Below are 144,179 nucleotides of genomic sequence, written 5' to 3'. Positions count from 1 at the left end.
GTGGGGTTTCTAGTGGAACTGTGAGCTAGCTGGTATACATGCTAAAATATCCAGTGGGGGTGTTTAGAATCAGTCTGACACCAATCCTACAGTGTATGCTGTCTAAACACGCAGATCCTATATAGGTTTATAGGAATTACACAATACTACCAGAGTGATATTATACCCCTGCCTCGGTTGAGGTGAGGTCTTTTGACAAATAAAGATGTGCTTCCTGATAGCTGAGACCTAAAGAGGGTTAATCACTTTTTGATTTTCTTTAAGGAAGCCTCTGAACATGGTTTTGTCACCCACACTAGCTAGATAGGTGGTTGATGCAAGAGGCAGGACATCATACTTCCTGATTCAGAGCCTACTCTACTAGAAACAAAATGTATTCTAAGGTGATGATCCTTGAGGCCAGACTGGAAGATATCTTGAGCCACATGGACTGTTTTTTTTTAAATCTACCTACCAACTAATTAAGGACATGACTATGTATGTAGCAAGTAAGTTTTAAACTAGCGCAAGCTGAGCCCCTGGTCCTGACATAGAATGAAATGTTTCCTAGCAATTGAGATGGAACGTTTCAATTCTATTGAGGACACGGAGGCACAGATTATCTCACCCAAAAGGAGGCTCTTTCTGGACCCACCCAAAGTATTTTTCAACTGGTAAATTGAATGCTTATTGTTGTTCAAATTGCAATAGAAACACTTTTTTGTGTACTTTGTTGGTTTAAAACAACATTGTAACTGCATTAGTCCAGACAGAGATATCTTCATTCCGTCATTTCTTGCTCAGTGACAGAAGATAGATAATGAGACATGAAAAAAATGTACATTCTCATACAAAGGTGGAAAGAAGAACTTCGGTTGATGACAGCTTCCTCATGCAAAGAAAAAGGAGCAATTACTGTAATGAGAGCATTTTGTATGGTTACTGATGGTACGAATGGACAGTTTTGCATCATATCTTTGGAGTTACTTTCTAAACCTAGCTGCTGGGCACTGTGGTTTGTTTCATTAGCTGCTGTGAGAAAAACTAAAAAACAGTGGAGAAAGTTTAAGCATAATCCTTGCCTGCTTGTCCTCAATAGAATTGAAACTTTCCATCACAATTGTGAGGAATGTTTTTTTTATTTCAAATAGATGTTAGCTCAGAGCAGTGGTAACAGCCTTAACTGAAGGATGGAAGGATGGTAGCTGGGCATGAGGAGGTTGTTTGATTTGCCAATTTTGTCACAGTGTCTCTGGTACAACTTGTTGCTCACTCCTATAGAACTGCTTATCTTCAGATTTGTTTGTGCTTCTGTACTTCCAGATCTTTTTTCTTCAGTCAACTTCCTTTCCCCTTCCTCATCCAGTTGCCAATCTGGACTCTGAAATGGCCACTGGATCAATCGGCTCTATCTATAAGCACCCTACCAGCACTGCCAAGGAGAGAGGGGCAGAGACAGCACTGCACAAGAAAAAACAGAATCTAACAGGAATAAAGAAAGGTGCCAGGACAAGGCAGAACGGGACATAAATAAAACCTTGCAGCAGGATTCACATGGGAAAACCCTAGAATTGGGGACTAAATAAAGAACCACAATATCAGTGATGAACTTCTGCTATCTAAAAGCAGAGGATAGGATTGAAGAATCTATTCCAAATAACAACAACTTATCCACAGAAATAGCAGCCGGTGGTGCTGCACCATCTGATTCTGGGCTCTTTCAATTTTCAGAACCTTTGGTTATTTAGATCACAACCATGCCAAAGGGGTGATCTAGTGACAAAGTGGTAATATCCCTAAATGTGGGAAACATCATTGCCATTGCAGTCCAGACATAAGAAAGATGATTAGGCATTTACAAACATTCCACTCTGACAGTATTGATCACAAAATACATCTGCTACTATCTTCAGGTTGAAGACAACAGCACGCTGAGTGTTCCTCTCTCAACTGGGAGTTAATCTACTTCAGTAACAGTATTAGCAGTGCAGTTCACGGAGGAAGATAAGTTAACCACAATGTCAAGACAAAAACACATCATGTTGTAAGCATTCTAAAGCAATTTGAAAGGGTGACCGTCAGGGTTGGCTTAGGATGGTGGTTTGGGTTAATGAGATGAAGGTAGTACCCTACCTTGCAAATTGTTTTTTTTATATAATGATGTCACTATAAAGATATTAGTCTACCTTAATTTTGTAATAACTTAATTTTTTTATGGAATATATATAGTTCAGGTTCTAGATACTGTATTATCCATTATATATCATTAATCCAAAGTATATATAACATGAATCCAAATAACCCAGCAAACCAATGGCAAAAGCTCCCACTGGAACATTTCCAAACTGCCTCACAACTTCAAAGGGAGATCCCTCCATCTTTACCTGCTGCCTCATTGGTTTGTGGGAGCTTGCACTCCTCTCTGTCAGTCAAAGGTTAGTCCTACATTCATACAGCTCAATCCAAAAGTCAATTTTTTTCTGACGAATCATCAAAATGCATCTGTTCTAATATAATTGGTTTTAAGACACAATGTTGTTGTTAAAATATGTTTCAGCATCACTTTGTTTCCAATGGCAATTGTTTTTTATCACCACCACTTTGACCCTATGTACTATTCAAAGCACCACTTTGTATCCTGAAGACCTACCACTAAATAGCTCAGCAGGACATGTACAGGGCCACTTTTGGAAGACTTGCAGGGACTGAGGTGGTGTTAATCTTGCAGGGCCATTTCATAAACCAATCAATTGGGTTTGAGCCTCACTTCTAAATGCCACATGCCAGGAACACCTGAGTGTAGTGTAGGCAAAGGAATCTCAAATAACAGTAGTACGAATGTCCAGTCCAGGCTGGTACCAATGGGACTCATTTAGTTTTACAACAACATTAGTGCCACTAAGAAGCAGGTAGACATTGGGTGCATGTAATAACAGTTAGGTTAGTGTCCCTAGGCACAGAGTGAACTGGGCAGGCTCAATCGGAAGTCACACCAATATTTCAATATTTCTGGTGAACAATGAGAGAGTGGGAATGACTTATTCACTCAGTATTTCGTTGCCTGAGGAAACAGCAGATATTTAGGTTGCTGCCAGCCCAGACTCCACTAGTGACTGAAAAGATGACTCCAGCTACATCGAATACTTGCACTATTCAGGTTGATGGCAACAAGATGTCTTCAAGGCTAGACACAGACATTCACCTACTCCACCTATGTGTGAATCAGTGGAACAATGCAAAAGTGGTACTTTACATAGAATATTGTGTTGTAATATCTTCTTACAAAATTATCATAGCAAAAATGTCAACTACCACCATATTGTGAACGCAGGTATACCTAGGTAATCATAGGTTTACTTTTCCAAACTCCATATATATTTACTTTGATGATTAAATCTAATTTCCAGGTATTAATCATTGAAAACCTATACTTACATATATGTACTTGCCTTCTGGAAAGTGTGGATGTCTGCATTCTAGCTACAATTTTTTGTAGGATGATATTTTTGTACTGTATAATCTCACATACAACCTACAATTTGACCATTTACACACAGGAAGGGTAAGGATGGGGAAGATTAAGAAGAGATAAAAGAGAGGAGAAAAACAGAAGAGAGAATATTCCCAAATAAGCAAACACTTTTGTAGCATATTTTAAATTAATTTTTATGCTGACTTTGTTAACAAACTTTCTATTTCTTTAGCACACTGCTCCAAGGCTGTAAAATGAAAAAAACATATTTATGTTACTGAAATATTTTCAAACTCATAGGGGTGATTTAGTGGTTAGAGTACAATTCCCAGGGCACCTCATTTTATGAAGAAGATGAAAGGCTGTCCCTTGGCACACGTATGTCCCATAGGTGATCCACAGTGTATAAGATGTGCTCTTCCAGATTGCCTGTTCAGCCAGCAGCTGACTAACAGGAGAGATCACCACATTTACCAAATATCACCTGATATGCAAGACTCTTCCTGGACGGAAGGTTGGGTCGGTCTGCAGCAGCACAAGGTACCCTACCTTTGTGTTCTTTGCTGACAGCTCTGGGAACATCGCCATCATAATTCTCTGTAAATGGCTCAGAGTCTAGAAGTCTTGGTCTAGATTTGGGCATCAACCAAGAATGGGGTTGGAAATCTTGACCTACATAATATGACTTTGTTTGAGTTTTTCTTCTTTAAATATAGTTATTTAAAATTGTGTGTAGCTCCCAATGTGCAGCCTATTTCCCCATGAGTTGCAGTGTCCTGTCTGATAGTCAACAGACATATGGAGCCCCTAAACAGAGGATGTTCGGTGGGTGCTGAAGTAACAGCCTTCAAAACATTTTATGTTACGAAATCTGGTAATTTCACCTGTAGTGTCTGCCCCCACACCCATTTTTCACTTCAATTGTAGGTCTGTGTTAACTCCCTCCTACATTTTGTTCTGCAATAGTATTTGTTCTCTCTTTAAACTATCTTACCTAGCCATCAGTTGATATTGACAGTAACATTTTGACAGATTTAATGAAGTGCTTTATGATTATCATGTTTCAGCAGTAGGTATGATTATTTAAAACTGAAATGCTATTTTTACTTACTCTGTCAGCATCAGGGCACTGTTTTTGTTTACTGTTGTACAGTGACGTTAATGATGTAATTTCAGATGTCATCAGAAATGTTATCAATAATATCATGATACATGTGAACAGGGGCAGCTCGGCTCCCCCATGAGAGAAAAGGAAGGAAGGAAGTAAAGTTTATTTAATCTTAGTTATTTAAAACCAAAGCATTTACATTACTTTTAATAAAACATTCTTATCATAAAATAATTCCAAAATATAAATCACCATCTATGTGATTCTTCATGTCTTGACATGCACAGATTATTAAAAAAATATAATATTTATAAAATATGAGCTACTGTTACCTGTATAAAAATAGGACTATTGCAGCCGTTTCAAGAGCCTAAAACCCTGTATCTTTTTTTAAAAGTACCAAATGTGAAACAGAAATGCATAACAAAAAAAATGTTCACGTTTTTTATCATCCATTTTTAGATATGGTTGACAAGGTATGCTATAACCATTGATCACGAACCAGGCATGCAATCTGTTGGCTAATTTCTCTTTATTGTTGACAAGTGATAATTTCTTTACTGTAGTTTTAACTAACTTTTTAAAAGCAGCTGTAGAAGGGGAATTTGCACATTTTGCTTGGTGTTCCTCGTTCTTTGATTGCTGAATACAAGTAAAGTTTTGTGCCCTTACACACAGGTAGACACAGGTAGCCAGGTAGAGTTTTGTAGACTTCTTTATTGGTTCCAAGTACCAGTTTAGTTTAGTTTATTAGTCAATTAAAACCATAAACAAAAACACACGGTTAAGAAGTACATAACGAATAAAAAGTAAAATGGATATAAAGCAGGTATGTCATACATCTAGTACAACCTCGACTCTTCACTCTACATACTATTTGCTTTCTTCAACTTTCCTTCCTATACATTTTAGTCATGATACCAACACTAATCTATGTTACAAAAAAAGTGACTAAACAGAAATCATTTGTTACCCTAATGTATAAAAAGGTAAGCTTTTTGCACAGATAACTAAAATGTCTCTCAAGTACAATAATATATATAATTAAAATGCCTATAAGCAGTACTAAGAAAGGTATGAATACGGTGCCAGATGGACTATGAAACCCACTATAAAAATCAATGATACAAGTAAATATGTACATCAGTCCTTATTCATGTTGTCAGCCATCTCTCCAGCCCCACCAGGAGCAACCTCCCTGCTGCTCAGCCCATCCTCCACTGTCCCCACTCATCCACCCAGGCCCCAGGCATTCCCTTCATCACAGTCGCACCAACATTCCATTACCCTCTATCACTCTGGCTGAGCAACCTGGTGACAGCTCAGCTGGATTACATACAATGACACCTAAGAGGATATAACATAAAGTCTGGCTGGTGCGATTTTTTTGTATCTCCTGCCACAGAGCTTGGCATATTTGACTTACGGAGGCTGACCTTATTATATTCCAGGCTTAATGTAGGCACCTTTCTTCTCCGTTAATTGATTAATGAGCACAAACTCCAGTACTTCACCAACATATGTAATGTCAGAAACAGTCTTGCTGCAATAACTTTAAATTGCGGTGCATAACTTAAACCATCAGAAGTTCGTTGTAGGGTACAGAATATCTAAGTTAAGGAAACAGCTTTTCTCTTTAAATATTCCTGTGCTATTTGAAAGTGGCCCTATTTTCAAAAAGAACTACAAGATATCTGTAAGTTGTTGTCAGCTCAGTAAGTTGCAGCACAAGAACCATTTAGGACTTTCATTTATTTTGCTACTTACCTCAATAATCTTTGTTTTCATTAAGCTGACCATCATGACTTTTGTTGACGAATATATGCAAAGCTGGTCTAAATGTCACAGCAGGCCGATTTGTTTCTGGCTGATCAATCGCATCTAATATGTTCAATATGACCATAGATCCTATTTTTGGTGCATGAGAATTTACTACATCCAGTTTGATTGAGAGGTTGGCTAAGAACTGGTTGAATAAATATGGAGCAAGAACACAGCCCTGCTTCAGGGATAGATTTGTCACTGTATTCCGAGATAGAATAGATCTATTGCAAACACTTACCCTCTCCCAAGTGTTTGTATATAACAGCTTGATTGATTGCTTTTAGAAAAAGGGTCTGAGATACCCAAGAGTGATAGCTTTTGCCTCAAAAGGTTACGACTCACACAATCAAAAGAAGACTTTATTTTTTAAATATTTTTTTATTAACAGTCATCGGCATACAACCGATAAGAGCAACAGTTAAATATTTAGAGTAGGCATGACACAATACAGCAATAATCATTCACATTACACACTGTTAGGACAAATCATGGTGAAAGTAGGTCAACTAAGGCAAGTTGCTGTGGAGGGACACAAATATCTCCTTGGTATGAGTTCCAAGGCATCCATAGTCGGGATCACTTTTTCGGGTAGCCATGAGCAATATATACTGTCTCTTCACAGAGGATGGACCAGTTCATACTTGACTTCCAGTCTGCTAGTTTGGGCAGTGCTATCGCCCCTCAGGCCTGGGCAATGTTCCGTTTTGCTAGCATGAACCCCAGGGTGCCACATTGTGTCTGGTGTGTGTTTAGATCGGTTGGTTCTCATATGTTCAGCAAACATCTACGTGCTTCCGGGTAGATAGGAACGGCAAGGACCGCCCCCACTACTTCATGTATCTCCTTCCAGTAGGACAGCCCGGGGGGAGGACACCGCCTCCTGCCACTCATCATCCATCTCAATCCCGTCCGCCACCCATTTTTGCCATGACAGGGAAAGGGGGTCCTCCATGTTATATATTAGTTTGTTATTGATCAGTGAAACGGTCTTTTCCGGGAGGTGGCCATCTAATATTCTATCCTCCAATGGGGAGGACTCCGGAGGAGAGGTACAAGTGGGAGGGCTGTGCATAAGACATGGTGTACCTGTGTGTAACGAAAGAGCTCTGAGGCAGCCAGTTCATGTTGGCTTTGAAGGGCAGCAAATGTTTTAATTTCTCCCTTCTCCCAAAGGGGTTTATTCCACGAGATGCCAATCATGTCCCACCTGTCAAACCCCTTTGTCGTCCTAGAAGGAGACTTATAATCCATGTAGCATACACCAAGCACCTGTTTCTAATGTTTAAGTTGTCCATTATTAGTGATACAGTCAATAAGTTGTTTCTGTGCCTGGTTTGTGGGGGAATCCTGTTTTGTTTGTGGGTACGATCTTATTATCCTTTTCCCATTCCAGCAGAACACTAAGTAGCAGATTGACAACAAAATTTAGCCTGAACGTCTTGTAAGGTAATTAGGTGATAATTTTACCAGCTGTTGTCTATTGCCATCCTTGAAGATTGGATTGTTTGTTGATCCCCTCCATGAGTCTGGAATCATCTGTTGCTGAAGTGCACAGATATATACCAAAGTTAATATACTTGCCCAAAACACTTCATTTGATTTCAAAAGAGTTTGTGGAAGCCTGTTTGGACCAGGGGCCCCATCCTTCATACCTCTTTTATTATTTTGCCTATTTGATCTTACGAGTACTGATAGGGGTCCTATTCCTGTGAGCACAACAGATTACTTTTTCATGACTCAGTGAGTATGGATACGATTTGGCTAACTTAATGGAGGGTTGAAAGTGCTCCATCAAGAACTTTACCCAGATTGTTTCTGTCAGATTGGAGACATTTATACCGTTACCTAATTGCCAGAAATGTCTTCTTAGAGAGAAATAAGATCTTCACCCAAAAAATGTGTTTTCCTTTTGATTTTTCCTCCCACACTGTATTTCTGTAGTTTTTGTTTATACTATTTGAAATTCTGAAAACCTCTACATTTTCTGGAAATTTCTTGGCCAGTCTCCAAGATCGGCTCAGTTCTAAGAGCTCAAAAATATATAAAAATTAAAATGTTCCTTTGTTCATCTATGTTGGATTTGTTTCTAATTGGCTATGCACACATGATAATTTGGTGATTGTTAACCCCTTCGCTGCGGCGGGAATTCCGCTGCAGCGCTAAGGGGGCGGGGGGCCGAGCGGCGCTCGCATGCTCGTGACGGAGCGGCTCCGTCATGGCCCGCCCCGCTCAATGGAACGTCCAGCGCAGGCGCGGAATTCGTGCCGCGCAGGCGTGCCGAGCGGGCCATGACGGAACCGCTCCGTCATGAGCACAGCTCAACCGAGGCTCATGACGGAGCGGCTCCATCGTGAGCATAGAAGGGGTTAATTATGTTCCCAGTGAAGAGGGACTACTTTACTATTGGATTATGGGAATCTTTACTACAGCATTCATTTGCTACCATTTCAGCAATGTATTTTGTTCTTACTTATGGGTGCTTTTAGTAGTTGGTTGAAGTTCCTTTCCCCAGGTACGAACGTATTTTCTGGTGGAGACACTTTTGGACACAAATTTATATTATCTGTTGACCATGATCACTTTTCTCTCCTTTAGTACTCTGAAATATGTCACTTGGAGAGTTGCTGACATATAATCTAGAATAGAATTTGAAGACGTGGTATAATGGATCCATTCCGGAAGCGTCTAACTGATATCTACAGTTGAGAATTCTTAAACTGAGACATTCAAAATATTTTATTAGTGCAATTGCCATGCATCGCTCAATCTTTTATTTGTATCCTACATAGCCTGTGCTGGTACAGACCGCATAGAGTCCTGCTGATTTATTTGCTCATCTAGCAGAAAATATTTTAACAATTTCATATTGAATTCCCCGTTATTAGAATATTTGGAAGCGGCCCTTTTTGGGAGCTTTCAAAAATTACTTTCAGGAGCTCAGATACCATTGATGTCCTTGTCCTTAAACTCAGTGACACTTAAAGATTAACCAGAAAAAGAGGATTTTTGTGTTTTATGCCACTTTGAAAGTCTTAATATTAAGATGTTTTCATCTTGCGTATCAATAAGTTCTAGTTGTGTCTGAAGGGCAATTGCTACAAATGTGGCCAAACCTCCCTTTGAGCATCCCACTTTGTGCACTTTTCTAGCTAGGTAGAAAAATACATATGTAGCCATTTATTATGAACAGTTGTAATGCCCATGTCTCTTGCAAACATATTATATGATTATTTTTCAGGAGTTCCATAAGATTTTATATCCTGACGTTTGGTTAGTGCACCATTGATATTCCAACAGCAAATTGTTAACTCATATTTTGTTAGCAGTTTGGGATTCTTCTATTTTGTAGGACTTCTGATATCATAAGCAGTTCTTCCCTTGCAAGGCATCGGTTAGCCAGCCTATATTAATTTGTTTATTTCTCAGGGGGATGATGTGGCGGATGTACTCCCTACCGGGTTTGTCAGAATTGAGTATGGCTCTCTTGTGTTTCCCTGATTATTTATTATTGATACCAGATTTACTGAGGCAAATGGTGCTGGATAGGTGGGTAAAGGGACCATTTCAACTTGGATACCCCAGGTTGAACTACCATTTTAGCCATTAGGCTACATGCCCTCGTGAAAAGGGTTGATTCTTGCATTTTATTATCTGACAAGCCTGTAAATTCAATAATTTTTATTTCCACTGAGGACATTTTTACTAGGGAGGGCACTGCCTGAAGAAGTTTACGAATGTGTCCTCTATTCATAATATCATGTCTTCCTCTTGATTGGTATGTAGGCGTAAACATATTTTGTAATGGTAAATTTCTATTGCATATTGGACTGGTTCACTTGTGGTCTTCCATATCCTTTTTTTTCCCAGTGGAATTGTCCACATAGATTTTATGTTTTGGGTTGGTCCAGTTTCCGCCTGGTCAGGACTTACCCTACCCTTGGCTTCATTTAGGGTTTGGTTATCCACCACTTTTGTGCCGTGACCTTGTGTCTTGTTGCATTCTTTTGGGCTGTCTCTCCTTATCGTCTATTTCTTTGCCGAGGTGGTTATTTTTAATGATGGCCTCTTTGTGTGGCGCTGATATTACTTGATCTATCTCCCAATCCCAACAGCGCTTTGAGACCCTAATAAGCGAGTAGTGTGCTTTACAAACCCCTGATTGATTGATTGAATCCAGATTTTTTACATGTATGTTCATCTTTTTTTGTATTTCTTGTGTTTTGTTTAGGATCAGGAAAGGCTTTATAGTTTTTTACAAAGGGTTTATCCTTATTTTTGGGTTCTACGTCCTCTTGCGTTTTTGTGATTGTATTTCTTTGCTGATTTCTTGAATTGAAGCCCTGCGCAAATCCTCTACTTGCTCTTTGTTTAATCCTTGATTTGCATTTTTGTCTTTTGTTTCTTAGAAATATGTGGGTTCTGAGAAAATGAGACACATTTTTTTAGATTAATTGATTTCCTGCACTGATTGTGGGGAAATAAAAGACACAGCTTGTAGGTGAGATGTGTAAAATGAAGGACAATATGTCTCAGACAAAATCAGAAATCCCTTAGACAAGCCAACTCATTCAAAATGACTTTCTGCATGCCCCGTCCCTCTCCCTAACGGCATCCGTCCATCAACCTTACTATGCAGGTATTCTTTTGAAAATTAGCTAAGGAAACTAAAAAGGTAATAGAAAGAACCAGGTATGTGTACCAAGATTAACTACTTGACATGATTGGTCCTCTTATGTGAATATTGTATATTGCTGGAGAAGCGGGCTGGAAAACAAATTATTGGATACAGAATTATTTTCCAACTTTACTCAAAAGGAAATTTGTTAATCTGAAGAGGCCAATGCAGAAATTTGTCATGAGAGGTTAACTGTATTTCTTTGAAAACTGATCAGAAACTAGGAGTCATGGGGGCATATTATCAAGGAGCAGCGTTAAGATTATCGCTGCTTTAGCAGCAGGATAATTTTATAAAGGGCTTGATAATATGCAGTAGATAATTCCAATAGAAGCCCATGTTAACACCAGAACTTGGGCTTCTATTGGAATTCTCTACGGCACATTATCAAGCCCCTTATCGCCGTGTTAGCGGCAGTTTCCTGCCGCTAAAGCGGCAATACTTTTAATGCCGTTCCTTGATAATATGCCCCCCGGTGAGTTGTAAGGCTGGCTCACATGCTAAAGTCTATTGCTTGATGACTATTTTATTAAAGAAGTCAGCAAATCTGTTACCTTTTTTAACAAAGTGTTTTTACGAGGGCTGGTAGAAGCAGAAACGTTTCTATTTGGCAGTTTCAGCTCATGATTCAATTTCTACAGCGGTTCCTACCACTCAGTTCAGTCCTCAGTTCTACTATCAGTGAAGAAGAGGATTCAGAGGTAGATTCTCCAGGTATAAAAAGGGCATCTGATGTTATTTTAAAAATGTGCGTTCTGGTCATCTTCTTTCGCAAGGCCAACTTCCAAAGTTTCTGAATGCATGCAATTCCATAACAAAAGATCTATGGGTTCAATCAACAGTTCCAGGATATGTAATAAAATTGCATGCCCCTCATTTCAACTAGGGGTGGGGGAAGAATTCTGCTGCGCTGGCAGATTTTTCTGAGTTTTGCCCACACCAGGATCCATGAGGAGTTCAGAAAAACTCGGCAAAGTAACACAGAGTTTTCTCTATTGACCGGCTGACCAACAGTAAGTGGCGAATGTTTACGAGAAATAAAAATGTGCTAGAGCTCCTCCTGGTGAGATTTCTCATTGTGGACAGTGACGGCAGGTGGCGACTGTTTACATTGAGAAGTCTGCCACTAGCATTGAGGAAGCTGCCGCTCGAGTATAATATCTAGTCGAGCAGCAGAAAACAGCAGCGTCCTCTGGCGGGACATGTAGTGCTGTTCTTGCTGATTTTAGAGCACGGGACAAAACCCTGCCACTAAAAATCACTGTGAGCAACTGTGACTTTATAGACTCTGCGACTGGCAAAATTCCGCAGAGTGCGGCAGAGTTTTTCTGCCACTTCGCGGACTTCTGCTAAGTAAAACTCTGTAAACTCCACCTACGCTTAATTTCAACCCTTTCTGCCTCATCCACTATGTTTCTCTCAAATCTTAAGCCTCATATCATTGCAAGAAGTTAATACTTTACTTTTCAAAGGAGCTATTTAACCACCTATTTCCAATCCTTCAAGTTTCTTAAGGAATGTGTTTTTAGACTAAAAGAAAAACAAAAAGATGTGTCCTGTATTAAACCTCAAACAGTTCAACCAATTTGTATTTTATTCAAATTCCAAAATGGAAACTTTTGTGTAATCAAGAGATGCACTCCTTCAAGAAGACTGGTTGCGTGACATAGATTCACAAGATGCATATATGACATTTCCCATACACGAGAATTACATGACATAGCCTCGGTTTAAGTAGGACTACCAATTTGCTTGTCTTTCTTTAAGACTAACTTATGCACCTTGGTACTTTTTGAAGGAATTAAAACATGTGGTTGTCTTACTAAGAGCCCAAGGTGTCAGAATAATAATTTACTTAGGCAACATTTTGATTATTGTTCAAAGCGCATCTTCAGCTCCTTAAAATCTATTAATAACAATCTCCCTACATAAATCTCTAGAATTCAGATTCAATTTGGAAAAATCTGCTCTAATCACAGGGTTTCCTGTGAATTCTCAAATATCAATCTAACAACTGCCTCAGTAGAATGTTAAAGCTGTTCCAAGTGAGATTTAATCAGTTATGTAAAAGTTCACAATCTCTTGGAGTGTACTAGGACGGATAGTGGGTCTCTGTCATCTTAAAAGAGGCAATCTTTCCAAGTGCCCTCCATCAAAGAGCCTAACAAAGACTAAAGGCCTCCAAAAGGCCTATCCTACAGATATGTAACACCGGTTAGATCATTTGGAAGCTTGGAACAGAACAGCTATTTTTGTTTCATCCTCAGATCTTGTATTACTGTCAGATGCAAACCAAGTCTAGTGTTAATAATACTGTGTGGACTTCTCAGGTTCAGATCCCAACTCTAATGGAGCTATGTAACAACTTTCCAATTCTCATCCTTTCCTCTCGCAAACCTCCTACACAACCCCCAAGGATTGCATCACAATCTGATTTCTAAGCATTCCCTCAATCTTACAGGCTGAAGGTTGCTGGGGTCATATGGAGAACTCAAGTAATTCTGCCAGTAGCTGCACAATTCATTAAATAATCCTGGTCACCAGACTCTTTCAAAGTTTATTATTCCATATGGTCACTCTAAGTTAGTGGGTGCGTGGAATGGAATTCAAATCCTTTTTCAGCAGCATTTATTTTATGCTATGCTATGCTATGCTATGCTATGTCATGTTATGTTGTGCTTTGCGATATTACAATATGTTAAATTATGTTATGTGATGCTATGTTATGTTATGCTATGCTATGCTATGTTATGTTATGCTATGTTATATTATGTTATGCTATTTTATGTTATGCTATGTTATGCTATGTATGTTATGCTATGTTATGCTATTTGATAATAGGTTATGTTATGGTATGTCATGTTACGTTATGCTATGTTATGTTATGTTATGCTATGTTATGTTATATTATGTTATGGTATGTTATGCTATGCTATGCTATGTAATGCTATGTTATGCTATGCTATGGTGTGGTATGCTATGGTATGTTCTGTTATGCTATGCTATGCTATGTTATGCTATGTTATGTTATGTTATGTTATGTTATGGTATGCTATGTTATGTTATGGTATGTTATGTTATGCTATGCTATGTTATGCTATGTCACGGTATGTTATGCTATGCTATGTTATGTCATGCTATGCTATGTTATGTCATGCTATGCTATGTTATGCAATTCTATGTTATGTTATGTCATGTTATGCTATGCTATGTTATGTTATGGTAGGCTACATTATTCTATGTTATGTTATCTTATGTTAAATTATGTTATGTGATGCTATGTTATGTTATGCTATGCTATGCTATGTTATGTTATGTTATGTTATATTATGTTATGATATGTTATGTTATGTTATGTTATGTTATGTCATGCTATGTTATGTTATCTTATGCTATGTTATGTTATGCTATGTATGTTATGCTATGTTATGCTATTTTATATTAGGTTATGTTATGGTATGTCATGTTACGTTATGCTATGCTATGTCATGTTGTGCTATGTTATGTTATGCTATGTTCTGCTATGTTATGTTATGTTATCATATGTTATGCTATGCTATGCTATGTAATGCTATGGAATGCTATGCTATGGTGTGGTATGCTATGGTATGTTCTGTTATTCTATGCTATGTTATGCTATGTTATGCTATGTTATGTTAAGTTATGTTATGTTATGCTATGTTATGTTATGTTATAGTATGTTATGCTATGTTATGCTAAGTTATGTTATGCTATGCTATGTTATGTTATGCTATGTCATGGCATGTTATACTATGCTATGTTATGTCATGCTATGCCATTTTATCCAATTCTATGTTATGTTATGTCATGTTATGTTATGCTATGCTATGCTATGTTATGTTATGTTATGGTATGTTATGTTATGCTATGCTATGTTATGTTATATAATGTTATGCTATGCTATGTTATACTACGTTATGTTATCTTATGGTATGTTATGTTATGCTTGTGATCGTGGGCGGACAGCGGACTGGAAAATCAGGCGAGGAGGCCGGATATAGTGAGCGATAGTGTTTTATTAAGTCTATACACAGTGGGCGGTGGTGACCAAGGAAGGGGTCGGGTCCAGTGTTGGGGTCGGCGGCGTGTCTTCTTCTCTCTTCTTCCAAATCTTCCGAGGGGCAGATGGGTGTCCTGGTCTTGCGTGTAGCCGTCTCTGGGTGGTCGGAGAACACCTCGGAGGGCAATAAGAGAAGAGAGGGGAGCCGTTAATAAACTGGACTCGTGGTCTGATCCCGTCACCGGTACCCGGGTCGTGTGGGGAAACGAAAAGGGAGTGAGGGAGGTACGGGTAAGAGTCGAGGAAGGTAGAGTCAAAGAAGTGCACAGGGTGGTGGGGAGGGGTGTGCTCTTTATACAGTGCTAGGTGGATTTCTATATACAAACGGTCTAGTGCCTAGTGGTGACGTGCCTAGGATAGCGGGGAACAATTTACAGCGAGAGGGGATTCTACTATATACACAGTGCACCTAATGTGCTCTCAAATGGAACTGGTACTCACGCGCTCCGCCGTAACTCTCGTCCGAGTTACGGCCGCTCTTCAGCCACCTCCGTGGGACTCCACCACTCTTCGGTCCACTCCTCGCTATCGCCGTTCCCGTCTTCTCCGTCCGTCACCGCTCCAGCCGAAAGCTCCTGCCACGATCCTTCGACGCCGCCAGTCTCTCTCCTTCCGTCTTTTCTATCTCCGGCTGGCTGTAAGGAGGCGGGACTTCCGGGGTCGTAGGAATGTCCTTCCGGTTCCCCGTTCCACTGGATTGGATCCTGCAGGGGAGAGAGGGGCGGGATTTCTGTCGTCATGGACGCGGTTGTTGTGGACCCTTTTCGTCTACGCGGGCATGATGCGGGGTGAGATGGTAACAAAGGTGAGGGGTCGGCTAGGGGTCGGGTGCCCCGGGGAGCTGGATCACATTCCCTTCCCCTAGCTGTCTTTCTTGTACCCGGTGAGGAAACAGGGTATCGAGACAGATAATCAGCGTTACCTTGTTCTAAACCCTTCCTATGTATCGTTGTGAAGTGGTAAGGTTGGAGGGACAAGAACCAGCGAAGGACTCTATCATTGTGCCCTTTATTCCGAGCCATCCATTCTAGGGGAGCATGGTCGGTGTAGATGGTGAACTGTCTCCCTTCTAAGTAATAGCGAAGGCTTTCCACGGCCCACTTGATGGCGAGTGCTTCCTTCTCTACCACGGCATAGTTTTTTTCTCGTGGGAACAGTTTCCTACTTAGGAAGAGAATTGGTTTCTCGTCTCCCTGAGGGTTTTTCTGTGAAAGAACCACCCCGAGTCCTTTTTCGGAGGCGTCCGTTTGTAGTATGAAGGGTAGGGTGTAGTCCGGGCTTACTAACACAGGATGGGAGGTCAGAGCAGTTTTCAGATCAGAAAACGCATGTAGCAAGACCGCTGTGGGCGTTTTAAGAAGGGCATCTGTTTTCACTGATTTCTTTAAAAGGTCCGTGAGGGGTGCTGCTCTTTGGGAAAAGTTGGGGACGAAACGTCGATAGTACCCCAATAGCCCTAGGAAAGCACGGAGGTCTCTTTTGGTCTGAGGAAAAGGGAGGGAGTGAATGGCATCAATTTTACTCTCCTGGGGTCTTATCAACCCTTCACCCAGGAGAAAGCCCAGATATTTCACGGTCTGTGCGGCTAGAGTGGTTTTCGCAGGGTTTATAGTGAAACCGTAATGTCCCAAGGAGGTGATGACCTGTTGAAGATGCTCTAGATGTTGGGACCAGTGGTCACTATAAATGACAATATCATCAAGATACGCGCCTGCGTATAGGGAGTGAGGCCTTAGGATGGTATTCATGGCCCGTTGGAAAGTGGCTGGGGCGCCATGAAGACCGAAAGGGAGGACGAGAAATTGATACAGGCCATCAGGGGTGGAGAAGGCCGTCTTTTTTCTGTCCTCTTCTCTAAGCGGGATCTGCCAATACCCCTTACAGAGGTCTAACGTGGAGATATATCGTGCCTTCCCTATACGTTCGACCATTTCGTCGACACGGGGCAATGGGTATGTATCGAATGTGGATATTTTGTTGACCTCCCTGAAGTCTATACAGAAACGTACAGATCCGTCCGGTTTGGGTACCAGAACTATCGGGGAGTTCCACTCGCTGGTGGATGGTTCGATGATTCCCATCTTTACCATCTGTTCGGTCTCTTTTCGTATCACCTCTCTGCGGGCCTCAGGGATTCTATACGGCCTTTGTCTGATTACCTTCCCGGGTATTGTTTGTATACTGTGTTCGGTGATGGTCGTGTGTCCCGGGGAAGAGGAAAATACATGTCGCAACGGAAAAAGGGCTGTCTCTAGTTCCTGTCTCTGTTGTGACGTGACATCTCGGTCAATACAGGGGTTGAAGGAAAGGAGGTCTGGGTCGGGTGTTCCTGATAAAACTGGACGGGGGCCTTCCCATTTCTTCAGAAGATTGACATGATATATTTGTGTCACCCCACGGACATGATCAATGTCTAGCTCGTAGGTGACGGGAGTCACCTGACGCAGGATGGGGTAAGGGCCCTGCCACTGTCCCAGGAGTTTTTGATCAGAAGATGGTAGCATTAATAATACTAGATCGCCTGCTACGAAAGTTCTGGGTTTGGTGCCTTTGTCATATTGTCCCTTTTGTTTGTTCTGGGCGTTCTCAAGGTTCTGGCGTACTATGTCTCTGATGACTGCTAGGTGGGTTTTCAGATTCTCCATGTACTCGGGCAGAGGCCGAGTACGGTCTGGCTCGGCTTCCCAAGCTTCTTGAGCCATGTCTAACAGGGTACGAGGGGGTCGCCCATATAACAACTCGTAGGGCGAGTATCCGGTGCTACTCTGGGTGGCGCAACGGATGGCAAACAGGGCCAGGGGTAGCATATCCTCCCATCGTTTGGCTTCCAACCCCAGCAGTTTCTTAAGGGTTTGTTTCAGGGTGGCATTGTACCTCTCGACGAGCCCGTCGGTCTGGGGATGGTATGCAGAGGTACGGATTTGTTTGATTCCTAGGTGGGAACAGACCTGTTTCATCAAGGCAGAGACAAAAGGGGTACCCTGATCGGTTAGGATTTCCCGGGGAAACCCTACCCGAGTAAAGACTGAAATGAGGGCCTTTGCAATGTTCTGGGTGGTGGGCTGTCGCAAGGGGAGAGCTTCAGGGAATCGGGTTGCATAGTCCACAATGACCAGGGCATATCGACATCCGCTGCGGGAGGGTAACAGGGGCCCAATTATGTCCATCCCTACCCTACTGAAGGGGACATCAATCACGGGAAGGGGTTGTAGCGGTGCCCTAGGGGGTTTGTATCTGCTATGTCTCTGGCATACTGGACATTCTTTACAAAACCTTTTGATGTGTTGGAAAATCCCAGGCCAGTAGAATTTATCCAGAATTGTCTGACTAGTCTTTTCCTCTCCGAAATGGCCTCCCAGCAGGTGACTATGGGCCAGGAAAAGTACCTTCTCCTGAAAGGGTCCGGGGACCAGGAGTTGGGGGTTCTGTTGGTTCCCACCCTTGCGATATAACAGCCCATTTTTCTTGAAAAAATAGGGACCTACGATAAGGGGATCCTCTTGTTCCACAGCCCTTCCCCAGGCTTCCTGTAATAGAGGGTCTTCCAGCTGGGCTGCCCTGAACTCCCGGTCTGTGTGCCAAGGATGGTCTTCTGGGATCGCTGGATAGGCGCCTGTATATTCTCTTCTTTCCTTTCTTTTCTGTGCTTTGGTTTTATACGGTTTGCGTGTCTGTACAGGGGAGGACAGTCCATTCGGAAAGGGTGCTTCTTCCCACCAATGGGTCAAGGATTCGGTGGTATCTCGAAGCAATGCAGGTAATCCTGCATAATCGCTTCCCAGAATCGCCTGTTCCGGTAGGGTAGGGATCAATCCCACAGTGAGAGTGGTACCGGGATCCTTGTCATGTCGGACCTTTACCTGGGTGGTCGGATAGGTCTTGGTATCCCCGTGTACACACTGAATGGCTACCGTTTTGGAAGTAGGTTGAACGGGGTGTGATAAGGCCTGGGGCCTTAGGACGCTCTGTCGACACCCGGTGTCGGTTAGGGCCATGAGGGTTTGTCCATCAAAATTTACTGGACATCTGAATGGAGGAGGGGTGCTCCCCGGTACGGAACACACATAATTACGTGCCAGCCCAACTTCCATCGGCTCTTCTTTGTGCGGACAAACTCTGGCGATATGGCCAAATCCTCCACAGCTGTAGCATTGTGGTCCGGGATTGACAGGACGGGGTGCCATTGGAACGGGGAACACAAGTGGTGGGTCAGGCCTTCTGGGAACAGGGGGACGAGGAGGTCGGGGACCGTTAGGAGGGTGTGATCGGTGGGAGTGTTCTTCTCTTCCCCTCTGAACTTCCTGGGCCCTGCTGTAGGCGCTTGCAATTTCAATTGCCGTGTCCAAGGTCAGATGGGCATGCTGGCGTACCCACCTTTGGGTGTTCGGGAGTAGGGATGATAGGAATTGTTCCAAGTATATTTTTTCGAGAATGTTCTCTTTAGTGGAGGTGTCAGGTTTTAGCCAGCGATTGGCTAAGTCTTTTATACGAAAGGAGAGTGCTCGAGGAGTCTCCTGGGGACCTTCCTTTACCCGTCGTAGTCGTACTCGGTACGTTTCTTCGTCAATACCCAGACGTTCAAGTATGCACTTCTTAACATCTGCATATGGCGTGTTGCCCTGAATGTTCGCTTGTTGGTAGGCGGCCTGTAGATCCCCTGTTAGCAGAGGTCCGAGATAATGAGCCCATCGGTCGGCTGGCCAGGTGGCCGCCTGTGCTAACCGTTCAAAGTTGGTAAAAAAGAAGTCAGGGTCTTCTCCCGGCACATACTTCTGGAGAACCACCGACGGGAGGGAGGACATTGGTCTCGGTTGTCCTAAGACGTCGGTCAACTTCCCCATGGCTTCTACATGTGTGGTACCCTGTCCCTTTAAGACATCATGGAGTTGTCCACGGTCATCCTCCGCTGTTTTTAGGAACTGCTCCATGAGTTTGCCCAGCTGCTCCTGGGACTCCGCCATCCTTTTCATCACGGCCTCCATACCTCCAGTTAATCCCACTTCTGACACCAGATGTGATCGTGGGCGGACAGCGGACTGGAAAATCAGGCGAGGAGGCCGGATATAGTGAGCGATAGTGTTTTATTAAGTCTATACACAGTGGGCGGTGGTGACCAAGGAAGGGGTCGGGTCCAGTGTTGGGGTCGGCGGCGTGTCTTCTTCTCTCTTCTTCCAAATCTTCCGAGGGGCAGATGGGTGTCCTGGTCTTGCGTGTAGCCGTCTCTGGGTGGTCGGAGAACACCTCGGAGGGCAATAAGAGAAGAGAGGGGAGCCGTTAATAAACTGGACTCGTGGTCTGATCCCGTCACCGGTACCCGGGTCGTGTGGGGAAACGAAAAGGGAGTGAGGGAGGTACGGGTAAGAGTCGAGGAAGGTAGAGTCAAAGAAGTGCACAGGGTGGTGGGGAGGGGTGTGCTCTTTATACAGTGCTAGGTGGATTTCTATATACAAACGGTCTAGTGCCTAGTGGTGACGTGCCTAGGATAGCGGGGAACAATTTACAGCGAGAGGGGATTCTACTATATACACAGTGCACCTAATGTGCTCTCAAATGGAACTGGTACTCACGCGCTCCGCCGTAACTCTCGTCCGAGTTACGGCCGCTCTTCAGCCACCTCCGTGGGACTCCACCACTCTTCGGTCCACTCCTCGCTATCGCCGTTCCCGTCTTCTCCGTCCGTCACCGCTCCAGCCGAAAGCTCCTGCCACGATCCTTCGACGCCGCCAGTCTCTCTCCTTCCGTCTTTTCTATCTCCGGCTGGCTGTAAGGAGGCGGGACTTCCGGGGTCGTAGGAATGTCCTTCCGGTTCCCCGTTCCACTGGATTGGATCCTGCAGGGGAGAGAGGGGCGGGATTTCTGTCGTCATGGACGCGGTTGTTGTGGACCCTTTTCGTCTACGCGGGCATGATGCGGGGTGAGATGGTAACAAAGGTGAGGGGTCGGCTAGGGGTCGGGTGCCCCGGGGAGCTGGATCACAATGCTATGCTATGTTATGCTATGTTATGCTTTGCTATTTTATGTTATGTTATGTTATGTATGCAGTTGTAACAATGGTTGTTAATTTTCAGGCAACTTTAGAAAGCCAAGGTAAGTCATATCGAGCTGTTAATGCAAGTAGTGAACAACAAAAAATCCTCTGAAACAATTGTTTAAAAAATCTTTAAAATATAATTAAACAAAATGAAATCAAAGCAATTTAAATGAAAGGTGTACTGAAGCTATAATGTAAAAGATTTTTTTAATTAAAGTAAGTGTACAATCTTGAGTATCAATTTCATAAATATTTCAAAATAAGTAGCATCATTTTGTTTTTGCGGTATGCTTTTTTCAATACAAACGTCACAGATATTACCAAACAGTTGAATACAATTTTCATAATAGGCCACACATGTATTCATAAATCAAAAAGGTTCAAAGCATTTCTGAAAGTGTTTCTGAGAAAAGTCCTTGCATTATTGAAAACAACCATTCAACCAATTCTGGAAGATCCTATGTGGCTGACTAAGAGTTTGTCGGGCCATAGGACTGGAGAATCAGTGGTGACGGTTCGACAACCGCCACACTGCAAGACCATCCACAGTATTACAACTGCGGTGATGGGCCCGCCACAAGACTGCCGGCACCGCCGAGATCAAGGATTCCACAGGGCCGTCAGTCTTTCCCTGGCAGGAATTGTCTGGTGGTGCTGCAGCCGACTCCACAAGCATATTCTGAGTTGTCATTTGGCAGCCTTTTCCATGACCTTGATCCTGTCATGAAAAGGGTGGTAGAATGGCAACAAAGGGTAAGGCCTGCCTGCCGGAATTTGGTCTGGGGGCACATGTAGTGTTCCCCATAATCTGCATCCCCCTTCCTGTTCAGTATGCCAGGTGGTCTCACCAAAGGTTTGGTGGTCCCACAGCGGACAGAGCCAAAGTCGTAATCAGGCCCCATGTCGAGGAAGCATGCATAAAGGTTGATGTGGGGGAGAAAGATAAACCTCTTGATCTGCTGGTGGGACAAAATCATAAGACCATATGCAGGATAGAGGAATTTGAGTTGGACCGCTGAGTCTGCACAAAACCAGACGTTTCTTTGGCATAAATTGTGGGTGTGACTCTAAATCAAATGCAAATCTTTTGAGTAATGAATCAGAAGGTGTATCACCATCGCTGTGATGGATGTAGTAGCATACACTTTGATGGCTACAATAGCTGGCAAGCATGGAAACATTTAAAAACCTAAAGTGTGAATATTTTGTATTCAAGGCAAAAGTGAGTCATTTCTTAAGATTTATTGGAATAGGAACATTTGATTATTGTTTTATTCTGTTCATTACCGTAAAGTTATCAACCACATTACATATGTTACATTGTTATACCATTGGCAATCATTGTCAGGGAACCCACAGTCAGATTCACATTTCCAACAAAGATCAATGTTATACAGTTGGTGAGGATCCGCTAGAAAGTCAACAGTCAGAATCACATTTCCAACAAATAACAAGCAGAAGGATAATGCTTCCAATACCTAAAATCTAATCATGTCACGTTTCAAGGGATAAGGGGTCTCGTATGTTAGACCTCGTTGAGGTACATGGGCTCCCCATATTCACATTCCACTCTCCCCAAATGTTCTCCCAATTTTGTGGGTATCCCATACTTTCATACACAGATCTCTCATCTGCCGCATATCTGGAGTATCCCGGAAGATTGACATGATATTCATTAGTCTGGGGATGGAAGATCTTGGGGAGGCCACATGGAAGAAAATATCGTCAGCATGTAAGGAGATTCTGTCCTCCCAACCCTTTGTCCACCGTAGGGCTTGGATAATGGGGTCCTATCTGGCCCATGCCGCCAAGGGTTCAAAAGTCAATGCAAATATTAGGGGAGATAGGGGACAGTCCTGCTGTGTTCCTCGATGGAGGGGTAAAATCCTGGACACTCTACCATTCACTACCACGCATGCCAGAGGTTCTGAGTAGAGTAGTTGCAACCAGAATAAAAATTCCGGGCCAAAGCCTATGTGTCAAAGTACAGCAAAGTGATACGCCACTCCATGGTATCAATGGCCATGCGTGCGTCATGAGACAGGATCGTTGCACCTTCCCGACCCAAAACTCCATGGAGTCGGCACAGGTTTAGCCCCGTATTGTGACCGGGGATAAACCCTGATTGGTTTTGATTGACCAATTTCAACAATAACAACAATAATAATAGTAATATGAATAAAGGCAGTTTAAATACTGCACATACCACTCCCATTAATGAGTACCTGAACTTACCCCCAGAATGCACACCCTATGTTGTTGTCCTCTCAAATGTCCCACTGTTAGCCCCCAACGTAGTGGAACACTGGAGCTCCTTAAGAAATAGGGCACTCCATTTATTGGATTCTAAGACGGGACTGGAGAGTCGCCTCTTCCAGGAATATAAAATGGCAAGAATGGTCCCATGGTTCGGCAGATCGATCAAAACTAGCAGAGGTGATTGCATAGTATTAACCTTTAGCTCAATAGAAATCGTACATAACATCCTGGAGAGAGCGGGGACAAGGTATATGGACGGAGAGGCAATACACATTCTACCCTTGGGCTTCTTTTACCGAACCCAACCATCCTTACCCACTATTAGAAGCCAATTTCTAACTAGTGTTCCTAATCAGTGGAGGTATGAGTATAATGTTGCAACTTTCAATCGGTTTGAACCAGCTCTTTCTAACCTTGATTCGCAAGACTGACTGTTAGGCAGGCTGTCAGATGATAATTTACTACCAGCGCATTCATGCCCCCCCACATTGGTACGGAGCAGGGAGCAAGATCTACTGGGGAGCGTGAATACACAGGCTTTAACAATTACCACTGTTCCTCAGGGGCAGATAAAGGGTGGCTCTAGTATTGACAAACTTAGCGATGGGTCAACAGTCAAGACACCTCAGACCAGCAATAAATACAATAATGATTCTGACCTTAGAATACTTAGTTGGAACATTGCCGGTCTCGAACCAAGACTAGCGGACAAAGAATTTAGTTTCCCTGTATGATATAATAATGTTTCAGGAAACATGGGTGCCTCATAATTTGCACATAGATGGGTTTTACTGCCTTTGTATAGTGGCCACCAAGTCACATTTTGGCCGGGCAGTAGGGGGCCTATTTATTGGGTTCAGTATAGCAGCTGGGGGGAGCTTTAAGATTATAAACACTAACAACCCCAACATACAAGCTATAGAATATAAGCGTCAAGTTCCTTTTTATTTAATACATTTCTATAATAACGATTTCAATTCTATTCCAAACAAGAACTTCATAGCGCTTTTTAAATTTATCTCCACATTGGGGAAAAGTCAGGGCACAGGTGAAGGTATGGGGATCCTTTTGGGCGGGGACTTTAATGCCAAACTTCCAAAAGATACTCGAAATAAAGGTACAAGACAGGCAGATCGAGCCATACGAAGGGAACTCGAACTGAGATCCTTTGTCGACGAACATATTTTGAGTAATATAATGGACCTAGGCCCACAACCTATAACTCAGTCGGTACCAACACATAGAGGTAGAGTTAGCACCACAACTATTGATTTTATTTTCGTCTCCCCGGTCTGGCGGACCGTATATTGGCCACAGAGGTTGTAGCACAATGGCCTGTGTACACAACCATGCAGGGGGCGAGGGAGATAACTCTATCTACAGTTAGATTGAGGCTGAAATGGAAAGGGATAGATAGTGGCGCGATAACTAAATCTTTACTAATGGAGCAACAGATATTAATTAATTCTTGCCTACTGACTACAGCTAGAGGCCCCCATGTAATCGAAGACTTTACCAAAATATGCACCACGGTTAGAACTCTCCTATCAGTGCCACTATCCCAGGGCCCAAAAGATCCGAAATGGTTTGACCATAACTGCTCTGAAGCAAATAGGAAACTGCGAAAGGCCCTTACAGCTATACCTAAAAGTAGGGCAAATGTCAGTGCCGCACGGAAAGCCTATAAAATAGCACTAAATGAACAGAAGGGCATACTTCTGGGAAAACGATGGGAAGCTCTCGCAGAAGCAGCGGCAGGGAAGCCCGGTAATTCATTTTGGCCCGCAGTAAAAGATCTCAGAAATATGGGCCAACAGTTAACACCGGTAAGCTGTACTATTGTTAGAAGCTCCTCGGAAACCCATTTTTCAAAAATTTATGCTCCACCACCACATAGTTCGAACCACTATGTGCAGGAACGGACTGGTAACCTACAGATAACTCTGGTTGAGGTGGAAGAGGCAATCACACAGAGTCTTGGTAATAAGGCACCAGTTCCAGACGGGCTACCTATAGACCTTATAAAATGGAAACCAATCTTTGTGAATGTTTTTAATAGCTTACCTCAGGCATCCATGCCCGAAACATGGGGAACTAGCGTAATTGTCCCTATATACAAAAAGGGTGACAGCTCGGATCCTGTTAATTATAGACCGATCTCTTTATTAGATAATACTTTAAAGATTTTAGGTCGTGCCATTTATAACAGGATCCTTGATTGGTCAGAGGAAAGTGGCATCTTATCCCCATGCCAATTGGGATTCAGAAGCAGGGATGGCACAGTCGAACAATGTTTAAACCTTAAATTGTTTATTGACAAATACAACATTGCTTGCTCTGCCCCTATTTATTTAGCTTTTATGGACCTGTCTTCTGCTTTTGACTTAGTTAATAGGTCCACGCTTTGGTCTATTTTATTGAGCTATGGTTTGGACCACATATTGGTCCATTTTTTAGCATTTATACAGACTGACCTCAAAGCACAAGTGAGGATAGGGATGGGAGGGGAATTCTCAGGACCAATTAAAATAGGAAGGGGAGTTAGACAGGGGTGCGTTTTAGCACCCCTGCTTTTTATTATCTATATTAATGGCCTGAGCAATCACCTGGAAAAGTCCACCCCGGACGTTCCTATAATAAATGGCAAATTGCTACCCGTACTTCTCTACGCAGATGATGCGGTCCTAATGGGACCCCAAATTCCCTGCGTATTTTAGTAAAAATGTTTACAGAATATATGGATGGACTAGATTTGCTGGTTAATTTAAAAAATTCTTTTATCATGTCATGCGGCCCAGGGAAAAGACAGCCTAATTCCATACTAGTAGGGGATAATAGACTTATTTCCACCCATAATGTTCCATATTTGGGGATGGTCTTTGCTACGAATGGCTTGTGGACTGGGCATTTGGCCCAGTCCACTAGCAAATTCTCAAAGGCCATCAACTAAGTATCCCCCGACTGAAGAATCTGGGTGCTATAGAAGCTATTGTTAAGATTTTTAAATTACAATGCATCCTTGTAGCTACTTATGGGGCTGAAGTCTGGGGCGCGGCAAAGAACCAGTGTATACAGCAGGAAGAAAACCGGTTCTGTAGAAAGCTGCTGGGCGTACCAATTTCTACCCCTAATTATATTTTACACAAAGAACTACATTTACATTTTATATCTGATTTTATTAGCACCCGACCTGTGTTATTTTGGCACTCTGTGTGGACGAATAATTTAGCCAAGTTGTACAAACAGAGTGTGCCGTGCTGGAGTGAGACAGACCGGTGGTGCTTAACGCACGATTTCACGACCACATACAGAATCAAATACCGGAGAAAATTTCCCGCTCCGACAGACTTTTTCACAAAAATGTAACGAGGTCAACCCACAGATTTATTCCCGGGCACCGGCACACTTGCCGCTGGACCAAGAGAAGCAAAGCTCAAATTCCACGGCATAGACGAACCCTTAATAAAAGGGAGCAACCTTGGGCAAGATTTAAATAAGTTCCCATGGACCCGAATCAAACCGCCCTGATGAGAATCCTGTAAACCATGTAACGGGATTCGAAACGCGTCGGCATTTTTTTCCCTCTTTTGACAATTATGCTAACGTTACTGATGCAAAAATGGGCAATTTCACCTGCATTGCAATGATTCATTTTCTCTCAGGTCTTGGGATGTCATTTTGAAAAATTCTCCTGTTATTCCCAAGTTATGCATTTTTCATTGTAATTGTTTCATTGTTCATAACTTATGTTATTCACAATGTCTATGACTCATCAGTCCATGTTATAATCACGCACCTACTGTTGATGTATATTGTTTCACTTGTTCATTGTTGATTTTATTTGCACTGTATATATGCACATACTGTTTTTTCAAACTATATATGGCCAGAAATGAAGTTGAAGGCGATCTTTGTTTTGTTTGTATAAGAAAAAACAATTTTCTACAACAAAGTGATAATTAATGGACATAAATCAATGTCAGGGTAAACTAATAAAGTTTTGTTTATCCTTCACCATTTAGTGTTTAATTTGAAATTTGGAGGCATAGGCAAAATCCCTTTGGTATATACATAGTTGTGGCCCGGCCTACCCTCCTTCCCACTGGGCCCATCCACCCTTGTTTCTTGTATTGTTTATGTACAGAAAGGTAACCCTGTGCATAAACAATCTTTAACAAAAACGCAATATTTTGGCTTCTATGTGTGCTACATTAAGCAGCACACAGAGAAGTGACAAAATGGCATTGAACAATTGTTTATGTACAGGAAGGAGGACCCTACTGCACATAAACAATCTTTCCCCTGCACGCAGACACCCTTGCACTATGGTGCAAGGGTGCTGTGTTAGCGCTTCACTGCTACGTGTAGCAGCAGCGTAGGGCGAAACGCAGGGCTGCACAGTATCCTTGTAAATTTGGTGCAGCCTTGCGTTTCAGAAGCGGTGGAGTGAGGCGTTAAGCCATGACGGCTAGCGGCTCACTCCGGCACTTTCTTGAACATATCCCCCTGAGTATTTTAAAGTGTAATCTAACACCACATCAACAACTTTTCTCTCAGTACTATTGCTTTGTGTTTTTGCTTTTATCACTTTATATTTGTGGTATTGTGAATCATAACCACATGTATGTGCTTTTCCATTTAACAAATTTAAAGACATTTGGGTTTTTCAATCCCTTTGGCAACTTCAATAACTTTACATAATGATGGGCTTTGTGTCTGAGTAATTGCTCCAATACTATTTTATTGTAACATTACATTATATTGTTATCACATGTATATTGCTTAGTGATCAAGCAAAGTTCACAATTGGCCGACAAACTGCATAAAGAAGCATCTTAATTATCGATGGGCTCAGATGACAATTGTTGCCGTGAATACAAATGTGAACACGTTATCACCACATGCGGTGATTCTGTAAAGTGTACATTAAGTTTGGTCAGAAGCTCAGTAAATTGATCAGAATCATCAGCAAGATCAACTTGTGGAGAAGTAATAGGAAGAAAGTGATCAAATATATCTTGAGACTCTGCAACAAATGCCTTTATTGTAACAGAGGTAAAATAATTAGGATTAATTGCTACCATGTAGTTATTATATCATCACATTCATTTGCTCCACTTCATAGGAAGTGTTCTCTAACAGTGGGGTAGGAGGGATTACAAAATTGCTGTATAGTGGCGAATAAAAGCAGTAGTAGTTTAAAAAGAAAGAGGAGTAAAAATGGATTCTCAGTTTTAAAATGTAAAGCTGGGGAAAGTTAATTGAAATAAAGTACAATAAAAACCTAGGGTATGGCTGATACGCACTGGTCAAGCATGAAAATGTAGACAATTGACTCTCTGAAGTAGAAACTGACACAAAGCAGATGCAATGAAAATCCTAAAACTGATACGGAACGTTCTGGATGGCTGACCACTTCCTTCACATCAGGCGTCCATTACGATGGCGAGCATGAGGGAATTTTAACTCTATACATTTTTAACAAATAAATAATGTGTCTCTTTTCACAAACTGTGTAGAATTTATTTAAAACACTATTCTGTGCAAAAGCCCTAACTCCTAGATTAGAGGGCTGCAATGTATTATCTTTACTCTGGGATAACACTCTACCAATATATGTGTCAGATTTACCTTTTTCCATAGTGCTTCCTCCAAGCTTCCAGGAAAAGAAACAAAGGTTTTTCCTTCCCCTGAAACCTAATACTATAGATTTAGATACATTAATGCTTACACAATTATTCTCAGAGCAGGTGTTTAGGGCACTCACATTTTGTTGAAGATCCATTGGGGTCTCTTAAAATAAAACCACATCATCAGCATACATCAGCACATGCAAATTAGGAGCTGTAATGCAAGGCAGAACATTTCTAATGTCCTCAAATTGTGCTGTTAAATCATGTAAAAAGAGAAGAGGAGCCAAAAGGCAACCGTGTTTCAGGCCTTTCTTGGAATGCATTTTGGGAGTTGGCCCTTTGTTTCCACCCATCAGCTGTCTGTACTATGTGGAAGAGTGAAGAGTGAAGGGCTACTAAGACTCTTGACAATTAAACTCCAAAACAAGTTTGAGTTCTTATTAGAAGCTGCAGATTGAACCAATCTTTATTAGCTGCTTTTCATTTTAGGGAAAGGTGAATCTTTTCCTTCCAGAGCACTTGAATTTTTTTATGTCTCGAGGGGGAAAATTCCACGAATTGAAGACAAATAAGAATATTTATTTCCGCAGATATTTTCCTATTCAATAAAGATCTTTCAAGATAAATTCTTGGTTTTTAATAACATATTATCTGTCCATATCTCATTTTTTACTGCAGTGATAACATTTTCATTGTGTACAATGAGAGTTTTTTTTCCATGTACCAGTTCCATATGGGAAGATTTGATTTATTCAGTTAATCGGCCTTTTTGGAAGTAAAAAATATCTTTCCCTGTCTCAAGTCAATGGTTCTTTGCCATTGTCTGTTTCCAATTTGCTGTTGTTTCCTGTATCCATAACTCCTGGATTGTGTGAAGGATGGCATGTTCACTCCCTGGATGAAAAAAGATGTCCACCGTAAGAGGGATACAGGCCATAGCTAGTGACGCGTTCCCTAGAAATCAAATTGCACTTTGGAAATCATTTTCAAGTCTACCTAAGGGTCTTCCAATCTAGCTAACTCAATTAGGTCAAGAATTCCAATCTGAAGAGAAGTCATTCTGTGTGCTGCATCATGGTGGATGGCTGTAGGCTTTTAGGTCACTATGGGAGGCATTTTTGTAGGTCTGTTGAAGAGGTACATCTAGCAGTTATTTAATTCAATCTTTCAAAGAGAAGCACTGTCTGAGAAAGAAGCACAGTTCTTTCCCTAAAATAGCTGGACTTGATCTGGGGGTCTTGTGTGAAATCTCAAGAGTGAGACACTCGCTGACTTCCAAGAGGACTTCTTAAGCCCAACAAGGATCTCAAAATGATGTAACTGCCCGCTCAATATTTACAAACAGTTGAATATTGCAAGTGGTCTTGCAACCAGGTGGCGAAGGAAGGTGGGGAGAGTGTGAGAATGATATGAGGGAAGATCTTTAGTTTCTGGGCGCGGGTTCTGACAGTTGTGGCTGTTGTATTAACCTCTCAGGATCGGTGGCATAGTGGAGATCACAGCCTTCAAGAAGATGCACCAAACCCTGCAGGACATGGTCAGGCAAGTGTTGGCAGATATGTCTGTGAAGTTTGTGTGTGTTCCTGACCTTACTTCTCAGTTTACTGATAATATATATGGCTGTGTGGAGGATATACTTCAGAGGTGACGGTGGAACTCCAGGATATTAGTGAGTAGGGACAAGACTTCATTCATGTAGGTGAAGACCAATGCCTGAATGCTGCTTCTGAAGTCAGGTTTGAGAAGGTATGAAATCTTTCTGCAAAGAAGTGAGACCAGGAGCATGATGTCTGAGTCATGTTTGTGATGTGGCCTTGGAAGTAACATATGCTGATGAAATCTGTTAGAGGCAGAAGGAGTGAGCACATCAAGGCCTCTTTCCTCTGAGGCAATCTGATAACTAGCAGGTATGTTGCCACTGATGGTGAAGTGTGGTTCGGGGGTCCAGCTTCAAGTGTCTTTGACATGCAAACTTGAATGACGAAGAAGGGATCAATGTCATACATGACTTCTGCACATTGGTAGGTATTCATTTTAATGGCACTCAGGACTTTACCAAAAGGTTCTATGTAATGGTTGAAGAACGTCAGCTGCAAGATGAGCCTTGAGGTATGCTGCAGATCAGAGGATGTCCTTAGATCTCATCATATTCATTTTTACAAGTAGGTAGATGTTGGTCAGGCAGCAGTACACCTTTGAAAGTGTCAGTGAAGATCATCTGTAAAGTGAGGGCATTGGACGTTAGCTAGTTGATCGAAACACCATAGAACGCTCAAGAGGGGAGAGGATTTAGCAGACATTGTCAGGAGAACGCATTAATGGACAATCTTCACCGGTAGTCTGAACCTTTCGATTAGCAGGCCAAAGGCAGCCTAGTTCTGTAATGCTGTCCATTTTGTGCATTGTGCATCACTGCATTGTCCTTTGAGTCATGTGGGGGGTTAATGCTGTGCTTTTTGTGCATCATTGCACAGTTATTTGATTTGTGTGTTATGTAATATTGTGTTTTTGTGCTTTGCTACACTGTTCTTAGATGCATGTGTTTTGTAATGCTGTGCTTTCGTCTGAACTGCATTATTGTTTGGCTTATGTGGTAGTGTAATGCTGAGCGCCTTGCACATCAAGGCACTATTCTTCAACTTATCTGGTTGTGTTGTGTTGCGCTATTTGTATATCACTGCACTGTTCTTTAAATTATATGTTCTTCTTGAGTGATAATGTACTGTGTGTGGAAGTGTGTGCTCCTTGTACATTCTTTAACTGATCTTTGACTCATGTGGTTACTTAATGCTATGCTTTTTGTGCTCATATGGTTGTTTAATGCTAAGCACCTTGGACATCAATGTACTGCTCTTTAGCTTATCTGGTTGTGTAATGCTGCGCTCTTTGTAGATCACTGCTCTGCTCTTAGAATCATATGTTCTTTTTGAGTGATACTGCACAGCTATTGGACTCATCAGGTTGTGTATGTATGTGCCTCTTGTACATTATTTACCTAATCTTCGACTCATCTTTTTGTGTAATGCTGTGTTTTTTGTGCTTCACTGCACTCTCCTATGTGTCATGTGATTGTGCAAATCTGTGAGTTTTGTGTACTTTTCTTTGATTTGTATGTTATGTAATGCAATTTTTCTGGACTGTTCCACTGTTCGTAGATTTTAGTGTTGTGTAATTCTTTGCTTTTGTTTGTCACTTCATTATCCCTTGACTAATGTGGTTGAGTAATGCTGTGCATTTTGTGTGCTAATGAATTGTTCATCGACTCCTGTTGATGTGTATTGCCATGCTTGTTGTGCCTCAATGCATTGTTCTTCAATACATCTGTTTTCATAATTCTGTGCCGCTTGTGCATCACTGCACTGTTGTTTGACCAATGCGGTGGTTGTGTAATGCTGTGTTTGCTGTAAATTACTGCATTGTTCTTCAACTTGGCTGATTGTGTAATATTTTGCTTTTTGTACATCAATGCACTCCTTGTAAGGTTGTGAAATGTTCTGCATTTTTAGTGAAACTGCACAGTTTTCTTTACTCATCCTGTACAGTTCTGTGTTCCTTGTGCATTACTGCGCTTTGAGTAGTCTGATTTGTAATGCAGTGCTCCGTGTACATCAATGCAATGTTGTTTGGCTCATCTGTTTGTGTAATGCTGTGTTTTTTGTGTGTCACAGCACAGTTTTTTGATTTGTATGGTTGTATTATGATGTGCTCATTGTACATCACTGCACTGTTGTTTTACTCACCTAGCTGGGTGATGTGGGATTTTTTGTGTGTTGCTGCACTGTCATTGACTCTTGTGGTTGTGCAATGCTGTGCTTTTATTTGCATTGCGGCACTATACTTTGACTCTCCAGGTTGTGTAATGGAAAGCTTTTTGAGAGTCACTAAACTGTCTTTAACGCACCTGGGGCATACTTACAAGGATACTGCACCACGTTTTGCGGTGCAGCGCCATTTCCAAAATGCAGGGATGTGCTGTATTCACACGGATACACGCACCCCTGTCTTTCCCCCAGTGTTGGTGCTAATAATAGCTGCCTAGCGCCAACACAGACACGCTTGCTCCATAGTGCAAGGGGGCCTGCATTGCAGGGATGGTGCCGCTCGTAGACGCGAGGAGCAGCAAGGAACTTGGACTCTTGTGCCCTGTATAGCGGAGGTTGCAGCGGGGGGACTGCGAGTCCCAGGTTTCCAAGCGGCTGAGCAAACGCCGCACCTGGAGACTCTTCCCGGCTGGGCACGCCCCCCCGCCCAGTGCTACCAAAACCGCGACTCGCGGCCCCCGCTTCGCGGGAGCCGCTCGTAGACGCGAGGAGCAGCATGGAACTTGGACTCTTGTGCCCTGTATAGCGGAGGTTGCAGCGGGGATACTTACACCAGCACCAGCACACCAGCGGGACTGCGAGTCCCCGGTTTCCAAGCGGCTGAGCAAACGCCGCACCTGGAGACTCTTCCCAGCTGGGCACGCCCCCCCGCCCAGTGCTACCTAAACCGCGACTCGCGGCCCCCGCTTCACGGGAGCCGCTCGTAGACGCGAGGAGCAGCAAGGAACTTGGACTCTTGTGCCCTGTATAGCGGAGGTTGCAGCGGGGATACTTACACCAGCACCAGCACACCAGCGGGACTGCGAGTCCCAGGTTTCCAAGCGGCTGAGCAAACGCCGCACCTGGAGACTCTTCCCGGCTGGGCACGCCCCCGCCCAGTGCTACCAAAACCGCGACTCGCGGCCCCCGCTTCGCGGGAGCCGCTCGTAGACGCGAGGAGCAGCAAGGAACTTGGACTCTTGTGCCCTGTATAGCTGAGGTTGCAGCGGGGATACTTACACCAGCACCAGCACACCAGCGGGACTGTGAGTCCCAGGTTTCCAAGCGGCTGAGCAAACGCCGCACCTGAAGACTCTTCCCGGCTGGGCACGCCCCCCCCGCCCAGTACTACCAAAACCACTCCCACAGACGCGCATCGCGGGACGCGTGCGGGCGTTCGCCGGGCTAGGCCTGGGCAAGGGGCGGGCCGTTTTAGGCCGTTAGAGGCCGGTAGAGACCGGACCGGGCCACCCCTCTGACGTCCTGCCCCCTCTCTTCTCCTTCTGCCTGTGGTTCACGTCCTGAAGGCACCCTATATAAAAATGGCCACCAGAGAATCCAGAAGCAAGGCTGCCCATCAGGTTTCTGGTACTATGGATAAATTTCTCTCCAAGGCTAACGCTGTGGTCAACAAAGGACTTACTGTGCTAGAAAGACAAATTGAGGAGGGTGCAGATAATTTGTCCTTGCCTTCTCCAGGTTCCTCAATTAATGCCAGTACACCTCTACTGCTTGATGCCACCCATCTGTCGCTTATGGACAGCATTGACCAGACCATTGAGTCAGTCCTACAACAACTAAGGACACCTTCAACTTCGTACAGGGATAGAGACTCATTACGCCTGTCTGGGGTGGTAGAGCCCTCCCCCAATGCCGACTCTGTAGAGTCTGAGACACAGGAGGGGGAACCTGATGTAGTTTTAACAGATCATAAGAGTAGCAGAGGGGATCATGCGTCCAAAAGGAAGAGGTCAAGGAAGCCAAAAGGCGCCAAAAGGGCTAAAGTTGACTTAACAATGCCCGCCCATGATGACAATACAGACATTGTGGCATCTCCTGGGGTTTCACCCACGAGGAATAGGATGGTACTTTCCAGCCCCCCACCTGCCTCATCCCTACCTGTGTGCACTGGGCCATTTATTTTTGGTGGGGTCCCTTCCAACACCACAGATTTGCTCACTAGCTCACTTACGGATATCATCAGAAATCTCCTGAATCCCCTGTCCGCCAAACTGGACTCTATAGAGGCCAGACTGACGATCATAGAAAAATTCTGTACTAACAATTGTGTTGATTCTGGGTTGGGAGTAAATTCACACAGGGCCCCTAGGTCTAGTGCTGGGATTAGTCATTCATCTGCTGCTTTAACCACCCAGGCCCCAAATCCTCCAATAGCCCAGTTGAGGGAAGTCCCCAATAATAGTATTGGATCAGCCCCCCCACCGGTTCCACCAGTGTCCCAAGTGACGAGGCCCCCGGTACCGGCTCCCAGAAGGTCAAAACAACCCGCTCCGTCACATCAACCTAGACAGGAGAGACCAGTCAATGGGCAACTGGCTGCCCTACTAGCCCTAACACCAGGCGTAGGACAGTTAATGTGCCCCCTGAGGCAGTAGCCTATACCGCGATCCTGGTGGGAGTACCAGAGCTTACCGGTGGCGCAACGGAACCGCAGGATTCCCTGCGCAACAAGGTAATCAGCTGGTTAAATATCCATAGGCCACTCCCACCCCATTTAAAAGGAGACGTTCTTATGGTTAGAAGGGTCCCATGGATTGGGCTTTCTTCCAAGAAATGTGTGGGGGATTGTATAATCGTAAGCTTTAAAAGTCCGCAGGTTGCCCCATACATTTGTAACTGGCTTGGTAGTGTGGGCAATACCTCCATTGAATTGGTGCCTCTTTCATATTTTTATCCAAATGCATGCAATTCAGTTATGAGGAGGGACGAGGGCTGGACCAGAGTGGGCTTTGCAGTGGATGGCTCACGATATAGGCCTAGGCACAATGCATTCCCTATTCACGGTAACTTTATTCACCCAAACAGGTTTTCCTGCCTTGACCAGGTTGACTGACCACAAAAGGGTGTTACCTCACAGGTTTCCCAAAAAATTGTCATCAGGGATGCAAGTATGGGGGTGGTAAGAGCTATTTGTGAGATTAACACCTGGGTACAGGAATCCCCCGAAAGGAGAAGTTTATCACTTGGAAGCCCCAGGGACCAAGCAGTCAATTCACCAAAGAGTTTGACGGGTACTAATTTGAATTTGATATCGGTAGCCGTGTGTGCCCCATCCCCCACACCAGCTGCCCTAATTGTCCCTGAAAATCTTGATCCTCCCATAGCCACTACAGCAATTACATCTGATGGGGTAGAATCTAGGGCATGCATCCAATGTATGAAGGTCCTCTCCTGAAATGTGGCGGGGATTGTAAATAAGGTGCACTCAACTGACTGGGATCTCCTGATAGAGGGCAGTGATGTCTGCCTCTTTCAGGAGACGTGGGCGAGGGAACCCCTGAGTAGAACGGGCTATGAAATCTTTGAAATTCCGGCCAGGTGGAGTGGTAAAGGGAGGCCCTCGGGTGGACTGGCGATCTGGGTAGCTAGTCACATTGGATGTCAAGCGGTAAATATGCCTACATTCTTGCAGGACATCCAGTGTGTGCTGCTCAGATGGCCTGGCCCAATAACTTTGGCAATTATTAACGTATACTTGCGCCCAGTTGCTGTGGCCATGGAATCTTCTACTCTTGATGACTTATCATCCTTTCTGGGTCAATTGTCAGGTGACTACAAGATAGTGATGGGTGGGGATTTTAATAGTCACTTCGAACCCCTAGAAGGTTTAAAGGAGGGCGCCCTCACCTCTGAGGACGATTTCTGGGGAGTCCCACCATGCTCATCCCCCACCCCAAAACCTGGCCCCCGCTTGCAGTACAGATCATGTCCCTCACCTTAAATTTCGCAATAAGGGCCTGCAACGGGCGTACTCCGTCCGATACCCCCTCATTGTGCACCTTCAATAGGAAGGACCATGCGTCGAGGTTAGATTATATTTTTATAGACATTAGCATGTGGCCCAAAGTCCAGGATTTCAGGGTGGTACCTAGAATAGACAGCGACCACAATGCGCTCCTACTGGAGATGCAACACCCCGCACCTGTAGCTGGGTCTTTAATTTCCACTATTAGTGACGACCCTGGGAACTTGGTTCTCACCACATATAGGCGTTGTGTAAAGTGGGGGAAGCTGTTAAATGCGGAAGGCAGCATGACTAAATTATATGAAATAGCACTCCCCAGGTTTAAAGAAGTGGATGATCTTATAGATCAATCGAGACCCACAGATTATAATAATAAACTAGCTCAAATTCATGCGGAATTAGTGAGTGGTCTTGCCGAGGTTTTCTATCCAGTGGTACCATTACGTAGGAAAAAGACCCGAACTCCGACCTGGTACAGCTCATCTTGTAAGAAAATAAATTCCGAGCTAATTGGCACTATAAAAGCTGGCTCCAATTAGGGCAAGGTTGCAGAACTTAGGAGGGACTACAAAGCGGCAATGAAAACTGCCAGGGCTGAGTGGGATTGGGACCGTTGGCATGATCTATCTGATGCCTTAGATGCCAAAGACTCTAGGAAATTTTGGGCCCTGGTGAACACTGGGACAGGGGAACCCAAATCAGCAGTGGAGCCTAACATTGCGCCCTCTGTCTGAGATGGCCCACTTCGGGACACTCTATCAAGACATTACCCTATTATCTGACGATGTGGCGTTCGAGGTCTCTGCTTCTTCGGAAGCGGGCCTGGAATTTAACCTTGGAGAGGTGATGAGCGCAATGGAGAGATTGGTGATGGGGAAGGCCCCTGGTTTAGATAGACTACCTGGGGATCTCTTCAGACACCATCCTGAGATCCGGGGCCCGTACCTCCTTATCCTTTTTAATGCCATCCTAGGAGGTATGGCGATCCCCTGTTCTTGGCTGGGGGCAGAGATTGTCCCTATATATAAGAAGGGCTCTCCTCTGCTCCCAGCCAACTACAGGCCGATCAGCCTTATAGATGTCCCCCAAAAGCTATTCGCTCGCCTCATCCTGAACCACCTGCTAGACTGGGTCGAGGCCAATGATATTCTGAGCCCCCTCCAGGCTGGCTTCAGGAAAAATACGTCCACCATGGATCAGATTTTCCGCCTCGTCCTGCTTTACTGGAAGACGGTAAGGTTAGAGGGGGGAAGGCTGTACATGGTGTTCGTTGACCTGAAGTCAGCCTTTGAGATAGTCCCACGTAAGAAATTTTGGGAGGTCTTGAAAAAGCTAGGGGTACCCGCTCAGTTATTAAACACTATAATTAGGCTCCACGAAAATAACTATGCGCAGGTTAGGTGCGGGAGGGATGGTAGCCTGTCATCGAGGTTCCCTGTTCGTAGAGGGGTGAGGCAGGGCTGCGTATTGGCGCCAACCCTGTTCTGCCTCTTTATTAACAATGTTATCTCCCATCTGGAAAATGTCAAGGACAATGATGCCCCACGTCTGGCAGGCAGGAGGGTGCCGGCAATTATGTTTGCCGACGACACCCTCCTGCTCTCCAAATCCCGATGGGGATTCAGAGGATTCTGGATGGATTTGGTCTTTTCTGTAGACAACATGGTCTAGAGATCAACACAGAAAAGACCAAATTCATGATTTTTAATCCACCTAAAAAAGCCAGACCTAATCCCACCTTAGGTACTGCCAGCCTTGAGAGGGTAACAACTTTTCTGTATTTGGGAGTAACGCTACAGGAAAACCTATCCTGGGACCCCCAGATAGTAAGATCGCGGCTCAAACTGTCTCAGCTGTCGGGTGCAATCTTGAAGGTGGTAAACACTTCAACTTACAAGCCTATCAGTCCGGCACTTGAAATGTACCAAACCCAAGCCAAGGCAGATTCAACCTATGGAAGTGAATTATGGGGGCATAAAGCAGGCCAAGAATTAGCAAGAGTGGAAAATAACTTCCTTAGACGCCTCCTGACCCTTCCCTGAGGTACACTGCTCTTGCCCTTGAGACTAGACATGGGCCTCCCCTCCATTGCTGAGGAGTTAGAGTCAAAGCCGGTGAGGTTCTGGCATACACTTTGGTCCACTAATGAACTTGTTCATTATAGGCAGGACCTTATTCATGTCATGAACCTGAATCAATGTGATAAAATCTCCTGGCTTACTTTTGTAAAAAAAAGAACTGTACTCCAATGAATTTATCCGAGCTATGGGTGGACCCCGAACACTGCTGCCGAAGGGTTTCGCGCAAAAGTCTGGTCCAAATTTACAAGGACAATAGAATAGCACTCCTGTTGAACGCACAAAATAGCGGCACTCTTACAGACCGGTTCTTGGAATCCAAAAATTCCTATGTATTTGAAAGTTTTATGGATTTTATTTTTCCCCTCTTTGCGAGGAAACTGTTTGTACAATGGAGGCTAGGTACTCTGCCCACTAGAACATTCACCTGGAAATGGCTAAAGGGCATTGATAAAACCTGTCCATGCTGCAACACTCACGAGGAAGATGAACTTCACATTATGTTTGTCTGCCCTGCCTGCAACAAATCCAGGAAATATTGGTTAGCGCCTCTTTGTAGAAATTTGGGGTTTAGTAATTATTTACATGCATATAAAGTAATGAAAACCAGCACTCTCGCCCATATTGTGTTTGCGGTGGCCACATTTCTAATGGCAGTCTGGCAGATCAGGAAAAAAAAATCCTCTAATGTGTGCACACTGTCATGATCTGTTTTTCAACTCTTTGTGCCTTGATTAGGTGGAAAATCAATTGTAAGAACTGCAAGAAATGTGTTTTTAATAAGCTAAAGTTTTATTGTGTTTTGTATTGTATCTTTTATGGTCTAAATGACCGAAATAAAGAATTTTTGGATTGGATTGGATTGGTTAATGTGCAGGAAGGTGACCCTTTCTTCGCATAAACAATTGATAAGGGTGTGTTGCTCTTTCTAGGTTTGCTGCAGAATACAACAGATTTAGAAAAAGCAAAAACAAGGAGAAATCGAAGCGTTTCTCCCAGTTGTGCCACTCTAACGCCTGCCTTTGCAGTTTTTGGTGCTGCCACAGATTTACAGATCCTTGTAAATCTGGGGCAGCATCAAAAAGCAATGGGTGTATTGGTAGAACGCTCACAGCGACACCCACTGCACGCCGCTTTCATACAGAAAACTGCATGACAGGGCAACACATTCATAAAGCGGCGTTAACCCACGCAATGTGGCTTAATACCACTTTGTAAATATGGAGCACAGCATTGCGCCACTGGAACTTCGGTAAAAGTGATGTTCCAGTGGCACAATCCCCTTGTAATACTGCACTTGTTATGCCTCACTTCACTGCTTGACGGCCCATGTGACTGTGTAATGATGGGCACTTTATGGCCATCGGTTGATGGGTCCTGGAGAGCTAGTTGTCAGTTTGTGAAAGTACAACCTCTTGGCCAAAAATAAATGAATGGGGAGTGTTTGCACTTGGGATGGAGTGCAAGACTTGTTCCAGCCTCTAACTCTGCAACAAGTGGTGCTTCCATGAGGTTATGAATATTGGAGCTATCCTATCTACAAACGTTCAGTTGAGGAACAACATTCCTGGAATCTTAGACCACCTGCACATCGAGTGCATGCTACAGCTTTATGTGCCTTGGGTTTGACCTCTGAATCTCACCACTATTAGCTGCATATGTACACATTTAGTTTCTGGTTTATGTTTTTTGCTGCGGCTCATTGATTTAGTAAATCTGGCCCCATGTATGTCTGCAGAGACTGTATGGAACTGCTGAAGTTTGTGTTTTAGCATGACCTACTGCAAATGTTGCAGAATCCAGGCTACCACATGCTACTGGCCTTGATAACTAGGCTGAGAAAAGTCGCAGCAACACAGAAATGCAGCATTTTTAACCCTTTCACTGCCGTGGTCTGGATTTTATGTTAGGCCTAAATTCAGCAGGCAACACATTAGAAATTATTTCTGAAAACATCTTCTGGACTATCTTTCGCTCTTCTGACCTTCGTACAAGCCTTTGTTGATGGCTGCCTCTTGTGTGGAGGCACCGAACAAGCTGTGTTCTTGAGTCCATAAATGCTAATCATTGTGCTGTACATCAGAAGAGTTTGCAATTTTGTTCATTAACCCTGATTAAGGGGCCGATTATGATGGCGGACGGACCTGAGTCCGTCCGCCACCGTCCGCCTGAGTCCGTCAGCCGCCGTGGAAAAGCATACTTTGTACTCCATCATAATATGGCTGGCGGTGTCTGATAGACACCGCCAGCCATGTTAATGCTTTCCCGCCGCGGTCGGAAGGCGACTGCGGCGGAAAAGCGGCAGACAGATTCAAAGACCCACCAGCCATCCTAATTTGGCGGTGGGTCTTGCCAGCATCCGCGGCGGTTTTCCCGCATCCTCTGAGCCGGCGGTGGATTCCGCCGGCCCGGAGGATGCGGGAAATCCGCAATCCTAATCTACCCCTAAGTTTGTAAAATTCACCTATTATGAAATATCTTACCGAATGTGATTGATTGTAATTTGTCATATTTGTTGCTGCATTTCATTCAAATAGTCCTCAAAGCGTATTACTAAATATCAGGAAGTGCGCTAATGAGAACATTGGGCGCATATCAAATGTCCTGTTTCCACATAGTGGGGCTTATTTATGAGAGGATTGTAGTACACTTGCTTGACGCAAACCTCTAAGTCAGATGTTTGAAACCATGCAAAGCCACTTTGCCTGGCTCTGAGTGACATCGAAACTCTGGAGTAATACGTCACGAATCCCTCTGTTGCATGATTGTGCCCTGAATAGACATTCCACAGCATTGAGTGGGTATTCCCACACACCTCCCATGAATTGTGATGCATCCCCTGATTTACTAGAACTTGTGAACCTGAGGATGAGGCAAAATCTTCCTCCTTCGCAAGGGAGGCGTAACGAGGTAAAGTATATCTATTTCTTATTTCTTTCTCTTTCTATGTGTGCTTCATTCTGCTCCAAGTATTGTTTTTGTGCACAAAACCGATCCTGCATGCAACTCAGGCACCCTGGTACCATGGTCCAAGGGGGCCTGCATTGGCCCTCAGCTTCCTAAAGGGTGCCAGAGCAGGCAAAAAGGCAAGAAAGCACTGCATAGATGTAAATATAGCACATTCCGGCATTTTCCCTGTCACGCCTTGCAGCACGGCATCACAAACTCATAAATGAGCCCCACTGTGTTTAGAATAATGGAGAACTCCTTCAATCCCATTATTAAATCATACATTCACTTGTGTAAAATTGTGATTCTTTCTTTCACAGAAAACTATCATGGCTCCCGCAAACTGTTCAGAAAATGTAACAAGTACCAACCAATTCCTTCTTCTGGGACTTCACGTCATTCCAGAGCTGAAGCCCCTCCTCTTCCTTCTGTTCCTCACCATCTACATGTTAACTGTGGTTGGTAATATCCTCATCGTTGCCACGGTATCCATCAGTAAACGCTTCCAGTCACCTATGTTCTTCTTTCTGGGCAATTTCTCTTTCCTGGAAGTCTGGTACCCCACAAGCACTGCTCCCAGCCTGCTCTCTGGGCTACTGGCAGATGTCAGTTCAATATCCCTTGTCAGTTGTCTATTGCAATTGTATTTCTTTGGTTCATTGTTGACTAGTGAGTGTTTCCTGTTGACAGTCATGGCTTATGACAGGTACAACGCCATATGCTTCCCCTTGCATTACAGCACTCTCATGCACCACACTTTTTGTGTTAAGCTAGTTGCTGGTGCTTGGGTTGGAGGCTTTACAATCCCCTTTGTTACAGTAAACCTACTGCAGAGATTAAAATTCTCAAGTGAAAAAGTAATAGACCACTTTTCCTGTGAATTAGGAGCTCTTCTGAACGCAGCCTGTTCCGAAACCTCTTATATTGAAGTGTACGTTTTCATCATGTCTTTTATCATTTTATCAGTCCCTTTTCTGCTAATCATCTTGTCTTATGTTTACATCATGTCGGCCATCTTGAAAATCCCATCAGACTCTGGGAGGCAAAAAGCATTCTCCACCTGCAGCTCCCACCTTGCTGTAGTCAGTACATATTTTGGCCCGCTGATTGCAATCTACGCCACACCAAAAACTGAAAGCTCCCTTAACTTAAACAAAGCCTTGTCTGTCCTTTACACGGTTGCAACTCCGCTGCTCAACCCTATCATATACACTCTGCGGAACAAGGAAATAAGAGAAACCTGGATAACGGTACTTCAAAAGACACATTAATCCAAGCTTCGGTGTTCTACCAATTCTTCCTCACATGGCACCCTGGAAAAGGAGAGATGAGAACAGTCCTGCCGCCTCTGTGGGATAGGTAAAGAGGACTGAACTCACATAATCTGTATTTGCCCAAACCTGGTGGACATAAGGTGTGCCTTACTACGAGTAATATGGAACGAAAAGGGCATAAAAAGCTGAAGGCAAGCTGTGCAGCTGTGTTTCAATCCAGAGGAAACTCAACTAAACTGCTGATTAACAAAGTACTTTGACATAGTGGCCAGCAGAATCAAAGACTAGGTGCATGAAGTATAGCACGCAGCTAAGACACTTTTGTTAATCACAGAGGCAGCCCGTCTAGAATCAGGTCAGCTAAAATCAAGGCCAGCATTCTGAAGCACAAGCACTTTATCACCCTCGAAATGGACTGCACAGACAATGAAATTTTGTCAGATACGATTTTTAACTTAAGAGTTAACCACTTTTAAATGTAATTGTACAAAGATAAGGTTGTACACAATTTTAACTTCAACGTTTAATCTTTTGTCTTTTTTATATTGTGAGTTTTAATTAACTGTACAATAAATTCAAATTCCAAATTAAAATTAAATGTAATCCAAGCAAGCTCTTCTTATAGTTGCCTTGAATATGATGCCACACTTCTGGGTATTGATGTATTTGTTTGTGTTTGTATTTTTAAGTAACCCTGACCTTTCTGGTCCCACCCGCGTCACATGTTGAATATTCTATTGCAGCCCATATATATATCCTTAATGTTTTATATTATTGTTTCTCTAATTCTAGTTATATACATTTTTCATCCGAATGCTATGCTGCCAAGAATCGGTAATTTACTCATTCTAGTCCAATTTAACACTAGTAGCTATTTATCTTTATGTGTTTATGTTGTAATTCTTTAGCACAAGTACCCTGAGTTTTGGTGCATATTCACAGAAGCAGAGAAATGGGAAAGCGGAGCTACAAACAAAAGAGATGTGCTTTAAAAGACTTGCGAAATATAAAAAGACCTGACTCAGCATGGATGGAAAATAGAAATTTGTGCCAGCTCTGAATTGTGAAAACCAAGAAAGCTCAATCCCCTGTGTGCTTTATATGAACACTTGGTTCACTGACAAACAAGGCTGTGGAACACCTAAGTAGTGTGGCCAAGTGGTGGTGACCGGCCTATCCTATAATTCATAAATAAATAAAGCCACAGGTGGTCCCTATGGGGGGAATGTAGTCCTCTACCTCCGGGGCCATAGTTACAAAATCATTCATTAATAAGGTTTAGGGTGGAATTAACTGATTTTTTTGGTAATACACAAACATAAACATGTCTCGCTATCAGCAAGAGCAAAATGTTTAGGCTTTTCAAGTAATAATCACATTACAAGGTTCTGATATTGTTGTAGTTGCGCAGTGAAAGTGACAAAGTGAGTGGATAGTGCGTAAGTGAGATACAAAATGCAAATGTGTACATGAGACTGATTTGAACATTTAGGTGTAACATTATGCATCCCGAATGGGAGTGCAGAAATCCCAAATCAATTTAAAATGACAGCGCAGAGCAGTAGTTGTCGACATTTCGACCCAATTCAATTTTGTATTAATATTTGGATCTCAAATGTGGTGCACAGAAAGACAACAATATAATAGCCAAATACAACTACATTACAGCTTAAAAACAATAACAAGATTAGTCAGTATGAGATGTCTACACATAAAAGTTTTTTTCTGTAGTGATCTTTTATATACTTTTGCCTAACACACTTCATAACGGTCTAGAAAATAAATCTTTTATAAAAACTATTCCAATTAATGTCCAATAAAACTCTTCCAATGACACAATATTAAATATTATATGCAAGGTGCCCATAGTGAATGGTAAACTGCTTTCTACCTCCTGCCCCGAATACACCTAAAGCCAAATACATATATTGATAAATCTTTCTTTAAAAAAGTGTGAGCTTTAAGGACAAAGCAATTCATGATACACAAGAATACTGTGATTGTGTGAAAAATACTCAATAGTCTACATCAATGGGGAACTTCATTGCAAGACCGGAGGCTACCATTATGCAATAACCTTTTATTGCTGCCCTAAATGCAGCCCCTTAAAGAACATGTATTGCAGCATGAATAAAACATTCCATTAAGAACTTTAAAACAACATGTAATGTCATGGTAACTAGGCATCATCCTCTTTTATTGGCTGCTGCTCAACAGCTAAGTATAGCCCATTTGATTCTAACTTTGAATTATTGAAATTTCTAATTAAAACAGGAAGGTAACACAGAAAGGGACTTGAGCATTGCCTCAAGCAGTCCCAAGGCAAAGAACTGGATATTCTAGGGCCACTTGCTGGTGATCCAGCGCAAAACCAATACCTGATCAGGGATCTATACTCAATAATATCACAGAACAATGGCCCATACACATTCACCCAGAATCCCTGATGTTCTGGGGTCAATTTATAGACAATCAATTCTTTTTCCTTCAAAATTCACATGTGGTATTACAGAATACATATCTAACTTATACATTAACTCTCCTTCTACTTGGTCGATAAACCAATTAGTTGAATAGTTGATGGTAATGATAATACTATCTAACTAACTTTTCAGTCAGCTAAATAACCGCAGACTCTCAGTAAAATTAATAAAGCTTTTATCTCAGATTAAATGCTCGATGCATATGGTCACCAATGCAAACAATGAAATTCACAAAGGGAAAAAAAAACATCAGCAATTTCAAATAGAAACAAACTTCATTAAGAGACATCAGTTTCAGCAACAATAAATGCGAAAGAAATTACATCTAACGGGGGGGATAGATGAAGAGACATAAGTTTCATCTAAATATTACGTGACAAAAATACCTATGGCGGAGTGGATAGGTGAAGAGACAAAAGTTTAAGAAATAAAAATATAATTACAAGTAACTTTGCACGAACGAGTCAGAATAATACTAACCCAAAGGATCTGAAGAAAACCACCCCCGGGCCAAGGTGTTGGTGAGGGTCCCCTGAAATAGAATCAGGGAACAAAGATTTCAGGACAAAGGAGCGGGATAGGGACAGGAACATCTAGGGCTCTCTGCAAACTGACGAACATTGATGCATCCACCCTTCTTCACTTATTCTCTGCAAGTCTAAACACCACACCCCTAAAGGCACCACCATTATACCCTAAAACCTAAATGACCGTCTCACATCAGTTGAAACATTTCTCATAACTCAAAAGTTGATTGTTGGACTTACTAGGTGGTCTGTCACACCAATGTGACTTCATTCAGACTTTGGACATATTCTTTGCTCTACAACTATTCCCATATCCTAATTTTTGACTCATGATACATTTAAACATTTTATTCATAATATTCAGCAATGTCCGCGGAAGGAGTATTTGGTCCCACGTTTGGTCACATCCCTTGGCAGGCACTCAAAATTCTCCTTCAGCATATCAGCCTTGTACCCTGGATCTTTCTTTGCAGCACTCAGCACTTCGGGCTGTTCTGTTCTGTCATGTAATTTTCAGTTTCATCCCAGCCCCTCCATTATCCTGCTAACTTAGGCATAATGGTGTCTCATCCAACTCACTGTAATAAATGGAACATGAACATTCAATAATTGTTTGGTTATGCAATTTTCACTGTTTACCACCCACCTTTGCACTATTCCCTGTTAGCGCTTTCATGGCATGGGCTTTTAGTAAAAGCAGTATTAATTATTATTTCAAAGCGAGATGCAACATGCAAACTACGAAATGCACATTATTTTAAAGCAGAATGTAAATACATTTTTAGTTCTTTCATTCACTATCTCACGTTAGTGCATGCATGTGCAAAGTATTTTCCCTCATGTTTATGTAAGGTGCACAATACTTTTCTATTACTACTTACTGTTAGTACATAATAAGGGGATATTCATCCGAGCAGGTCTATTTTTTCGCAATCTTGCTCCATCACTAGAATTTTGGACTTGGCAGAAGAAGCCTCACTTGAGGGTTCCCCTGTAGATTTTGAATTCCTCCGGGGGTGGAATCTACAAGCTCTATGCCTCCTCAGTAACACCAATGCAGGGCTAACTGTCAAACTTAAGAGAGGTATTTTAATGAGAATAAACCTCAAACTGGGTGACCTTTGCTAACAAAGATACTCAGGAAAACCTGAATTGCCTACCCTTTGGAGAAAAGTTTATTAAAATGCCATGGAAGTATGTCCTGACTTACTTGGCCTTTAGTAAGACTCAGACGCACATGAGATGCATGTTCGGCAGTAGGGTTTTTGGAAGGGCTGTCAGGATATGCCTGGCTGTCAGCCATGGACACCACAGGTCCATGTAATGCCAACAAGGTCAACATGGTTAAGGAATATACTTTTGTGGAACCAATAATATCTTCTTCCCACAAAGAGGTTGAAGCACTCGCACAAGAAGTGGTGACAGAGGCAGATTCCAGGGACCTGAACATCAAGGTAAGGGTGTTACCCCCTGTTGGTTTTCCTATTCAAAGGTAGGAAGAAGACTGTGTTTACTCTGCAAAAAATGGTTACTAATAACAAACCATTTCTGGTAACTAATAACAAAGGATTTCTGGCTGCTGAATACTGTAAAAGGGTTCACAATAGAGTTAAACCAGACGCCGTACCAAGTACTTCACCAAGTTTCTGAGACCAGTGGTTGCCTTTCTGAGAGAAAGGGGTGTACGGTTAGTGCTTTATCTAGATGATTATGTTACTGATGTCACAAAACCAGGAGGAATTCCTAAAGCACATGAAATGGACAGTGGCTCTCTTACAGGGGTTAGGATTTATTATCAATGTCGAGAAATCTGTGATGACCCCTACACTGAATCTAGAATTTCTAGGGTTTTAGGTAGATACCATTACGGCTCACCTACAATTACCACTAAAGAAACTGTCCAAAATAAAGAAGGAGGTAGCTTATGTTTTATCAAAAGAAGTGGTGACTTTACGAGACCTAGCAAAATTGCTTCCATTCAAGCAGTTTCCCCAGGTCCAATATGTTACAGGGCTTTACAGAGACTGAAATCTTTGGAGTTGAGAAAAGATCTATGGTACACAGATATGATCGCTTTGTCACTGGGGCTGGAGAAGACCTCCGTGGTGGAGAAACAACTTAGTTGGAAATGCAAGGCAATATTTGGGACTACCCTGGATCATTTGGTGGAGTCAGAAGCACTAAACCTTGGTTGGGTTGCGAAGCTAGGACAAGTAAAAACAGGGAAGAAGTGGTCACAGGAGGAACACCCACTTCACATAAATTGTTTTGAAATGATGGTCGGTTTCAATGCTTTGATGAGCTTCAAAACCGCTCTAAGAAACAGTGTTGTCCTGATCAGACTGGACAATTTTACAGCAGTCTCTTATATCAATTGCTTGGGGGGTGCAAGGTCAAAGATACTTGCAGACCTGGCCTAGAAGATTTGGTATTTCAGTTGGAGTCAGAAACTTCTGTTGAAGGCAAAGTTTATTACTGGCCATTAAAAAAAAGAGAAGATTGGAACTCAAGGTTTTTAGGGGCTTCAAGCATCAGGAAGCTGAACCCACTGTTTTTCAAAAGGATTCCAAAAAAATGGGGTGCATTTCAGGTGGATCTGTTTGCCAGCAGGCTACCTTCTCTGGTAGAGCAGTATTACCATTGAAGACAAGACCCCAAGGCTTTGGCACTGGATGCTTTGCCCCAAATCTAAAAAGAAGAGAATTGTTATACGTTACATCCGTTTTCATTAATTCAGATAGTATTACTAAAGCTACGGACAGAGCATTACAGCATTGCCTTAACTACTCCATTTTGGAGTACCCAAGTATGGTTTCTGGGGGTATGAATCAGGCAGTGAGCATTCTGCATTTGATCCCAGGGAGCTTAGATCTTATTTCAGGCCAAGAAGGGGAAGCACATCCTCTTCTACTAGATTGAAACATGAGCCTTCTTGTTTGGTGAATTTCTGGAGATCCAGCAAGATACTCAGCCCTTTCCGGGGAGGCTAAAAGTCTACTGCATGAGTTGTGGGCACCAGGAACAAGGAAAGGAAGTAAAGGCATATGGAGGAAGTGGTGTAGTCGGTGCCTGGAAAGGGATTTGGATCCCATGGACGCTCCTGTAGTGAATGGAACTAGTTACCTCACAGGGTTATTTAGATCAGGTGTATGTTATAGAACAGTCAACTGTTACAGATCAGGCATCTCGGCAGGACACTGCCTAAAAAAAGAAAAGTCTGTTGGTAGTGACCCTTTAATCTGCAAGGCAGTGAAAGGAGTAAGGCTTAGACCCACTCCTAGGGCTAGATATGAGTTGTTATGAAATGATAACCTTATTTCTGACCTATTTGTTCTATGGCCTGATAATCCTTATCTTTCAAGAAAACAGTTATCTATCAAATTAGCACCTTTACTCTGATATTTATTTTTTAGAATAGTATTGGATGTTAAGGTGTTAGAGATCTGTAATAGATACTACTCCCCAGATGGAGTTCACTTTCAATTATGGAAAAGACCCAAAGCAATGTTTGAGAATATCTTTTATTCTCATTTTGTTGACTATAAGACATTGAGTGTAGAGAGTTACATGAAAACTGATGAACATAGCATGATCAATGTTAGACCAGATGGTGAGGATCAATTACTAATATCTTTTGTGAAACCCAATAAGGAGATGTCTACAGCTACCATTTCAAGATGGATAAGAACAGTTATGTTGGAAGCAGGAGTAGATTTGTCCAAATTTGGAGCGCACTCTTCTTGGGGTGCAGTGACCAGCAAGGTGTTTTGGGCTGGAGGTTTAATAACAGATATATTGACAGTGGTAGACTGGTTGAGTGCCTCAATCTTTGCAAACTTTTAGCTTAAGCTTGGGAAGAATGTGAGCAGTTTGGCATTGAAAAGCTTTAAAAATGCTCAATGGTAGCCTCAGGTCTTGTAATGAAATGGCGATTTTCCAATTAACATACAGAGTGAATCTTGATTTCATTAAAGACAATGGAGGGTAACATTATCCCACCCACCACACCTATATGGGTAAAGCTACATATTGATTATCTTTATGTATATCATTTTTCATATATTGGCTGCAATGTTTATCATTGCTTAATGTGTATCTCTTCTTAGCAATTTTATGATGGAGTGCTTATACTCTTTACTAGTTCGAATCACTTGATTTTGTTCCTTTTTTGCAGGGAATTTGTCACTGTGAAATTCTTCTCCTTGTGAAGTGCAATTAAGGTTGAAGACGTCTTCTTAATGGAATGTTTTAAAAGTTGTATAGTTGTATGGTAATATTACTGCAGGCCTTGTTCCAGATAGTAAGATTGAATTCATACCAGATAACGATTTCAAGGACTCAGAAATATTAAACATATTATCAATTTACTCCATCATCGATTCCAAGGAAATAGCCTCCCCTAAAATAGCAGCAGCCATTATGTGCAAATTACTCCCTAAGAAGCAACCAATCTGGCAGCAATTCTGAGACCATATTAAACTAAATTCAAGAAGTCCTTGAACATTTTTGAAATTTATGTGCAAATGATTTCATTCTTTGGATGGAACAGAATCTCTTATGTTGCTACTCCAGATTTAGCATTCTTCTCTAAAGACATTGGCCAGAGCAGCAGATGGCGCTGAAGGAGCCAGACAGACAAAATAACATGGTTGAGATCTGAGTCCTTAATTCACACAAATAAAAATCTTTCCTTTTTTCTCCAAGGATGACCAGTTAGCATTTAAATCATTTAACAGGAGCAGATTCATATGGACGGAAGTCAGAAAAAACACATCTATCACAGTTTAAAAAGCCTGAGGGAAATCACCATCTCTTCTTGTAGACCAAAGTAATTCAGTGCCAGGTTGAAATCACGTGAAAAATAATATTTTCCCAAATCTGAGCCAAATATTCACAGTTCAAAAAGCCCCTTTTGTAATCCTTTTCACTGTTCTTCAACTGATAACCCTAGCGGATCACTCTAGCCAATCTTTGTACATCGGAGCTTGTCAAACCAAACTCCATCCTCATTGCTTAGGATGAGACAGAGTTAAAATGCCATAATTTAAATAAAATATGTCCTATTTTCTAAAGAAAGCCCCAAATAGTCACATCAATTGATAATATTGCATATGGTACTGTGGATGGGACTATCACTTTGGAAACAGAGATCATCTGCATAAAATGCCTTCGCCCCATTGCATTGCAAAATGAACATAATGCGTTAGCACGTGATAAGGCTTTAGAAGAATCGTGTTCACTATAGGCTTTATCCTGTGTCCTGCCAGCTACTATTTTCCTTAGTTAGGGATATGACTTCATGATCTCAATCTTCTCTGAGCCTATTCTTCAGACATCATTATTAATCTTCCCAAACTGTCTGCATTTTAAGGTCCGGATTGTGCTCTAGAGGCATTGATCATCAGATAATATAGGATAGTATATTGTAGGAAGGACAGTAAGGTGTTAAATCCAGTATTACAATATCATCAGCATCCAACAAGCATGGGTGGCTGCCAATGTTCACAGCATCCCCCGTTTTAAATAGAAAGCACTAGGGAAAGACAAAACATATAGGGAAAATGTTGTGGGGCCAGCAGCCACTGGACAGGGCAATTAAGAATGAAAGAAGAGATTTAAGCAGACACAGCTTCTCTATTTTTTCCAAAATGTTTGCCAATTTACCTTATCAAAGGCTATTGAAAAATCTATGAATGCCACATAGGCATTAGTCATGCAGAGCTGGTACGCCAAGGGTAGCTATCGAGCTATATAAATGGTCTTTTCATTCCATTGAATTTCATTAGCCCCTCGAATTAAAGTGTACTTTTCTGCAATGACATTTAGCAAGCAGATGTTGTCTAATGTAAATATTTTTTCCTAACGCCTGCTAAAGTCACCACAACGCATACCATTAATACGCATGCCATTACAACACATTATAAGGTAAGTAATGGAGATGTTTTAGTTTTAGGGTGGGTATGGGTTTCAGGGTACATGGGACTAGTAATTTTTACCCCTATACTTACATTCCCTACTGTTGCACTCCCTGGAATGGGAATAGTACTTTTTACCCCTACACTATCCCACACTTACCCCACTGCTGCCCCAAAAGTTGTATGGGTTGTAATGGTATGCGTTGTAATGGAATGCGTTGTAATGATAGTTTTTTCAAATGTGTTATAAAATCATGTGATGTAATGGTAGTGGGCCAAATTGCAACTTGCATCATTGTTTCTTCTTGATGTTTTATAATTTCAACTGGTGTGATTTGCACTCTGTTATTCATTGCTCCATCACTCTGTGTTGCGGAGTCTTGAGAGGTTATCAGTCTTTCCATCTGATTTTCCTGTATAGTAGCAAGAGGATATCTGCAGCTACTCAGGACCCCACACGGCCTACTGTTGAGAATCGGCCACATAATGCAGTTTGATCAGAATAATGGGGACAAATCTTTTTTCTTTTTTTGCCGCCAAGAGGTGGAAGTAGTACTGCTCTTGTTTCCCAAACCGCTAGGACAGGTATAGCTGTTCTGTAAGATGGCCCAAACTACTTCTGTCCACAATCTTTTCCCTGACCAGGTTCCAAATCTGCAGGACCCAGGCAGGTCAGACCAGACTTTACAGCAAACAAGTGGACTCAAACCCAGGGAACTGGTTTCACTTCCCAAGTGGTGGTGCATTTGACTTGCACATTGCTTTGTAGTACTCGGAATTCCTTCAGTTCCTGCAAAAAACAGCCAAGCGGTCATTCAGTTCAAATGGTATTGCATCCACCACTGTGCTGGCACAATCGAGATCAGGTACCCACATTCTTGTCTCAAACAGGATTTCATAAGGGGTACTCCCTCCCAAGGACTTTCTTGGCATGTTATTAAGTGCCCTCTGGGCCCTATATAGGTGATTGACCCATGTCCTGCCCGTGCCTAATACCCATGCTGTTAAGGATTGCTTTATGTCTGGTTTTTCCTCTCCACTACTGAATTTACCTCAGGATGGTAGGGGAAGGAGTACTGCAAGGCCATGCCCATACCTTCCATGACTTCTTGGTAAGCCCTAGAGCTAAACACAGGACAACATTTGGAATGTAATGTGCCAATTGTGCGTGTCCCGAAGAAGACTCTCAAATCCTTTATAACAGTTTGAGCGTCAGCTGAGCACTGGGGCCAAACCCATAGGAATCTAGAGCATGAATCCACTGCCACCAATATGTACTTGTAAGCCCCGTCAGAATTTGAGGGGCCTCAGTGGTCCATATAGACACATGCTAGCGGTCTGTCTGAAATCAGTAATGGTGTTTGTGGCAGCCTCTGAATGGTGGAACACTTCATCTGCTGGCAACTATCACACTTCAAGACATAGTCTTTAGTTTGTTTTGTCAGCACCGACCACCATTAACACTGATTCAATAATGAAATTGTTGCAATGACTCCTGCGTGTGCAGAGCCAAGACTCTTGGGTCCAGCTAGTATTAAACCTAAGCTAGTATTAAACCTAATCTGTGATCTTTATTTGGTATTACTCTATCCCCACTCCTGGAATTTGAGCATACAGTTTGTTATGCGCATCTAACTTGTAGGAGTACTTGAGTGGAAAGCCTTTTGGCAGGACGGGTGAGCCGTTCTTTGAGGCATTGATGGCTACTACTATATCTCTGTCTATTTTTGTGTGTGACTGAGTGATTGCGGCGACAGCAGCAGTTTGCACTGTCACCTTGGCGGCTTCATCAGCCAGTGAATTTCCTTCAATGTGTAAGCCAACAGGCTGATGACTAAAAGTGTGAATAACTTGAGCCCGTGGTAGGCCTGCTTTCAGCTTTGCCACTTGGTAAGATAACAATTTGTCTTTTATTGTCCTTGCCTTGGCGTCTCTAAATCCATTCTGGCCCCAGTAGTGAAGAAATTCATTGTAAGATTGCACACAGTAGAATGAATCACACATAACCAGTGTGGGGAAATCCTGATCCATATACTGTAGCGCTATAATCAGGGATTTTAATTCTGCTAGCTGAGCTGTACAATCTCCGAGAGATTGCCTAGTCGTATTGCTTGGATGGAACTTACCATCCTGCATCCGACCTTTCACTATAGCGCATTCAGCACTATACTGCTGTTTGCTTCCTATGGCAGGTTAGGCAGAACCGTCAGTACAAATTATGTATTCGTACTGATCTAGAGGCAAGATTTCATTCGGCAGAGGGTATTATTGTTCGTATTTCAAGAATGCTTGTGTTCTAAGTCTTGATTTGTATCTATATTCTACATCTGTTGCAGTGAGAGGAATTACCCCATAGTATCCATCGTGGATTGCATTTGGAATGCTGGCTTTAGTTACTGCTTCTAAAGTCAGTATCGGAGTTACAACAATGATGTGTTTCCCCTGTGCTAGTGCTCTTTCTTTCATTATAGCAGCCTGTACAGCTGTCAGTGTTTTTTCTGTTGCTGCAAATCTATATTCAGCATTAGTGTACAGGTGAGATTTGTATGTTATAGGAACAGTCTCACCTTCATTGAACGTGATGTAGGTATACCCTGATAAGCAAGTGACAACCTGTATTACCAGGTTGCAGACGTTTACTCGTGTCTGCAAGTGTTTTGAAGCTATCATGTCAGCTTGAACTGAACTAAGAGTGTCAGTATGTGTTTGCTGTGAAGAATGGTCTGATTAAGACATAGAAAGGTTTGACTCTTTCTACATAGTCTTGAATGTATGTTCTGCTGAAATGTAGGAATCCTAATATGGACTGTAAACTTTTCAGAGTTTTACGAGGCTATATTAGCGCATATTTTTCTGGAAAATTTGTGGCAAGGCTTTTGCCTTCACCTGACAGCTCATATTCCAAAAAAGGACATTGAGATGGGCAATTTTTGGTTTTTAGAAGTTAAATTTGTAGCCCAAATTGGCAAAACCAACAATTATGTTGTTCACCCTGCATACGTGAACAGGTAATACATCGACCGGCAGATAGATATCATCCACATAGGACACTGCCTCTTCATCGTATGTTTGTAAGAGCTTTGATACCCTTACCGACAATAACCTGGGCTGTTCTTATAGCTTTGGGGCAGGCAACAAAACTGACTCTGAGTGCCAAAGGCTGAAAATCCGGTCAAATATCTGCTTTCAGTAGCTATATTTTGGCATAAAATCCTTTTTGAGATATGTAGTATTTATTTGTATTTCTTCCGTATGATGTCATTTATCAATGCAGCACTGTCTGCGTTCTGAACTGAAAATGTTTTTGTGTATGAGTTCAAGTGTCTGTAATCTAAAACCAAATGATATGTGTTGTCAGGTTTCATTACGGAAAATAAAGGGGTGTTTCACTCACACCTTCGTATTCAAGTTGGTCTAAGATGTCTTTGACCTGTTTTTTTGCTTCAATTTTAATCGGGTACTCTCTCTGTGGTGTTGGATTTGTTTTTAGTAGGATTTTGTGGTGTTTTAACTCCACGTCCCACCCTGCATGGTTGCAGTATAATGCCAAAGCTAGTGCTTGCACCCACTTCCTCGCGTATCAGTGTTTTAAGGAAACAGGAATGAGGTTGGGGAAAGCAGGCAAAATTATGCTTTCCCCCTTTGGGCAATCCATTATAAATTCAGGCGGCCGATCTTTTTCGGCCAACAGGATGCCAAATCCAAATGTCGAATTTTCCCAAAATAGATCTTTAATGTTTCTTGAGAAGTCTCCCTCAATTTGCAGATTAAATTTGTGTATCTTGTGTTTCTACCATGATATACTCATTCAATCCTGCAGTCACCAGAAATTCCTTCAGGTTCTGGTGAGCTATTATTCCTACTTCCGCACTGTCTAGAATCATCAGAGCCCATTTCCCATTCAGAAGCTGAGTCATCAGTAAGCTGGGCATTTCTATTTTTTAAGCCAGCCACCTTCTTTTTATAAAATTGAGTCATTGTTTTAGGTTGCTCGTCCTGTTTGATAATCAAATCTGAAGTGCGATGTGTCTCCCTTGTTCCCTTTGGTCTGTGTTCAATTTTTTGTTCTGACCATCCTTGCCTTTCTGAAGTTTTTGATGAACCCTGAAAGTAACGAAAGGAATGTGCATCAGTATCCGGATACCTGTCAGCTTTCTTAATGTTATCACAATCCCTAAGGTTGTACCTCTTTTCAGAGGATTCCCATTGGGGAGACCCACCCCTTGATCGTTAAATGTTTCTGTTTTTATTATTTTAGGTTGACTATTATCCCACTTCTTTTTAGAAGAAGTGGGTGCTTGCTTTGAGCTCTCTTTTTCAGAGCTACCCACCACTAGAGGATTCCCGAGTTTTGCTCCCAAACTATCTCTGCCTAGATGTCGTCAATACTTTTTGGTAATGCCCGCTCCTCATTTTCAGGAGTTGTTTCCCTTAGGCGTTGGCGTATGACCACTGCTGCTGCTTCCTCTTTGATGTTGATCAGCATAATTGCCAAGACTTGGTCAACCCCAAGTCCAAGGCAGGTCCTGCCCTGTACTCAATCTGTATCTGTTTTTATACTTCAGGAATAACTGATATTGTTGGGGTACCATGTATTCTAATGTATAACGCAGCAAAGATTGTTTCCCATGTGGTACAATCCTCAACTGAGGGAACCATTCCAATGGCGAGCAAATTGTTAACATTCTGTGTTTTTCCTGTGGACCCATATGTGGAAATACTGCTTCCAACTGCGCTATTTTTTTAGCAATCCAGAATGGTACTTGATCCCTTCTCGATGGGGACACACCCATTATTGCTTTTAGTGTTTGTGGACTAATAATTGGTGTTGGCTGGGTCTTGACTGTCCCAGGTGGAGCAGCTCTCGCAGGTTGTAATGTGAGTGTTCGCATGACAAACTGAACAATATGTCTGTATAGCCTGACTACTTCTTTGTAAAGTGTACGCACTTCCCCTACTGGGAGTCTGTCTATCTCAGGATGAGGAGTGTAAGGCACTAAGACTGACCATGTCACTCCTTCTATGCTGAGCGCACCTAGTCTTACGACTGACGTTGTGTATTTTAGGGTGCCTTTAAACCAGTTTTTATGTTGCTGGTAGGTTAACAGGACTTCTATGTCCTCGTATGGGATGTATTCTTCTGGTGGATCCACTTCAATGTATTCATAGAACATGTGTGTCTAAGGATCTGCAGGTGGGATTTTACCCAAGAATAGAATACCTTGTGTGCCTCAATCACGAAGGTACCATGGCCACCTGTTGCAGGTAACCCATGTTCTAATAACTTAAGAGTTACTGCCTTTCAGCAGTTTTCTGAAATGTTAAGGATATTTGAAAATTTGTCTCCTTCCTTGCCTCCACTGCCATTTGCGGGGTCAGTCATTTTGAAATTAGAAGAAAGTAAAAAGTTTTAAGAGAAAGGGTTTAGCATGATAGGGAACCTTTAGTCCTTTACAAGCTTGCCTTAAACCTTCAGCCAATACGCAGGGTGTGCCTGCTCAGCGTAGGCGGATTAACCTTCCCACTTCAGACATCTCCGAAAAATATGAGTAGGATTGTCTGAGAAAGCACAACTGAACTACTCAAATTTTACTGTTAATAATTACCTCGAAACCGCTCCCAGGATGCTTGTTTCCGGTCCAGAGAAGACCTGGCTTGGCAGTCCGGGCTGGACTGTTCCCATAAGGAACAGGGTCAAGACTGATTTGCATATAGCTGGGTCTGAACTGGGGAGGCGAAGTGAGCTGAAGAACGATGATGGACTAAACCCAGATCTGTGACTGGGGGTGAGTGTTTCTGTGTGGATATCTGCATTCTAGCTACATTTTTTTTGTTGGACAGTATTTTTGTACTGAATAATCTCACATACAATCTACTATTTGAATATTTACACACAGGAAGGAAAAAGTTGGGGAAGATTAAGAGAAGGTAAAAAAGAGGAGAAAATGAGAACATTTTGTACACAGTTCCTCGGCAGTCAAATGAAAAAAAAATGTATGTTACTGAAATATTTTCAGACACATAGAGGTGATTTAGTGGATAGAGTATAAGTCCCAGGGCACCTCAATTTTTGAAGAAGATGAAAGGCTGTCCCTTGGCACACTTATGTCCCAGAGGTAATCCACAGTATATAAAATATGGCTCTTCCAGATTGCCTGTTCAGCCAGCAGCTGACTAACAGGAGAGATCACCACATTTACGAAATATCACCTGTTTTGCAAGACACTTCCTGGGTGGAAGGTGGGGTCTGTAGCAGCACCAGATACCCTACCCTTGTGTTCTCTGCTGACAGCTCCAGGGACATCTATGTCATAATTCACCGTAAACGGCTGAGAGTCTAGAAGATGTCTCGTTCTAGCTTGGAGTGGCAACCATTGGAAATCTTGACCTACATAATAAGACTTTGTTTCAGTTTTTCTTCTTTCCATATATTTATTTAGAATTTGGTGTGACTCCTACTGTGCAGCATATTTCTCCCATCAGGTTCAATTACCTATCTAATGATCAACCAAAATATGGAGCCCCTAAATAGAGGATGTTCGGTGGGTGCTGAAGTCACAGCCATCAAAACATTTTATGTTACGAAATCTGGTAATTTCACCAGAAGTGTCTACCCTCACACCATTTTTCCCTTTAATTGTATGTCTGTGTAATTTGTATGTCTGTGTACTTCCTCACCCCTTCAGGTCCAGTTAGCTCCCTCCCATATTTTGTTCTGCAAAAGTATTTAACCTCTCTTCAAACTAACATACTTAGCCGTGAGTTGATATTGACAATAAAATGTTGCCAGATTTGATTAAATACTTTATGACTATCATATTTCAGCAATAGTTAAAATTACTTAAAGCTGAAATGTTATTTTTTCTTACTCTCTCAGCGTCAGGGCACTGGTTTTGTTTACTGTTGCACAGTGACATTGATAATGATGTAATTTCAGGAGTCACCAGAATGTAATCGATAATATCATAATACATTTCAATGGGGTGGCTACTCCATTGGAGCAGAGGAGGTAAGTAAGTAAAGTTTGTTTATTCATGCATAAGTATTTAAAACCAAAGCACTAACATTACATTTAATACAACATTCTTATCATAAAACAATTCCAACTTTTGACCTTAAAATAAGATGATATAAATCACCATCTATGTGATACTTCATGTCTTGCTATGAGCGGATTTATAAAAGACATTATATTAAAAAATATGATATTTATAAAATATGAGCTACTGTTACGTGTATAAAACCAGGACTGTTGCTGCCGTTTCAATAGCCTGTATGATTTTCTACAGTGCACATATGAAATGGAAATGCATAAAATCAATTTTTAAGTTTCTTACCATCCAGCTTCTGGAGATGGTTGACACTTGAGTATTTTATATTCATTGAACAGGGATCAGGCATGCAATCTGCTGTTTAATTTCTCTTTATTGTTGAGAAGTGATAATTTCTTTACTGTAGATTTAAAAGCAGAAGGAGAATGGAAATTTGCTGATATTGCTTGGATTCCCTGTTCCTTGATCCCTAGATCCAATTAAAGGCTGGCTGGTGCTATTTCATTCCTTTGTATCTCCCGCCACAGAACTTGGCATAATTGACTTTCAGAGACTGGCCTTATTCTGTTCCAGGTTTTTACATAGGCACCTTTCTTCACTGTTAATCGATTAATGAGCCCAAACTCCAGTCTGATCTGGGCTGGCGATGGGTTCAGTGGAAGTTGGAACAATGATCTAAATACTTTAAAAGAGATTAAAAGTGCTGCATCTCTGCTCTCTTACCATATGTAACGTCAGAAACAGTCTTGCTGCAATGACTTTCAATTGTGGTTCACAGCTTGGACCTTTAATATTCTTTGTAGGGTACGTAATGCCTGGGTCAAGGAAACAACTTCCCTCTTCAAATCCTTTCTATGCTGTTTGAAATTGGCCCTACCATCAAAAGAACTTCCAGGTACATGTCAGTTGTTGGATGTTCAGTAAGTTGGCTCTCAAGACCAATTGCTTTTATTTGTTCTGCTGCTTACCTCCATGATCTTTATTTTCTTTAAGTTAACTGTCATGCCATTTGTTGATGAATATATGCATAGCCGGTCTCTAAGTCATTGCAGGCTGATGTTTTTACAGCTGATCAATATAACATTGTATATAATAGGATCAATATGATCGAGAGGTCAGCTGAGAACAAGTTGAATAAATGTGGAGAAAGAACACGGTCCTGCTTCAGGCTCAGATTTGTCACTATTTTCCTTGATAGCAAAGATCGATTGAATAACACACAAAGAAGGAGAGGAAAAAACTCCTACCTCAACCTCTCCTACCAGTATGTACACAAACAAAGAGAAGTAGGAGTATACGATTTAACACTAGGAGGAGGTAAGTGCAGGGACAGTGGTCTCACTCTGACGAATGTGTGACTACATGGAGCCGCCATCACTCCCACACCTGTTCGAGCTTCTACTACTTTGAAACTCAGTATTACTGCTGTGTGTTTTGAGCAGCCCCAGACTAAAGTGGGCCTGCCCTCAACCACCAGAATCAAGGTAGGAAAAAAGGGGAATATAGGGGATCATAGGTCCTGACAAAAGCTGTAGTGACATGTGGTAGGGCTATATCAAATTGTCAGAAGCATGTTGCATGTATGCAGCTAGGAGGGGTGAAGGGCTACTGAAAATCATTGACTGCACCATCCTATGTTCATTTTAATCCTGGCCAGGAAATCCAGGAATAAAGCATTACGGTGGATATTCCTGCGACAGTTTTTGTCAAGGTTCAACAATATTTTTGCAGTAACGTCATGAACATGAAGCAAGGTCCACAACTTCCCTAAGCCACCTATTGTACCCAACAAAGTCAAAGTGACAATGATAACCCGGGGAAGAAGGGAAACAAAACAAGGAAAAAGGGAAGATATCCCATGTCGCAACCCAAGTGGCACAGGACCCGTCAGGATAAAACAAAAGGCTGTGAGCAAGGAGAGAATCACAGAGAAAAAATTAGCATGCAGGAATGTTCCTCCTATATCCCTTTATTCTGTTTATAGTACTACTCCCTACCTTGATATAGCCCTTCCTCCATACAATGAGTGATAGATGTAAAAGTTTGTGCCTGGTTCTAAAAAATAATAATGAGACAATGCTGAGCTGAGGGTTACTTGAGAAAGGAGCTAAAATGTAATATTCTGTGGAGGTGCTATAGCCTAGCTATAAGCCAGATCTTGCTCGTGAAAATAATGCTCAAAATGTTACTGTGTTTAACAGCGAAAAAATAACAAAAATAAACCTTGTATTCAGGTAATCTGATTGTTACTTTTATCTTTCCCTTCAATAGGTATGCCAAAAAAGGGGAACGGATCCTCATAGAACGGGAGCAGGATCAGGTAAGTAGCAACAAAATATATAAAATGAGATTCAGCGCGAGAGCGCTGGTTCCGTCTACATCGTCAATGCAGGTTTGGCTTGTCTTTTCTTTCTTCTCCTTTGTGCAGGTTAATGAAATGGGTCCGAGAGATGCCGCCGAGAGATGACCCGGACTGAAGAAACGCCGCTCCAATGTCGGACCCACACAAAAAGCGCAGCGACCTAGAAGAGAGCAGGTAAGTCGATAAGAAGAGTTGCTGGAAGACCCAGCCTTCCGTACTGAACTGGGTGTTGGTGTTGAGTGGTATTTTGCAGAAAATGAAGGTTCGGCCTCAACGACTGCCCTGGAATGGGACGCTTTTAAAGTAGTGATTCACGGGATTTGTATTAATAAATGGGTGGGTGTGCGGAAGCTTTGTTGCAAGAAATTGAAACTGAGGAACAGGCCCTTAGGGAGGCTGAAAGAGCCCACTCTGGTGGCATCGAGGACCGGGACATAGTCCAGGCCCGGAGGGAAGCAGTAGCAGTGGTCTTGGAGCATGTATGGTGTTTCGACCACAGAGCTTACTTTGCCCGCACGCATGCTGAACGGGATAAGGTGAGTACGCTATTGGCATGGTTGGCTGATCCTGCCCCTAGGTGTGTACCCATATTGGCATTGACTTCATCGTCTGGACAACTGGAATGTATGCAACATCAAATAAATGACCGGTTTAGGCCCTTCTATGTGGACTTATATACAGTTGCTTACAAACAGGGGAGATGGATGTTCAGGCATTTTTGGAGGACCTCGAACTGCCTACCGTCGTGGTGGAAGAGGCGGAGTCCCTTGGTCGGGACATCACACTCACTGAAGTTCGTTGTGCTCTTAAACAATTGGCACGTCACAAAACTCTGGACAGCAATGGGTTGCCCATAGAATTCTATTTAGCATATATCTATCTCCTGGTCCCCAGACTGGTGATGGTATCTAAAGAGGCTAGGCAGCGGGGAATGTTGCCTACCTCCACCAGGGAGGCCATCATCATTCCCCTCCTCATACCGACCTCTATCTATGCAAACCTCTGACTGTAAAATACTGAGTCGTGTATGGGCTATGAGACTCCTTCCCTTAATGACGTGACTGGTGCACTCGGACCAGGCCCGCTTCATCCCCACTCGCAATACTGCTGGCAACATACGCAGACTAATACGGATACTGGATGGGGACCATGGAGCGGAGGGGCACGCAGTCGTCCTCTCGGTGGACATTGCTAAGGCATTTGACAGCTTGGAATGGCCCTACCTATTCTTAGTCATGAAAGCCTTCAGGCTTGGCAAGGGATATACACGCTGGACTGAAATATTATATTCGTCGGCAAGCTCCAGAGTGAGGGTTGGCAGAATTGTATCCTCTTCATATCCAGTAGGGTGTGATACTAGACAGGGTTGCCCACTCTCCCCGCTGCTCTTTGCCCTAGCGATGGAACCATTAGCGGCGAGGGCCAGGATGGGGAGGGCGTTCTGGGGCTTGAGGCTCGGTGGTCAGTCACATTATATCTCATTATATGCTAATGATCTGCTGCTGTTTTTGAGAGATGCGTGAGGCGCATTGGATGGAGCGCGTTCCTTGCTCAGCCGATTTGGGGATATCTCTGGCCTGCGAGTCAATTGGGCAAAGACATGTGTGTTTCCGGTGGCCAGAGTGTGTGTCCAACCTGACCTACCGCCTGATTCGGTATGAGTACCTAGGTGCCTTCCCTATTTGGGGACGCACGTGTATCATAGGCAGGAAGTACTGCTTGAAGGTAACATAGGTAGAGCTGTACGGGGGCTTAAGGGCAGCATGCATTTCTGGGGGACTCTGCCACTATCGGTGGCAGGCCGAGTAGCATGGTTGAAAATGGTAGCGCTCCCTCAGCTTTTATATTTCTTCCGGACCTTGCCTATATGTATACCCGTCGCACTATTCCTGCAATTCCGCTCTATGGTGGGGGGCTATATTTGGGGAATAGGGAGGCACCGAGTGGCGTTGGATAATCTGATCCACTCAAGAACCAAGGGAGGCCTAGCTGTCCCTGATTTTGAATTATATTATTTAGCTGCACAGTTTCAACACCTCACCCAGGCGGTGGCACAGGAGTTTCAAGGGCCAGAGCGAGGGACTGAGCCGGATGTTCCACGGCATGTTCTATTGTTTGCGGTACTGCAGCAAAGGTTGCGGGCTACCGATTTGTCATCTGCAGAATGTGTCCTGAGACATTGCTGGAAACGCTACCACAGCAGAGTTGGGGTACAGCGACCTTACGGCCCGGAAATACCGTTGGGCATGTGCACGGCCCTGCCACATGGCGGAGATTGGTCTGCCCTCGCGGAGTGGGAATCACTGGGACTCCAGATGGTGGGCGATTTATTTGGAGATGGTTTACTTTTACCTTTTGGTGCATTACAGGACACCTTTGGACTCCCGCGGGGTCACTTCTTATTGCATGCAGCCCTGGTTGCCGCCATTCAGAAGCACTGGGGTACTGGCCTTTCGGAACCGCAAACGAGTGAGGCGTGTCAATATGTAGTGATGGTAGCGGGCATGTATAAGGCGGTCACTGTATAACACACACACATAAATGTATGCTGGGAGAGGGATTGGCACAGCTGCAGAGGCTACGTGAGCAGTGGGCGGTGGATTTATCTAAAGAGATACCTGATGCGGCCTGGTCGCAGATACTTAAAAGGGCATGGTAGGGCACCAGAAATTCTAGATTCCAGCGGATTCAATTTTTTACATTGCACAGGGCATATCTTACGCCGGCTAAAATCAATAAATATTTTCATGTTAATACGGCTCTTTGCCCCCGTTGTAGATTAGAGGTTGCAGATCTCTTGCACATGCTGTGGGGTTGCCCGCAGTTGGGGACATATTGGGAAGAGATAACCGCTTTACTCTGTAATATAACGGGGCGGCAGATCACAAAGGATGGGGGGACTTGCCTGCTACATTGGTTTCTGCACACTAGCAAAACGAAGTTAACTAGCAAATTCATAGACTTAGGATTGGTGCTTGCTAAACGAGAAATTGCATCCCTCTGGAAAGCAACGGCGGGTCCTAGCTATATAAGGTGGAAATCTGCATTCCTTAAGTGGGCAAACAGCGACAGCTCAGTTCGATTACAGCAAGCCCATAGATCCCATAATGACAAGGCATTAGAGGCGGCGCGAGCCTGGGAGGCCCTTGTGACAGAGCTGAAAGCGACAGATCTAGAAACTGACTAAGAGGCGAGCGCATTAACGGCTGAGGGAGACCAGTAGACTAGATATCTGCATATTGAGGCACAGAGCGTGAAGCGATTTCCGGCTTCCATAGTAGTCAGGATGCTTAAGAATGTTGTTAAAATGAGGTCAACGGGGGAACCCGTACAATATGACTCACCATTTGATCCCACTTGGCCTTAAGGCAGTAGCGCGGGCGGGGGAGGGGGAGGGTGATTTTGGGGCAGGCATCTGAGGAAGAGTAGGATGGGGCTTTGATGCAGAAGACATTAACCATAATAGCACAGAGAAATGTAGGAACCTTGACACTGTGACAATACTTGTATTGAGGTGTATCTGCACCTGGTTTGATTGGGGATCGTTGATTAACCTTAATTGTGTAATGATGTCACTATCTCCTTCTTCCTAATGGTTGGGCTCCATGTAGAGGCAACAGCCCATCCTCCTATTTGTTGTGGGTGTTTGAAAATAATAAACACATTTTACAAAAAAATAAATAAAAGATTGATTCTGGGGCCACTGGTAATTTTTGTGATATTAAGTACGCCCAAAGTATTGGGGTAAAGGCTATCCTCAAGAAGTTGACAGAACTAATCTTTCTTCCTGTCCCATCACCCGTCATACTGAACCTATGGAATTTATTCTGTCGGATTGTCATTTTGAGATCCTTCAATTCACTCGTATGGATGCCCACAATTCCAAATAATGTTGGGTCTGCACTGGCTGTCTGTACACAATCCCACCATCAACTGGGAAAATAGAACGGTTGAAATGAAATTCACATATTGTTCAGCATGTTGTTACCACTCCCCAGACAAATGCTCAGGACTGTGAGAAGTTGGTCTGGCATATGCTGTCCACTATTCTAGTGGGCACCGTGCACCAGTCCAAACTACCCCTTATTGATGGTATCCTAGTGGTAGCTGTGTAGAGTAGCCTTTAGGCTAAGTTGAGAAGGAATGTAAAACAGCTTGTTTTACCAGTCTATAATATCATGAATGATCACATGAAAGGAGAACCACGCCAGGTATATAAATATAAAATATATGTATTTATTCTAAACACACCCCTCTAGTCTCTTTATGAGGCTAGAGGCAAAAGTACAATACAAATACTTAAGTAGCACACAGTAAATTAGCATAGTATACGTTTTGCCCTAGGGGCCTCACAAACCATATACTAAGAAAGTGGTGTAAGAACCACGAGAGAGATAGAAGCAAGGCCTAGGGCCTGTAGGACCGCTGGGGCAACCAGGAGCCACCCAAGGTAGGTCCGTAGGAGACCCATGGGGGGACGTGTTAAGTGTCTAAACACAGCCGCGAATCACCATTGACTTCTATGTAGAAAGTCGCAATTAGATTTGTAAAGATTAAGGACACTTAGGAGTGGACTAGGTGCAAATCCCGGGAGCACCGAAGTACTCGTATTACCTCACTCAGGGAAGCCGGGTGCATAAGTGTCTTTTTGTGTCGGGTTTCGTAATCGTTTCCTATGGAGAGCTGCAAAGAAGTGCTGCAGGCGACCAGATGAAGAGTGTCCAGATGGATCCAAGGGTGGATCGAAGATCTGAAGAACCTGAAAGCAGAGGGGACAGAGTCTTGGTCACTTGCCAGTGACCAGGGAGGCAACAGGAAGATGCCAGCCGATGTCGGTGATTTCAGGTGATGTAGGTGAAGCTTGACTCTTCAGCCACAAGGACCAGGAGGTGTCGACGACAACCAGGAGCTAGATTTCAGCTGTCTCAAGCCAGATGTCAAGTGCTGCAGTGTCGGTATCCGGATTGGACCCAAGAAGCCTTGGCAACAGCAACCCACGCAGAATAAAAAGATTGGCATTGGTGCAGACCAGCAAGGTCTGAGGGACTCACCCTATGGAGAGGAGTCAGGGCATGTGTGGGGCAACCAGGAAGCCCAAGAAACATAGGAGATTCCTTTGTTGGGACCCACCAATCGACAGACCAGGGATCGTGAAGGGGCCTCAAGCAGAAATACAGAAAGAGGGCCCACGAAACACTCATGGAGAGTAGGCCCACAAGCTTTGGTGCAAAAGATGCTCAGGGCTTGGACTACAAGTATCCCAATGCACAACCTCAGGAAACCATGGGAAGTTGATGCACTGGCAAATTTGCTGGATGTGTAGGTGTTCCGGTCCCACGTCTCTCGTGATGGCTACAGGTCTCAGCTTTGCTGGGGACTCGTGTCTGCCTCGGGGATATGTGGCAGTTTATGTCCTACGTTGCAGAATCCTCGGGATCCGGAGAGAGCCTTTGAAAATGCAGACCGGCAAGATGCTTCTTTGGTGCCTGTTTAAACAGGGGAATCACTCATTGACCCCAAGGGAGATTTCTTCAGTCTTCTACTTGAAATAGAATGTCGAAGGTCCAAGATATATGTTGCAAACTTTCAACAAGGGTAATCTAAAGTCCTGGGGACACTGTTCCTATACTTATACTAAGTTTAGGGGTTGGACTAACTCTAAGGTCCCACCTATGGGAGGACCTGGGGAGGGGGTGGTTCCACCCCTTCTCCTTTGTACATTTTCATGCCAGAGCTGGGCTGAGTGCCCCGGCAACCATTTTGAACTAGGAAATGCACGGGGACACCTTGTGTGCCCCAGGCACTGTCTGAAAAGCATTCACTGAATGCACCCACCCTGCCCCAATACACTAAAGCTTGTCTGGGGAGGTGGTTACACCTCCCTGTGATAGGAAACCTATTGTCCAGGCCTCCCCTGCTGGAGTTTTGTCCAGCAGCAGGAGGTCAGACTTGTGTCTGTGGCAGCAGCATCCATTTTGTGTTGCTGGGGCTCTGTTTAACTTTTACCAGGCAGAGCAGTGTGTACATGTCTTCTCCCTCTAGAAGGGTGGAATGCTACCCCCACCACCAGAACTGGTGGGGGGGGGTAGTATTCCAAAGTGTTTGACACCAAACACAGCATCTTTTGATGTAGCCATTCCAAAGTTGGCATTAACCGCAAGGTTATAACGCACTTAATAGTATATGGTATGGCTGTATCACAGAACAGCTATAAGGAAGGGATTCTGAAAGCTGCAGAGGGGCTCAGCTCATGCTAGGGCGCCTTCTCACAGAAAACCAAGCACTCTGCATCCATGATTGTCAAGACCTGCCATAGGAGTGACTTATAGGTTTATATGTGTCTGTTTTAAAAGGTAGATATAGGTATACTATATCTAAGTAAAATGTGCAAGCACCACCTTATCCAGGCTGCAGTAGCAGACCGGTGGTGTCATTTTGGAAGGCTTCCCAGGGGTGGCATAATATATGCTTTAGTATCTGGTAGGCCTCTGGGGTACCTATGCCCTTGGTACCTAAAGTACCATATACTAGGTACCACACAGGTAACCCAGTAACCAAGTTGGAGTGTACCTAATGCACATGAAATCAAATTCAAATTTGTTTATTTATGATAACGGAACTCAATTGAGGTCCACATAAAAATTCAATAAAGAATAAACAACAAATTTCATGAGAATACAATAAAGAAGTTTTACAGAATATTGAGTTATCAATATAATGTTAAAAAACATTTTAAAAAGTTAAACAATTTAAAACAAAACATTTCGTTTGGAGGATTAAGCATTGCTTCAATAAAATCATAAGCAGTAGAAATACCCAATTAGAGGCAAATAGGTCTCAACCATTTGCGTCTAAATGCCATAAGAGCCGGACAAACAAAGACAACATGGTACAAATCCTGGGAATTACAATTACAGAAATTATAAATATCTGAACCACCATGCCATTTGGACAGAAGACAGTTCAGAGGAAGTAAGTTATACCTTAACAAAAGGATAAATCGCCTAACTCCATGGGGGAGGTTCCAACATATGTATGGTTGGGGGGTTTTTATTTCACAGAATTTACCAATGGGGAACATTCTGCTCGCAGTTTTACTTGACCCACTATCAACTCTAAAGCTCAACTCCCAAGAGGCAGATTTTAAGCATAACCTTAGTTGGGCAGCAGTTTGTAAAAATAGGTTTTGTTCATCTAGCTGTAGTAAGGTAACAAACAGCCTGTCGGAAATTCCTTACAATAGAGGAATAAGCATTAAAGGAACCCAACAGCTCACTTCTTATTAAATATCTCAAGGTGCCAGGCGTTCCTCCAGCAATATTGAAAACCCAACGTACCACACTAGCAGCTGCCTGGGCCCGAGAGCTGCGCAGACCAAATTCTCGTCTTAACGAAGACGTAGAATTTGCAGTATTTACAGAAGCTAAGTTACGTAATATTTTTCCTTCTGAAATCAGTTTAGAGAGGAAGAAGCTAGGCTGGGTTCCTGGTTAGCAGGGCCCCAGCCAGACTAAAATTGATAAATCAGTGAAACACAGCAAAAAGTGGGCGTAACCATAGTAAGCAGGTCCTACTTTCCTACAAGGACCTTCCCAAGCCTCTTTGCTGTCGCTAGGAGGAGAATCTATTGGCGTAATTGATTCCATCAAAATTCCTACCGAGTACCACGAATTCTAAGAAGTTTTTTGTGAACAAGTAGCCAAAAAATTGCCTCCTCATCGTCCATATGATTGTACGATTGACTTGGAACCAGGAGCAGTTCTCCCTTGCAGCAGAATTTACACTTTGACTGAGGCTGAAAACAGTTATCTCAAGGAAAATCTGGATCACTATCTTGCTAATGGATTCATTAGACCCTCACAGTCCCAAGTTTCTTCCCCATTATTTTTCATACCAAAGAAACAAGGGTCCTTAAGATTGTGTATAGACTATCAAGCGTTAAATCAAATCACTATCAAGATTCGCTATCCTCTACCCTTGATTTCTGTTCTACTAGATAAAATCAAGGAAGCCCAAATTTTCACGGAATTGGATCTTTGTGTTGAATATCACCTCATTTGAATGAAAAAAGGTCGTGAATGAAAGAATACATTTTGGACAAAATATGGCCTATTTGAATACCAAGTCATACAATTTGGCCTCTGCAATGCTCCAGCAGCATTCCAACATGTTATCAATGAAATTATGAGAGACTTAATTGATAAAATTGAAGTGGTCTATCTGGATGACATTTTGATATTCTCTAAAGCTCTTTAAGAACACCCAGCTCATATCAGAATGGTACTTGATCGACTTCGCCTCCATCAGTTCAATGCAAAATTGAAAAACTGTGTTTTCTGTGCCCAAATTGTAGAATGTTTGGGATTTGTTCTGTCCCTGGAAGGGATTACCATGGATCCTAAAAAAGTGCAATCTGTAGTCAATTGCCCATCGCCAAAAGATGTTAAAGAAGTCCAAAGATTTCTCGCCCTTGCCAATTTCTACCAGCGATTCATTCAAGGCTACTCACAAAAAATTGTTCCTATTACACAACTCCTCAAGAAGGGAGTACATTTCCAATGGTCTGAGGAGGCAGAGTAGGTGGTTATGTATTTAAAGAAGAGTTTCACCTCTGCTCCTATCTTGCTGCATGCAGACCCAGCCGATCCCCTCTTTCTGAAAGCTGATGCACCAGATGAAGCGATTGGTGGAGTGTTTTTGCAGCATCATACATAAACATAGGCCAGCTGCAACCAATGGCATATAGATCTGGAAAATGTACCCCTCCTGCGATTAACTACACCATTACTGACAAATAATTATTAGCAGTTAAAAATACTTTTGAAGACTGGAGGCATTACTTATTGGGAGCCAGAAACACTGTAACTGTATTTTCAGACCACAAGAACCTTCAATTCTTGAAGACGGCGAATACCTTGACTCCTAGACAACTCAGTTGGTCTCTCTACTTCACTGATTTTGACTTTGTAATAACATATTGTCCTGGGAATAAGAATGGTAAAGCGGATGCCTTCTCCTGGATCCAAACAGATACGCAAGAACATTCAGTAGATCCGCAGCCTATAATTCCAGAGTCCAAAATTATTTGTACTGTTTCTTTTGAAGAGGAAGTTCCGAAGAGTATGACTCTGGAGGAAATGTTTGATTGGTATTCACAAGGAGTTGGAAGGAAGGTACAAAACCAGGTGTCATATTGTAATGGGCCCTTATATTTACTGATGAAGGGCATTGAGGAAAAGGCACTACATGAGTGCCATGATCAACCCTTAGCAGGGATAAAGGGCTACTTAAGACCATGGATTTGGTTCAACCTTATTTTAGGTGGCCAAAAATTAACTCTCATATCAAATTGTATGTAGAGACGTGTGAACTCTGTGCTCATGTAAAATCTGTTAGACAGGCACCCCAGGGATTGTTACAGCAAGAGCCCACCCCATCTCATGCCTGGCATACAGTCACTATGGACTTGATAGTATAACTACCTTAAAGTCGGGGTTTAATACCATTTTGGAATTTTTGGATACATTTACTAAAATGAGTCATTTTGTCCCTTTAACATGGATTCAATCTGCTCAGAAGTCGACAGTTTAGTGAACACATTGTAAAAGCTCATGAGGTTCCTAAAATTGTGATCTCAGATAGGTGTTCCCAATTTGTTGTCCCATTTTGGAGGGCCTTTATGCATGGTTTGGGAGTAGAAGTCAGACAGTCCACCAGTTACCACCATGAGAAAGACGGTAAAACTGAGCATACTAAACCACAAATTGGAGCAGTATCTCCAGTTGTTCCTTCTGGATCAGGGGGGTGAATGGTCTGAGCTGTTATGGATGGCAGAATTCACATTTATCAATGCTAAGAATGTTTCTACTGGGTACTCACCTTTCTTTTTGAACTATGGACACTATAACTCTTTTATTTGTCAAGAAGAGTTTTAGGTGCCTGCCGTAAGGGATTTAAAGAAGGATCTAACCATTATTCATAAGTCATCAGAATCGAATTTCGTGAATTCCATGGTAAGCTACAAGAAATACGCAGATAAACATCGAACGTTAGCACCAGAGTACCAAGTGCTTGATCAGGTCTGGTTATTGTCTTGTCATCTAAAATTAAAAGGCAATAGGAAATTTCAACCCTGTTTTTTAGGACTCTATTCCATTGAGCAAGTTTGGGGGCCAGTCACTGTCAAACTGAAAATACATCCTAATTCAGGTATTCATCACATCTTTCATGTAGCCCTTCAAAAGAAAACTGTACATAGCACAGGATTATCCAAGCCTTATGGCCCTCTTTCGTTAAATGGACATCCTGAATATGTAGTGAAGGGAATTTTAAAGTCTAAAAGAATCAAAGGAAAAATTTACTATCTTTTTGACTGGAGAGGTTATGGTCCAGAAGACAGATCGTGAGAGCCAACAGAACATTTCCATGCCCCTCAACTAAAGAGACAGTTTCACTGACAGTGTCCTCTCAAACCTGGATCGAGAAATCAGTCTTTGAGAGGGGTACTGTCAGGAATCACATCAATGTCATTTCTGTTTTTCAGCATAAGTATAATAAAAGAAGAGAAAGGTCAAAGTCCTGGTAAAACCTTTCTTTTTCAACCTTTGGAAAGACCTCTAGTTGGTTCTTTCTAAACTGCTGAAGTATGTGTTTTAGCATGACCTACTGCAGATTTGCCGAATCCAGCCTCCCACATGCTACTGGCCATGACAGCTAGGCTGAGAAAAGTCCCAGCGACACAGAAATGCATAATTTTTAACACTTTCAGTGTTGTGGTCGAGCATTGGTGTCAGGCCTAAAGTCAGCAGACATCACATTAGAATGTATTTCTGCAAAGGTCTTTTGAACTATCTTTCCCTCTTATCCTCTTCAGACCCGTACAAGCCTTTGCTGATGCCAGCATCTTGTAGACAACACAGTATGAGCTGCGCTCTTGATTCAATAAATTCTAATCATTGTGGGTACACCAGAAGAGTTTGCTAAATAAGTTAGCAAAAATCACCCATTATGAGACACTTTACGGAATGTGATTGATTGTAATTTGCCGCATTCATTGCTGCGCTTCATTCAAACGGTCCCCAAAATGTATTACTAAGGATCAGAAAGTATGCTAATGAGATCAAAGGGTTCATATGTGATGTCTTGTATCCACATAGTGGGGTTTATGTATGACAGGGTTACATCACGTTTGCAGCACGCAACGTAATACATGCATGATGCACCCTCAGATTTTTGAAGCCATGCAAAAGTCTGAAGCAGAGCAAATCAAAGCATTGCGTACTCTGTGCTGGGAAGGCGTTTCCTGGGCTATGGTGTGGGTGTCTTCACACAACACCCATGGATTTTGACACTTTCCCAGATTTACATGGTTAACAAGAAATATTTTTATTTCTCTATGCTTCTTACATTTCTATGTGTGCTGCATTCTGCAGCACAGAAAGGAAAAGTTATATGACTCCCAGGATTGTTTGCACAAAGCAAATCCAACGTGCAGCACAGGCACCCATGCACCATGGTGCAAGGATGCCTGAGTTGGTGCTAGGCTACTAAAAGGTGTAACTGCAGCAGAAAGGACAGGAATCAGCCCCATTAACTTAAATACGGTGGGATCCTGTGCTTTCCCTGTCACGCAGTGCAGCATGGTAAGGTAAGTGGCTACGCTGCACTGCAGAACAAGCTCACAAATGAGCCCCAGAGTGGGTCAGGGCAGATGTCTTGGAGCTCCGCTATGTGGCAGTGACATAAAAAGTCAGCAGAGTTTTGCTGGTGGCGGAGGCAGCGCGAACTGCCATTCATGCTTATCTTCCTGCTGCTTGAGTAGAAATTCTACCTGAGTGCCAGCTCACACTTGCCAACTTACTGTTGGCAAGTGTGGGAGGGGAAACAAGTTCACTGCACTATGGAGAGTGAGGTTTCCTGCACTTCACAAGCTCCGCTGAGAAAGGATTGCAGAGAACTCAGCAAACTCTGTGAACAGAGCGGAGTTCACTGCCCAGGCCTACCCCAGTATGTTTAGCATAATACATAACTCCTTCAATCCTGTTATTAAATGGTAAATTCAATTGTATAAAATTGTGATTCTTTTTTCCACAGAATACTATCATGGCTCCCGCAAACTGTTTAGAAAATGTAACAAGTAACAACAAATTTCTTCTTCTGGGACTGCAAGTCGTTCCAAATCTGAAGCCCTTCCTCTTCCTGCTGTTCATCACCATCTACATGCTAACTGTGGTTGGTAATATCCTCATCGTTGCCACGGTATCCATCAGTAAACGCTTCCAGTCACCTATGTTCTTCTTTCTGGGCAATTTCTCTTTCCTGGAAGTCTGGTACCCCACAAGCACTGCTCCCAGCCTGCTCTCTGGGCTACTGGCAGATGTCAGTTCAATTTCCCTTGTCAGTTGTCTAATGCAATTCTATTTCTTTGGTTCATTGTTGACTAGTGAGTGTTTCCTGTTGACAGTCATGGCTTATGACAGGTACACCGCCATATGCTTCCCCTTGCATTACAGCACTCTCATGCACCGCACGTTTTGTGTTAAGCTAGTTGCTGGTGCTTGGGTTGGAGGATTTTCAATCCCCTTTGTTACAGTAAACCTACTGCAGAGATTAAAATTCTCAAGTGAAAAAGTAATAGACCACTTTTCCTGTGAATTAGGACCTCTTCTGAAAGCAGCCTGTTCCGAAACCTCTTATATTGAAGTGTATGTTTTCATCATGTCTTTTATAATTTTATCAGTCCCTTTTCTGATAATCATCTTGTCTTATGTTTACATCATGTCGGCCATCTTGAAAATCCCATCAGACACTGGGAGGCAAAAAGCATTCTCCACCTGCAGCTCCCACCTTGCTGTTGTAAGTACTTATTTTGGCCCACTGATTGCAATCTATGCCACACCAAAAACTGAAAGCTCCCTTAACTTAAACAAAGCCTTGTCTGTCCTTTACACTGTCGCAACACCGCTGCTCAATCCTATCATATACACTCTGCGGAACAAGGAAATAAGAGAAACCTGGATAACGGTACTTCAAAAGACACATTAATCCAAGCGTCCGTGTTCTACCAATCCTTCCTCACATGGCACCCTGGAAAAGGAGAGATGAGAACAGTCCTGCCGCCTCCGTGGGATGGGTAAAGAGGACTGAACTCACATAATCTGTATTTGCCCAAACCTGGTGGACATAAGGTGTGCCTTACTACGAGTAATATGGAACGAAAAGGGCATAAAAAGCTGAAGGCAAGCTGTGAAGCTGTGTTTCAATCCAGAGGAAACTCAACTAAACTGCTGATTAACAAAGTACTTTGACATAGTGGCCAGCAGAATCAAAGACTAGGTGCATGAAGTATAGCACGCAGCTAAGACACTTTTGTTAATCACAGAGGCAGCCCGTCTAGAATCAGGTCAGCTAAAATCAAGGCCAGCATTCTGAAGCACAAGCACTTTATCACCCTCGAAATGGACTGCACAGACAATGAAATTTTGTCAGATACGATTTTTAACTTAAGATTTAACCACTTTTAAATGTAATTGTACAAAGTTAAGGTTGTACACAATTTTAACTTCAACGTTTAATCTTTTGTCTTTTTTATATTGTGAGTTTTAATTAACTGTACAATAAATTCAAATTCCAAATTAAAATTAAATGTAATCCAGGCAAGCTCTTCTTATAGTTGCCTTGAATATGATGCCACACTTCTAGGTATTGATGTATTTGTTTGTGTTTGTATTTTTAAGTAACCCTGACCTTTCTGGTCCCACCCGCGTCACATGTTGAATATTCTATTGCAGCCCATATATATATCCTTAATGTTTTATATTGTTGTTTCTCTAATTCTAGTTATATACATTTTTCATCCGAATGCTATGCTGCCAAGAATCGGCAATTTACACATTCTAGTCCAATTTAACACTAGTAGCTATTTATCTTTATGTGTTTATGTTGTAATTCTTTAGCACAAGTACCCTGAGTTTTGGTGCATATTCACAGAAGCAGAGAAATGGGAAAGCGGAGCTACAAACAAAAGAGATGTGCTTTAAAAGATTTGCAAAATATAAAAAGACATGACTCAGCATGGATGGAAAATAGAAATTTGTTCCAGCTCTGAATTGTGAAAACCAAGAAAGCTCAATCCCCTGTGTGCTTTATATGAACACTTGGTTCACTGACAAACAAGGCTGTGGAACACCTAAGTAGTGTGGCCAAGTGGTGGTGAACGGCCTATCATATAATTCATAAATAAATAAAGCCACAGGTGGTCCCTATGGGGGGAATGTAGTCCTCTACCTCCGGGCCATAGTTACAAAATCATTCATTAATAAGGTTTAGGGTGCAATTAACTGATTTTTTTGGTAATACACAAACATAAACATGTCTCGCCATCAGCAAGAGCAAAATGTTTAGGCTTTTCAAGTAATAATCACATTACAAGGTTCTCATATTGTTGTAGTTGCGCAGTGAAAGTGACAAAGTGAGTGGATAGTGCGTAAGCGAGATACCAAATGCAAATGTGTACATGTGACTGATTTGAACATTTAGGTGTAACATTATGCATCCCGAATGGGAGTGCAGAAATCCCAAATCAATTTAAAATGACAGCACAGAGCAGTAGTTGTCGACATTTCGACCCAATTCAATTCAATTTTGTATTAATATTTGGATCTCAAATGCGGTGCACAGAAAGACAACAATATAATAGCCAAATACAACTACATTACAGCTTAAAAACAATAACAAGATTAGTGAGTATGAGATGACTACACATAAAAAAAAATTCTGTAGTGATCTTTTATGTACTTTTGCCTAACACACTTCATATCGGTCTAGAAAATAAATCTTTTATAAAAACTATTCCAATTAATGTCCAATAAAACTCTTCCAATGACACAATAGTAAATATTATATGCAAGGTGCCCATAGTGAATGGTAAACTGCTTTCTACCTCCTGCCCCGAATACACCTAAAGCCAAATACATATATTGATAAATCTTTCTTTAAAAAAGTGTGAGCTTTAAGGACAAAGCAATTCATGATACACAAGAATACTGTGATTGTGTGAAAAATACTCAATAGTCTACATCAATGGGGAATTTCTTTGCAAGACCGGAGGCTACCATTATGCAATAACCTTTTATTGCTGCCCTAAATGCAGCCCCTTAAAGAACATGTATTGCAGCATGAATAAAACATTCCATTAAGAACTTTAAAACAACATGTAATGTCATGGTAACTAGGTATCATCCTCTTTTATTGGCTGCTCCTCGACAGCTAAGTATAGCCCATTTGACTCTTACTTTGAATTATTGAAATTTCTAATTAAAACAGGAAGGTAACACAGAAAGGGACTTGAGCATTGCCTCAAGCAGTCCCAAGGCAAAGTACTGAATATTCTAGAGCCACTTGCTGGTGATCCAGCGCAAAACAAATACCTGATCCGGGATCTATACTCAGTAATATCACAGAACCATGGCCCAAAAACATTCGCCCAGAATCCCTGATCTGCTGGGGTCAATTTATAGACGATCAATTATTTTTCCTTCGAAATTCACATGTGGAATTACAGAATACATATCTAACTTATACATTGACTCTCCTTCTACTTGGTCGATAAACCAATTAGTTGAATAGTTGATGGTAATGATAATACTATCTAACTAACTTTTCAGTCAGCTAAATAACCGCAGACTCTCGGTAACATTAATAAAGCTTTTATCTCAGATTAAATGCTCGATGCATATGGTCACTGATGCAAACAATGAAATTCACAAAGGGAGAGAAAACATCAGCAATTTCAAATAGAAACAAACTTCAATTATGACATGCCCATGAAGGAGTGTATGGATTAAGAGACATCAGTTTCAGCAACAATAAATGCGAAAGAAAATACATGTAACGGGGGGAAAGATGAAGAGACATAAGTTTCATCTAAATAATACGTGACAAAAATACCTATGGCGGAGTGGATAGGTGAAGAGACAAAAGTTTAAGAAATAAAAATATAATTACAAGTAACTTTGCACAAACGAGTCAGAATAATACTAACCCAAAGGATCTGAGGAAAACAACCCCCGGGCCAAGGTGTTGGTGAGGGTCCCCTGAAATAGAATCAGGGAACAAAGATTTCAGGACCCAGGAGCGGGATAGGGACAGGAACAGCTAGGGCTCTCTGCACACTGATGAACATTGATGCACCACCCTTCTTCACTTATTCTCTGCAAGTCTAAACACCACACTCCTAAAGGCACCACCATTATACCCTAAAACCTAAATGACCGTCTGACACCAGTTGAAACATATAACTCAAAAGTTGATTGTTGGACTTACTAGGTGGTCTGTCACACCACTGTGACTTCATTCAGACTTTGGACATATTCTTTGCTCTACAACTATTCCCATATCCTAATTTTTGACTCATGATACATTTAAACATTTTATTCATAATTTTCAGCAATGTCCGCGGAAGGAGTATTTGGTTCCACGTTTGGTCACATCCCTTGGCAGGCACTCAACATTCTCCTTCAGCATATCAGCCTTGTACCCTGGATCTTTCTTTGCAGCACTCAGCACTTCGGGCTGTTCTGTCATGTAATTTTCAGTTTCATCCCAGCCCCTCCTTTATCCTGCTAACTTAAGCATAATGGTGTCTCATCCAACTCACTGTAATAAATGGAACATGAACATTCATTCATTGTTTGGTTATGCACATTTCACTGTTTACCACCCACCTTCGCACTATTCCCTGTTAGCGCTTTCATAGCATGGGCATTTAGTAAAAGCAGTATTAATTATTATTTCAAAGCAAGATGCAACATGCAAACTACGAAATGTACATGCGACCTCGCCACGCTTTATTTCTCAATTATTTTAAAGCAGAATGTAAATACATTTGTAGTTCTTTCATTCCCTATCTCACGTTAGTGCATGCATGTGCAAAGTATTTTCCCTCATGTTTATGTAAGGTGCACATTAATTTTCTATTACTACTTACTGTTAGTACATAATAAGGGGGTATTCATCCGAGCAGGTCTATTTTTTCGCAATCTTGCTCCATCACTAGAATTTTGGACTTGGCAGAAGAAGCCTCACTTGAGGGTTCCCCTGTAGATTTTGAATTCTTCTGGGGGTGGAATCTACAAGCTCTATGCCTCCTCAGTAACACCAATGCAGGGCTAACTGCCAAACTTAAGAGAGGTATTTTAATGAGAATAAACCTCAAACTGGGTGACCTTTGCTAACAAAGATACTCAGGAAAACCTGAATTGCCTACTCTTTGGAGAAAAGTTTATTAAAATGCCATGGAAGTATGTCTTGACTTACTTGGCCTTTAGTAAGACTCAGACGCACATGAGATGCATGTTCGGCAGTAGGGTTTTTGGAAGGGCTGTCAGGATATGCCTGGCTGCCAGCCATGGACACCACAGGTCCATGTAATGCCAACAAAGTCAACATGGTCAAGCAATACACTTCAGTGGAACCAATACTATCTTCTTCCCACAAAGAGGTTGAAGCACTCGCACAAGAAGTGGTGACGGAGGCAGATTCCAGGGACCTGAACATCAAGGTAAGGGTGTTACCCCCTGTTGGTTTTCCTATTCAAAGCTAGGAAGAAGACTGTGTTTACTCTGCAAAAAATGGTCACTAATAACAAACGATTTCTGGCTGCTGAATATTGTAAAAGGGTTCAAGATACAGTTAAACCAGTTGCCGTACCAAGTACTTCACCAAGTTTCTAAGACCAGTGGTTGCCTTTCTGAGAGAAAGGGGTGTACGGTTAGTGTTTTTTCTAGATGATTGTGTTACTGATGTCACAAAACCAGGAGGAATGCCTAAAGCACATGAAATGGACAGTGGCTCTCTTACAGGGGTTAGGATTTATTATCAATGTCGAGAAATCTGTGATGACCCCTACACTGAATCTAGAATTTCTAGGGTTTCAGGTAGATACCATTACGGCTCACCTACAATTACCACTAAAGAAACTGTCCAAAATATAGAAGGAGGTAGCTTATGTTTCATCAAAAGAAGTGGTGACTTTACGAGACCTATCAAAAGTGGTTGGTCTTCTGTCCTCTTCCATTCAAGCAGTTTCCCCAGGTCCAATATGTTACAGGGCTTTACAGAGACTGAAATCTTTGGGGTTGAGAAAAGATCTATGGTACACAGATATGATCGCTTTGTCACTGGGGCTGGAGAAGACCTCCGTGGTGGAGGAACAACCTAGTTGGAAATGCAAGGCAATATTTGGGGTTACCCTGGATCATTTGGTGGAGTCAGAAGCACTAAACCTTGGTTGGGTTGCGAAGCTAGGACAAGTAAAAACAGGGAAGAAGTGGTCACAGGAGGAACACCCACTTCACATAAATTGTTTTGAAATGATGGTCGGTTTCAATGCTTTGATGAGCTTCAAAACCGCTCTAAGAAACAGTGTTGTCCTGATCAGACTGGACAATTTTACAGCAGTCTCTTATATCAATTGCTTGGGGGGTGCAAGGTCAAAGATACTTGCAGACCTGGCCTAGAAGATTTGGTATTTCAGTTGGAGTCAGAAACTTCTGTTGAAGGCAAAGTTTATTACTGGCCATTAAAAAAAAGAGAAGATTGGAACTCAAGGTTTTTAGGGGCTTCAAGCATCAGGAAGCTGAACCCATTGTTTTTCAAAAGGATTCCAAAAAAATGGGGTGCATTTCAGGTGGATCTGTTTGCCAGCAGGCTGCCTTCTCTGGTAGAGCAGTATTACAGTTGATGACAAGACCCCAAGGCTTTGGCACTGGATGCTTTGCCCCAAATCTAAAAAGAAGAGAATTGTTATGCGTTACATCCGTTTTCATTAATTCAGATAGTATTACTGAAGCTACGGACAGAGCATTACAGCATTGTCTTAACTACTCCATTTTGGAGTACCCAAGTATGGTTTCTGGGGGTATGAAACAGGCAGTGAGCATTCTGCATTTGATCCCAGGGAGCTTAGATCTTATTTCAGGCCAAGAAGGGGAAGCACATCCTCTTCTACTAGATTGAAACATGAGCCTTCTTGTTTGGTGAATTTCTGGAGATCCAGCAAGATACTCAGCCCTTTCCGAGGAGGCTAAAAGTCTACTGCATGAGTTGTGGGCACCAGGAACAAGGAAAGGAAGTACAGGCATATGGAGGAAGTGGTGTAGTCAGTGCCAGGAAATGGATTTGGATCCCATGGACGCTCCTGTAGTAGATGGAACGAATTACCTCACAGGTTTATTTAGATCAGGTGTATGTTATAGACCAGTCAACTCTTACAGATCAGGCATCTTGGCAGGACACTGCCTAAAAAAAGAAGGGCCAGATGCATCAAGCGAAATGCGCTCGCAAAAGGGCCAGATTCTGAGAATCTGGCCCTTTGCAAGTGCAATTTTTGCATTTGGGATGCATCATCCCAAATGCAAAAATCGCAATTAGAGAATTCGCTAAATTGCGATTGTTTGCATTTAAGGAATCTCAAATTGAGATTCCTTAAATGCAATGCATGAAAGTATCAAAAATAGCGAATTCGCTAATAGGGCACGCAAATTACCACGAAGTACAACTTCATGGTAATTTGCAAAAACTTTGAAAAATGCACTTTTGTGCATTTTTCAAAGTTTCATGTTGCGCACACACATGCCCTAAGGGCATGTGTGTGCGCAACATATGTGCACAGATCACATTCAGGGGTGTAACAGGGTGTCCTTTGGACACCCCTGCACCCTTGAACTCGCAATCTCAATTTGCGAATCGCTAATTGCGATTCGCAAATTGAGATTGTCTTCCCATTCATTCCTATGGGCCTCTAGGCCCATATGAATGAATGGGGAGGTATTCATTAATTGCGACTCGCAATTTGCGAGTCGCAATTAAGGAATCGCTATTTTTTGTGTGATTGCATGATGCATTCCATTTTGCTATTCCTTATTAGCGATTCCTTATTTTTCGCTAATAAGGAATCGCAAAATGGATGCTTGATGCATCTGGCCCGAAAAGTCTGCTGCCAGTGACCCTTTAATCTGCAAAGCAGTGAAAGGAGTAAGGCTTAGATGCACTCCCAGGGCTAGATACGAGTCTTTATGAAATGATAACCTTATTTCTGACCTATTTGTTCTATGGCCTGATAATCCTTATCTTTCAAGAAAACAGTTATCTATCAAATTAGCACCTTTACTCTGATATTTATTTTTTAGAATAGTGTCGGATGTTGAGGTGTTAGAGATCTGTAATAGGTACTACTCCCCGGATGGAGTTCACTTTCAAATATGGAAAAGAACCAAAGCAATGTTTGAGAATATCTTTTATTCTCATTTTGTTGAATATAAGACATTGAGTGTAGTGAGTTGCATGAAAGCTGATGAACATAGCATGATCAATGTTAGACCAGATGGTGAGGATCAATTACTAATATCTTTTGTGAAACCCTATAAGGAGATGTCTACAGCTACCATTTCAAGATGGATAAGAACAGTTATGTTGGAAGCAGGAGTAGATTTGTCCAAATTTGGAGCGCACTCTTCTTGGGGTTCAGTGACCAGCAAGGTGTTTTGGGCTGGAGGTTTAATAACAGATATATTGACAGTGGCAGACTGGTTGAGTGCCTCAATCTTTGCAAGCTTTTAGCTTAAGCTTGGGAAGAATGTGAGCAGTTTGGCATTGAAAAGCTTTAAAAATGCTCAATGGTAGCCTCAGGTCTTGTAATGAAATGGCGATTCTCCAATTAACATACAGTGAGAATCTTGATTTCATTAAAGACAATGGAGGGTAACATTATCCCACCCACCACACCTATGTGGGTAAAGCTACATATTGATTATCTTTATGTATATAATTTTTCATATATTGGCTGCAATGTTTATCATTGCTTAATGTGTATCTCTTCTTAGCAATTTTATGATGGCATGCTTATACTCTTTACTGGTTCGAATCACTTGATTTTGTTCCTTTTTTGGAGGGAATTTGTCACTGTGAAATTCTTCTCCTTGTGAAGTGTAATTAAGGTTGAAGACGTCTTCTTAATGGAATGTTTTAAAAGTTGTATAGTTGCATGGTAATATTACTGCAGGCCTTGTTCCAGATAGTAAGATTGAATTCATACCAGATACCGATTTCAAGGACTCAGAAATATTAAACATATTATCAATTTACTCCATCATCGATTCCAAGGAAATAGCCTCCCCTAAAATAGCAGCAGCCATTTTGTGCAAATTACTCCCTAAGAAGCAACCAATCTGGCAGCAATTCTGAGACCATATTAAACTAAATTCAAGAAGTCCTTGAACATTTTTGAAATTTATGTGCAAATGATTTCATTCTTTGGATGGAACAGAATCTCTTATGTTGCTACTCCAGATTTAGCATTCTTCTGTAAAGACATTGGCCAGAGCAGCAGATGGCGCTGAAGGAGCCAGACAGACAAAATAACATGGTTGAGATCTGAGTCCTTAATTCACACAAATAAAAATCTTTCCTTTTTTCTCCAAGGATGACCAGTTAGCATTTAAATCATTTAACAGGAGCAGATTCATATGGACGGAAGTCAGAAAAAACACATATTTCACAGTTTAAAAAGCCTGAGGGAAATCACCATCTCTTCTTGTAGACTGATAACCCTAGCGGATCACTCTAGCCAATCTTTGTACATCGGAGCTTGTCAAACCAAACTCCATCCTCATTGCTTAGGATGAGACAGAGTTAAAATGCCATAATTTAAATAAAATATGTCCTATTTTCTAAAGGAAGCCCCAAATAGTCACATCAATTGATAATATTGCATATGGTACTGTGGATGGGACTATCACTTTGGAAACAGAGATCATCTGCATAAAATGCCTTCGCCCCATTGCATTGCAAAATGAACATAATGCGTTAGCACGTGATAAGGCTTTAGAAGAATCATGTTCACTATGGGCTTTATCCTGTGTCCTGCCAGCCACTATTTTCCTTAGTTAGGGATATGACTTCATGATCTCAATCTTCTCTGAGCCTATTCTTCAGACATCATTAGTAATCTTCCCAAACTGTCTGCATTTTAAGGTCCAGATTGTGCTCTAGAGGCATTGATCATCAGATAATGTAGGATAGTATATTGTAGGAAGGACAGTAAGGTGTTAAATCCAGTATTACAATATCATCAGCATCCAACAAGCATGGGTGGCTGCCAATGTTCACAGCATCCCCCGTTTTAAATAGAAAGCACTGGGGAAAGACAAAACATATAGGGAAAATGTTGTGGGGCCAGCAGCCACTGGACAGGGCAATTAAGAATGAAAGAAGAGATTTAAGCAGACACAGCTTCTCTATTTTTTCCAAAATGTTTGCCAATTTACCTTATCAAAGGCTATTGAAAAATCTATGAATGCCACATAGGCATTAGTCATGCAGAGCTGGTACAACAAAGGGTAGCTATCGAGCTATATAAATGGTCTTTTCATTCCATTTAATTTCATTAGCCCCTCGAATTAAAGTGTACTTTTCTGCAATGACATTTAGCAAGCAGATGTTGTCTAATGTAAATATTTTTTCCTAACGCCTGCTAAAGTCACTACAACGCATACCATTAATACGCATGCCATTACAACACATTATAAGGTAAGTAATGGAGATGTTTTAGTTTTAGGGTGGGTATGGGTTTCAGGGTACATGGGACTAGTAATTTTTACCCCTATACTTACATTCCCTACTGTTGCATTCCCTGGAATGGGAATAGTACTTTTTACCCCTACACTATCCCACACTTACCCCACTGCTGCCCCAAAAGTTGTATGGGTTGTAATGGTATGCGTTGTAATGGAATGTGTTGTAATGATAGTTTTTTCAAATGTGTTATAAAATCATGTGATGTAATGGTAGTGGGCCAAATTGCAACTTGCATCATTGTTTCTTCTTGATGTTTTATAATTTCAACTGGTGTGATTTGCACTCTATTATTCGTTGCTCCATCACTCTGTGTTGCGGAGTCTTGAGAGGTTATCAGTCTTTCCATCTGATTTTCCTGTATAGTAGCAAAAGGAGATCTGCAGCTACTCAGGACCCCACACGGCCTACTGTTGAGAATCGGCCACATAATGCAGTTTGATCAGTATAATGGGGACAAATCTTTTTTCCTTTTTTGCCGCCAAGAGGTGGAAGTAGTACTGCTCTTGTTTCCACTACCGCTAGGACAGGTATAGCTGTTCTGTAAGATGGCCCAAACTACAATCTTTTTCCTGACCAGGTTCCAAATCTGCAGGACCCAGGCAGGTCAGACCAGACTTTACAGCAAACAAGTGGACTCAAACCCAGGGAACTGGTTTCACTTCCCAAGTGGTGGTGCATTTGACTTGCACATTGCTTTGTAGTACTCGGAATTCCTTCAGTTCCTGCAAAAAACAGCCAAGCGGTCATTCAGTTCAAATGGTATTGCATCCACCACTGTGCTGGCACAATCGAGATCAGGTACCCACATTCTTGTCTCAAACAGGATTTCATAAGGGGTACTCCCTCCCAAGGACTTTCTTGGCATGTTATTAAGTGCCCTCTGGACCCTATATAGGTGATTGACCCATGTCCTGCCCGTGCCTAATACCCATGCTGTTAAGGACTGCTTTATGTCCGGTTTTTCCTCTCCACCACTGAATTTACCTCAGGATGGTAGGGGAAGGAGTACTGCAAGGCCATGCCCATACCTTCCATGACTTCTTTGTAAGCCCTAGAGCTAAACACAGGACAACATTTGGAATGTAATGTGCCAATTGTGCGTGTCCCGAAGAAGACTCTCAAATCCTTTATAACAGTTCGAGCGTCAGCTGAGCACTGGGGCCAAACCCATAGGAATCTAGAGCATGAATCCACTGCCACCAATATGTACTTGTAAGCCCCGTCAGAATTTGAGGGGCCGAAGTGGTCCATATAGACACATGCTAGCGGTCTGTCTGAAAATCAGTAATGGTGTTTGTGGCAGCCTCTGAATGGTGGAACACTTCATCTGCTGGCAACTATCGCACTTCAAGAAATAGTCTTTAGTTTGTTTTGTCAGCACCGACCACCATTAACACTGATTCAATAATGAAATTGTTGCAATGACTCCTGCGTGTGCTGAGCCAAGACTCTTGGGTCCAGCTAGTATTAAACCTAATCTGTGATCTTTATTTGGTATTACTCTATCCCCACTCCTGGAATTTGAGCATACAGTTTGTTATGCGCATCTAACTTGTAGGAGTACTTGAGTGGAAAGCCTTTTGGCAGGACGGGTGAGCCGTTCTTTGAGGCATTGATGGCTACTACTATATCTCTGTCTATTTTTGTGTGTGACTGAGTGATTGCGGCGACAGCAGCAGTTTGCACTGTCACCTTGGCGGCTTCATCAGCCAGTGAATTTCCTTCAATGTGTAAGCCAACAGGCTGATGACTAAAAGTGTGAATAACTTGAGCCCATGGTAGGCCTGCTTTCAGCTTTGCCACTTGGTAAGATAACAATTTGTCTTTTATTGTGCTTGCCTTGGCGTCTCTAAATCCATTCTGGCCCCAGTAGTGATGAAATTCATTGTAAGATTGCACACAGTAGAATGAATCACACATAACCAGTGTGGGGAAATCCTGATCCATATACTATAGCACTATAATCAGGGATTTTAATTCTGCTAGCTGAGCTGTACAATCTCCGAGAGATTGCCTAGTCCTATTGCTTGGATGGAACTTACCATCCTGCATCCGACCTTTCACTATAGCGCTTTCAGCACTATACTGCTGTTTGCTTCCTATGGCAGGTTAGGCAGAACCGTCAGTACAAATTATGTATTTGTACTGATCTAGAGACAAGATTTCATTCGGCAGAGGGTATTATTGTTCGTATTTCAAGAATGCTTGTGTTCTAAGTCTTGATTTGTATCTATATTCTACATCTGTTGCAGTGAGAGGAATTACCCCATAGTATCCATCGTGGATTGCATTTGGAATGCTGGCTTTAGTTACTGCTTCTAAAGTCAGTATCGGAGTTACAACAATGATGTGTTTCCCCTGTGCTAGTGCTCTTTCTTTCATTATAGCAGCCTGTACAGCTGTCAGTGTTTTTTCTGTTGCTGCAAATCTATATTCAGCATTAGTGTACAGGTGAGATTTGTATGCTATAGGGACAGTCTCACCTTCATTGAACGTGATGTAGGTATACCCTGATAAGCAAGTGACAACCTGTATTACCAGGTTGCAGACGTTTACTTGTGTCTGCAAGTGTTTTGAAGCTATCATGTCAGCTTGAACTGACCTAAGAGTGTCAGTATGTGTTTGCTGTGAAGTATGGTCTGATTAAGACATAGAAAGGTTTGACTCTTTCTACATAGTCTTGAATGTATGTTCTGCTGAAATTTAGGAATCCTAATATGGACTGTAAACTTTTCAGAGTTTTACGAGGCTATATTAGCGCATATTTTTCTAGAAAATTTGTGGCAAGGCTTTTGCCTTCACCTGACAGCTCATATTCCAAAAAAGGACATTGAGATGGGCAATTTTTGGTTTTTAGAAGTTAAATTTGTAGCCCAAATTGGCAAAACCAACAATTATGTCGTTCACCCTGCATACGTGAACAGGTAATACATCGACCGGCAGATAGATATCATCCACATAGGACACTGCCTCTTCATCGTATGTTTGTAAGAGCTTTGATACCCTTACTGACAATAACCTGGGCTGTTCTTATAGCTTTGGGGCAGGCAACAAAACTGACTCTGAGTGCCAAAGGCTGAAAATCCGGTCAAATATCTGCTTTCAGGAGCTATATTTTGGCATAAAATCCTTTTTGAGATATGTAGTATTTATTTGTATTTCTTCCGTACGATGTCATTTATCAATGCAGCACTGTCTGCGTTCTGAACTGAAAATGTTTTTGTGGATGAGTTCAAGTGCCTGTAATCTAAAACCAAATGATATGTGTTGTCAGGTTTCATTACGGAAAATAAAGGGTTGTTCATTGATGATGTGCAAGTTTCACTCACACCTTCGTATTCAAGTTGGTCTAAGATGTCTTTGACCTGTTTTTTTGCTTCAATTTTAATCGGGTACTCTCTCTGTGGTGTTGGATTTGTTTTTAGTAGGATTTTGTGGTGTTTTAACTCCACGTCCCACCCTGCATGGTTGCAGTATAATGCCAAAGCTAGTGCTTGCACCCACTTCCTTGCGTATCAGTGTTTTAAGGAAACAGGAATGAGGTTGGGGAAAGCAGGCAAAATTATGCTTTCCCCCTTTGGGCAATCCATTATAAATTCAGGCGGCCGATCATTTTCGGCCAACAGGATGCCAAATCCAAATGTCGAATTTTCCCAAAATAGATCTTTAATGTTTCTTGAGAAGTCTCCCTCAATTTGCAGATTAAATTTGTGTATCTTGTGTTTCTACCATGATATACTCATTCAATCCTGCTGTCACCAGAAATTCCTTTAGGTTCTGGTGAGCTATTATTCCTACTTCCTTACTGTCTAGCATCATCAGAGCCCATTTCCCATTCAGAAGCTGAGTCATCAGTAAGCTGGGCATTTCTATTTTTTAAGCCAGCTACCTTCTTTTTATAAAATGGAGTCATTGTTTTAGGTTGCTCGTCCTGTTTGATAATCAAATCTGAAATGCAATGTGTCTCCCTTGTTCCCTTTGGTCTGTGTTCAATTTTTTGTTCTGACCATCCTTGCCTTTCTGAAGTTTTTGATGAACCCTGAAAGGAACGAAAGGAATGTGCATCAGTATCCTGATACCTGTCAGCTTTCTTAATGTTATCACAATCCCTAAGGTTGTACCTCTTTTCAGAGGATTCCCATTGGGGAGACCCACCCCTTGATTGTTAAATGTTTCTGTTTTAATTATTTTAGGTGACTATTATCCCACTTCTTTTTAGAAGAAGTGGGTGCTTGCTTTGAGCTCTCTTTTTCAGAGCTACCCACCACTAGAGGTTTCCCGAGTTTTGCTCCCAAACTATCTCTGCCTAGATGTCGTCAATACTTTTTGGTAATGCCCGCCCCTCATTTTCAGGAGTTGTTTCCCTTAGGCGTTGGCATATGACCACTGCTGCTGCTTCCTCTTTGATGTTGATCAGCATAATTGCCAAGACTTGGTCAACCCCAAGTCCAAGGCAGGTCCTGCCCTGTACTCAATCTGTATCTGTTTTTATACTTCAGGAATAACTGATATTGTTGGGGTACCATGTATTCTAATGTATAACGCAGCAAAGATTGTTTCCCATGTGGTACAATCCTCAACTGAGGGAACCGTTCCAATGGCAAGCAAATTGTTAACATTCTGTGCTTTTCCTGTGGACCCATATGTGGAAATACTGCTTCCAACTGTGCTATTTTTTTAGCAATCCAGAATGGTACTTGATCCCTTCTTGATGGGGACACACCCATTATTGCTTTTAGTGTTTGTGGACTAATTATTGGTGTTGGCTGGGTCTTGACTGTCCCAGATGGAGCAGCTCTCGCAGGTTGTAATGTGAGTGTTCGCATGACAAACTGAACAATATGTCTGTATAGCCTGACTACTTCTTTGTAAAGTGTACGCACTTCCCCTACTGGGAGTCTGTCTATCTCAGGATGAGGAGTGTAAGGCACTAAGACTGGCCATGTCGCCCCTTCTATGCTGAGCGCACCTAGTCTTACGACTGACGTTGTGTATTTTAGGGTGCCTTTAAACCAGTTTTTATGTTGCTGGTAGGTTAACAGGACTTCTATGTCCTCGTATGGGATGTATTCTTCTGGTGGATCCACTTCAATGTATTCATAGAACATGTGTGTTTAAGGATCTGCAGGTGGGATTTTACCGAAGAATAGAATACCTCTGTTCTCAACACCTCGTGTGCCTCAATCACGAAGGTACCATGGCCACCTGTTGCAGGTAACCCATGTTCTAATAATTTAAGAGTTACTGCCTTTCAGCAGTTTTCTGAAATGTTAAGGATATTTGAAAATTTGTCTCCTTCCTTGCCTCCACTGCCATTTGCGGGGTCAGTCATTTTGAAATTAGAAGAAAGTGAAAAGTTTTAAGAGAAAGGGTTTAGCATGATAGGGAACCTTTAGTCCTTTACAAGCTTGTCTTAAACCTTCAGCCAATACGCAGGGTGTGCCTGCTCAGCGTAGGCGGATTAACCTTCCCACTTCAGACATCTCCGAAAAATATGAGTAGGATTGTCTGAGAAAGTACAACTGAACTACTCAAATTTTACTGTTAATAATTACCTCGAAACCGCTCCCAGGATGCTTGTTTCCGGTCCAGAGAAGACCTGGCTTGGCAGTCCGGGCTGGACTGTTCCCATAAGGAACAGGGTCAAGACTGATTTGCATATAGCTGGGTCTGAACTGGGGAGGCGAAGTGAGCTGAAGAACGATGATGGACTAAACCCAGATCTGTGACGGGGGGAGAGTGTTTCTGTGTGGATATCTGCATTCTAGCTACATTTTTTTTGTTGGACAGTATTTTTGTACTGAATAATCTCACATACAATGTACAATTTGAATATTTACACACAGGAAGGAAAAAGTTGGGGAAGATTAAGAGAAGGTAAAAAAGAGGAGAAAATGAGAACATTTTGTACACAGTTCCTCGGCAGTCAAATGAAAAAAAAATGTATGTTACTGAAATATTTTCAGACACATAGAGGTGATTTAGCGGATAGAGTATAAGTCCCAGGGCACCTCAATTTTTGAAGAAGATGAAAGGCTGTCCCTTGGCACACGTATGTCCCAGAGGTAATCCACAGTATATAAAATATGGCTCTTCCAGATTGCCTGTTCAGCCAGCAGCTGACTAACAGGAGAGATCACCACATTTACAAAATATCACCTGTTTTGCAAGACACTTCCTGGGTGGAAGGTGGGGTCTGTAGCAGCACCAGATACCCTACCCTTGTGTTCTCTGCTGACAGCTCCAGGGACATCTATGTCATAATTCACCGTAAACGGCTGACAGTCTAGAAGATGTCTCGTTCTAGCTTGGGGTGGCAACCATTGGAAATCTTGACCTACATAATAAGACTTTGTTTCAGTTTTTCTTCTTTCCATATATTTATTTTGAATTTGGTGTGACTCCTACTGTGCAGCATATTTCTCCCATCAGGTGCAATTACCTATCTAATGATCAACCAAAATATGGAGCCCCTAAATAGAGGATGTTAGGTGGGTGCTGAAGTCACAGCCATCAAAACATTTTATGTTACGAAATCTGCTAATTTCATCAGAAGTGTCTACCCTCACACCATTTTTCCCTTCAATTGTACGTCTGTGTAATATGTATGTCTGTGTAATTCCTCACCCCTTCAGGTCCAGTTAGCTCCCTCCCATATTTTGTTCTGCAAAAGTATTTAATCTCTCTTCAAACTATCATACTTAGCCATGAGTTGATATTGACAATAAAATGTTGCCAAATTTGATTAAATACTTTATGACTATCATATTTCAGCAATAGTTAAAATTACTTAAAGCTGAAATGTTATTTTTACTTACTCTCTCAGCGTCAGGGCACTGGTTGTGTTTACTGTTGCACAGTGACATTGTAAATGATGTAATTTCAGGTGTCACCAGAATGTAATCAATAATATCATAATACATTTCAATGGGGTGGCTACTCCATTGGAGCAGAGGAGGTAAGTAAGTAAAGTTTATTCATGCATAGGTATTTAAAACCAAAGCACTAACATTACATTTAATACAACATTCTTATGATAAAAAAATCAAAATTTTGACCTCAAAATAAGATTATATAAATCACCATCTATGTGATTCTTCATGTCTTGCTATGAGCAGATTTAAAAAAGACATTATATTAAAAAATATGATATTTATAAAATATGAGCTACTGTTACGTGTATAAAAACAGGACTATTGCTGCAGTTTCAAGAGCCTGTATGATTTTCTACAGTGCACATATGAAATGGAAATGCATAAAATCAATTTTTTAGTTTTTTACCATCCAGCTTCTGGAGATGGTTGACACTTGAGTATTTTATATTCATTGAACAGGGATCAGGCATGCAATCAGCTGTTTTATTTCTCTTTATTGTTGAGAAGTGATAATTTCTTTACTATAGATTTAAAAGCAGAAGGAGGATGGGAATTTGCTGATATTGCTTGGATTCCCAGTTCCTTGATCCCTGGATCCAATTAAAGGCTGGCTGGTGCTATTTCATTCCTTTGTATCTCCTGCCACAGAACTTGGCATAATTGACTTTCAGAGATTGGCCTTATTCTGTTCCAAGTTTTTGCATAGGCACCTTTCTTCACTGCTAATCGATTAATGAGCCCAAACTCCAGTCTGATCTGGGCTGGCGATGGGTTCAGTGGAAGTTGGAACAATGATCTAAATACTTTAAAAGAGATTAAAAGTGCTGCATCTCTGCTCTCTTACCATATGTAATGTCAGAAACAGTCTTGCTGCAATGACTTTCAATTGTGGTTCACAGCTTGGACCTTTAATACTCTTTGTAGGGTACGTAATGCCTGGGTCAAGGAAACAACTTCCCTCTTCAAATCCTTTCTATGCTGTTTGAAAGTGGCCCTACCATCAAAAGAACTCCCAGGTACCTGTCAGTTGTTGTCTGCTCAGTAAGTTGGCTTGCAAGATCAATTGCTTTAATTTGTTCCTCGAGGTGAATTAATATTTAAAGGGCCCCGAGCTACAAATCGCTCATTGCCACAGACCACTCTTTCAGTCAAAGTTTTTTAAACAAAGTTCAATGATTTTATTTATTATTTCTCTTTTTGAGGAGAGTGTTTTTTTCAAATGTATATAAAAAAATTGTAAACAACAGAATGTATGGTTTTAGCTTCAGTCTAATACATTCATTGTAAACAATCTAGGAGGAACAATGGCAAAAAAAAATTATGGAAGTGAAACGGGTTTTAAGGAAAAGGAGGCAAGAATGCCAGGGAATGGAGAAGAAAGATTGAACATTTAACACATTTCACTCTTGGACATCATTTGACGACAGACAATACAAATGGGTGGTGAAACAAGGGGAGGTTTTTTCAACCAGGGATTGATTTTATATTATAGGCCCTGCATAGGTACTATTTATATTGGCAGGTAAAACCTACTCCACTCAATGGAAGGATACACTTTTACAATTATATTAAAAAAATAGACCATCAATTATTGTTATATTTACAAAAACATATTTGAAAACGATTGGTCTATACAAGCAAAGAATATGACAAAAAGGTTGACGCGTTTCGAATCCCTAAGAATCGGGGGATTCTCTTCAGGACCAAACAACACAGTCTGAAAGACACAAGTTCAAGAACATACTGTCAGTCATCTATATGGGCAACTCTCAACTTACATACGGTTCTGCATATACTCAGATCATACCCGGGCTTCTATGTATTGTCTTCACATCCGTGAAGCTAAAAAAGAAAAAGTGGAAGATTTGTCTAACGTTGTTTCGAATGAGGCTTCTCATGAGGAGAGCTGTTGGTCATTGTATTTACTTGAAGGTTGGTCGGGTGAATTCTACTTTATCTACTGGGTTTTTTAAGATCCCAAATCCATTGTATCATTTTATGTTTTGTTTTCAATTGTTTATATCTCTAAAAAAAGGAAAAGAAAGTTTCTTGTAAGATCTAAAGTTGAAAAGTGAACTGGATTGATACAGGTGGGGACTATAATTCTCTATGCGCTGTGCTCATCTTTTCAATGTAATTGTTGGCGGCGCTAGTTTTCTGCTCTCATAAGGAGTGACCATTTCAAGATGTCGGAAACGTATTGTCTCATATCTGATTTGCGGGATTGGTGCAAGATTACAAGTTGTGATCCGTTTTGTTTATAAAACATTCACTTGGCAATTCGTATTTAAACTTATTTTGGCAGCATTATGTCGCTAACATCATTTATATCAATGCCGGCGGCGCTACTGGTTATTCTCGTTTCACGGTTGTCGCTTGAGAGGTTATCAAGATTAACGCATGAATGCCCATTGTTGTCCATTTTTCGTAGTTACAAATTGGCCAAGCGCCACGCGTTTAAATAGTTCTTGGCGAGTCTGTGCCGCGTGCATCATTTATGAGGTTGCCTAGCAAAGATATTAGGGGCTAAGTCTTGCGGGTTTACCTTCAGTCTTTTTTGGTATCCTCCTTAACGCATCTCCGCCATCAATGCAGACGCCATTAGCTAGTTTCGGGTCATCTTGTTTAAAATGGAAGGCTGGCTTCCGGGTTAGCGTAGGCGCGTTGCCGGGATTAGTAGTTTAATCAGGTTGTGTATGCCGGCATTTCAAGTGTGTTTATTAAGAATGATTATGTTCATAGGAAAATCGACTGATTCTTAAATTGGTATTCTCCCTCTTGGTTGGATTGATAATATTATCGCATGAAAACTTCGCGCATCTGGTGAATAATTATAAAGGTGACTCGGTTGGGTAATATGCCACATTGTCAAACGTGGACATTGCGAAATCGTCGCACATTGTGTTATTTGTTTTGTGGAGACTTGTGTAAAAAACTAAATGCTTCTAGATTATTGTATCATTATGTGTGGAGCAGGAGTACCCCATCTATATTGTCTAATTGTTGTATGGTAGAAAATGAGGAGAGGGTAGGACCCTAATTAATGATTGCTACAATGTTTGAAGAAAGGATCAGGAGTTCTTTTCGATTTCAGTAGGATTCTCTAAATTTATTACGACATAATTCAAGGACGGCACGTTCGAAAAAGTTTAAAGGTTGTGCAGTTCAGACATTTCATTTAAGCCTCGAATGGTGGTGTTAAATTTAAGAATCAGCATTGCTTCTCGCTGTCTCAGTTTGGCCTCTACATCACCACCTCTTGGGTCTGGTTCGATCTTTGATATTATTGTCCATCTTAAATCGTTTTCCCCATGGGATTCGTCAATCCAATGTTGGACCAGGGGAGCTGTAAGTGTCTTATTCTTTATCCTGGATTTGTGCTGTGACATCCTTTGTCTGGCTTCCTGATTCGTTTTCCCAATATAAAGCTTATTGCATGGGCAGATTAAACCGTAAACCAGGTTCTTCGTTTTACAGTTTGTAAATTGGTCATGTTTCCATGATATGCCTTCATATAGGAACAGATTCCCTTCGATGGTGGAGGAACAGTACAAACAGGTGCCACATTTCCGATGGTCAGTGATTGGTGGGAGATTCACATAGTCCCGTAGAGCGGGGGCTTTTTTATATACATCTGAAAAAAAACCTCTCCTCAAAAAGAGAAATAATAAATAAAATCATTGAACTTTGTTTAAAAAACTTTGACTGAAAGAGTGGTCTGTGGCAATGAGCGATTTGTAGCTCGGGCCCTTTAAATATTAATTCACCGCACAGTACTGGCAACCTTCTTGTTAACTCATTTACTGGTGTAGCCTTACTGTGCTTCAGCCAAAACCCTTGTTGTTGCTTGGTTAATTTGTTATTCTGCTTCCCTCCATGATCTTTATTTTCTTTAAGTTAACTGTCATGCCATTTGTTGATGAATATATGCATAGCCAGTCTCTAAGTCATTGCAGCCTGATGTTTTTACAGCTGACCAATATAACATTGTATATAATAGGATCAATATGATCGAGAGGTCAGCTGAGAACAAGTTGAATAATTGTGGAGAAAGAACACGGTCCTGCTTCAGGCTCAGATTTGTCACTAATTTCCTTGGTAGCAAAGATCGATTGAATAACACAGAAAGAAGGAGAGGAAAAAAAATCCTACCTCAACCTCCCCGACAAATATCTACACAAACAAAGAGCAGTAGGAGTATATGATTTAACACTAGGAGGAGGTAAGTGCAGGGACAGTGGTCTCACCCTGACGAATGTGTGACTACATGGAGCCGCCATCACTCCCACGCCTGTTCGAGCTCCTACTACTTTGAAACTCGGTATTACTGCTGTGTGTTTTGAGCAGCCCCAGACTAAAGTGGGCCTGCCCTCAACCACCAGAATCAAGGTAGGAAAAAAGGGGAATATAGGGGATCATAGGTCCTGACAAAAGCTGTAGTGACATATGGTAGGGCTATATCAAATTGTCAGAAGCATGTTGCATGTATGCAGCTAGGAGGGGTGAAGGGCTACTGAAAATCATTGACTGCAACCATCCTATGTTCATTTTAATCCTGGCCAGGAAATCCAGGAATAAAGCATTACGGTGGATATTCCTGAGACAGTTTCTGTCAAGGTTCAACAATATTTTTGCAGTAACGTCATGAACATGAAGCAAGGTCCACAACTTCCCTAAGCCACCTATTGCACCCAACAAAGTCAAAGTGACAATGATAACCCGGGGAAGAAGGGAAACAAAACAAGGAAAAAGGGAAGATATCCCATGTCGAACCCAAGTGGCACAGGACCCGTCAGGATAAAACAAAAGGCTGTGAGCAAGGAGAGAATCACAGAGAAAAAATTAGCATGCAGGAATGTTCCTCCTATATCCCTTTATTCTGTTTATAGTACTACTCCCTACCTTGATATAGCCCTTCCTCCATACAATGAGTGATAGATGTAAAAGTTTGTGCCTGGTTCTAAAAAATAATAATGAGACAATGCTGAGCTGAGGGTTACTTGAGAAAGGAGCTAAAATGTAATATTCTGTGGAGGTGCTATAGCCTACCTATAAGCCAGATCTTGCTCGTGAAAATAATGCTCAAAATGCTACTGTGTTTAACAGCGAAAAAATAACAAAAATAAACCTTGTATTCAGGTAATCTGATTGTTACTTTTATCTTTCCCTTCAATAGGTATGCCAAAAAAGGGGAACAGATCCTCATAGAACCAGGAGCAGGATCAGGTAAGTAGCAACGAAATATATAAAATGAGGTTCAGCGCGAGAGAGCTGTTTCCGTCTACATCGTCAATGCAGGTTTGACTTGTCTTTTCTTTCTTCTCCTTTGTGCAGGTTAATGAAATGGGTCCGAGAGATGCCGCCGAGAGATGACCCGGACTGAAGAAACGCTGCTTCAATGTCGGACCCACACAAAAAGCGCAGCGACCTAGAAGAGAGCAGGTAAGTCGACAAGAAGAGTTGCTGGAAGACCCAGCCTTCCGTACTGAACTGGATGTTGGTGTTGAGTGGTATTTGGCAGAAAATGAAGGTTCGGCCTCAACGACTGCCCTGTAATGGGACGCTTTTAAAGTAGTGATTCGCGGGATTTGTATTAATAAATGGGTGGGTGTGCGGAAGCTTTGTTGCAAGAAATTGAAACTGAGGAACAGGCCCTTAGGGAGGCTGAAAGAGCCCACTCTGGTGGCATCGAGGACCGGGACATAGTCCAGGCCCGGAGGGAAGCAGTAGCAGTGGTCTTGGAGCGCTTATGGTGTTTCAACACAGAGCTTACTTTGCCCGCACGCATGCTGAACGGGATAAGGTGAGTACGCTATTGGCATGGTTGGCTGATCCTGCCCCTAGGTGTGTACCCATATTGGCATTGACTTCATCGTCTGGACAACTGGAATGTACGCAACATCAAATAAATGACCGGTTTAGGCCCTTCTATGTGGACTTATATACTAGTTGCTTACAAACAGGGGAGATGGATGTTCAGGCATTTTTGGAGGACCTCGAACTGCCTACCGTCGTGGTGGAAGAGGCGGAGTCCCTTGGTCGGGACATCACACTCACTGAAGTTCGTTGTGCCCTTAAACAATTGGCACGCCACAAAACTCCGGGCAGCAATGGGTTGCCCATAGAATTCTATTTAGCATATATCGACCTCCTGGTCCCCAGACTGGTGATGGTATCTAAAGAGGCTAGGCAGCGGGGTATGTTGCCGACCTCCACCAGGGAGGCCATCATCATTCCCCTCCTCATACCGACCTCTATCTATGCAAACCACTGACTGTAAAATACTGAGTCGTGTATGGGCTATGAGACTCCTTCCCTTAATGACGTGACTGGTGCACTCAGACCAGGCCCGCTTCATCCCCACTCGCAATACTGCTGGCAACATACGCAGACTAATACGGATACTGGATGGGGACCATGGAGCGGAGGGGCACGCAGTCGTCCTCTCGGTGGACATTGCTAAGGCATTTGACAGCTTGGAATGGCCCTACCTATTCTCAGTCATGAAAGCCTTCAGGCTTGGCGAGGGATATACACGCTGGACTGAAATATTATAATAGTCGGCAAGCGCCAGAGTGAGGGTTGGCAGAATTGTATCCTCTTCATATCCAGTAGGGTGTGGTACTAGACAGGGTTGCCCACTCTCCCCGCTGCTCTTTGCCCTAGCGATGGAACCATTAGCGGCGAGGGCCAGGATGGGGAGGGCGTTCTGGGGCTTGAGGCTCGGTGGTCAGTCACATTATATCCCATTATATGCTAATGATCTGCTGCTGTTTTTGAGAGATGTGTGAGGCGCATTGGACGGAGCGCGTTCCTTGCTCAGCCGATTTGGGGATATCTCTGGCCTGCTAGTCAATTGGGCAAAGACATGTGTGTTTCCGGTGGCCAGAGTGTGTGTCCAACCTGACCTACCGCCTGATTCGGTATGAGTACCTAGGTGCCTTCCCTATTTGGGGACGCACGTGTATCATAGGCAGGAAGAACTGCTTGAAGGTAACATAGGTAGAGCTCTAAGGGGGCTTAAGGGCAGCATGCATTTCTGGGGGACTCTGCCACTATCGGTGGCAGGCCGAGTAGCATGGTTGAAAATGGTAGCGCTCCCTCAGCTTTTAAATTTCTTCCGGACCTTGCCTATATGTATACCCGTCGCACTATTCCTGCAATTCCGCTCTATGGTGGGGGCTATATTTGGGGAATAGGGAGGCACCGAGTGGCGTTGGATAATCTGATCCACTCAAGAACCAAGGGAGGCCTAGCTGTCCCTGATTTTGAATTATATTATTTAGCTGCACAGTTTCAACACCTCACCCAGGCGTGGCACAGGAGTTTCAAGGGCCAGAGCGAGGGACTGAGCCGGATGTTCGGCGGCATGTTCTATTGTTTGCGGTACTGCAGCAAAGGTTGCGGGCTACCGATTTGTCATCTGCAGAATGTGTCCTGAGACATTGCTGGAAACGCTACCACAGCAGAGTTGGGGTACAGCGACCTTACGCCCCGGAAATACCGTTGGGCATGTGCACGGCCCTGCCACATGGCGGAGATTGGTCTGCCCTCGCGGAGTGGGAATCACTGGGACTCCAGATGGTGGGCGATTTATTTGGAGATGGTTTACTTTTACCTTTTGGTGCATTACAGGACACCTTTGGACTCCCGCGGGGTCACTTCTTATTGCATGCAGCCCTGGTTGCCGCCATCCAGAAGCACTGGGGTACTGGCCTTTCGGAACCGCAAACGAGCGAGGCGTGTCAATATGATGTGATGGTAGCGGGCATGTATAAGGCGGTCACTGTATAACACACACACATAAATGTATGCTGGGAGAGGGATTGGCACAGCTGCAGAGGCTACGTGAGCAGTGGGCGGTGGATTTAGCTAAAGAGATACCTGATGCGGCCTGGTCGCAGATACTTAAAAGGGCATGGTAGGGCACCAGAAATTCTAGATTCCAGCGGATTACATTTTTTACATTGCACAGGGCATATCTTACGCCGGCTAAAATCAATCAATATTTTCATGTTAATACGGCTCTTTGCCCCCGTTGTAGATTAGAGGTTGCAGATCTCTTGCACATGCTGTGGGGTTGCCCGCAGTTGGGGACATATTGGGAAGAGATAACCGCTTTACTCTGTAATATAACGGGGCGACAGATCACACCGGATGGGGGGACTTGCCTGCTACATTGGTTTCTGCACATTAGCAAAACGAAGTTAACTAGCAAATTCATAGACTTAGGATTGGTGCTTGCTAAACGAGAAATTGCATCCCTCTGGAAAGCAACGGCGGGTCCTAGCTATATAAGGTGGAAATCTGCATTCCTTAAGTGGGCAAACAGCGAGAGCTCAGTTCGATTACAGCAAGCCCATAGATCCCATAATGACAAGGCATTAGAGGCGGCGCGAGCCTGGGAGGCCCTTGTGACAGAGCTGAAAGCGACAGATCTAGAAACTGACTAAGAGGCGAGCGCATTAACGGCTGAGGGAGACCAGTAGACTAGATATCTGCATATTGAGGCACAGAGCGTGAAGCGATTTCCGGCTTCCATAGTAGTCAGGATGCTTAAGAATGTTGTTAAAATGAGGTCACCGGGGGAACCCGTACAATATGACTCACCATTTGATCCCACTTAGCCTTAAGGCAGTAGCGCGGGCGGGGGAGGGGAGGGTGATTTTGGGGCAGGCATCTGAGGAAGAGTAGGATGGGGCTTTGATGCAGAAGACATTAACCATAATAGCACAGAGAAATGTAGGAACCTTGACACTGTGACAATACTTGTATTGAGGTGTATCTGCACCTGGTTTGATTGGGGATCGTTGATTAACCTTAATTGTGTAATGATGTCACTATCTCCTTCTTCCTAATGGTTGGGCTCCATGTAGAGGCAACAGCCCATCCTCTTATTTGTTGTGGGTGTTTGAAAATAATAAACACATTTTACAAAAAAATAAATAAAAGATTGATTCTGGGGCCACTGGTAATTTTTGTGATATTAAGTACGCCCAAAGTATTGGGGTAAAGGCTATCCTCAAGAAGTTGACAGAACTAATCTTTCTTCCTGTCCCATCACCCGTGATACTGAACCTATGGAATTTATTCTGTCGGATTGTCATTTTGAGATCCTTCAATTCACTCGTATGGATGCCCACAATTCCAAATAATGTTGGGTCTGCCCTGGCTGTCTGTACACAATCCCACCATCAACTGGGAAAATAGAACGGTTGAAATGAAATTCACATATTGTTCAGCATGTTGTTACCACTCCCCAGACAAATGCTCAGGACTGTGAGAAGTTGGTCTGGCATATGCTGTCCACTATTCTAGTGGGCACCTTGCACCAGTCCAAACTACCCCTTATTGATGGTATCCTAGTGGAAGCTGTGTAGAGTAGCCTTTAGGCTAAGTTGAGAAGGAATGTAAAACAGCTTGTTTTACCAGTCTATAATATCATGAATGATCACATGAAAGGAGAACCACACCAGGTATATAAATATAAAATATATGTATTTATTCTAAACACACCCCTCGAGGCTAGAGGCAAAAGTACAATACAATTACTTAAGTAGCACACAGTAAATTAGCATAGTATACGTTTTGCCCTAGGGGCCTAACAAACCATATACTAAGAAAGTGGTGTAAGAACCACGAGAGAGATAGAAGCAAGGCCTAGGGCCTGTAGGACCGCTGGGAAAACAGGAGCCTCCCAAGGTAGGTCCGTAGGAGACCCATGGGGGAACGTGTTAAGTGTCTAAACACAGCCGCGAATCACCATTGACTTCTATGTAGAAAGTCGCAATTAGATTTGTAAAGATTAAGGACACTTAGGAGTAGACTAGGTGCAAACCCCGGGAGCACCAAAGTACTCGTATTACCTCACTCAGGGAAGCCGGGTGCATAAGTGTCTTTTTGTGTCGGGTTTCGTAATCGTTTCCTATGGAGAGCTGCAAAGAAGTGCTGCAGGCGACCAGATGAAGAGTGTCCAGATGGATCCAAGGGTGGATCGAAGATCTGAAGAACCTGAAAGCAGAGGGGACAGAGTCTTGGTCACTTGCCAGTGACCAGGGAGGCAACAGGAAGATGCCAGCCGATGTCGGTGATTTCAGGTGATGTAGGTGAAGCTTGACTCTTCAGCCACAAGGACCAGGAGGTGTCGACGACAACCAGGAGCTAGATTTCAGCTGTCTCAAGCCAGATGTCAAGTGCTGCAGTGTCAGTATCCGGATTGGACCCAAGAAGCCTTGGCAACAGCAACCCACGCAGAATAAAAAGATTGGCATTGGTGCAGACCAGCAAGGTCTGAGGGACTCACCCTATGGAGAGGAGTCAGGGCATGTGTGGGGCAACCAGGAAGCCCAAGAAACATAGGAGATTCCTTTGTTGGGACCCACCAGTCGACAGACCAGGGATCGTGAAGGGGCCTCAAGCAGAAATACAGAAAGAGGGCCCACGAAACACTCATGGAGAGTAGGCCCACAAGCTTTGGTGCAAAAGATGCTCAGGGCTTGGACTACAAGTATCCCAATGCACAACCTCAGGAAACCATGGGAAGTTGATGCACTAGCAAATTTGCTGGATGTCTAGGTGTTCCGGTCCCACGTCTCTCGTGATGGCTACAGGTCTCAGCTTTGCTGGGGACTCGTGTCTGCCTCGGGGATATGTGGCAGTTTATGTCCTATGTTGCAGAATCCTCGGGATCCGGAGAGAGCCTTTGAAAATGCAGACCGGCAAGATGCTTCTTTGGTGCCTGTTTAAACAGGGGAATCACTCATTGACCCCAAGGGAGATTTCTTCAGTCTTCTACTTGAAATAGAATGTCGAAGGTCCAAGATATATGTTGCAAAGTTTCAACAAGGGTAATCTAAAGTCCTGGGGACACTGTTCCTATACTTATACTAAGTTTAGGGGTTGGACTAACTCTAAGGTCCCACCTATGGGAGGACCTGGGGAGGGGGTGGTTCCACCCCTTCTCCTTTGTACATTTTCATGCCAGAGCTGGGCTGAGTGCCCCGGCAACCATTTTGAACTAGGAAATGCACGGGGACACCTTGTGTGCCCCAGGCACTGTCTGAAAAGCATTCACTGAATGCACCCACCCTGCCCCAATACACTAAAGCTTGTCTGGGGAGGTGGTTACACCTCCCTGTGATAGGAAACCTATTGTCCAGGCCTCCCCTGCTGGAGTTTTGTCCAGCAGCAGGAGGTCAGACTTGTGTCTGTGGCAGCAGCATCCATTTTGTGATGCTGGGGCTCTGTTTAACTTTTACCAGGCAGAGCAGTGTGTACATGTCTTCTCCCTCTAGAAGGGTGGAATGCTACCCCCACCACCAGAACTGGTGGGGGGGGGGGGGTAGTATTCCAAAGTATTTGACACCAAACACAGCATCTTTTGATGCAGCCATTCCAAAGTTGGCATTAACCGCAAGGTTATAACGCACTTAATAGTATATGGTATGGCTGTATCACAGAACAGCTATAAGGAAGGGATTCTGAAAGCTGCAGAGGGGCTCAGCTCATGCTAGGGCGCCTTCTCACAGACAACCAAGCACTCTGCATCCATGATTGTCAAGACCTGCCATAGGAGTGACTTATAGGTTTATATGTGTCTGTTTTAAAAGGTAGATATAGTTATACTATATCTAAGTAAAATGTGCAAGCACCATCTTATCCAGGCTGCAGTAGCAGACCGGTGGTGTCATTTTGGAAGACTTCCCAGGGGTGGCATAATATGTGCTTTAGCCTCTGGTAGGCCTCTGGGGTACCTATGCCCTTGGTACCTAAAGTACCATATACTAGGTACCACACAGGTAACCCAGTAACCAAGTTGGAGTGTACCTAATGCACATGAAATCAAATTCAAATTTGTTTATTTATGATAACGGAACTCAATTGAGGTCCACATAAAAATTCAATAAAGAATAAACAACAAATTTCATGAGAACACAAGAAAGAAGTTTTACAGAATATTCAGTTATCAATATAATGTTAAAAAACATTTTAAAAAGTTAAACAATTTAAAACAAAACATTTCGTTTGGAGGATTAAGCATTGCTTCAATAAAATCATAAGCAGTAGAAATACCCAATTGGAGGCACATAGGTCTCAACCATTTGCGTCTAAATGCCATAAGAGCCGGACAAACAAAGACAACATGGTACAAATCCTGGGAATTACAATTACAGAAATTACAAATATCTGAACCACCATGCCATTTGGACAGAAGACAGTTCAGAGGAAGTAAGTTATACCTTAACAAAAGGATAAATCGCCTAACTCCATGGGGGAGGTTCCAACATATGTATGGTTGGGGGGTTTTTATTTCACAGAATTTACCAATGGGGAACATTCTGCTTGCAGTTTTACTTGACCTACTATCAACTCTAAAGCTCAACTCCCAAGAGGCAGATTTTAAGCATAACCTTAGTTGGGCAGCAGTTTGTAAAAATAGGTTTTGTTCATCTAGCTGTAGTAAGGTAACAGCCTGTCGGAAATTCCTTACAATAGAGGAATAAGCATTAAAGGAACCCAACAGCTCACTTCTTATTAAATATCTCAAGGTGCCAGGCGTTCTTCCAGCAATATTGAAAACCCAACGTACCACACTAGCAGCTGCCTGGGCCCGAGAGCTGCGCAGACCAAATTCTCGTCTTAACGAAGACGTAGAATTTGCAGTATTTACAGAAGCTAAGTTACGTAATATTTTTCCTTCTGAAATCAGTTTAGAGAGGAAGAAGCTAGGCTGGGTTCCTGGTTAGCAGGGCCCCAGCCAGACTAAAATTGATAAATCAGTGAAACACAGCAAAAAGTGGGCGTAACCATAGTAAGCAGGTCCTACTTTCCTACAAGGACCTTCCCAAGCCTCTTTGCTGTCGCTAGGAGGAGAATCTATTGGCGTAATTGATTCCATCAAAATTCCTACCGAGTACCACGAATTCTAAGAAGTTTTTTGTGAACAAGTAGCCAAAAAATTGCCTCCTCATCGTCCATATGATTGTACGATTGACTTGGAACCAGGAGCAGTTCTCCCTTGCAGCAGAATTTACACTTTGACTGAGGCTGAAAACAGTTATCTCAAGGAAAATCTGGATCGCTATCTTGCTAATGGATTCATTAGACCCTCACAGTCCCAAGTTTCTTCCCCATTATTTTTCATACCAAAGAAACAAGGGTCCTTAGGATTGTGTATAGACTATCAAGCGTTAAATCAAATCACTATCAAGATTCTCTATCCTCTACCCTTGATTTCTGTTCTACTAGATAAAATCAAGGAAGCCCAAATGTTCACGAAATTGGATCTTTGTGTTGAATATCACCTCATTTGAATGAAAAAAGGTTGTGAATGAAAGAATACATTTTGGACAAAATATGGCCTATTTGAATACCAAGTCATACAATTTGGCCTCTGCAATGCTCCAGTAGCATTCCAACATGTTATCAATGAAATTATGAGAGACTTAATTGACAAAATTGAAGTGGTCTATCTGGATGACATTTTGATATTCTCTAAAGCTCTTTAAGAACACCCAGCTCATATCAGAATGGTACTTGATCGACTTCGCCTCCATCAGTTCAATGCAAAATTGAAAAACTGTGTTTTCTGTGCCCAAATTGTAGAATTTTTGGGATTTGTTCTGTCCCCAGAAGGGATTACCATGGATCCTAAAAAAGTGCAATCTGTAGTCAATTGCCCATCGCCAAAAGATGTTAAAGAAGTCCAAAGATTTCTCGCCCTTGCCAATTTCTACCAGCGATTCATTCAAGGCTACTCACAAAAAATTGTTCCTATTACACAACTCCTCAAGAAGGGAGTACATTTCCAATGGTCTGAGGAGGCAGAGTAGGTGGTTATGTATTTAAAGAAGAGTTTCACCTCTGCTCTTATCTTGCTGCATGCAGACCCAGCCGATCCCCTCTTTCTGAAAGCTGATGCACCAGATGAAGCGATTGGTGGAGTGTTTTTGCAGCATCATACATAAACATAGGCCAGCTGCAACCAATGGCATATAGATCTGGAAAATGTACCCCCCCCTGCGATTAACTACACCATTACTGAAAAATAATTATTAGCAGTTAAGAATACTTTTGAAGACTGGAAGCATTACTTATTGGGAGCCAGAAACACTGTAACTGTATTTTCAGACCACAAGAACCTTCAATTCTTGAAGACGGCGAAAACCTTGACTCCTAGACAACTCCGTTGGTCTCTCTACTTCACTGATTTTGACTTTGTAATAACATATTGTCCTGGGAATAAGAATGGTAAAGCGGATGCCTTCTCCTGGATCCAAACAGATACGCAAGAACATTCAGTAGATCCGCAGCCTATAATTCCAGAGTCCAAAATTATTTGTACTGTTTCTTTTGAAGAGGAAGTTCCGAAGAGTATGACTCTGGAGGAAATGTTTGATTGGTATTCACAAGGAATTGGAAGGAAGGTACAAAACCAGGTGTCATATTGTAATGGGGCCTTATATTTACTGATGAAGGGCATTGAGGAAAAGGCACGACATGAGTGCCATGATCAACCCTTAGCAGGGATAAAGGGCTACTTAAGACCATGGATTTGGTTCAACCTTATTTAAGGTGGCCAAAAATGAACTCTCATATCAAATTGTATGTAGAGACGTGTGAACTCTGTGCTCATGTAAAATCTGTTAGACAGGCACCCCAGGGATTGTTACAGCAAGAGCCCACCCCATCTCATGCCTGGCATACAGTCACTATGGACTTGATAGTATAACTACCTTAAAGTCGGGGTTTAATACCATTTTGGAATTTTTGGATACATTTACTAAAATGAGTCATTTTGTCCCTTTAACATGGATTCAATCTGCTCAGAAGTCGACAGTTTAGTGAACACATTGTAAAAGCTCATGAGGTTCCTAAAATTGTGATCTCAGATAGGTGTTCCCAATTTGTTGTCCCATTTTGGAAGGCCTTTATGCATGGTTTGGGAGTAGAAGTCAGACAGTCCACCAGTTACCACCATGAGAAAGACGGTAAAACTGAGCATACTAAACCACAAATTGGAGCAGTATCTCCAATTGTTCCTTCTGGATCAGGGGGGTGAATGGTCTGAGCTGTTATGGATGGCAAAATTCACATTTATCAATGCTAAGAATGTTTCTACTGGGTACTCACCTTTCTTTTTGAACTATGGACACTATAACTCTTTTATTTGTCAAGAAGAGTTTTAGGTGCCTGCCGTAAGGGATTTAAAGAAGGATCTAACCATTATTCATAAGTCATCAGAATCGAATTTCGTGAATTCCATGGTAAGCTACAAGAAATACGCAGATAAACATCGAACGTTAGCACCAGAGTACCAAGTGCTTGATCAGGTCTGGTTATTGTCTTGTCATCTAAAATTAAAAGGCAATAGGAAATTTCAACCCTGTTTTTTAGGACTCTATTCCATTGAGCAAGTTTGGGGGCCAGTCACTGTCAAACTGAAAATACATCCTAATTCAGGTATTCATCACATCTTTCATGTAGCCCTTCAAAAGAAAACTGTACATAACACAGGACTATCCAAGCCTTATGGCCCTCTTTCGTTAAATGGACATCCTGAATATGTAGTGAAGGGAATTTTAAAGTCTAAAAGAATCAAAGGAAAAATTTACTATCTTTTTGACTGGAGAGGTTATGGTCCAGAAGACAGATCGTGAGAGCCAACAGAACATTTTCATGCCCCTCAACTAAGAGACGGTTTCACTTACAGTGTCCTCTCAAACCTGGATCGATAAATCAGTCTTTGAGAGGGGTACTGTCAGGAATCACATCAATGTCATTTCTGTTTTTCAGCATAAGTATAATAAAAGAAGAGAAAGGTCAAAGTCCGTGTAAAACCTTTCTTTATCAATCTTTGGAAAGACCTCTAGTTGGTTCTTTCTAAACTGCTGAAGTATGTGTTTTAGCATGACCTACTGCAGATTTGCCGAATCCAGCCTCCCACATGCTACTGGCCATGACAGCTAGGCTGAGAAAAGTCCCAGCGACACAGAAATGCATCATTTTTAACACTTTCAGTGTTGTGGTCGAGCATTGGTGTCAGGCCTAAAGTCAGCAGACATCACATTAGAATGTATTTCTGCAAAGGTCTTTTGAACTATCTTTCCCTCTTATCCTCTTCAGACCCGTACAAGCCTTTGCTGATGCCAGCATCTTGTAGACGACACAGTATGAGCTGCGCTCTTGATTCAATAAATTCTAATCATTGTGGGTACACCAGAAGAGTTTGCTAAATAAGTTAGCAAAAATCACCCATTATGAGACACTTTATGGAATGTGATTGATTGTAATTTGCCGCATTCATTGCTGCGCTTCATTCAAACGGTCCCCAAAATGTATTACTAAGGATCAGAAAGTATGCTAATGAGATCAAAAGGTTCATATGTGATGTCTTGTATCCACATAGTGGGGTTTATGTATGACAGGGTTACATCACGTTTGCAGCACGCAACGTAATACATGCATGATGCACCCTCAGATTTTTGAAGCCATGCAAAATCACTTTGCATGGCTTTGAGTGGCTCCAAAAGTCTGAAGCAGAGCAAATCAAAGCATTGCGTACTCTGTGCTGGGAAGGGGTTTCCTGGGCTATGGTGTGGGTGTCCCCACACAACACCCATGGATTTTGACACTTTCCCAGATTTACATGGTTAACAAGACATATTTTTATTTCTCTATGCTTCTTACATTTCTATGTGTGCTGCATTCTGCAGCACAGAAGGGAAAAGTAATATGACTCCCAGGATTGTTTGCACAAAGCAAATCCAACGTGCAGCACAGGCACCCATGCACCCAGGTGCAAGGATGCCTGAGTTGGTGCTAGGCTGCTAAAAGGTGTAACTGCAGCAGAAAGGACAGGAATCAGCCCCATTAACTTAAATACAGTGGAATCCTGTTCTTTCCCTGCCACGCAGTGCAGCATGGCAAGGTAAGTGGCTGCGCTGCGCTGCACTGCAGAACAAGCTCATACATGAGCCCCAGAGTGGGTCTGGGCAGATTTCTTGGAGCTCCGCTATGTGGCAGTGACATAAAAAGTCACCAGAGTTCTGCTGGTGGTGGGGGCAGCGCCAACTGCCATTCATGCTTATCTTCCTGCTGCTTGAGTAGAAATTCTACCTGAGTGCCAGCTCACACTTGCCAACTTACTGTTGGCAAGTGTGGGAGGGGAAACAAGTTCACTGCACTATGGAGAGTGAAGTTTCCTGCACTCCACAAGCTCCGCGGAGAAAGGAGTGCAGAAAACCCTGCAAACTCTGTGAACAGAGCGGAGTTCACTGCCCAGGCCGACCCCAGTATCTTTAGCATAATAGATAACTCCTTCAATCCCGTTATTAAATCGTGAATTCAATTGTATAAAACTGTGATTCTTTCTTTCACAGAATACTATCATGGCTCCCGCAAACTGTTTAGAAAATGTAACAAGTAACAACAAATTTCTTCTTCTGGGACTGCAAGTCGTTCCAAATCTGAAGCCCTTCCTCTTCCTGCTGTTCATCACCATCTACATGCTAACTGTTGCTGGTAATAGCCTCATCGTTGCCACAGTATCCATCAGTAAACGCTTATACTCACCTATGTACTTCTTTCTGGGCAATTTGTCTTTCTTGGAAGTCTGGTACCCCACAACCACTGCTCCCAGCCTGCTTTCTGGGCTACTGGTAGATGTCATTTCATTTTCCCTTGTCAGTTGTCTGATGCAATTCTATTTCTTCGGTTCATTGTTGACTAGTGAGTGTTTCCTGTTGACAGTCATGGCTTATGACAGGTACACCGCCATATGCTTCCCCTTGCATTACAGCACTCTCATGCACCATGCGTTTTGTGTTAAGCTAGTTGCTGGTGCTTGGGTTGGAGGCTTTACAATCCCTTTTGTTACAGTAAACCTACTGCAGAGATTAAAATTCCCAGGTGAAAATGTGATAGACCACTTTTCCTGTGAATATGGATCTCTTCTGAAAGCAGCCTGTTCGGAAACCTCTTACATTGAAGTGTACGCTTTTATTGTGTCTTTTCTAATTTTATCAGTTCCTTTTCTGTTAATCATTTTGTCTTATGTGTACATCATGTCGGCCATTTTGAAAATCCCATCAGCCACTGGGAGAAACAAAGCATTCTCCACCTGCAGCTCCCACCTTGCTGTGGTCAGTACATATTTTGGCCCACTGATTGCAATCTATGCCACACCAAAAAGTGAAAGCTCCCTTAACTTAAACAAAGCCTTGTCTGTCCTTTACACAGTTGCAACGCCGCTGCTCAACCCTATCATATACACTCTGCGGAACAAGGAAATAAGAGAAACCTGGATAATGGTGCTGTACAAGACACCTTAATCCAAGCCAGCCCAGCTTACACTTGCCCTGGATATGATGCCATACTGCTGGGTATTCATTGACCTTTTGTGTTTGTATTTTTAAGTAAGCCTGCCCTTTCAAGTGCCACCCGCATCACATGTTAAAAATGTTATTGCAGACTTTATATCCTTAATGTCCTATATCATTCTTTCTCTAACTCTATTTAAACACAATTTCCATCTCAATGCTATGCTGCCAAATAGACTTTATTTACACATTCCAGTACAATTTAACATCATTAGCTATTTATATGTATCTGTTTATGTTGTAATTCTTTAGCGCGAGTACCCTGAGTTTGGTGCGAATCACAGAAGCAGACAAATGGGAAAGCAGTGCTACAAACAAAAGAAATGTGTTTTAAAATCTTTTTGAAATTGAAAAAGACAAGACCCAGCACGGAAAGAAAATGAAAGTTGGTCCAGCTCTAAGTCGTGAAAACCAAGAAAGCTCAACCACCTATGTGCTTTACATGAAACCTTGGTTCACTGACCAACAAGGCTGTTGAAGACCAAAGTAGTGTGACCTAGTGGTGGTGACCAGGCGTGTCAAATATAATTCAGGCATCCTGCCCAGTACACCGCCATATAGCAACACATTACAATATTTAACAAATTAGATTTTACGTTGAGGTGGCGACAAAAAAAGTGACGCAACCCTGAAGCAAAATCTGTGCCTCAACTAATACTTGTATTTTTTTTACTTTGCGACAAAAAGATTTGTAACAAGGAAAACATGGTTAATTGGTTGCAAAGCCTGCATTTTAAAATATCTCATGGGGTTAAGGCATCTGCAGCATAGATCTGTGTGTATCCAGTAAATCCCAATGTATAATAATAGTAATGGTAAAGATAACTCTGGAGGTTAATGCACCTGCTGGATTGATCTGTGTGTTATCTAGAACCAGTTGTGAATCAAGTAGCATAGATGGTTAATGTGTCCCCTGCAAAGCATATTATGTGACACACAGGTGATGGGTTTTTGTTTTATGTTGATGGGTGAGTGCTTTACTGCTTTTAATACAGAGATCCTTTTATTACGTGTAGTTTATAAATTCTAATTCTTTCAATATAGCACAGTGATCTATGAAGGACATGTGACTCTTACACCTTGTAACCCTCACTGTTTTATGTAAGAAATCCTGTATATTGATCTCCACACATATGATGTATTGTCAATGTATAATGTATATGTGAAACGTAAAGCTTTTTGACACCATGGAATGGGAAGAGTAGTGCTATAAAAGATTAAAGCAAAATAGTGGTGTTTAAATTGTTTTTGTGTAAATACTAGGACAAACACATCTGACATTCTTATGGTGCATGCATATGTCTAGGGCCTGAACATAGTCAAAAGCCTGCCTCTCTTAACTACTTGTGAAGCAATAACAGGCTGTAAGTCCTTGGTTTCCCCTCTATTGCATTTCAATCTAGGTGTGATGCTCCCAATAGCTCCCAACCAGGATCCTCAATTAACAGAAGGACTAAAGTGAAGCTTATGCTATGGGCCCAGCTGGAGTGTGCAATATGAAACCAGCCTCACCTGCACTTTGCTGCTCAGAATAAAAGGAGACAACATGCAGGCCCTACTGAATGTGTCCGGGTGTCTGAAAATTACACTGTGACAAGTTCAGCATATTTCTGTGGGGCCCAACTTATTGGCAGGGGAGACAGCTTCCAACCTGTGCAAAAAGTGGGTAGATGCCATCTATCTGCGTGTACCCTCAGCTTGTGCCCTGGGAATAGCACAAACCTTTAAAGGTAGAGCGTTTCCTAACAGGCTGATCTGGGAAGTCTAGATATCAACCCTTCTTACACATCTTGTACCAGTTGGGTGCAGTGTATCAAAAAGGAGTGAACACCTAGAAAAACAATGTCATAAAAATCCAAACAACTGATGACTATTGCACGTAACAAAGGTGTCCACATAGGAGATTGGCACAAAAGAAGCATCTTTAGCAGGTAAAAATACACCACAGTCAGCTTGGTAATATGGAACTCAAAGTCAGAAATCATACTCAAGTTGCGTGCACAGCCAATGGACGCCGGACAGGGTCCCAGACATTGTGGCCACCAAGTATGCGATAAGATGGGGGGTTACCAAACACTAAGACCTTCATATTGTCACCATTTAGCCTTAGGGAGTTGGCCTCCATCCAATGGGCAACTGATGTGAGGCAAGATTTAAATTGGACTTGGATTGATGTGTGACTGTCCTCTACCTGCAGAATAATCTGGGTGTCATCAGCATATGAATGGAATTCAAACCCATCGGAGGAAAAAAAAATGAACATTGTATTGAACAAGCTTGAGCTCAATGAAGAGCTCTGAAAGCTCAACACCTTCCCCTGCAGACCCAATCCATTGAACTGCATGGGTGGATCTTATCTGATGTGAGACCAGGTTGAATTCTGCTCATAGACCACAGAGAATGATGGCCCCAGTGCCCCCGTTACCCAAGATCACCCAAATCCTATTGCTAGTGGCCGTCAACACTGCACAAGTGCCGAATGAAGGGCAACATTCCGACTGGTAGATAGTAAATGACTTTCTATTATTTTGGTATTTGCAGGCGGGAGTGAGATCCGCAGCAATTGGTCAGTTTTTGGGGGTCTAGATTGGGGTTCTTCAATAATGGGATGATAGCAGCAAAAATCTGGAAAAAGATCTTAGACAAAAGAAGTATTGCAAAGTGAGGCAAGATCGGGAGCCACCAGAGGTGCCACCCTCCTGTGATATTTCTTAGGGCACAGAAGCTGATAGACTTGACCATGATGCTAAGGTTACAGAAGAAGTGAAGGAAAACATTGAATCAATCAAGTTAGTTGAGTGAGTAGCGCAATGAAACATCATTAGAGGATGCTCGATCTTATCATGGAAGAAATCTGGAAGATGTGTAAATGGAAAACATCACTCTAGCCGGTTCTTTTGTAGTGCTCGAGCTCATGTGCATAAACAAGTTTATTGTCTGTGTTGCACTCTCAATGCCAGAGTCTTTGTAGGGTTTTACATTTCCTTTTAGCTATGGTCAAATCAGGTATTTAAATGGGTGCCAAGAGTAGAGCGATGAAAAATGTATCACTTAAAAGGGAGAACTGAATCTATCACACTAGTAATCCATGCACTGTAGACTTCCACATATGTATCAATATTCTCAGAAGTTGTTGGCTTTGTATCCCTCACATGGACAGTTAATAGAGCCGGGTGTAATTCACTGTATTCATTTTGTACATTTGCCACCTTTGGCTATTCCCTACTCTCTTGAACATTTCTATTTATGTGGCCATTATTATATAGAGTTCCCATCCTTTCAATATATTGTAACATGCAGTAGGTAAATTCAATTTCCCATACACATATCATCAATCAGTTATTTCTGTCACATGTTGTCTACCGTACACGTCCTAGTAGGTTGCTATTCTCAAGGTAGACATCTTGCCCGGTTGATCAGCACCTGAAATGTTGTTTAAACTGCCTGGCCCCTGACCTGTAACTATGGTCTGATACTCATGTAAAGCGCTCTGATACCTCTGGGTCTAGCCAGCGCTATATAAAACCTTTCACATAACAAATTAATAAAATACTTAGAATTCATTGACAATAAAACAATAAGTTCAGAGTACTTGTAGCTGGGCTACAGAGACTGGCACTGGGGGAAAGGCTGTAGCTCAATAGCAGAGGTGGAGCGGCTGAAACGAAGGCCATGCACTGGAAGTGCACCATAAGTAAAGACAGGTAGAAATGCAATAAGGCTGGCAAGCGAGGATGCCTGACCCTAAAATGGCGGCCGAAACATCACAAAAATAGGAGACATTGGACACTGTGTGGGGGCAAGACATAGCACAGGCTACCCTCCAGCGATACCAGCAATTTAGGCTTGTGACCGAAAAACTAAAAGCTGGAATACATTAGGTATAGGTGGACATAACCTTTCATCCTCACGCTTGAGTTCAGTAACAAAGCTCGACATGTAGCGGATCTAAAGGAAGCGATGGAACTCCTGAGACTGCCACTGCCAGACCCAGAGACCAGCTGGGATCAGGTGGCGGGATCTGGCATTGATACAAGATGGAAGAATTAATGCAAACCCAACGGAGGGAGCGAAACCAAAAGAACTAGCAGAGATAAGGAAGATCCCCCCCTTTCATGCTCTGTCTCTCACCCTCCCCCATCGCTTTCCCTATTTCATTCTTTGTCTACTTCCTCTGCTCTGATCCCGTCTCCCCTGAATCTCTCCCCTTGCATGCTACGCCGTCTAGCCCCCTATGCCCTTTAACTAAGCACTCCTTCTCCCCATGTTGGGGAAAGATCTAATTACTTATACTCTGTAGTCTCAGTGATCCCTCTGAGAGAGTCCACAGCGCCAAGGGAGCCACTCACAGTTGAGGTATGGTATGGCACCCCTTGCCAAAGCACTCCCTCTCCCCTTTTTGGGGAAGGATCCAGTAGGTAGGCCTTGAAATCTCAGAGACCCCACTGAGAGAGTCCACTGCATGAAGGGAACCTCTTGCATCGGAGTTGGGGGAATGATACCACTTCCCCTGGGATCAAAGATTACTGAACTTTGGACGCAGCTATTACTCATATACCGGTTTGTGTCCCCATCACCCTCCCCCTCTTCTTTCATGCTATGTCTCCCACCCTCCCCCCGCTTTCCCTCCTTCACTCACTGTCTACTTCCCATGCTCCGACCCCCTCTCCCCTGAATCTCTCCCCTACATGCTTTTTCTCTATTCCCTTACGCATATGTCCTTATTGTTTATCTCGACCTAACATGTAACTATGTAGCTATGTTCTATTAATTGTGTTACCTTTGTAACGATGTATCCTGCAACTATGGTCTGATACTCATGTAAAGCGTTCTGATACCTCTGGGTCTATCCAGCACTATATAAAACCTTTCAAATAATAAATTAATAAAATAGTTAGAATTCATTGACAATAAAACAATAATGAAAAAAAGAAACATCCCTAAGGAAAAAAGAGATGTGGGTAAAGAAAAGGAGTTGAATAATTTAAAGCTATAGAAAATAGGGTAACTAAAACTGTAAAGGAACACAGAGTGAAGAAGGAAAGAATGGCTTTGAAGCAAAGCTAAATAGGCAAAGAAAATGGATATTGGAGCCACAGTGTATTTCCACTAAACACAAATATAGATATAGGAGCCGCAAGGGATATGAAGTCATCAAAGATGTGTTTTGCAGGAAGGAAGTATAAGAAGGAAAAATTAGTACTTCAGAGGAATAATACTGAAGTCTGGGAAAACATGGCAAACAACACAAAACAAACACTGGCAAATCCAATAGTCGTAGTATTTTCCATGAGGGCTTATGTTTTTTGTTCCTGATGCTTTGGCCATAGATGGAAAAAGCCTATTGTCTTATTTTATCTTGTTTATACTTCTTAATCTGAGAATTGTTATGAGTGTGGTGGTTATGAGTGTAGTGAGAACCGTCAGGGAGGATGAGCGTGTTTGTAAGTTAAGTGAGGTTGCTGATTGTGTTGACTTTGTAAATGATGCATTGGTTTTGAAGATGGTGTGGGCCACCAAGGGGGACCAATGGAGTGTAACCAGGATGGGGATGATCTGATTCTATTTATTCAGGTCCTGCATGAGACTTGCTGCAGTTTTTAGGATGCCCTAAAGTGTGCCAGTGTGGAGTCTGGACTGCCATGGAGCAAGGCATATCCACCATCAAGATGTAAGAGTTTAAGGGCAAAAACAGCACGTCTGAGAGTGCAATGTCTTTAACGGGCTCCTGTTCGAGCAGTGGCAAATCATGACAAAAATAAAAGATATTGTCTGAAAGCAATGGATTCAAAGTCTACTCTCTTTCTATACTTGCTATTGTCATTTAGTTTTTTTAAATATCTTTTTGTGATTCAGTATTATCTATAGGGGCCCTTTGATCTCACTTATTAAATCTCATAAAATCAGCCTGGTAAACTATGCAGATGATACTCAGGTAATTCTGCCTGTCAAAGGGGAACCTTGTAGGCTTTCACAGTTGCAATTGCATAAATGACATAACCAACTGGCTTAAATTAGACTCCCTGAAGTTCAATGGAGGTAAGACTGAGTTCTACATTACTTCTCTCAGGCCCGGACTGGGCATAGCGGGCACCGGGCAATCCCCCGGTGCGCCACACGGATGGGGGCTGGTTTTGGGCCCCTGGGGGCCGTTTTTGTTACAGGGCAGTTTCGGCAAAGAGCTCTGCGGCACCTCCTACCCCCTGAGTGGGGCGGGGGGCCGGCCGAGCACTTTCCCGGGACTGGTTGTGGTTCCCAATCCGGCCCTGACTTCTCTCCACCGATTCATGGGCCATAGGCATCTTTGATGTGGTGCCTATTAGGATTTAACAGACTCCACCTATTGAGTTGGCCGCAACACTACTTGGGGAGGCTTTTGCGCCCCTCCCTACAAGAACTGTTGCAATGGGTGAGCCATCTTATAGAGCTCCCCTAAACCCATCACCTTGAGTAGAATTGCAGGTGCACAGAGGTCTTGTCAAGAGATTGGAGGCAACCTGAGGGGCAAAGCAGTGACTTTGTAGCTCCCAGGAGGAGATGCCGCAGGACTAGGCATACCTCTCTTCCTTTTATTTACAAGTACCACCAAACTTAACATCAGTACATCCAGAAGGAAGCATCCCATCCCCACTGGCACTGACTGTTGGATGCTGCACACTGATTAAAGCCTTAGGCCCTGCTCACCATCAAAAGGGTACCATGCTGAGGAGTGGAACAGAAAGGATATATGGGATACATGGAGAGGTTACTCCCTTTGACTTGTATGGGGAAGCTATCAACAAGGTGGCACATAAATACGATCTAATTGTTTTAGAACCGAACATAACAGAAGGGGAATTAAACATGCTCGTTTTTTTTGTAGGAGCAAGGTTGTCATCTGATATAGATCATATTTTAATATTAGCGAATGGTAGAAATTTGGTTGAAAGAGTTTTTATAAATACTAGCTTGTTTAGTGATCATTACCCTTTAAGTGCGACATTGAAAATACTTTTGGCAAAAAAATTACAATTGAAGACAGTTGAGGCTAATATTGATATCCAAGGTAATAATGGTGTCTCCATAAAATGGGCGGGAGTTAATCCAGTTATATTCATAGAAAACATTAAAGAAAAAATGCAAAAAGATTTAGAAATCTGCTTGAATAGCTCTTCTACTGAAATATCTACCAAAATTGCCTTTTCTAATATTACTAAGGAAATCGCAGATAACTAAAAGGAGGAAAAAATCCTGTGATCCTAACCCTAGATGGTTTGGCCATGAGTGTACAAGGTTGAATGGGGAATTGAATTTGGACCTTCAACAAAAACCTAGAGATCCTCACAGGATAAGTACCGCAAGGAAAGACTATAAAAAAACTTTGGAAAAAAGAAAAAGGGAGATCCGTGAGGAGGCTTGGGAGAAATAAAACCAGGCGCAGAGCTGAAAGACTCTGCCCTTTTTTGGAAGATAATTATTCAACCGTATTTTAAAGATTATAATGAAGTAAAGTTCGATACCGTAGAGCCACCAGAAGATTGGGTGTTACATTTCGAGAATATGTTTAACCCCGAATGTATAAAAATAATAGATCGTAATAGGGAAAAGTTTATAAAAGTAAATCCAGTAAATGCACTGCCAATAACAATAGGATAAATCTAATTAGCTCTATAAAAAAGTGCAAAGGGAAAAGCCGCAGGACCTGAAGGGGTGCCTATAGATGTTTTTAGGTGTAAAAAAGAATTGCTAGACACCTATTTTGTTGAATGTTTTTAATGCTGCTCTGGGAGGTGCACTTTCCTCCACTTGGGTTGAAAGTATTATCATACCCATTTTTAAAAAGGGGACAGAGGAAAGGCAATTTGCTACCGCCAAATACTCCTTCTTGATTCCTCATCGAAGTTGATGGGTCGAATCATGCTAGAAAGACTAGAAGACTGGGCTAGCGAGAACAAAATATTGACAGAAGCCCAGTATGGTTTCAGAAGAGGCATTGGGATGGTAGAGCAATGTTTAAATGTTGGATTATTAATAGGGAAGTACACATTAGCCAAGGAGGGGGCACTTCACCTATGTTTTGTAGATCTCACTAGGGCCTTCGATGTAACCATCAAAAACCTTGGCAAATACTGAAGGAGCTAGGGGCTCCTACTGATGTAATTTCATTCCTTTCACAAATGTATGCATACTAGGGTACGATTAGGCAAGATGTGGGAATGTACACCTGATTTTATGGTAAAGCGTGGTATTAGACAAGGATGCGTTTTAGCTCCGCTTTTATTTTCCTTATATATAAATAATGTGGATTTGTTTTTATAAACTTTTGTTGCAGATGCCCCGAAAGTAGGAAAACGCCTGACACCTGTTTTATTATATGCAGATGATGCTGGACTGTAAATGGCCTACAATGTTTAATAGAAAATATTGCCTTATACATGTCGGAAATTGATTTACAATTAAATTTAAAGAGAACTTTTGTAATAACCTGTGTGGGCAAGAGGCCAAAGTCCAGACAACATCATGTGGGTGGGGTTATTATTATTATTAATAGAGTGTCTACTTTTTCATATTTAGGGATGCTCTTTAGTAGAAATGGTACCTGGAATAAGCATATTGACTGTTGTAGGATGACATTTTTAGGAACTACTGAGGGCATTTTTAGATTCGCAGCAAAATTGGGAAATAAACCCATACAGGAAATGTTATCATTATAAAGGAGCAAGTGTGTCTCCGGGGTTTGTTATGGTGCAGCGATATGGGGGAGAGAAAATACGGGTGCACTAGAAATCAAGGAAAATACATTTTAAAAAAGACTGTTGGCTGTCCCTAGCGCTACTCCAAACATCATTGTACACAAGGAATTATCTGTATTACATTTAAGCGATATAATAAACATAGCAGGTCTTACACTGTGGCAAGGGCTATGGGCAAAGGAAGAAACTGAATTTACAAAAGATCTAATAAAGGATTGCTTAGCCCTTGACCACAGTTTTAAAATGCCATGGCTGGAGTACATCTTTAAACTTTTAATGAAATGTGAAGTAAATATTGATAAAAACAATCCTATTTTCATACATGAATATAGTAAAAGTGATTTCAAATTAAGATACTTAACTGCAATGGAGCAGGAACGGGAAAGGGTTGCCAGTCAAAAACAGAGTATAGCTAGTTATTGTGAACGACCGCTGATGAGGGGCACTCATTTATACTTGACATTGGTAAGGAATATACAATATAGATTTTACCTGACAAGGCTAAGGATTGGCACCTTACAATATTTAATAGCCTTTCCAAAAACTGAAAAATGGTGCCACACATTACCACCTTGCCCATGTGACCGTAAAACCTTACAATCAACTTTGCATTTCATACTCATTTGTCCTTTTTATATGGGTATCCGGAAATCATTTTTAAAACCCCTTTATTTTAAGAAACAGACTTTTGTAATTATAAAAATGCTTTTAACTTTGTTTGCTGTTTGGATAATGTGAAAATTTAAGCTCTGTCATTTGTTTTGTACTACTCTCGATTAGGAAGAGAAAAGAATATGCATATTTGTATGTACTGTTATACGAAAGACAAGACTATCAACTGTAATTTCTTCACATATGTTTCCTTAAATGTTTATGAATTTATAATCACTAGCACCTCATTGTATATACAGCAGGAATTGTATTTCTGTTCCATGATGTATTGATGTATGAATACCCTATTAATTCTATACTGAGTTGATCCCCATGAAAAGCTAAATGTGTCAATCTGATTTTAACTTTAATTATGGATTATGATGCAATATGTGAATGTTTTTCTTTTTTACTGTATTAGCATCCTTTTATGGTGTTTGTTTTATTTACACCGAATAAAGCTATTTTGATGTGATTTGATTACTCCCTTTGACATTATTGATCCTGGCTCCTTCCCCTGTGGTCAGGTGATGTCACCAAGATTGCTTGCAGCACCAATCCACATGGAGGATCTGAGGGACACTATTTACATCCATTACTTCTGAGAACCGTGGGTACTATTCACACCCTTACTTTGACAGACTGCAAATCTGGCATTGTCGCCCAGGTTTTCTGACAAAGCACCATGGGGCATACACGGGGCAAAAGAGGGCTACCTAGGATTCCTAAGTCTTGGGGGATGTACCCTCAACTCCTAGGCCTCCTGTGCACTAACTGGGTTCACCCCGGACACCAGCGACAAGTGTGATGTCATTCTACCTGCAATAATATCCACCAGAAAAGCCCTAGATTCCAAAATAGACTCATTGGTGGATCTCAACCAATTGAAAGATGACCACTGAAGAATGTCTGACCGGGTCCAGACATTTTAAACCACCAAAGCTGAATTAACACCTGCCTTGAAGGCCACCCATCTCAAAGTACTCACATGGCAGTTCATGTAAAAACCCTTGCTGTTAGAATCGAAGATATAGAGGGCATGGCCAAACTCAAGAACATTTGGCTGGTTGGACTCCCCAAAAACATCTAAAGAAAATCCATGGTCATCTTCTTAGAGGATTGGTTGCAGGAGGCACTCACTCTGAAGGGCCTCTGAACATTTTACACACTCAAACATGCGCACAAGAGCCCACCCTGTCCTCCAACATCAGTAGCTTCTCCGTGACCAGTGGTGGCTCGCCTCATTCATTTTCATGACAGAGATCCCCTGCTCTGTCAGACCCACATCACAGGCCCCTTCCAGGTGGGGAAAGCAAAAGTCTCTATATTTAATGACTATTCAGCAGCTGCTAGAACTATCTATTCCTTGCATTCTTTTCTCTCTGCTAGACTGCGGCTCCACCTTGGCAGACAATCCACATTTTCTAACACTCCCATAGACACCTGGAGCTGAGTAGACACCTACAACACACACACACACACACACTTCCAGAGTGACCCCTTACACATCAGCCAGATGTAAACAGCCCTGTTAATTAAGACAAAGTGCGGCGCACCCCACATCACAAAAAACCTTGTGATGAAAGAGACTAGGCCCTCCCTGTAGCAACACTGGTGGGGCGCCAGGCGGAATAGGGAAACTGGGGCCTCCTCTGCATAGGACTACAGTTCAGAGAGTGGCCAAGGCTCTGACTCCAGAGTTTTCCTTCCTCATATCATGCCTGGAACTGACAATGACAATATTTAAGGCCTACACACGCCCCTTCTTGACCCTGAGGAAAATGCTAGTTACTGGAATTCTTTTCACTTGATAACAATCGCTCAGGCTTTTGTAAATATACCTGATGTGATTGGTCAGTAGTGAACCCACCAGTGGCTCAAATTTGTTATAGTTCCACATGGTTTGGACGGAGTGCCACAGCACAACTGCCTTTGGAGGGTTTGTCGGGGAGTTTAATTTTTGTTTCCCCACTGGAGTGGGTTGCCAATCGCCTTTTCTGCTGTTGTGTCTGCTAACCCTTTATTTGAAACTAGCAGCCCGCCCCAGCGTTGCGTGGGGCAGAAAGGAGCTGGGGGCAGCATTTGAGGCTTGCGTGCACTTCTGCCCTGGCCCCCTCCTGCCCCCTCCCGCACCGGCCCGTCCTGGCCCCCTCCCGTCCCGGCCCCCTCCCGCCCGTGTCCGAGAGCCTGATCCTTACCTTAGCCGCCGATTACCGCTCCAGGCACCCCACCCGCACAGGCCGCCACTCTCCAGGCGCCCCGCCCACACAGGCCGCCACTCTCCAGGCACCCCGCCCGCACAGGCAGCCAATCTCCAGGCGCCCCGCCCGCACAGGCCGCCCCTCTCCATGCGCCCGGCCTGCACATGCCGCCACTTCGCCCATCAGCAAGCAGGACCACGGCAGTCCTCCCAGCAGGTCGCGATCTTCTGCGCCATTTTGGGAAGTGTTGCCAGGGAGAGCGAACGCAAATGATGTCATCACGCAGACGTCGCGGCTGGCGCTACTTGCAAGGGACTACTTTATTTTTATTTCGACATTTTTTAAACAACGTATATTTTTTATTTTTAATAGCCTATGTCCTTCTGCTTGCCCTGAGGTTTTAAAAGATGTCTTGGGTGTTTTGATTGGTGGTGTACTTTTCGAGTTTACCTGGCTCAAAGGGCACAGTTCTCTCTTTATAATAGTAGTATAGATATATGACTACTAGGTTTGGGTGTTGAGGTCAGGACCTTCTCCATCCAAGACCCATGCTCTTCCCCATGGCGGAAATGACCCCGTAATTAAAGAGATCACCTAAAATGTGTGTAGTATCAATTCTCCATATAAATGATATAGAATTAAAAGTTCCCTCAAAAGACAGAATGTTTAGGTTCTGCTCCTCCAAGAGACCCACCTTACGCAAATGAAAAATCAAGCATTACAAAAACGTTGTTGGGGAAAGATATACACCACTAAGTATGCCTCATTGCAAGGGGTGCGCTGATTTGGGTGGTTCCTGGAATCCCTTTTCCCCGTCGGGGGGGTGTTGAGCCAGAGGGCTGCTACATAGTACTGGGGGGGAAAGTTTGGATGGTGAAGACATCGGTTTTATTAAGGTATGTGCAACAAAGGGGATATTAACTGCACAACTGTTGTGAGTCTTGACATGTCTCATCACCTCCTTCCCTTCATTAGTCATTAGGGTGCTTGAATGTTCCACAGTTGGTTAGTGGAATGAGGCCTTACTGATACTTGGAGGCCTTATAACTCGCAGGGCACTATCTGTTCTATTTACTGTAGTATGCATTGCCTTTCTGTCTGACTAGATGCCTTCTTATGTTCTACCTCCTTATAAACTCAAGTGACCCGAACCGAGTATCTTGCAAAAACCCACTCTGACCAAAATCCACTACTTCTGAATTGTGCGTAGGGCAATGTCAGAACCCCAATACAGTCCTGGAAACAAAATGTTCCTGCTTTGGATGGCCTCATGTTCCAATCAGACTTGTGAGAGACAATCTCACTTACTTCGCTGAAAATTAGGGCCTGGTTTCCCTCTGCTTGCGGAGTGGGAGGCATCCAAACTGGTTGTCCGGGTGCATTGTATTGCCAACATGGCTGCGGTCTAAGACAAGTTGCACACAAAGTTCAAATGGGAAGAAGATGTCCTGTAAGATATGGAGGTAGCATGTTCTTGTAGCTCAACCCCTCCAGACTGAATGTTCGCGGAAAGGGAAAAACATCTAATATTAATTTAAGGCATCTACATCCCATCCTCGTCGCCATGAATAATGAAGTGAATAGGTCCACACAGAAGATGATGTAGAGATGTTTATTAGTAGTCAAGTAGTTAAGATGGTAATAACACCCCACCAGGAACATCTAGCATGATGCTCAGCCCAATGCCAACTGTCATCCACAGCCCACAGAGCCCCAACATTCTACAAAGCATCATTGCTGCAACATTCTACAAGCAGGAGTAGAGAGGGAGATAACATGCAAAGCATAAACAGGATGCAAGAACACTACATACTTCTCAAGGCAGCAGAGGCAAGAACAACCGTGGCCCGGAGGGGCCCACAACAACTCCAGCAGATATAGTGGTAAGCACCAGTCTTTTATCTCCTCTTCATTTAGGAGGGAGAACAAGCATGTTTTCTCACAAATGGGTAGCGATCTCCTCAGACCCTTGGGTCCTAGAGACAGTGGGGGGGTTTCACATGGAGTTTTATGGAACTCCAGTGCAAACAGTCAGACCCCGTCCACTGGTTTTTTCCTCTCTGAACAAATCCCTTATAGATCGAGAGGTCCAGGACCTTTTGGCCAAAGGGGCAATTTGCCCCTCAGAGCTGCACCCCTGGTTTTTTAAAGCAATCTGTTCTTTGTGGAGAAAATGGAAAAGGGTTTCCACCCAGTCAACAATCTCAGGTCTTTCAACGATAGAGGGGATTCACCTGCTGTGAGAACTGGTCCTGCAGGATGACTGGTTGGCACGTCTCAACCTCTAGGACGCATACATATCTGTCCCCATCTGCCCCACTGCAGGTTTCTCCAATTTGAGTGGAGGGGGCAGATCTTCTAGTTTCGGACCCTGCCTTTCGGCCTTCATCAGCACCCTGGTGCTTCACCAAGCTCCTCAACCTGGTGATGGAGCATCTACATACCCTGGGCATCAGATTCATTATTTATTTGGATGACATGCTGCTAATAGATCAGTCCCGAGATCGACTGATTCCCCATCCGATTACCACCATATCTCTGCTTCAGAGTTTGGGGTTCACCATCAACCAGCAGAAAGCGGACATTGTTCTGCAGCAGAGCATGCTTTTCCTGGTCTTCTGAATCAACACCACAATGGCGACCCTAAATCTCAGGAACAGAAAATTGCAAAGATTAAGAAGGAGCTGAGGAAGTTCCTCAGGTGGGACAGTATATCTCTATGGCAGTTGGTCTGGATTGTTGACTTGTTATCATCTTCGATACAGGCTATTTTTCCAGGACCGCAGCACTACAGAGCATTGCAGAGATTGAAAACATCCTACCTCCGGAGGTGTCTCACCTACTCTGAACTGGTGGCTCTGACACAAGAGGCCAGAATGGAGCTCCAGTGATGTATCGATCACATGGAGGTGTGGAACGGTCGGGCGATCTTTGGCTCTCAACCGGACCTAGTGATAGAGTTGGATGCCAGTCGCATGAGCTGGGGCACCAGGTGTCGGTCGATCACCATGGGAGCAGATGGACAGAGGAGGAGCTGTCTCTCCATATCAACTGCCTTGAGCTTCTGGTGGGCTCTTTTGCCATTTGGTCCCTGACTAGGGACAGAGTTTCATGCTGTGTACTCCTACGGATGGACAAAACAACAGCGGTACAGTACAACCGGCTGGGTGGGTCTCATTCCTGAGCCCTGGCAGAGCTGGCCAAAGACGTCTGGCACTCCTGCCTCTACCGTCATATCTCAGTGACAGCAGAGTACCTACCTGGAACCCAGAACTCAGTAGCGGACTGGAACGCCAGGCACCTTAAGGATGCCAGCGACTGGAGTCTTGATCCGGTAGTTTTTCGAGCAATAACGCTTTGGGGTCTTCGCCAGGTGGACCTGTTTGCATCCAGAAGGAACGCCCAGTTGCCCCGCTACTTCAGCTGGAGACAGGACCCAGGGGCGGAAGCTGTAGACACCTTCCTTTAGGATTGGACTGCAATTCTGGCCTACGCCTTCCATCCCTTTCTCTTCATCCAGCAGCTTGCAGCGCAGACCTGGTGCCAAAAAGCATCGATCATCCTGTTGACTCTGATTTGGCGAATACAGGTGTGGTTCCCCTCTCTCCTAAAGCTGGCTTGGGACGCCCCAGTACATCTTCCATCATACAATCAGATATTGGTGGACCCTCTAGGCCAACCATATCCTCTGTTTCTCCAGGGCCATCTTCACCTCATGACATGGAGGATTTCAAGCGACACTGGCAGGATGTCAGACGTTCGCAGAAGGTTGAATTTCTTATCCAGCAGGCTTGGGCCCCATGGACCATTAAGAGATATAGATCGGCCTGGAGGAGATGGGTATATTGGTGTGTGGAGAGACACCTGGATCCCGTGGGAGCCAGCATTATCGATATAGTGAACTTCCTGGCAGCACTTTTTCATGAAGGATCGGCCTATTGCACCATCAATTCCTTCACACCGGTGGATAACGTTCCTGTGGGGGAATAACCCTGGGTGTGTAAGTTATTCAAAGGGATCAGGATTTACCATCCTCCTGAACCCTGTTACAGGGGTCTTTGGGATGTCAATCTGGTCCTGCACCTGTTGTCATCTTGGCAGGACAACCAATACCTGTCCAGAAAGGAGATTTCAGCAAAGCTAGCCATGTTTCTCTGTCTCCTCTCCTGTAAGAGATCATCAGATGTGAGAGCCTTGGACCTCTCGGATAGAATTTTTACCCCAGAGGGGGTTACATTCAGCACCTCAAGAAGAACAAAAACAAGTATAAGGGCTGTATCATATCCAGCTTTCCCAGAGTATCCAAAATTGTGTTTGGTCAGGTGCCTAAAGGCCTACAAGGAAATGACTTTGGAGGTCCGAACTCCTAATTGCCATGAAGAAACGCTTCAAGGCTGTGTCATCACCGACCATCGCTAGGTGGGTGAGATGGATCATGACAGAGGCTGGCATCGATTCTAGCGAGTTTGGGGCACACTTTGCTAGAGGGGCTATGGCTTCCAAGGCCATCCAGGTGGGGGGCCGAAGATATCATGAATGTGGCGGATTGGTAATCTGATTCCACTGTACATTTTTTTTATTTCAAACCAATCCATGCCGCAGCCTCTCTGGTGGTAAGTAAGCTTTGAAAATGCTTAATCCTCACATCTGGTCCTGACATAGAATGATTAATTTCCTAGTTTCCGTGAAGAAAAGTTTCAATTCTATTAAGGAGGCAGAGGTGAGGATTATCCCCCGGGCATACTCTTCTGATGCCTCCCTCTCTCAGGGGACTTATGTTATGGCCGTCATTGACGGGATCCCGTGATTCTCAAGGAGAAATGTATTTATATCTCTGCTATGGATTTATTGATATGCTTGGCAAACAGAAATGTATTATTATTGATAACTGTTTACTGCATGGTTCTCCTACACTGATTATGTATATTGGAATTCTTTGAACTATTTTGTGTTCATTACAGATCAGTGATTTCGTGGTGTATGAAATTCTCTATTTATTGGAATGTTTGGATTCTATGTTGAAAACTAACCCTGGGCGTAGTTCCCGTAGTAGCTACGCGAAGTGCAGTTCACACTACGCGAGCTGCGTGTAGCACTACGCGAACTGCGTAGTGCGGTAGGAAATGCTGTTCGCAATGATTGCACAGCGCTGGATGCTTGTCCGCACTGTGCAATCATTGCAAACAGCATCTTACACAGTGCAAGCGGTCATTTTCTGCCTCTCGAGTAGATTTATCCTCAAGTGGCAGTTTTCTCAACTCGGACTGGTAGTTTCTCATTGCAAGCCGTCGCAAGCATATGCAACCACTCGCAATGAGAATCCTGACCTCCCCACGTTGAGTATCTCGCCGGGAGGTTTTTTTTCATTGCTCGTGATCGGCAACTTGATGTTACTGATTGCGAACGAGGAAAAGGTCTCGCCCGGATGTCATTTTGCTCGCTCGCGGTCGCCAACTTGACGTTGAGGACCGCAAGCAAGCAAAAAATGCCTGCTACGCTAAGCATTTTTGCACTGTGCTACATGCAATTCACGTAGTTGCACCAATTACACAAACTATGCGAGCGTAGCGTAGTTTTCCACCCAGGCCTATTGAGAACCGTTTAGGGGAGAGTATGAACGTTCTTGCCTTTCATCTTATGTCAGACTCTAAAGTGACTAAGGTCCAACAGGCTGCACTTCCTTCAGCGCAGAAAGTGGAAGGACTATGATGCTGATTATAATACATGGACTATCAGAATGTTATAAGATTGGATTGTTGGTGACCATGGTTACTCCCAGTGTTCATGGGAGTTGTAGTTTATCGATGTGTTTTTTTACTTTATCTTTAAAAATGCTTATAAAGAGTGGAGAAATAATCCTCGCCTCCGCATCCTTGATAAAATTGAAACTTTCCTTAATGTAAAGTAGGACATTTCTAAGTTTTACTGAGAATGTAAGACTTCATTCTCACATGACTGAGAACGATTATGTGAATTTACAGAAAATATGCTCTCATTTTAGCTTCTTGAGCTCCTTCCAAACCTCTATGGGACAAGCATGAGAAAATAGTTTTCTCACAAACATAATTCATGATATCCCAGCAGCAGGTTTTTCACAGGGTAAAATCACCTTACAGCACACCACAATTCCTAAAATTAGTATGGTACCATCAACAATTGAATTCTAATGTAACTAAAGTCTGTTATGACCCTTTATAGTTCTCCTTTTGGTGACCCTCAAAACCTTCTATTCACTACAATGAATTTCAATGGGGTGCTGTCATGTATATTGGTGCCAAGATGGCTGCCAGCAATTCCAGGATGAAGTGCTGACAGCCAATCAGATCTCACAATGAGATATTTTGTTCGGCTCCACCCAGATGTTGATATTTTTTATTTATTAGAAACTACTGAACGGATTTACACCATTAAAAAAAGAAGCATGGTTTCTAGACCAAGACCTTCCATTTTACCAAATGTAGTGTAATTCCGTTCAGCTGTTCAGGCTATAACCTGTTCCAATTTTTAATATGTATATTTTCACTAAAAAAACTATAGGTTTCAGGGATTTTATAGGTTGAAATTAACATGTATAAAACCTTTGAAATTCACTGAAAAAGCCATAGGTTTCAGGGACTTGATAGTTGGACATTTCACTGATACAAAACCAGAGAAATGTGTCTGTTATAGTTAGTTGAGTTAACTTTAACTGGCGCCCCCACAATGCACTGCTGATGATGTCACATATTACATCATTCATGACATGGTCAGTGACATCACTGATGACTTCCCAAATGACATCACTGATGACATCATCCTCATGATAATCTGATGCATCTCCTCACACACTAATGTAACCTTTGATACACCCATTCTAAAATACGAACTACCATTCTTGAACCCATAGACACACCAATACCAGTTGCTACATACCCACTCATTGAATCCAGGGTCCACACACACGTCCACTCATTCACCCATACATTTACTCATACATGCTGTCACTCATCAATATAGTACTATTATAGGCACTCATACACCTATACAGACACTCGCATACATCCATTCATCCATAGAGTTACTCACACACCTAGTCAGTCAAGCAAAGAATCAATCACACTCCCATTTACTCATGTATACAGTTAAACACACACCACCTCACTTACTCATACAGATACTAACACATACTTACTCTCTTATACAAACTCTGACACAAGCACACACTCATCCATACAGCCACTCTCACAATCACTCACTCTCACATATAGTCATTTATATACTCTGACATACACATAAACTGCCATTCACAAGTGTAGTTACTCACACATATACCACTGAGACATCCATTCCCTCACCAACAGTCATATGCACACTTACTCATCCATACAGCCCCTCGCAGATGCACTCATGAGCCCATACACTCAGTGATTCACCCACTCACACATCCATACAGGGAGTCACCCCTACTCCCACCCACCAACACAGACACTCAGGTCCCCATACAGATACTAAGAAAAACAATCATTAACCCATATATACACTCATGTAGCTACTCACCAACTCATGAAGCTGCTTACAAACCAACTGATAAAGACATTCGCAAAGTTTAGTCATTAACCCATGCATTCAGTAAGACATGTCTAATCACTCACATATACACTCAGTCAAGCACCTACTAAATCTTCCATTAAGTCACTTTTACACCCATGCATTCTTCAATACACCTTGGCAAATATATATATATATATATATATATATATACATATATATATATATATATATATATATATATATATATATATATATATATATATATATATATATATATATATATATATATGAAAACAGCAGCTTTATTTCAAGGGTCCCAGCAGTGGCGGATGCATTTCGGCGAGTGAGCCTTCTTCGGCGCCCCATGCTGTAAGGATACCGTCCCTCATTAACTCCTCCTGTTTAAGTCTCTGCTCGCACCTACATCTCCTCCCCCTGGCAATCGGCTGACCAATCAGAGTTCGTGTTGAGTGTAGCGAACTACTAGTCCCAGCATGCAGTGTGTTTGCATTGTTGAGATGGTCGCGTAGAGGAGTGAGTGAACATGGGATCGGTGCAAGTATTGCAGGTGAGTAGGGCGGATCGAGGAACAGATGAAATGGCAGCGTTCCCTCTGAGTCCCCTCCGACTGCAGCGACCAGTCGCATCAGGTAGCATGTAGGGTGGGGGCAGTCATATGTGAGACTAGGTGCCCAATTGAGATAGAATATCTCGGTCCTCTCTCGTCTTCCTGACATTTCTGGCAGACTTCGGAATTTCCAGTTCCCTGGATACAAGGTAGCTGCAAGCAGCGAGATGCCAAGTACATTCCGGGTCTTTTGGATGCTGCAGGGTCTTCGGACTGTGCCTTGGCAAGCACAGAATATATGAAGGTGGTTCTTTTCCGAGGAGAAGAAACAAAGGCCAAGAGGGGAGTTCAGTGAAAACAGCAGCTTTATTTCAAGGGTCCCAGCGGTGGCGGATGCATTTCGGCGAGTGAGCCTTCTCCGGCGCCCCATGCTGTAAGGATACCGTCCCTCATTAACTCCTCCTGTTTATGTCTCTGCTCGCACCTACATCTCCTCCCCCTGGCAATCGGCTGACCAATCAGAGTTCGTGTTGAGTGTAGCGAACTACTAGTCCCAGCATGCAGTGTGTTTGCATTGTTGAGATGGTCGCGTAGAGGAGTGAGTGAACATGGGATCGGTGCAAGTATTGCAGGTGAGTAGGGCGGATCGAGGAACAGATGAAATGGTAGCGTTCCCTCTGAGTCCCCTCCGACTGCAGCGACCAGTCGCATCAGGTAGAATGTAGGGTGGGGGCAGTCATATGTGAGACTAGGTGCCCAATTGAGATAGAATATCTCGGTCCTCTCTCGTCTTCCTGACATTTCTGGCAGACTTCGGAATTTCCAGTTCCCTGGAGACAAGGTAGCTGCAAGCAGCGAGATGCCAAGTTCATTCTGGGTCTTTTGGATGCTGCAGGGTCTTCGGACTGTGCCTTGGCAAGCACAGAATATATGAAGGTGGTTCTTTTCCAAGGAGAAGAAACGAAGGCCAAGAGGGGAGTTCAGTGAAAACAACAGCTTTATTTCAAGGGTCCCAGCGGTGGCGGATGCATTTCGGCGAGTGAGCCTTCTTCGGCGCCCCATGCTGTAAGGATACCGTCCCTCATTAACTCCTCCTGTTTAAGTCTCTGCTCGCACCTACATCTCCTTCCCCTGGCAATCGGCTGACCAATCAGAGTTCGTGTTGAGTGTAGCGAACTACTAGTCCCAGCATGCAGTGTGTTTGCATTGTTGAGATGGTCGCGTAGAGGAGTGAGTGAACATGGGATCGGTGCAAGTATTGCAGGTGAGTAGGGCGGATCGAGGAACAGATGAAATGGCAGCGTTCCCTCTGAGTCCCCTCCGACTGCAGCGACCAGTCGCATCAGGTAGCATGTAGGGTGGGGGCAGTCATATGTGAGACTAGGTGCCCAATTGAGATAGAATATCTCGGTCCTCTCTATATATATATATGTATATATATACACACACACATATATATATCAATGGATCGGGCCCGGCTGCCAGTACAAATCCACTCGCTAATTCTTCCACCTTCAAAGAATACTCCAGGACACCCAAGATTGCTGCATTAAATTTTAATGGCAAGGTTCACCCGTACACCAACGCGTTTCGCCTTTCGGCTTGTTCACTGTATATATTAAATATATATTACCTACTGGTGGTTGCCACTTTGCCAATATCTTTGGCGCCATTCGACAAATCTTCCTGAAATTTTCCGTTTGTGTGTTGAAAGCTTCGGGGTGATTCGTCAAGCGGGGGCCAAGAAAAAAGGGGGGTCCCAAAGCGAGTTTTCTCCATGTTATTTTCCACAGGAACTTTATTACATGCTACAGCCTGACCTGCTGAACGGAATTACACCAAATTTGGCAAAAAGGTAGGTCTTGGTTTGGACTGTGCCCTTTTTGGTAAATGGTGTAACTCAGTAGTTCATGAGAAAAATATTAATATCTGAGAACCAAGTTGGGTTTGTGCACCCTCCTGGGCATGAGCTTCACTCTGATTGGCTGCCAACACTTCAAACCAGGAAGTGTTGGCAGGCATCTAAAGACTCGGTAACCGAGTCACAAGAAAAGAGTAGAAAAAAGGTTGAAAAACAAGAAAAGGGGGCAGGCTAGAAACACCCTGACCCCCTAGGCCTGCTCAGAGGGTCCCACAAGGACCCCCAGGGGCAAAAAACCTTTTTTTTTTTACGAATTTGGGTCGAGAATCCTGCTGTGAAAATAAAAAAAAATGAAATGCGGGCTCCTGCACTTCGTTTTCAAAAAGCACCCGGGTGGGCCAGTTCCCAGGGGCAATGAGTGATGAATTTGCGGGGGCCTGCAGCCCCTGGGGACTGCCACCTCCCCGGGGCTTTGTTTATATAGGCGTGGGGGGGTCCCAACCCCCCACACTGACATCCACCTCCCTGAAATTTAAAAGGTGGGGCGGCCACCTCCCTGGGGCTGAATGTTGAAAAATAAAAGTGTGTGGGGGTGCTGCCCCACCCCACACTGCCCCAGGAACCACCACCTCTCCGGGCATTAATTATTCAAATGAGGGGGTCTTTTATGGACCACTGGGCCCCGGAGACCACCACCTCCCTGAGGCTTTGAAAACAATGGAAGTGGGGCCGTGCAGCCCTCCTCCAGAAGCCCTTAATGACCCTGGGGACCACCCCCCAAAAGGGCTGGCTCCTGCAGTGTCCCAGGATGCCCACCCCCGGGACACTACTGTTTGCTATGGCACGGCAGGAGCACGGCTACCGCCCTGACATGGCAAACTCTGCTTTGCTTCATTGAAGGGAGACCAGGGAAACCTGCTTTGGCTTTAATGCCGCAAAGCAGTATTGCTTTTGAGCAAGGGGAGCTGCATGTCGGCAGCTCCCCTTGCTCCAAAGCAAGGGGTCAGGAAGCCGGCAGGACCGTGGGGTCATTAGGGCTCCCCCCACGATCCCCAACGCAAAGCAAATCGGCCCCAGGGATAGGGTCACCGGGGCCAGAAGTTGCCCAGGAGGGGAGCCACGTGACCCCTCCCTCAATAAAATAGAGTAAAAAAAGAAAAAAAAATCAAAAAAGAGGCACAGCCCCTGGGGATGGGTTCCATGGGGCCAATAGAGGCCTCGGGAGGGGGCCACACAGCCCCCTCTTCAATTCCTTTTTCGAACAATAAATATTTGGCTATGCACCATGGGGATGGGGTCCCCAGGGCAGAAATTGCCCTCAGGAGGGGTCTGCGCAGTCCCCTTCCCATATTTGTTTCTAGAAAAAAACTTGGTCAGCCCCCGGGGAATGGAGTCCCCAGTGCCCCAGATATTGTAAAAGAAGGGGGGCACACAGCCCCCTTCTCAAAATAATACATTTTAAAAAAGCCAGCACTGTGCTGGAGGCCCCGCCCCTTCCCTGCATCACTCTGCAAACGCACCCCCTTGTGCATTGTAAGTTGGGGAATAAATTCCCCGTAAATACTGATGGTCCCTGGGGGCCAACTAACCCACCAAGGTACCTCTAGTATGTGCCACAGAGCTGTGGAGCTGTGTTGCAGAGAGGTGGTCCGAGGCCATGCCCCTTTTTACAGCTCTCTGCAACGCAGCTCTGTGGCGCTTACTGGACATACCTGATGGGCTAGTTGGCTACCAGGGACCCTCAGGATTAAAGGGGGATTATTCCTCCAATTTATATTTGTATTTATATTTAGAGGGGGGCCACTATTGGCCCTGGGGACCCCATCCCCCGGAGCTTGGCCATTATTATTTTATTATGATTTAGAGGAGGGGGCCTTACAGCCCCCCTTCCCAGGCTGATTTTTGCCCCTGGAACCCCATCCCCTGGGGCCTGGCCACTCCGTTGAGGACCGCAGTCCCTGCCAGCTCCCCGCCTCCTTCGGGAGTCAGCATTGCTTTTTCAGCTGCTGACATGCAGCTCCCCCCGTGGAAAAGTAATTTGCATTGGATTTTAGAAGAGAGAGCAGGAAACCATCTCTCGCTTTAAAAATCCAAAGCAGAGTGTTAAAATGTTAAATGTACATTGTAAAGTAAGTAAATCCAATAGTCGTAGGTATTCTTAAGTTGGTTTATTAGACATAGTTGGTAGTAAGGAAGGCCCCACCGGGAGCAGCATCCAGCTGCTCAGCCCCACCCACTCAAACTGATCACACATTCAAACCATGCATACACGAACATTCTAATGACATCACACACACAGGCTGAGCAGCAGAGAAGGAGAAGACAAGAATATAACACATCTCCCTCTTTTAAAACAAAGAAAATAAAAGAAAGCAAGAGGAAATAAATACAGTATGCCCTGCCGATGACAAGGTCAGGATATCAAATAAGCAGTCAACACAAATAAATGAATGACTACAAATATAAATTCTGAAATTAACAAAACAATCTGACAAAATAGACCTCACATAAGCACCATCCCCCATAACAAACCAAAATCCTAAATATCACAAATCATGCCAGTTGGCCAGACTGTCACAAAAAGCAATAGACAGGGAACCAAACTAGATACAATGGCGTCTCAATAGAATAACAAAAATAGGACGCAGAATTCCCCACACGCTACCCGAAACACACTTAAAATAAAACACACAGGACAAGGCGCATAACACCTAGTGCATGGGGTACATGACTCCCCAGCAGCTCTCTGTAAAACTGAACACCTCTAACTGAAAAGAGCAGTTGCGTGGTTCAACAATATAAATCATGAATGAACAGAACTGAGGACCCTGCAGTCCCATATAATTTAACCTGAAACAGATGGAGCACCTCAAACAATGAGCACCTATGTGGCTCCGCAAAAGATACACACTAAAAATCCAAACTGGAAAACCAATCTTCAGAAAATTCACACTAGGATTGAACACCTCAACATTTTGAGCACTAAAAGTAGTTCAATGCAATAGAAGAAAAACGTAGCCCCTGCACAACTCCTCACAGTAAAAATGTGAACTCCTCTATTAGAATAGAGCACTAAGAAAAGTGCTACATCAAAAACATACAGCAAAATAAATCTCAACACCCGCCAATAGTAGTTCCAAAACATATAGCAGAATCACACGCTCCTGCTAATAATCACTGGAAATAAATTAAATTGAGCATCCCAACTCAAATAGCGCACTCCTATGGCTCAACAAATTAAAGCAAATACTACAAAGAATGAACTCCTCAAATAAAATGAGCACAAATGTGGTTCATTACTATAAAAGAAAAATCTAAAACTTCCACGACTTTGCGTAGTAAAACATGACCACTAAAAATCATCACTTAAAGAAAACAAATGAGCACCTGAAAAAAAAAGTTTCAGTACATAAGTAGCTAAATTCAGTATATGTAAATTAATCTATTAAAATGACACTAAAGGAGCACATTAACAAACATCTCAGCATATAAACAGTTCATGCAGTAAAAGTAAATCAAATCAGACTCTCTGCACATAACATGTAAGCAAGCGTAAACATATCATCACAAGTACACATGTGATTAGCAAATAATTCAAAACAAGAAACTAAAACAATAAAAGTAGTCACCGTTGTCACGACAAACGGTACACAGACAAAATATCGATTTTTAAATATCGATATGCAAAAATCTCGAAGTTTAAATATCGATATACAAAAATATCGAAGGTAAGTAATATCGACAGTCTAAATATCGATATTGGTATGATATCAGTAATATCGAAGTTGTAAATATCGATGTTAATAATATCGAAATTAATAATTTTGATGTTACTAATATCAATTTTTAAATAAATTTAGTGTATATTATATTGTATTTATTATGTTTTATTATTTATTTTTAATGTTATTTTATTAAATATTGTCTTTTACTACTGTAGCGGATTGTGGGTTTATAGGGGAATAGGGTGGGAAGTAATTTAATTATGTTAAATTAATTATTAATTAGTAGGAATTATTAATTAATTAATTGAGAATTAATTTTTAATTATTTTTAATTAATTTATTAATTGCTAAATATGTTCTGTAGCGGGTTATGGGTTTATAGGGGAATAGGGTGGGAAGTAATTTAATAATAATTAATTAATTGATATATGTTTGTACATATTTTAATTAATAATTAATTGGTAATTAATTTCTATTAATTAGTTTATTAATTATTATATTTTTTTTACATATTTATAATTATTAATTAGTTGGCAATTAATTATTATTAATTATTTAATTACATTAACTATAGTAATTTTTTTATATATAATTTATTGTTATTCTTAATTGATTAATTGTGCAAAATAATATTAATTTTTAAATTAAATTAATTACAGCAAATGTGCTAATATATTTACTTTATTGTTATTGTTAATTAATAATTAATTGGTAATTAAATAATATTAATTAATTTTGGGTACAGGTGTATTTTTAGGGTTCAGGGTCAGTTTTCAGTTCATGGGTACAAGGGTATTTTTAGGGTTCAGGGTCAGTTTTCAGTTCATGGGTAAAGTGGTATTTTTAGGGTTCAGGGTCAGTTTTCAGTTTTTGGGTAAAGGGGTATTTTTAGGGTTCAGGGTCAGTTTTCAGTTTTTGGGTAAAGGGGTATTTTTAGGGTTCTGGGTCAGTTTTCAGTTTTTGGGTAAAGGGGTATTTTTAGGGTTCTGTGTCAGTTTTCAGTTCATGGGTAAAGGGGTATTTTTAGGGTTCAGGGTCAGTTTTCAGTTTTTGGGTAAAGAGGTATTTTTAGGGTTCAGGGTCAGTTTTCAGTTTTTGGGTAAAGGGGTATTTTTAGGGTTCAGGGTCAGTTTTGGGTTTTTGGGGTACAGTCGTACAGGGTAAAAATAAAATAAATTTAAATTAAATAAATTAAATGAAATTAAAAAATATAAAATTACATTACATTAAGTTTTTAATTTATTTTAAAGGTATATGTATTAGTTTTAATTTTTAAATTATGTTTTAATATTTTTATTTAATATTTGTAACATTATATGTATTTTATAATTATTTTTACATTATTATTAATACATTTAAATAAACGATATTTTTAATTTCGATATTTTTGTACTACGATATTATTTTTTCGATATTTTTGTACTTACCTTGTTAGGGATAGGATTCCTATATTTTTGACTTCAATATTTTTGTTCCGATATTTTTGTATTTCGATATTTTTGATTTCGATATTTTGTCAGACATTCACGACAAACAGCTAAACTTCTTCAGCAAGGCAGGTAAATGACATTCAAAGAATTGAATCCACAGTGTCTAAATCGAATGGATGATCATTTCCTGTAGTCGTGCCATAATGGAAAATAGACACTGGATGGCGCAGATGAAACAGAATTAATGTATGCAGTACCTAATGTTGGAAGTTTCCGAAGAAAACAGCTCCGGTGAGCAATCTGTGTCAGTTTCAAAATCAATCTCAGCCAAAATGTCTATTAACACAGTACCTTTCTCATGAAGAACACTCTGAAAATCCGTTCGATGTTACTGAGAAGACAGGAGCACAATGAAAGAATTTAGGCAGTCAGTCATCCGTAATCTCGAGGCTCTTTGACCCTGCCAAGGCAGTTGTTGCCAATGATGCACATACGTGCACATAAACACTGCGTGAACTTGACCCTTCATGACGCTGACGCACGTCCATAGATGTCAACATGTTCCACAGAATCACCAATACTGTGGTAGTATTCTGTTGCGTCATCATTCAGCATTCAGCCGGGGAAGAAACAGATCTTCAGCTGAAGAAAAAGACAGTTGGAAATGACGGTAGGCAAAGTACAGTACGTTACAAATGGCAATGGATTTCCAGGCATACCAGCCCCACAATTTGAAATACAGCTTCAGGCTGAAACTCCTCCTTTTTTATGTCAAAGTCCGACGGTCCAGAAAATTAAATCTAATATTTTAAAACCCAGATAACGCTTGTAACATACCTTTATGGATGTCTTTATGGATGGCTGTCAGATGTAACATGACACCGGTGGGGCATCAAAAGCGTTGCTTGTCTTCTTAAAGCTTTTTCCACAGTTAATTTGCAATCATTTTTGTAGTTCCATGTTTCAAGTTTCAAATGTAGTTCCTGCACACGTAGTTCTTTCTCCCTCGTCGCCATTGTTAAAATGTTAAATGTACATTGTAAAGTAAGTAAATCCAATAATAGTAGGTATTCTTAAGTTGGTTTATTAGACATAGTTGGTAGTAAGGAAGGCCCCACCGGGAGCAGCATCCAGCTGCTCAGCCCCACCCACTCAAACTGATCACACATTCAAACCATGCATACACGAACATTCTAATGACATCACACACACAGGCTGAGCAGCAGAGAAGGAGAAGACAAGAATATAACACAGAGTTTGCTATGGCCGGGCGGGAGCCGCACAGCTCCTGCCCTGCCACAGCAAACAGCAGTGTCCCAGGCATGGGCACTCCCGGAAACGGCAATAGCCGGCCCTGGGGGATGCTACTCCACAGGGCCATGAAGGGCTCCACGATGGGGCTGCAAGGCTCCCCTCCCTACCATTCCAAAGCCACAGGGAGGTGGTGGCCCCCAGGGCAGCGTGGGGTGGATTGGGACCCCCTACGCATTTTTGTTCACAGACCCAGGAAGGTGGTGGTCCCCGGGGCCGTGGGGGCTGTGTGCCCCAGCACATATTTAAGAAAAGCCCCAGGGATGGCAGTACCAAGGGCTTTAAAAAACAAGCCCGGGGAGGTGGTAGTCCCCGGGGCTGCATGGCCCCGCTACATAAATATTTGCCCTGGGACTTGGCCCACCCGGGGGCTTTAAAAAAAAACCACGGGAGACCATGCTTCATTAAAAAAAAAAATCGGACGCATTATTGCACCCTGCGCGACCCCGTCCGAAAATAAAAAAAAATAAAAAATCTTTTTCTGGGCCTGGGGGTCCCTGTGTGTTTACCCTGCCCCCTTTTCTTGTTTTTTATCTTTGTCTTACCTTTTTATTTCTCTCTTCGTCCGAGGCACAACATGGCTGCCAACACTTCCTGGTTTGAAGTGTTGGCAGCCAATCAATGCAAGCTCGTGCTCAGGAGGAGATGTGTAGTTAGGCTCCGTCCACATATCAAAATGTTTTCTTTTTCTAATTTCTCTGGAACTACTGAACGGATTTACACCATTTAAAAAGAGGGCTCTTTCTGAAACAAGACCGACCTTTTTGCCAAATTTGGTGTAATTCCATTCAGCAGTTCGGGCTGTAGCTTTGTCTAAAATTTCCTATGGATATTAATATTGGGAAAACACGTTTTGGGACCCCCTTTTTTCTCGGCCCCCGCTTGTCAAATCACCCCGAAACTTTCAAGACAGGAGCTGATTGGAGCGGGTCACTAGTTTTAACATTTTTGCAAAGATTCGTCAACCAGCGCTAAAGTTATTAGGAAAAGATAAAACGCTTTTCCTATGGAAACTAGGTCCTAACGATACTGCCTGCTGGTGACCGCCAGGAGGTAATACCTACTGGCGGTTGCCAGTAAATGGATATAGTTACAACCTAGTTTCTCTAGAAAGAGCATTTTTTTGATTTGCTAGTAACTTTGGCGTCAATTGACGATTCATTGGAAATTCTCCTCAAAAAAAGTCTATCCAGGTCAGCTCCTATCCTGAAAGTTTGGGGGTGATTCGTCAAGCGGGGGCTGAGAAAAAAGGGGCACCCCAAAACGAGTTTTCCTCATGTTAATTTCTATAGGAAATTTTGTGACGAGCTATAGCCCGAACTGCTGACCGGAATTACCCCAAATTTGGCAGAAAGGTAGAGCTTGGTCCAGAAAGCGACCTTTTTTTTAATGGTGTAAATATATTCAGTTGTTTTTGAGAAATTCAAAAAATAAGAGTCAAAAAACTATTTTCCCGTAGGAAACTTTGTGCAAGGCTACAGCTGAAACTACTGAACGAATTACCCTAAATTTGGCAAAAGGTAGTGCTTGGATCAGAAAGCAATCTTTTTTTTAAATGGTGTAAATCCGTTCAGTAGTTGCTGAGAAATTAGAAAAATCAAAGTTTCGATATCTGGACGGAGGCTAAGTCCCGAGCAGGAGCTTCACTGTGATTGGCTGCCAACACTCCAAATCAGGAAGTGTTTGCAGCCATTTTGTGGCTCGGTAGAAGCAAGTCAATAGAAAACAGAGAAACAAAGGTATAAAAAAAGAGAAGGGGGCAGGGTAGAAAAACCCTGACCCCCTAGGCCTGCTCAGGGGGCCCCAGAAGGACCCCCAGTACCAAAGAACGCATTTTTATAAAAAAGAAATGTACAGCAATTCGCGCTGGGTTTGTGAGTTCCCGCGTTTTATTTTAATGAGGCCCTGGGGTGGGTAGGTTCTGGGGGAATTTCTTAATAATAGCGGGGGCTCGCTGGGGTTGCGGGGGCCTGCTGGGGTCCTCGCAGTCCTGGGGCTTCACTCATGTTGGGAGGGAGGGGTTGCATGGCCCCTCTCCTGGAGCTTTCCATGTGCATATAACTTTTGCGTTGTTTGCCAAATGTTTACGAAAATTTCCAAAAAGTTTTTATTTTTTGATCAGTTCCTATCTTGAAAGTTTAGGGGTGATTGGTCAAGGGGGGGGCTGAGAAAACGGGGGGACCCAAAACGTGTTTTCTCAATGCATTTTCCATAGGAAAATTTAGACAAGGTTACAGGTCCAACTGCTGAACGGAATTATGCCAAATTTGCCAGGGAGAAAGGTCTAGGTCCAGTAAGTGCGCATTTGTTAAAACGGTGTAAATCCATTCAGTAGTTTTTGACATATTAAAGGAAAAAATATATATATATATTTGGCCATGTCTAACTCCCGAGCACGAGCTTGCCTCTGATTGGCTGCTAATGCTTCGAATCAGGAAGTGTCCTCTGATTGGCTGCTAACACTTCAAACCAGGAAGCGTTAGCAGCCATCTTGTGCCTCGCATTGAGTGAAAATATAAAAGAAAGGTCCCTGGGGCAATTTAATATACAGGAGCTCTGTCTCTGCGAGATAACCCTTTCATGCTCCCTCTGCCCAACATCACCACTTTGCAGCTATGGCTTTAGAAGCCAGTCTATCGGCTCGCAGCTCTATACCTTTGCGAGTTAGTACGCTGCTGTGCCTCTACCTCTGCGAGCTACTACGCTGCTGTTCCTTTGGGAGCAGATGGCCCGTGGTTCTCCCTCTGCGAGTCAAGCCCACGGGCTGCAGTTGTACCTCTGCAAGCCTGGATGCGAACTGTTCATAAGTCACACTATATGAGCATTGAAAAGCCATTTTGTGATTCAGTCCGTCAGCTGACATCTGTCCGAGACATCTCTGAAAACAAACCGGAGCTCTGTCTGGGCGAGATACCCCTTTCACGCTGCGTCTCCCCACATCAGCAGGTAACACACCCTCTTCCCACATCACCAGCATACCCCCAATATGCTTCTTGGGCCCGCAAGTCTCCCTCTGCGAACCACTTGTCGGCTCACAGCTCTTCAGGTGTGACTTCTCTGGCCCACAGTTGTATCTGTAAAGCCAAGACTGGAAATATAGCAGAGGTCTCTCTCTGCAAGACACCGCCTTCACGCTCCCTCTCCCCACATCTCTGTTCCGCAGCTATCCCTTTGGAAGCCGACGGCCCGCACCTTTCCCTATTCAAGTCGGCCCGCAGGTGTTCTTCTGCGAGCTGGCCTGCAGCAATCTCCCTGCGAACTGACCGGCCGCGGTTCTTCCTCTATGAGCCAGCCAGTCGGTTTGCAGCTCTTCATCTACGAGCCAGCCCGCCGGCTTGTAAGTCTCTGAGAACAGATGCAATGGAGGCAACGATCATGCAGGTCAGACACCCAACACTGCTCCGTCATCCCCCATCAGGAGCTCCTTGTCCACCATCCCCCCTCACCCCCATCAAACAAACAAATGTGACAGTCATGTTAGGGAATCTGGAACGTAAAAAACTTGGGTAATGTTGTACAATTATTAATAAGAAGATGCTTGTGAGGTTGGACAAATAAGAATCTTAGTCATGTATGGATTTACATATAAAACATTTTATTAAAACCAAAACAACAACAAATAAAACTATGTACAGCCGTGGCGTGTCATCGCTGGACCATTTGTAAATGACAGCCTGCAAGACAGAAAGAAAGATAAGATGGTGCGTCATGCGTCCAGGAAAAGAGAAAGAGTGAGAGAGAGGAAGAGAGAGAGAAAGAAAGATAAAGAGAGAAAGAGAGAAAGAGAGAGATAGAGAGAGAGAGAGAGAGAGAGAGAGAGAGAGAGAGAGAGAGAGAGAGGAAGAAAGATAAAGAGAGAAAGAGTGAGAGAAAAAGAGAGATAGAGTAAGATACAAGGAAGAGAGAAAGAGAGAAACAGAGTAAGAGAGAGGAAGACAGAGACATAGAGAGAGAAAGGAAGACAGAGAAAGAGAGAAAGAGTGAGAGAGAGAAAGAGAGAAAGAATAATATAGAAGGAAAAGAGAGTGAGAAACAGTATGAGAGAGAGAGAAAGAGAGGGAGAGAAAGAGTGAGAGAGAGGAAGAGAGAGAGAGAGAGAAAGAGTGAGAGAGGAAGAAAGAGAGAAAAAGAATGAGAGAGAGACTAAGAGAGAGAAAGAAAGCATGAGAGAGAAAGGAAGAGACAGAGAAAGAGAGAAAGAGTGTGAGAAAGAGGAACAGAGAAACGGAGGAAGAGAGAGAGGAAGAGAGAGAGAGAGAGAAACAGTGTAAGAGGAACAGAGAGAGAAAGAGTATGAGGCAGAGAAAGGAAGAGATGAGGAGAGACACTGAGTGCCCACACTGTGGACAAAACCCTCAAAGCTTACCTTTACTCCACTGCTCTGTCTCCAACCATGTGCCAGGACCTAGTGGAACTCTAAAGCTCTCACATCTGAAACATAGAACAGAATTAGTAATGGCAGAGTATATACGACTGCGCATGCCTAAATTGCTGTGCCGCCTTTGTGCATCCAGGCAGCTGCACCCCATCCACTCCCGCCGCCCAGAGGTATGTGCCCGCTGCTGTGCACCCAGGCCTCACTGCTCACCTTTTCGCGGACAGGGCACCCTCCACATCATGGAGCCCCGCTTCCCAAGCCAACAAGTCTTACATTTGGTGCTGTGTCTTGATTTTGCCATGGCAAAGGACATACTAGTGCACCCATCATCATCGCAGGTTGCACACCGACTCAGTCCTTATGGTGCTACTAACTCAGTAATCAGTGAGGCCACGCACATGGTGGTAGGCCCCCGCTGTTGCATGGCTCAGGCCTACACAGCGTTGCAGCAGGGCACACAAAACATGAAGTGTCCGGACCACTGGGGCGGGCATCTCCATGGCGGTGTGACTCTTCCGGCTGCAGTGCATGCAGTGCGAGCAACTCTAAAATGGCGTAGAGCACATGCGCCCAGTCTTTTAATTAGTAGGGTCACGTGTCCTGTGATGCCTGTGCTGAATGGTGTGGGTATATACTTACTTCTTCCCGCGTACTAGACTTAGGTTAGGTACACTGGGGTAGGCGTATTTAGGAGCACCAGTTGAGAATTTTAGTCTATTTATTTATGTATGTTATTTTATATGGCTTAGAAACCATACAATGCTCTTACAGTATTTTTTCATACTACTGTTTACGCTGTACGCATTATACTTTGCAGCCTGCCTAACGATTGTAGCAGTTCACTTCTCTTGTATGAGAAAGAAGACTGTTCAATAAACCTTTTATTGAGAACGCCTGTCTCTCTATTTCTTTACAACTCTGTAGAAACAAAGCATACACAATTAACTGAGTGAAATACCTATTGTTTCCGCAACTCTAGAGATATGTTTTATTCTTGGGAAACAAAGTTGTCATGTTTATGCCTTTATCAAAAACTAATCCCTTCCTGTGAATTTGAGAAAGTTTCTATTGACCTCTGAGCTAGCTGGAACTCACTATTAAGTTTAGAATATTCGATAGAGACGTAGTCGAACTCAGTCCTACGTCATATCTATTGTATGTACTATTCCAATGTGTAGAGCCTATTGGGAATATAGGAACTACACTACATATGGAGGACAGCCAATTAGAGACAAGCTCGCTGTCAGAGTTAGGCTGCGCCAACATATGAACTTATACAATCACTCTGTCAATCCCCACGCACTTATAAAATCACTATACACTCTCCTTGCAGTACTCTAATGATGCAGTCTCTACGTACGTACTTGTACAATGACCGAGACAAAGTTACATACCAACGTTTTCCCCCACTGTCAAAGGTAAGTTGGTTGCATACCCTGTCCAGAGCAAAATGTAATATGGTAGGGCCCAGGGGCAGCATGTTGCATACATAACAAACACACGGACACAGATAGATAGTGGAACTGGGTACGGGCACGTGCGCTCAACTCTTTTTTATTACCAGGGTCACATGTCCAGTGACGTCTGTGCTGGATGCGTGTTGGGTGAGTTTAAGCCAACTCTCCGGGAATGGTTGGTGTTGGCAACAAGTACAACAGTAATCATTAGATCAGACATAGAGATTCAATCATAAAGGGTCAATGATTTGTGCTGTACTAATGTAGGGGCACCAGATGTGAAAAAATACACAAAAGATTCTATTGTAAAGAGTCCATGACTTGTGGTACCCTGAGGTAGGGGCAGCATATGTGAAGTTATACACAAAATATTGCATCATAAAGGGTCCATGAGTTGTGCTGCACTGAGATAGGGGCAACAGAGGCATTTAGCGTGTGCACAACCAGCAATGATGCATAGTGCGGGCGAGCCACACTGGGAGCAATGTCTGTTGCCTTCTGGACTGCATTATCTGTAATCGCTACTCAATGTTAATTGCGAGCCCAGCTATCGGTAGTGTACATCGAAGGCAGTAGTCAGCACAGACATGGTGGAATGCTTTTAGTCACTACCTCTTCACAAAATTCAAGGACATAGAGTACAATTCTCTCTGCAATAAATAAATCATGTCTCAATTTAAATTGTGAGCTCGGCTGACCGCAGTGTAGGTGTATGGAACAAAAGATGAAACATTTATGGAATACACTGAGGAAATCATGGTTCTTCTGAGTACAGTTGTAAAGTACGGTATTCTGAAGCTGGACTGGTCGTTCATCATATCGTCCACCTTTCCAGGAGGAAACAGCTGTGGAAAACAACGAGCTTCCAAACTTTTTTCCCACACACTCATGGCAGCTCCTTTTGCTTTTTTCATCAGGAACAATTCAGTAGTGTCTCCTATCAGTTCTTTTGAATGTAGAGGGTGTATAGTATAATGTTCATAAATGTCTTCTTTTCTTTAATTCTCCACTTTTTCTATTTGTCCACTTGAAATATGTATTTCATCTTCTAAAGTCATTTCTTTTTCTTCTACATTTACAGTTTTATAGTAAATATTGTTTTGCAGCAGTTATAATGCAGCCTTTTGGACTTTCGTGACATCTACTAACTCTTGTCATATTTTCTGACTCTTTGTGG

The 144,179-nt window shown here is 42.7% G+C and overlaps 2 protein-coding genes across 2 annotated transcripts; both read left to right on the top strand.

Annotated features, from left to right (window-relative positions):
• Positions 1-57,102: 57,102 nt before the first annotated feature.
• On the top strand, positions 57,103-74,312 carry LOC147678830 (olfactory receptor 6F1-like). Its single transcript, XM_086945749.1, has 3 exons — positions 57,103-57,119; positions 61,178-61,226; positions 73,362-74,312. Exons 1-3 carry the CDS (start codon positions 57,103-57,105, stop codon positions 74,310-74,312), a joined length of 1,017 nt encoding a protein of 338 aa, XP_086801875.1.
• Positions 74,313-78,675: 4,363 nt separating this feature from the next.
• LOC147678829 (olfactory receptor 6X1-like) lies at positions 78,676-109,110 on the top strand. The gene is made up of 2 exons (XM_086945748.1): positions 78,676-78,828; positions 108,160-109,110. The coding sequence occupies exons 1-2, from the start codon at positions 78,676-78,678 to the stop codon at positions 109,108-109,110; spliced, it is 1,104 nt and encodes a 367-aa protein (XP_086801874.1).
• The last annotated feature ends 35,069 nt before the right edge of the window (positions 109,111-144,179 follow it).

Source organism: Lissotriton vulgaris, chromosome 12 (genome assembly GCF_964263255.1).
Source record: "Lissotriton vulgaris chromosome 12, aLisVul1.2, whole genome shotgun sequence".
Classification (NCBI taxonomy): Eukaryota; Metazoa; Chordata; class Amphibia; order Caudata; family Salamandridae; genus Lissotriton; species Lissotriton vulgaris.
Note: the sequence above shows the minus strand (reverse complement) of the source record. Positions and strands in the feature narration are given on the sequence as shown.

Excerpts from the sequence above, each read along its gene's own strand:
- LOC147678830 (XM_086945749.1), top strand. Across the intron at positions 61,227-73,361 it reads TAGAACGGGAGCAGGATCAG|AATACTATCATGGCTCCCGC; the intron begins GTAAGTAGCAAC and ends TTTTTTCCACAG.
- LOC147678829 (XM_086945748.1), top strand. The coding sequence starts at position 78,676 with ATGGACACCACAGGTCCATGTAATGCCAACAAAGTCAACATGGTCAAG. Across the intron at positions 78,829-108,159 it reads CCAGGGACCTGAACATCAAG|AATACTATCATGGCTCCCGC; the intron begins GTAAGGGTGTTA and ends TTTCTTTCACAG.